General features: G+C 43.8%; 2 protein-coding genes and 1 pseudogene across 4 annotated transcripts; 2 read left to right on the top strand and 1 right to left on the bottom strand.

Annotated features, from left to right (window-relative positions):
• Nucleotides 1-1,347: 1,347 nt before the first annotated feature.
• Ccdc138 (coiled-coil domain containing 138) lies at nt 1,348-68,263 on the top strand. 3 transcript variants are annotated; one of them, XM_059282112.1, is made up of 17 exons: nt 1,348-1,486; nt 2,550-2,594; nt 2,749-2,806; nt 5,326-5,469; nt 10,581-10,701; nt 14,000-14,127; nt 17,848-18,029; nt 22,603-22,761; nt 24,736-24,855; nt 31,170-31,247; nt 31,779-31,886; nt 38,073-38,234; nt 41,254-41,370; nt 47,002-47,194; nt 57,882-58,058; nt 65,718-65,856; nt 67,712-68,263. In XM_059282112.1, the coding sequence occupies exons 1-17, from the start codon at nt 1,394-1,396 to the stop codon at nt 67,875-67,877; spliced, it is 2,190 nt and encodes a 729-aa protein (XP_059138095.1). In that variant the 5' UTR covers nt 1,348-1,393; the 3' UTR covers nt 67,878-68,263. The 3 variants fall into 3 exon arrangements, with proteins under 3 accessions (XP_059138095.1, XP_059138096.1, XP_059138097.1); XM_059282113.1 differs by lacking the exon at nt 5,326-5,469; XM_059282114.1 differs by lacking the exon at nt 38,073-38,234.
• LOC131893728 (small ribosomal subunit protein uS2-like) lies at nt 48,606-53,607 on the top strand (annotated as a pseudogene).
• A 12,216-nt stretch (nt 68,264-80,479) lies between the features above and the next one.
• On the bottom strand, nt 80,480-109,538 carry Edar (ectodysplasin A receptor). The gene is made up of 11 exons (XM_059282270.1): nt 109,488-109,538; nt 108,780-108,902; nt 107,879-108,060; nt 100,532-100,617; nt 90,944-91,030; nt 89,847-89,972; nt 89,674-89,748; nt 89,317-89,389; nt 87,210-87,369; nt 85,767-85,827; nt 80,480-82,894 (listed from the first exon to the last, which is right to left on the bottom strand). Exons 1-11 carry the CDS (start codon nt 109,536-109,538, stop codon nt 82,572-82,574), a joined length of 1,347 nt encoding a protein of 448 aa, XP_059138253.1. The 3' UTR covers nt 80,480-82,571.
• Nucleotides 109,539-109,859: the final 321 nt, after the last annotated feature.

Genomic DNA, 109,859 nt, shown 5'->3' with positions numbered 1-109,859 from the left:
ATGTTTCCAACCTGTTGAGTTGCCAAAGGTTTGTGAGGCACCATTTTGGGTGCTGGGAATGGAACCCAAGTCCTCTGGAAGATCAGTCAGTGCTCTCAATGGCTGAGATATCCAGTTCCAACAAAGAAGTTTAAAAGAAGCTTGAGGTATTTTATAAGATATTTGATACATTTCAGAACAATTTGATTTGTTATAATGTTATAAACCCATATTGATAGGTTTTTCTTTTCCAACTGGCTAGATTTTCTGTGCTCATTAAAATCTGCCTCCCCACCCCCAGAATAAAACAATTTAGATGGTATTTTATAGCAAAAAATATTCTTTAAGCAATTTTTTTAAATAGTGAGTTTGCTGTCTACTTGCTAAAGTATCAGCTTTGGAAAGTTAAAAGTAAGCTAGAGAATTTAGGGGTTGGTAGCCCACATGTGCACTTACTAGAATATCTCTGTGAAAGTACAAGCTTGTAGCGCCGGGCGGTGGTGGTGCACGCCTTTAATCCCAGCACTCGGGAGGCAGAGCCAGGCGGATCTCTGTGAGTTCGAGGCCAGCCTGGGCTACCAAGTGAGTCCCAGGAAAGGCGCAAAGCTACACAGAGAAACCCTGTCTCGAAAAACAAAACAAAACAAAACAAAAAATAAATAAATAAATAAATAAATAAAAATTTAAAAAAAAGTACAAGCTTGTATCACAGTAAGGTTGAACACAGTGCTGTGTGCTTCTGTAGGGCTAGGGAAAGAGGGTTTTGTTTTAAACCAAACTACATGTTTACAGGGAGTTTTTCAGACTTCATGAGGTAGGTCTCCTTATGTAGCTGAGGCAGCTGTCCAACTGATAATGACCATGTAGCCCAGACAGTCCTGCCTCCACCTTCCATGACTATCCCAAATTTATTTTAGTGCCCTATTGTACCACCTATGGAAATAGGCAAAGGAATTGAAAGGTAATTTGCTGCCGTTTATGTGCCTAGCGTTCAGACATGTCCTGGTTTTTCCGTGATAGTAAACCACTTATGATGATGAGATGTGTGTTTGGGCAAGTTCTATGCACAGTAAATGTATCCTATGTCCCACATGGCCCCAGGCCCTGGGGAGCACGCTGGCCCTTAGGTGTGCGGGGCGGGCCTGTGCTCGCAGGAGAAGGTGGAATGCCGCTTTTCCCTCCCCACGTCACTCACTGCGGGGGTTCGGGTGGGTGTCGGGGTGTCGGGGAGTCTTGGAACCGTAGGACAAGACACTGAACGAGACAAAGAGGAACCGGGCTGCCGCGCGCCCTCACACCCCTCTTCCTATTGGCTTCCAGCGTCCCCGGGGGCGGGGCCGGGCGTCGTGACGTAGGCCCGCCCTGACGCGGCCAGGAGCGCGGTTTCCCGGGCGACCGCGGTCAGCCACCCACCATGGATCGCAGGGTGGTCAAGCCACCCGGACAGGACATGGTCGTGGAGCGTCTCAAAAGCCGCTACGGCCTGGCGGGAAGCTGCCCCGTGGAGGTGAGGGGAGCGGAGCCCGCGGCGTGCTCCGCTGGGCGGCTGCGGGCGGGCGGGCGGGGGGCTCCGGCCTGCCTTCCTCTGGACGGCTCGCCCGACCACGCCCTCCGTCAGGGAAACCGCCGCGACGGGCGGGGCGTGGCTTTGGTCCTGCCGGCGGTAGTTCTTTCGGGAAAGCCTCTTGCTCCGATGTCATTGCAAACTTAGAGAAAAGTTGTGGCAGTGTGCATTCTTGTAGCCCTCTCTTGAATGCGCCACTCACCAGGGCCGTCTTGCCATGTTTGCTGCGGGACCCCCAATGAGGCAGTTTGCTAATGTCAGTCTGCGAGAGGCTGGCTAGATCGAATCTCCCATGGATGCTGGAAGAACTGAAGCAGGAAACCAATTGCAGCCCTGCAGTTTCCACGAGACTCGTTTTTTATTATCACACCTCCCTTGATAACAGAGTCAGGAATTTACAGTTCAGCTGAGAAGCTGCTTCTCAGCCTAGCAAATTCAAGGCTTTATAAAGCACAGCAATGTTGTCTTCAGAAAAACATCTGAGGTATTTACCCTATTCTCCAGAAGTTGAAGGTCGCAGGCCTTCCTGAGTCCCCTTCCGCATTTGCTGGCTTTCCAAAATCCCTTCTTGAGAAATATCAGTATATCTGTGTTCCCATGCCCGTGTCACAAATTCATTCCATCCGCACGTAACCTTAATTCAGACGCAACACATAACTCCTCTAGTTTGGTTTTCCTGTGAAGCATGTTCTCAGAATTTTAAAGCCTCATTGATATTCTCCAGGAAATTTAGTATTGCTACAATAATACAGGATAATGTATAGCTCATACAAGGATTTCACTAATTACCTCAATTAAGACCTTTTGTAGAAAGTGTTTCCTGGTGCAGATACCACCTCAGTCTGAACATTACACATGGTTGTGTCTTGCCTTTAATCTACATCAGATGCCCACACTTAGTTTCTTGCATTAATGCTTTCACTAGGTCGAAGACCGTTGTGTATAGAATTATGTTTGTCTGATGGATACTGGTTTGATTTGATTCTGGTTTTGTATTTTTTGGCAGCAATATGACATGAGTGGCGTGTGGGCCGCACTGATGAATCAACAGGTACATGATATTTGCTTGTCTAATTAGTGATATTGATATTGGTTAGGGTGTGGCTCCTAGGATTTTCTATGCTAACCTTGTTATTGTAATCTATGGAAAGATATTTTAAGGGACTATTTCTTAGCGTTTAAGTGTGTCTTTTTTATTCTCCTAGCGTGAGCTTTCAAATTTTGATCAGACTAAATATAAAAGAAGAATTCCAACCTCCCCAGGTAAGCCAATAGAATATTTTGTATATTTGAGTATTTTTAACAAGTTTAATCTGAGTTTTTTGTAAATGTATAGACGTAGGGTTAGTGTTACTTATTTTTTTATTTTAAAAAATTTTTCAATTGGCAATCACCTAATAATAATTGAATTTAGGGATGAATGTGTGAGAGGCCTTTGAAAATTAAATTGAATGAGGGTTTTTGGTGTGTGTGTGTGTGTGTGTGTGTGTGTGTGTGTGTGTTTATAGTCTGTGCACCTTCCTTTATTTTCACTCCCGGGGTGCTGGGAGTCAGAACCAGACCCTTGGTCAGTGCTGAGAAGTGCTTGACCACTAAGCTATCTCCCCAGCCCATAGGTTTGCTTTCGAAGATGTTAACAGTTGAGCAGATTGGGTGAAGAACACTAGTTGGTCTTTTTACGCAGACAGAGTTACTAGGATAGAAACTAAAGGAAAAGTTTATGAAGTGAACGTACTTGGAAAACATAATTATCCTGGGGGTTGTGATGTTTTTTGATAAGTTGAAACTTTTTTTTGCGGTAATAAGTATTAGCCCTCAATCTATTAATCTGTTAATGCTTCAGTGCTATACTTATTAGTTAAGCATAATAATCATTAAACTTGGTAATTGCAGCACCAATAGTGTCTTTAATTTCATCAATATGTGTGAGCTGGGTCTGAGGAGTAGCTGGTGGATTCGAGAGCTATATTCATCTGATTTGTGATTTAGATAAGTCTGGAGGCTCAGATCTGATTTCCGAAGTATGTTACATAATGGTAGGGGACAAATTGCTCTCTTGATAAAAGCATAAATTAATTTGGTAATAAGTTAAAAAAACCAAAACACTCTTGGTGAAACACCCTGTCTGCAAGGATCCCAGTGTAACACTTTCAGAAAAGTTATGTCTAAAATTAAAGGAAGAATGGTTAATGTTTCTGGAATATCAAAATTAGTTTGAGATCATTAAAAAAAAAGATAAGCAATTAAAGTTGATGGCTGAAGTAATAGTCAAAAAGGACTAGCAACAGATATCCTGGATCTTAAGAACATATCAGAAGAAAGGGATTATTTCCACTGCCAACAAAGCCAGTCAAGTGAGGTTGAAAGGCTTTAGAGGTCAGCAGACTTTTTAAAAAAGATTGACTTGGACTAGAAATGAGAAGGTTATCTGGTAATAAAAGTGCGGATTATAGTCACTAGTGGTGACCATAAGCATCCTTTGAGACTATTTGTGTTTCCACTGAGTCTGAATGCCTCAATGTACAGTGATGGAGAGTGCTTCTCATCTTGAGTTCATGGCAGAGTTTCAGAAGAATGTAAGGAGCACCAGTGGCTTTCAACTTTTCAGAGTCTGTATAGCTTTAACTCTGTGGTCTATAATTTATAAATATCATTTGGAAACTTTTTGTAACAGAATTGTCACCTGCCATCTACCTGTAATTTTTCTGCACTTTGTGATGTTTCTGTATTGTGTGAAGAAAGCTGGAATGCCACACTCCCAGTATGCCTCTTTGATATAAACGCTATAATTAAGAAGAAGCAGAGCAGGAAAGCTCCATGATGGGGGAGGAGATGGCTCAGTTGGTAAAGTGTTCTCTGCCAAAGATAAAGACCCAAATTTGGATCTCCAGCCCATGTAAAAGTCAGATTTGGCAGTATGTTCCTGTAACCCTGTTGCTAGGAGGGTGGAGCCAGGTGGACCTTTGGGGCTTGCTGGCCAATGCCTTGTCAGTTCTTTAAAAACCTACTCTTGGTTGGGCGATGGTGGTGCATGCCTTTTATCCTAGCACTTGGGAGGCAGAAGCAGGAGGATCCCTGAGTTTGAGGCCAGCCTGGTCTACATAGTGAGTTCCAGGACAGCCAGTGCTACACAGAGAGACCCTGTCTTGAAAAAACAAAACCATAAAACAAACAAACAAATAAATAATAAAAAACCCCTAATCTTTGTTGAAGATCCGGTGTACACCAGAGGTCTAAGCTATAATTAGCCTTTCTTTGAGACTTCTCCTGTGTGATTGTACTGTATGCTTTAATAAACTTGATTTGCTTTTCTCTTGTTAACTTGTCTGTGTTTCTCCCAGCTATAAATTTATAAGGGTTGAAGAGAAATTGTGTTTGCTCACTGATAGATATATTTCTTTAAATTTTTTAGATTAAAATTTTAGGAGAGAGTTGATTAAGACATGTACCCTTTATAAAATGAACAGTAGGGACATACTGCAGCCAGTGTTGCAGGAACCCCATCTTCCACCCTACCTTTATTCCTTGAGGACTCTGCTTCTTGGTGCTTGTCTGTAATGAGTCTATCTGCCCTGCCAGCCAGCTCCCAAATAATGACATGGACTTCTTATTAATTATGAAAGCTTGGCCTATAGCTTAGACTTGTTCCTAACTAGCTCTTACAACATAAATTAACCTATATTTTTAATCTACGTTCTACCATGTAGATTTTACTTCTATCCCATTCTGTGTGTCCTACTTGTTCTGTGTCTGGCTGGCTTCTCTGCCTCTCCTCTTCCCAGAGTCTTCTCTGTGCTTGGAAGTCCCACCTATACCTCCTGCCTGCCCCGGCCAGCAGGGCTTCAACGGGTACTCGACCACCCTAAGGACGGAATGTAGGGACAGGAGACACAAAGGAAATACACCAAGTCAAGATTCTGATCAAGGTGCAATTTTATTTTTCTCCAGGAGGGTTTATATAGTTCCTGCAGGGTGGGGGCAGCAAGAAGCTGTTATCTGATTGGGTGGGGCAAGCTAACAGGATGTTTGTGTAGGATGTTTACAGGGTGAAAAGGTCAAGGGCTCTACTCAATGTCCTGTTGCTAGGCAACATGACTGTAAGATGATCTAGTTCCCTATCTTATCGGGGGTCTGTATTTTTCCACTAATTAGAGATTCTGTCCTTGTCCCTGACATCTGCCTACCTATTGGCTATATAACTCTTTATTAAACCAATCATTGGCTATTTGGCTCTTTATTAAACCAATCAGAGGTGCCTTGGTAAAGACACATTGTCACAGTGTACAAAAAGGTTATTCCATAACACTGGTCCAGGGTATTCTTAGATCTCCCATCTGACCCTCAGCTGGGTGGGTATTCCCTGGGGACTCCACCTCTTGGTGTGGTCCCAGGGTTCCCTTAGATCGTTGCCACTGACCCTCCCTTCTGTCTTGTCTGTATTCCTTTGTGCCACCCTCAGTCTGCAGAAGCACTCTCTACTATACTAGCCTAGGATCCAGAGTAGACAACAACAACAACTAAAGAATGGAATACCCACCCAGAAAAGACAAGACTATGTATCTACACTAAGAAATACCTCAAACACCAAAACTCTAGATGCCTAGATCCCAGCACAAAAACACAAACATGAACAGCCAAGACACTGTGCCTTCCTCAGAAGCCAACATCTCTAATGCAATAGGCCTTGAGGTACAGTTTAGCTGAAGCACGAGAAAGACTTCAAAACAGCAATTTTTAAAATGCTCAAGAACCTTAAAGAGGATATGAATAAATGCCTCAAATGAAAATAGAAAGCACAATTGAGTGAAATAATGAAAACAGGCCAAGACATGAAAATAGAAATTGAATTGCTAAAGAAAACCCAACTGAAATAAAACTGGAAATGAGAGTTTTAAGAGATCAAAATCCTCAGAGGTAAGCCTTCGCATCAGATTAGAAGACACAGAAGAGGGAATTCCAGGTTTTGAAGACAGAGTACAGGAAGTAGATAGCTCTGTCAAAGAAAATGTTAAGTCAAAAAGAAAGAAAATCCAAGCACAAAACATCCAGGAAACCTGGGAGACTATGAAAAGACAAGCCGGGCGGTGGTGGCGCACACCTTTAATCCCAGCACTGGGAGGCAGAGGCAGGCAGGTCTCTGTGAGTTCGAGGCCAGCGTGGTATACAGAGCGAGATCCAGGAAAGGCGCAAAGCTACACAGAGAAACCCTGTCTCGAAAAAAAAAAAAAAATTGGGGGGCTGGCAAGATGGCTCAGCGGTTAAGAGCACTGACTGCTCTTCCAGAGGTCCTGAGTTCAATTCCCAGCAACCACGTGGTAGCTCACAACCATCTGTAATGAGATCTGGTGCTCTCCTCTGGTGTGCAGGGATACAAGCAGACAGAACATTGTATACATAATAATGAAATAAATCTTAAAAAAAAGAAAAGACAAAACTTAAAATAATAGGTATGAAGAAGGAGAAGAAACCCAGGTTAAAGGCACAGGAAAGAAAATTGTGTTTTTTGTAATTTGGCTTATTGAGACAGGGTTTCTCTGTGTGGCCTTGACCATCCTGTAACTAACTCTGTAGACAGGGCTGGCCTTGATCTCTAGAGATCTGCTTGCCTTGGCCTCCTAAGTACTGGGATTAAAAGCATGTGTTACCACACCCCGCTAACAGAAAATGTTTTAAATCACAGAAGAACATTTTCCCAAGCTAAAGAAAGAGATGCTTATGAACATGTAAGAAGCATCCAGAACACCAAATAGAACCAGAAAAGAAACTCTGCATGACATATGATAATCAAAACACTTAATGTACAGAACCAAGGACATTAAAAGCTGCAAGGGAAAAATACTAAGTCACATATACAGGCAGGCCCATTGGAATAACACCTCAATGGAGACTCTGAAAGCCACAAGGGCTTAAAATTCTAAGAGATCACAGATGCCAGCCCAGACTACTATACCCAGGAAAACTATCTGTGACAATTAATGGAGAAAGAAAAACATTCCACTTTCTAAATTTAAGTAATTTTTATCTGCCAATCCACTTGAAGGGAAACTTCAGTCTAAAGAGGTTAGTTACTTCAGGGCATACCCCATGCTCAGGAGTAGTTTGCAAACACAAAACAAACTCAATGGTATTTTTGTGGACTTTGTGTTTCCATTTTGCTTTGGACATTTTTTGCCTTATTTATCTTTTGAATTTTGTTTTTTTTTGTTTGTTTGTTTTGGTTTTGTTTTTTTCGAGACAGGGTTTGTCTATGTAGTTTTGGTGCCAGTCCTGGATCTCGCTCTATAGACCAGGCTGGCCTTGAACTCACAGAGATCTGCCTGGTTCTGCCTCCCAGTGCTGGGATTAAAGGTGAGCACCACCACTGCCTGGCTTTTGATTTTTGTTTTTAAATTTAGTGTGCGTGTGTGTGTGTGTGTGTGTGTGTGTGTGTGTGTGTGTGTGTATGTTTCTTGTGGGCTTTTTTTACTTTGTTTTTATTTCTTGGCTTATTATTTTTTTTGAAAGGAAAAAAAACAAAGTTTAGTGGGTAGAGAGATGGGGAAGATCTGGGAGGAATTTCATACAATCAAAATATATTGTATAAGTAAGAGTTTTAATTAAAGAAATGAGTGATGGGCTATAGAGATGGTTCAATGGTTCAGAGTGTACACTAGATGCTAGAGAGATGGTTCAACGCACTGGCTGCTCCTTGCACGCACATGGCAGCTCCAGACCTTCTATAACTCCAGATCTAGGGGATCTGATACCCTTTTCTGGCCTCTGCCAGGCACTATGGTGCACATGCAGGCAAAACACTCATTCATATAAAATTGAGAAAACAAAAAGAGAAGGCACACTGCTCACACTGCTTTCCAAAGGACCTATGGTTTGTTCCCAGCACCCTTGTTATGTTCACAATCACCTTTAACTTCAGCTCTAGGGGAAAAAGGACCTGATACCCTGTGCTGGCCTCTGTGGACACCCACACACACGTGGTACACACACAGACACACACACACACACATAAAATGAAAAGTAAAGATAAATCCATAGGCTGGGTGGTGGTGGCTCATGCCTTTAATCCCAGCACTCGGGAGGCAGAGCCAGGCGGATCTCTGTGAGTTCGAGTCCAGCCTGGTCTACAGAGCGAGATCCAGGCCAGGCACCAAAATTACATAGAGAAACCCTGTCTCGAAAAACAAAACAAACAAACAAACAAACAAAACAAAACAAAAAAACCCAAGAAAACTCAAAAAGATAAATCCATAGAAATGAATAACAGTAAGTCATATCTTTTTAAATTTCTGTTCAGATGTGGGGTTGTTTATGACTAGCACCGAGAATGGAAATTTGTATGACCTGCACTGTACCTCACTTGTCTCTAAGCTTCTGCACCCCAACTTCTGAAGGTCTTAACTCTTGATATTAAAACATCAAATATTTAGAGTTTGTTTCTTTTTAAAGTTCATCAAATGGTTTATTAGGTTATTTTATATTTTTCTAAGCTTTGTACATCTTGAAATTTTATCAGCCTAAAACATTGAAATGGGCATGTTATGTAGCCTAGAGTCCTTGTTTACTTTGTGTTGCTGTGATAAAAACAGTTACCAAAAGCAACTTGGGAAGGCGTTGATTTACTTCAGCTTACAGTCTGTCAGTGTCTAAGGAAGCCAGGACAGGAACTTAAGCAGGACCCTGGAGGCAAGAACTGAAGTAGAGACCTTGGAAGAATGCTGCTCCCTGGCTTGCTTCCTAGCTTCTGTTCAGTTAGCTTCTTATGTAGGTCAGGATTCCCTGCCTAGGGCTGGCACCATCCACGGGTACATCAATTAGCAATGCAGAAAATGCCCAAGGTCTAATCTGATGAAGACAGTCCTCCACGTGTGTCTCCCAGATAACTGTGCTGTGCCAAATTGACTGCTGAAGCAAACAGGGAGACCCAGACTTCTAACTTCCTGTTAGTTTTCTTGTCCCAGTGATGTAATTATGGTATGCACCACAAGGCCTAGCTATTTTGAATTTTTTTGAAATGTAAATAATGTATGGACACTTGCTGTGGCAGATTATACCAGCTAACTGAGTCAGTAATTGTGATGATGTGAATAAAATGACCCCTATAGGCACATAGGGATTGGCACTATTAGGTGGTGAGGCCTTATTGGAGTAAGTTTGTCACTAGGGTGTGGGCTTTGAGGTCTCAGAAGCTCAAGCCAGGCCTAGTGGCTCATTGTCTCTTCCTGCTGCTATGGATCCAGATGTAGGACTCTCAGCTCTCTCTCCAGCACTGTGTCTACCTGCACGCCATCATGTCCTGTCATGATGATAATAGACTAACCCTCTGAAACTATAAGCCAGCCCCAATTAAATGTTTTCCTTTATAAGAGTTGCCGTGGTCATAGTGTGTCTTCAAAGCCATAGAAACCCTGACTAACTAAGACAGTAATCTATGTTCTTTTTATCTGAAGTGAGTGTTTTCCATTTCACTGGGTTTAGACATAGGCTTACAGTTGTTAAAAACAAATGCTTGAGGACCAAATGAGGAGGAAAGAAGGCTGTATTCTGATTTCCAGGTAACACCTGGTTCATGTTAGCTCTCTGGTCTGTAGGGTCCTCACGTGCAGTAGACTTATGTTAAAGGCAGCTATTCACACTTCACAGAGCCATCACCTGGGTCAAATAAGAATGGAAAGCACTGTGTAATCAGTAAGGCACAATATCCATATGACATTCAGTGTGGATTCTCTAAACTCATGACTCATGAGAGACAGATAAATCAGTCAGTGATTTTGGTATCTTTCTTTTTTTTTTTTTTTTTTTTTTTTTTTTTTTTTGGTTTTTCGAGACAGGGTTTCTCTGTGTAGCTTTGCGCCTTTCCAGGATCTTGCTCTGTATACCAGGCTGGCCTCGAACTCACAAAGATCCGCCTGCCTCTGCCTCCCGAGTGCTGGGATTAAAGGCGTGCGCCACCACTGCCCGGCGATTTTGGTGTCTTTCTGTCAGGAGGACAGAATGAGATTGTCAGTATCTGATGTCATTGTATAATGTTTTTTATTGACAGACAATTTGGACACCTACTGCTCTGGAGATAAAGTTGTTTCTACATCAAGATGTTACTCTGATGAAAGGAAGCATCCCACAACACCTTTTTGCAGTTCCTTCAAACACTTAAATGTGAACTGGTAAGGCATTCAGAATGGACATTGTTACTGTCTTGTCTGGTCACAACTCAAGAAACAACAGTAAAAAAAGAGGTGTGTGTGGGTGTGTGTGGGTGTGTGTGGGTGTGTGTGGGTGTGTGTGCGCATGCGCTCACATACATGCTTTCTTAAGAAGAAGTAAAAGCAGTCTTGATCCTGATGAATAGTTGAAGAGCCTGATTTATTATTTTATGTGCTCACTGTATGTCAATGCACCACTTGTGTGCCTGACTCCCGAAGAGACCAGGAGAGGGTATCTAACCCCCTGAAACTGGAGTTACAGACAGCTGTGAATCACCGTGTGGTGCCAAGAACTGAGTCCAGCTCCTCTGGAAGAGCAGCCAGTTCTCTTAGCCCCTAAGCCATCATTCCATCCCTGTTTATTCTTTGTTATATTTATTTATTTATTTAGTGTCTGTGGATGGGGCATGGCGCTGGCATGAGCGGAGGCACGTGTCGAGGCCAGAGCGCGGTTTGTAGGCGTTAGTTCTCTCCTTCTACTGTTTGGGTATCAAACTTGGCAGTAAGTGCCCTTGCCCGTTGAGCCATCCCACCTGCTCTAAGTTATTAAGTAGTAAACAATTTAAAATATTTATTCATTTTATTTTATGTGTATGACTATTTTGCCTGCATGTAAGTATGTGTACTGCGTGCATGTCTGGTGTCCCAGGAGGTCAGAAGAGGTCGTCAGATTCCCTGAATTGGAATTATAGGTGTTGTAAGCCACCATGTGGATCTGGGAACTGAACCCAGGTCTTCTGCAAGAGCAACAAATGCTCTTAACTCTTGCACCATCTCTTCAGCCCTCCCCTTTAAAATTTTTTAAAAGATTTAGTTACTTTACTTTATGCATATGAATGTTTTACATGCATGAGTGTTTGTGTACCATGTGCATGCTTATTGGGTTCCCTGGAACTGGGGTTATGGAACCATCTGGGTGCTGGGACTCAAACCCAAGTTTTCTGCAAAAGTAACAAGTGCTCTTAACTTCTAAGCTCGTGGTTCTCAACCTGTGTATCGTGACCATTATGAGGGAGTGTCGAACAACCCTTTCACAGAGGTCACCTAAGACCATCAGAAAACACATATTTACATTACGTTTCATAACAGTAGCAAAATTACAGTTATGAAATAGCAACAAAAATAATTTTGTGGTTGAGGGTCACAACAACATGAGGAACTGTATTAAAGTGTTGCAGAATTAGGAAGGTTGAGAAACACTGAACTATATAGTTCTGTCCATGCAACACATTTGTGCATTGCCTGAGATGACCAGAAGGGGGCAATCATATCCCCTAATACTGGAGTTACAAATGGTTCTTTTTTTTTTTTTTTTTTTTTGAGACAGGATTTCTCTGTGTAGCTTTTGGAGCCTGTCCTAGAACTCACTCAGCCCAGGCTGGCCTCAAACTCACAGAGATCTGCCTGCCTCTGCCTCTCGAGTGCTAGGATTAAAGGTGTGCGCCACCACCGCCCGGCTACAAATGGTTAATAGCCATGTCAGTGCTGGGTATCGAACCTGAATCCTCTGGGAGAGCAATCAGTGCTCTTAGCCACTGAGCCATCTTTCCAATCCCTATTTATATGGTGTGTGTGTGTGTGTGTGTGTGTGTGTGTGTGTGTGAGAGAGAGAGAGAGAGACAGGGTCTTACTGTGTAGCCCTGGCTATCCTGGAACTGGCTCTGTAGACTAGACTGGCCTCGTATTCACAGAGATCCTCCTGCCTCTGCTTCTTGAATGCTAGGATTATACGTGTGTACCACCATGCCCACCTTTTTAGATTTATTTATTTTATTTTACATGTATGAGTGTTTTCTCTGCATTTTAGATATGTGCACCACATGTGTGCCTGGTGCCCGTGGAGGTCAGAGAGGGTGTTAGATTTCCTGGAACTGGTGTTATGGATGACTGTGAGCCACACCATGTGGGTGCTGGAAACTGAACCTTGGTCCTCTGCAAGAGTAATAAGTGCTCTTAACAGCTGAGCCATCTCTCTAGCCCCAAACTATTTTATTTTTTAACCACTTCTCCAAGTATTAGCTTTCCTTACGTTTTTTCATGCATTATTAGTTCCGGGTGACACTCCTTCCTAGCTTTCTCCTTTCACCTCTGCTCCTACTCCCCACCTCAAACTCTCTCTGCCTTCCTCTACCACCACCGTCTTTATAAATCTGAGTATAATTCCAGAGTACAATCTGAAGGGTTTAGACTGAAGATTTTAGACCATTTGCCTTTTTTTTTCAATCCTTAATCATAATCTAGTCTAGAAGTATGCTGTCCTACCAGTAGATATAGGTCACAGATAGCTATGTAGTACTTGAAAAAGGACTTGTCTGAGAATAGATATGCTATAAATATAAAATACACCCAGGAATGTCAAAGATGTAGGATGGTCAAGATAATGTAAAACCCTTTCCTGTTAGTCTGTTTTCATAAACAAAAGAAGAGGGTCTGTTTTGGCGCCTGGTTTCAGATTGCTGTTGCCGTATTTCTAGGCCTGTGGTGATACAGAGCGTCGTGGTGGAGGGAGTGGTAGAGTAGGGTGCACACTTGATGGCAGCTGGGGAGCAGAGACAGATGACAGGGACCAGGGCAAGACGAGTCTTCAAAAAACACATCCCTCGTGACCCTAACAGTTCATTTAGAATGATGGGATAGTTAGTGGGTGAGCCTGTTTATGAAATTAGCACACTGGTAAACCAGCCATTCAGGGATTCTGGGATGTCAACAGTGGAGCCCTTAAGGGTACTTTATACACAACCATAACAACCTTCGTGTCTTACGTTCATTCTGGGGTGAAGTGACATTTTATATGTACTGTGATAATGAAAAATACCATGCAAGTCTTGCCTCTTTTTAAGAGAATGACCAGCTGTGTCTGTAACTTACATTATGTTCCTTGCGAGCAGTGCTACCCTGAGGTGACCTCAGAGCATGAGGTCCTGGTTCTGGCTTGTACAGGAACTATTAACCATCCTAACCAAACTGTAGATAACAATGCCTGTCATGTCGGAATTACTGGGATTCAGAAGAGTTTGGCAGCCACAGAGCATTCTACATCTTTTAAACTGTTTAAATTACGTCTGTTTAATGTGCAGAAAAGGTTGGCAGACAATTGCAGTTTGGGCTTTCAACATTCTTAACTTAGTTTGTACTTTTCATATGTGTATTTAAAATGATTTTTACATTGTCCTTATTTGTTGTGATATCGCCATCTGAAAAGCAGCTCTTGTCAGTTGTTATAGTGAACTTCTGGATTCTGATATATATATTGTTAAAGCCTAGATGATGAACTGGATTCTTTTCATAATTTAAAGAAATGGGAAACAGAAAAAGAATTAATTGAAGACAATCATAGAGATGGCACCTCCAAAATAACAAAGCCGTCATTCAGAGAAATAGAAAAAGGTAAGAGAAATACTCACAAATAGGAATTTGTCATATAGAGTAAACCATGCTTACCTCATAGTAGTAACTGCTCCTCAGGAATCTGTATATTTCTGTGTTCTGAAGTTTTATAAACCTTAAGATGCTTGCTGTGCTTAGTATTCAATTAAAGGAGAAGAGAAAGAAACATTCCATTTTCTGGTTGTGTTCTTCCATTCTCAAAACCTATCCAAATAAGTTCATAATTAACTGAACTTTTAGGCCATCTAAGTTCCTTTTCATGTTTCCTTTGTGGAAAGGGCTTCCGAGGATTTGAGCAGGCTGATGCTTTGACAAAGTACTGTAGATTGCTACAGCTGGCTTCCCTGTCTGCCCGAATGCCTCCCATAGTGTCCTCAGGATTGCAAGGACAGTGGGCACGAAAGGTGGCATCTGCTGCCCTTGGGCTACAGGGTTTGGAGCACACTGTTGCTTCACTGAAGCATTGGGCACGTGCTGCCTACACTCCTTTGGCCCTCCTTCATCCCCTTTGTTACGTTGGCCTCAGCGTTTGAAGATGATGTAACCTGATTCAGCCTGGACTTGTGTTTCCCATTAGGTGACCAATTTTTCTACTGAAAATGCAAGAGAAATTTATTTGTAAGGGTTGAATGTACTTGACAAAAAAATATAAGGAGTGCTGACTGTACCTGTTGGAGACAGGAGGTCACTCCGCTGCCCTGACAAGTCAAGAACTTGTAGCCCATGTTCATGGCAGTATTACTATGTAAAGCAGCCAGAAGATGGAAGCATCCAGATGCCATCAGTGACTAATAAAGTAAATGTGCTTCGTGAATAAAACAAACAACAACAAAAATGTAAGAAGCACCCAGGCTAGGGATTGGTTAGTTTGATACCTAGATGTATTTTTCACTCATTTGCTTATCTCAGTAATGAAACTTTTGTTTTGTTTTAATTCATTTTATTATTTTGTTTTTCAGTTATGTTCTTACCTTGTAGCTCAGGCTGGCCTTGAACTTGTGATGCCTTTGCCTCAGTCAATTGCTGGGCTTATAGGTATTATGGCACCTGGAAAATAGTTAGGTTGTTTTTTTTGTTGTTGTTGTTGTTGTTGAGACAGGGTCTCTGTGTAGTCCTGGCTGTGTAGACCAGGCTGGCCTCAAACTTACAGAGTTCCTGACTCTAGCTCCCAAGTGTAAATTAGTATTTTTTTATTTTGGCTGTTTCATGCTCTGTCCAAGATGGGGGAGTGTAATGAAAGACTTTTAAAGTTTATCCCAAGGCCACTGAGTTCCATTTATCATGTGTGAGTTTATCTTGGCGTGTATTCTTTATGGTACATGGTTTCTTAGGAACTACATAATGGACTTAGAGCATATTCTCCCCCACACTCACCCCTCTGACTTCCTGTTAGTCCCTCTTGCCTCTAGGAGGTTAGGCTTCTAACTTTATGTCGTGTATACACACACACACACACACACACACACACACACACACACACACACACACGACCTTATATGTCTATTTTGTTTGCTTGCTTTGTGACAGGGCCTCTTTATATACCCTGGCTGTCCTGAAACTTTTGTAGACCAGGCTGGCCTTGAACTCACAGAGGTTTGCCTCTCTCTACCTCCCAAGTGTTGGGATTCAGATGCCTGCTACCATGTCCAGCTTATGTGTCTTATTTTTTTTAAGAGTATGTGTGTGCATATGTAAACGTGTGTGCAGGTGCCATCAGAGGCCAGAGGAGTGTGTCAGAGTTGGAGTTATAGGTTGTTGTGAGCAGGATACCACGTGAGTGCGGGGAGCCCAACTCTGGCCTTCTGAGAAAGCACCAAGAATTCTCAACTGCTGAGCTATCCTTCCAGCCCTGAGTTTATGCATCTATATAAAATCTATTATATGTAAACAGGAGTAAACATGCCATATTTGTCTTTGGGACTGACTCAGTTTATCTAATATGACAATATCCAGTTTCATCCATTCTTCTACAAATGACATAATTTAGTTCTTTATAGCTGAATAAAATCCTGTGTGTGTGTGTGTGTGTGTGCACAAGTGTATCACATTTTCTTTAGTTATTCTTTTGTTGAAGGATAATTAGGTTGGTTCTGTCACTTGGGTCTTGTGAATATTGCTGCAGCAAACATATATGCACAAGTATCTGTGTGGTACATTGACTTAGAGTCCTTCAACAGAAGTGAAATGACTGTCATATGGTAGATATATTTTTAGTCTTTTGAGGGGCATAAGCTGAAATTCTTACAGGCTGGATTAGTTTGCATTTTTTTATAAGCAGTATATAAGGATTTATTTTTTTTAAATTTATGTATGTAAATGTTTAACCTGTATGTATGTATGTATGTATGTATGTATATATTTATGTATGTATGTATGTGCACTATGTGTGTGCCTGGTGCCTGCAGAGGTCAGAAGAAGGCATTGGATCCCCTGGAACTGGAATTATGGATGGTTGTAGTTTATAATCATCTGAACCTGGGTCCTCTGTAAGAGCAACAAGTGCTTTTAGCTGAGCCATCTTTCCAGCCCCAGGGGTTTATTTTTTTTGCAAGAGAGCATTTTATACTCTATTAGTAGAACGAATATTCTGGTATATACAATGTGGATAGGGATAGAAAGCAAGTGAAACTTACTCATACTGTTCAGATGGTTAAACTTTGTCATCATTAATAAAGTTGAACTTGCACATAGATCCTAAAAGCCAGCAATTTTGCTATATATATATATATCCCAGAGAAATGACTGAACATGCATGGCAGAGCCAGATGCATGACTGTGTAAAGACTATATCACCAGATCACCTAAATGCCTGTCTGGGAGAATGTTGCCATATATTTATAAAATAGGATAAGATGGTAAAGACTTGTAAGCCCGTTGTTCTGAAGTCAGCGTGGATAGATTTCAGAGAACATGTTAGTATTTAAAGGAAGAAGTTATAGAAATTGTGTTAACTACAGGCATATAAAGTCTAAAATAGATGTAACAGGCACTTTTAGAATTTAGAAGAAATTGAAAAATAAAGGCATTGATTGGTACTTTAATTGAGTTGGTAGTTAATTTGGTTTTAGGGCACAGAGGGAAATTAGAAATTTGTGAGGTACATTCCATATCCTGGCCTGGGTTAGTTAATGCATGAGTGTTTTCATCCATATTACAGTTAGGTTTGAAACAGTTTCAGATTTACCAGGAATGTTGCACAAAGTACAAATAACTCATTTATACACTTTATCCAAATCTTATGTTATATTTTATCATTTTTGCCATATCATTCTGCTGTGGATGTCTTTATGTATGCTGTGAATATGTTTTGCTCTGATTGGTTGATAAATAAAGCTGTATGGGCCTATGACAAGGCAGCTTAGAGGCAGGCAGAAAATCTAAGCAGAGAGACAGGAAGAAGTTGGGAGGGATGCGAGCCAGCTGCCCAAGGAGCAACATGTAATAGGAAGCAGGCAAAGCCACAGAACATGTAGCAATACATAGATTAATAGTTATGGGCTAATTTAAGATATAAGAGCTAGCTAGCAAGAGGCCTGCCATAGACTATACAGTTCATAAATAATATAAGCCTCTGTGTGTTTACTTGGGTCTGAGTGGCTGCGGGACTGGGCAGGACACAGGAAAACATCTGACTACACCATTTTTTTTTTTCTAGATTTTTAAACAATACTATGATTTTTATTTAAAGCAACTCTCTGAGAACATTTAAAACTTTTGCAGATGCCCTGCCGACCAACACAACCTCATCAAGACTTCAGACTGAACGTTGCAGTGATTTTGTTGACTCTCCTCTGAAACATGGCGTTTCTCCAAAACCCAAAGTGTCAAAGAAGCAGAGTTTACTTCCACATCAAATAAGTCAAATATATGATGAATTATTTCATATCCATCTGAAACTGAAGGTAAAAGCCAAATGCTGAATTAGGAATTCAGAAATGTTTGTGTTTTAAGAGTGTTTGCAAAATTTCAATATAAGGAATTTGATTGCAATTATACATGCACAGGTCAAGGCAGGTCAGAAGGGGCAGATTTGATTTATAGAACTGTCAAATAGGAAATGTAGTGACTGAGAGAAAACCCAAAGCAGTGGTAGTTTACCAATAGGTGTGTCTTTAGATTTTAGATTGTCTTATGTTTATTTTCAGCCCAGCCCATCCTTAAGATAGAAAACAAAAAGTGCTGATATAAAGTGTGTTACTTGAAGACATTATAAATTCATTGTTATAAGTACGTGTAAGAAGTCTCTTGTCAAAATTCAACTCTAAGCATAAGCATTTGTGTCGTCTATGGGGTTCATATCTAAAGTGCCTATGTGCGTGTTTATCAAGTGTCTCTAAGGAGGAGGAAGCAGGACTTTATCTAGTGGAGTTTGTGTGACTCCTCATTGGAAGCAATCATACACAACTATGAAGTAATTAAAGCATTTTATTTAGTTAAGTGATTTTAAATAACTGTGTCTCATCCTGTCACAATAATTGAAACTATGATTACCATGGCATTTAAGAATAAGATTATGCCAGGCAGTAGAGGCACACGCCTTTAATCTCTGCACTGGGGAGGCAGAGGCAGATGGATCTCTGTGAGTTCAAGGCCAGCCTGGTCTACAGAGAGATTTCCAGGATAGCCAGGGCTACACAGAGAAACCCTGTCTCGAAAAACCAAAAGCAAAAGGAAAGAAAAGAAGAAAGAGCCGGGCGGTGGTGGCGCATATCTTTAATCCCAGCACTCGGGGAGGCAGAGGCAGGCGGATCTCTGTGAGTTTGAGGCCAGCCTGGACTACCATGTGAATTCCAGGAAAGGTGCAAAGCTACACAGAGAAACCCTGTCTCAAAAAAACAAAAACAAAAACAAAAACAAAAAAAAAAGAAAAGAAGAAAGAATAAGATTATTATTAGCCTAAATCACCCAAAACATTTTGGGAAGGACTGAGTCTGGCCCTTGACTGGAAGTAGAATTTAGAAAGGAGAGCAGTGAGAATGACATTCTGAGTACAAAGGCATTGACAGGGTATGGTGGCACATACCTTAGGCCCAGCCCTTGGGAGCAGAGGCAGGTGGATTTCCGTGAGTTCAAGACCAGCCTGGTCCACATAGTGAGTCTCAGACCAGTCAGGACTACGGAGTGGGACCCTGCCTCAGAAAGAAAGAGCAGAGACCGTGCTTGCGAGGAGGGACTGTTAGGTTATGAATGAAGCAGCCTCTGGAGTGAATAAAGCAGTAAATCTCATGCAGGCTGCCTCGCAGGGGTGGAATCTAGAGAGTGAAATTTAAGGCGCAAAGCTACACAGAGAAACCCTGTCTCGAAAAACCAAAAAAAAAAAAAAAAAAAAAATTATGTTTTAGTAGCTGGGCATGGTGGCACAGACCTTTAATCCCAGTACCCAGGAGGCAGAGGCAGGTGAATATCTGTGAGTCCGAGGCCGGCCTGGTCTACAGAGTGAGTTCCAGGACAGCTAGGGCTGTTACTCAAAAAACAAAAGCCTGTCTCAAAAACCAAAACCAAAACCAAAACCAAAATGGTATCCTAGGAAGTAGGGTAAAAGAAAAGCAATGATGTTATCAGAAAACAATATAAAGCCAGAAAAATGAAGTGAATGTGATTGATGTGGTTTCATTAACCTTCAGTTTTATCTGATCCTGAAATTTATACTGTACTGTTAGAATTGTCATTAGGTGTATATATTTTTGTTACATTATGGGATTTTGTTAATTCAACAAACATTGTAGTGCCTACTAATATGCATTCATATGTTCAATGCTGTATATCTATGCAAGTGAATAAAATATACAGGGCCCTGCTACATGGAGCTTATTAGAAGAAATAATGAGTACCCATGTTAATACACACACACACACACACACACACACACACACACACACACACACAATCTCATTAGCTTAGCCCAGGCTGACCTTGAACTCACTATGTAGTTGAGGCCATCCTAGAATTCTCATTCTCCTGCCTAAGTTGGTGTGCTAGGGAGCAAGGGTACAAACTTGTACCACGAAGCCAGGCTAATTTTGTAACTTTAAATGGAAGAATAATAGAAGTATATCAAGGATATCTGATAAAGGGAGAATGGGAAGTCAGGTAAGGTTTCTCTGACATTTAAATTAAATCCTGAAGAATGAGTATTTAACACTAATTAGTGAGAGGAATTTATTCTAGATTGATCCATTTCTTGCACGAAAAGTTCTTGACTCAAGAAAAATATAAACATCTGATGATTTTTATAGCAGGACAGCTACATAAGCTGCTCTGTGCTTATGTGAATTGATTGGAGGGGAGTATAGATGTGGAATTCAGGAGCCTAGATAGTACTCTACTGTAGGTCACTGGATGAGAGAGACAGTGGTGACATGGAGCAGGCTGGTGGCGGAGGAACAGAGCTGGAGAGAGTAGATACTTAGTATGGAGGTGAATGGCTAAGCTTGGTGTGCAGATCTGGAGAAAGCATAGAGGAAGTAAGACCCTCACACAGTTCTTCCTGTCTGGTCTGTGCAGCGGGAAGGAAAGTGGATTTCAGGAGAGAAGGATTTGGTTGGGTGGGTTTGGGTTGCTCCAGCAGTTAAACACATCAGCCAGACAGTCAAATTGATCTTGGGTAAGTGTCTAATTTGGGAGTCCTTTATGTACTCAGTACCTTGTCTCTATAACAAAGCACTTGAAACAATCAACTTAGGAAGCCAAATGAGTGTCCCACGTGGTGGTGTACATCTGGAGCCCCAGCTGTTTGGAAGGCTGAGGAGCACTTGAGCCCCTCCCTGAATTTGAGACCAGGCTGGGTACTGTCGGGAGCCCTGATTTCAGTTTAAAACAATCACAAACGGCTTGCTTTGGTTTGTAGCTTTGGGGGTTCTGATGTATGACTGCTCTAGTTTGCTTTCTACTGCTGTGATAAGACACTGTGCCAGAAACAACTTGGGGAGGGGGGTTCATCTGACTCACCTGTCCAGATCATAGTCCTCTGAAGAGGAGTCAGGACGGAAACTTAAGACAGGAACTGAAGCAGAGGCAGTAGAGCAATGCTATTTATTGGCTTGCTCTCCATGGCTTGCTCAGCCTACTTTTTGTTTGTTTGGTTGGTTTGGTTTGGTTTTTCAAAACAGGGTTTCTCAGTGTAGCCCTGGCTGTCCTAGAACTTTTTTGTAGCCCAGGCTGGCCTCGAACTCAAAGATCCTCCTGCCTCTGCCTCCCCATTGCTGGGATTAAAGGTGTGCGCCACCATCTGGCCATTCAGCCTGCTTTCTTATACAACCCAGAACCAATTGTCCAAGGGAGGCACTGCCTTAGTGGGCTAGGTCCTCCCACTTTGACCATTAATCAAGAAAATGCCCCACAGACTTGCCTAAAGGTCAGTCTGATGGAGATTTTTTTCTGAGTTGAGTTTCTCTCGTCCTAGAGGACTCTTATAAACTCAGAGTCTAAACTGACAGAAAACTAACCAGCACAATGACTCTTGGGTCTGAGCTAGAAAACTGCATTTTAAATTCATAACACATTAATTTTTAAATGTGTTATTATCTTTAATATACTCATGGAGTTGCATACCATCCCAACCAATTTTAGAATATTTCATCATCCCCAAAAGGCAACCATTAATCTACTTTCTGTCTCTTTAGATTTGTCCATTCTGGGATATTTTATACACACTATCCTATATAGTATGTAGTAATTTGTTCCTGGATCCTTCCACTTAGTGTATTTTTAAAGTTATTTCCTGTTGAATCATATATCAGTCCCTGCTTATTATTGCTAAATACTGCCCTGTTATATACCACATTTTTCTTCTTTATTCATTAATTTCTGGACATTTGGGTTGTGCCCTACCTTCATGTCTGTAGCTGTGATAAATACTCAGGCAAAAATCAGCACAGGGGAGGGAATGGTTTAGTGGCTTGCAATCCCAGGTTGCAGTCCATGACAGTGGGGCAGTCAAGGCAGCAGGAACTAAAAAGCAATTAGTGGTATCATATCCACAGTCAAGAGCAGATAAATGTATGTTACTCGTCTAGCTTTTTGTTATATAGCTCAAGACCCCCTGCCAAGGGAATGGTATCGCCCACAATGGGCTGGGCAAGACAGTCCCCCATAGGCATGCTCACAGGCCAACCTGAACTAGGTAATTCTAAGTTAAGACAGTCTGCCCAGGTAATTCTAGGTTGTGTCAAGTCAACAGTTAAAACTAACTAGTTATAGGTTGTTTACATTTTAGGCTATTGTGATGATGTTGCTGTGATCATTTGTGTTTAAGTTTTGTATGAACGTATGCTTTTATTTCTGTTGGAATGCTAGAGTCAGATGGTAACTATGTTGAACATTTTTTGAGGAACTACCAGACTGTGTTCCAGAGTGACCACACTATTTTACACTGGCAAAATCCATTTCATTAAAACAGTATCAGGGGATTAAAGCGTAAATTGCAGAATTTGTGAACTAATTAAGAAAACCCATTTAAATTGTGTGTTTTGGTAGTATGAAACTGCATCCCAGCAGAAATTTGCTGAAGAACTTCAGAAGCGGGAACAGTTTTTATCAGAACGAGAACAGCTGCTCTTCAGACATGAAACTGCCTTGAGCAAAATTAAAGGTGTTGAAGAAGAGGTTCAGACAAGATTTCAAATTTTAAAGGAGGTGATTATACAGCATTGGATCAGAGAGTAATTCTTTTTCTTCGCTTCATTAATTTTTATATTCTTGCCGTATTTGCTTCTCTCTTCTTCCTTTTTGCACCCACTTATGCACACTTTATTTCCTTCTTTTTTTTATTGAAAATATTTTTCATATAGTATATGCTGATCGTAGTTTGTCTCCCTTATCTCCTCCCAGATCCTCCCTACCTCCCCACCCATCCAACTCCATGTCTTTTTTCTCTCTCTCTCTCTTTAGGAAACAAACAGGCAAATGAAAACAAATAGAAAAAGAAAACAGAGAAAAAGCATGAGAAGAACAAACAACAACAAAAAAAAACACATAACCCATAAAAACACAAACCCAGAAACCATACTGTGTAAGCAAAAGACCCGTTAGGTAAAAAATGCCCAAACAAAGCGTTGTGAGACAAAAACAATCTCTAAAAAGACCATCGAGTTCATTTTGTGTTGGCCATCCACTGCTGCTGGTGGGCCTGCTCTTAAGTGTGGTTTGTATATCGTGAGACCCTGTAGGAGAAAACCAACTTTTCTATTGTGGTTGGTTGACAATTGAAGATAGCTTCTGGGTTAAAGGTTGGGGTTCAGGTCCACTTACCTTCTCAGTGCTAGGATCCCATCTGATTTGGATCTATGCAGGCCCTCCACCACAGACTCTAAGTTCATGTGTGTGTCAGTCTTGGGCACCAAAGAAATGGTGCCTTCCATCCCACTGACTCTTACAATCTTTCTGCCTCCTCATCCACAGGACCCTGAGCCCTGAGGGGAGAGATTTGATGAAGACATCCTGTTTAGGGCTGAGTGTTCTATGATCTCTCATTCTCAGCTCATTGTCCAGTTGTGGCTCTCATTAGTTCCCGTCTCCTGCAGGAGCAAGCTCTGACAATGGCTGAGCAAGACACTGATCTATGAGTATTGCAGAATATCATTAGGAGTCATTTTATTGCTACATTCTTCTAGCAGAAAAATAGTATTTGGTTTTCCTCTAAGTCCATGGCCTGTCTAGTCCTGGGTTCTTGGCCACCTTAGCAGTGTCAGGCATAAGGTCCATCTTTTTTTTTTTTAATTAATTAAAATTTTTCATTTATTTTACATCCCGATCAAAGTTTCCCCTCCCACCTTTCCTCCTGTTCTCTCCCCACTGCCTCCCCACCACGTCCCCTCTCCCCATCCACTCCTCCTCCATCTCCATTCAGAAAGGGGCTGTCCTCCCATAGGCATTAACAAAGCATGACACATCAAGTTGAGGCAGGGGCAAGCTCCTCCCTCTGCATCAAGGCTAAGCGAGGCATCCTACCATAGAGAGTAGGTTCCCAAAAGCCAGATTAAGTGCCAGGGAGAGGTCCTGATCCCACTACTAGGAGCTACATACTCAGAGCAAGCTATATAACTCACGTACATGCAGAAGGCCTAGGTTGGTCGCATGTAGGCTCCCTACCTGTTGGTCCAGAGTCTGTGAGCTCCCATGAGCTCAACTCAGCTGTATCTGTGGGTTTTTTTGTTTTTGTTTTGTTTTGTTTTAATTTTCTGTGAAAACTTACGTTAGGATTTTGATGAGGATTGCAGATTGCATTTAATGTGTAGATTGCTTTTGGTAGGCTGGCCATTTTCATAATATTAAACCTACTGATCCATGAGCATGGGAGATGTTTCCATCCTCTGATATCTTGTTCAATGTCTTAAAATATTTGTTATACAAGCCTTTACTCTCTTGGTTAGAGTTACTCATACACACACACACACACACACACACACACACACACACACAAATACCTCGTACCTATGCTTAAACACATTGATTGGAGTTTTCATGATGGAAGAATTTCTGTTTTTTAGTTAATTTATGTTCAATAGCATTTGATTTATTTTTTAAATAATTTTTGTGAGGATTTAACTCAGGGCCTTGGGTATGTTGGGCCCTAAGCTGTTATTTAGATCAAATTTCTCCCTCTTTTAGCAACACAGCACGGAAGTTGAACACTTAACAGAAGCGCTTAAGGAAAAGAGTAAAGAGAGCAAGAGAATGAGGTCCTCATTTGATGCTCTGAGAGAGCTGAATGATAGCTTAAAAAAACAGGTAAGACCTACTTCATCTATATTAGATGCTAATATTTAAGACTTGTATTTAGGAAATCTAAGTAAGCCTTAAAACATTTCAGCTAGAATTTTATTAAATTTGTTAGCTTTATTGTAAGATTCTTGTAAACGTTAATAAAATATTTATATTCTTGCTTCTTTTTCATCTGTTTTGACAAATAGCTGATATATTTGGCAATTAAAAAATTAAAAATAGCTTTACTGGATTAACAGCAAGCCCAGGGACTGGAGAGATGGCTCAGTGGTTATAACCCTTGACTGCTCTTCCAGAGGACTGGGTTCAGCTCCTAGCATCCACAGGTGTAGTGAGAGGCTTTTCTGTGTCCCGCCCTGTCCTACAGCAGGCTTCCAAATAATCACTCAGAGGCATATATTAATTGCAAATGCTTGACCATTAGCTCAGGCTTATTACTAACTAGCTCTGCAATTAAAGATTTATCTATCTATCTATCTATCTATCTATCTATCTATCTATCTATTTATTTATTATGTATACAGCATGTATGACTGCAGGCCAGAAGAGGGCACCAGATCACCAGATCTCATTACAGATGGTTGTGAGCCACCATGTGGTTGCTGGGAATTGAACTCAGGACCTCTGGAAGAGCAGTCAGTGCTCTTAACCTCTCCATCCTCCCCATAGCTCTACACTGAAAATTAACCCATAATTCTTTTTTTTTTAGATTTATTTATTTTATGTATGAGTGCTCTATTGACTTTATGCCAGAAGAGGATATCAGATCCCACTATAGATGGTTGTGAGCTACCATGTGGGTGCTGGGAATTGAACCCGGGTCCTCTGGAAGAGCAGCCAGTGCTCTTAACCACTGAGCTATCTCTCCAGCCCCAAAATTAACCCATAATTCTTACCTATGTTTAGCCACGTGGCCAGGTACCTTTTCTCAGTGCCGCATTCTCATCTTGCTTCCTTTGTGTCTGTCTGGAGATTCCTGACTCTGCCCTTCCTCTTCCCAGAATTCTCCTGGTCTGGTTGTGGTTGCTCCACTTACACTTCCTGCTGGGCTACTGCCCAATCAATGGTTTTTTTTTTTTTTTGGTTTTTCGAGACAGGGTTTCTCTGTGTAGCTTTGCGCCTTTCCTGGAACTCACTCTGTAGATCAGGCTGGCCTTGAACTCACAGAGATCCGCTTTGCTCTGCCTCCCGAGTGCTGGGATTAAAGGCGTGCGCCACCACCTCCCGGCCCAATCAATGTTTTATTAAGCCAGTTCAAGTGACAAATCTTTATAGTGTACAAGAACATATCCCACAGCACACATGGAGATTCACAACTGTCTGTAACTCTAGTTTTAGGGGATCTGATGCCCTCTTTGGCCTCCATAAGTACTGCATGCTTTTGGTGCATAGACATGCGTACAGACAAAGCACCCATTGTCTTAGGGGTTTCTATTGCTGTGAAGAGACACCATGACCAGGGCAACTCTTAGAAAGGAAAACATTTAACTGGGGCTGGCTTACAATTCAGAAGTTTAGTACATTATCATCATGGCAGGAAGCATGGTGGCATAAGGCAGACATGGTGCTGAGGTAGTTGAGAGTTCTACATCTGGATATATAAGCAGCAAGAAGAGACAATGAGCCACTAGGTCTGGCTTGAGCTTCTGAGACCTCAAAGCCCACCCCCTAGTGACACACTTCCTCCAATAAGGCCACACCTCCTCATAGTGCCACTTCATATTGGCCTATGGGGGCCATTGTCTTTCAAACCACCACACCTGTGTACTTCTTTTTTTAAAGCAAGCACAAGAAAAAACTTGGCAATTTGAGAACGAATCAACTTTTAGACATTGATTTAGGCTTAAATACTTACTATAACTGTATACTACTACTAATTTAAACCAAGTATTTACTAAATGTTGGGCACTGTGCTAGACGTAAGCCTTTTTGCTCATACTCTTTCTTGCGTATAAAATGGTACTATATTGTACAATAACACATATATGAGTTGTAATTATTGTTAATACATGATCCTAAAATTGCTTAGCAGAAATGTTTCTGTGAGTTATAACTTCTTTATTTCTTCCTTCTGTTAATTTTTTTTACCTAAAAAGTGAAAATGAGGGCATATGGGTGAAGACAGAGAAAAGACTGATTACGTGTATTGGCTTAGTTAGGGTTTCTATTGCTGTGATTAAATACCCAGACTAAAAGCAACTTGGGAACGAAAGTAGTAATCTTACAGTAGTAATCTTATGCTGTAGTTTAGCATAATGGGAAGTCAGGGCAGGAACTTGAGGCAGAAGCTGAAGCAGAGGTCGTGGAAGAGTGCTGCTTATCAGCTTGGTCTCCATGTCCTACTCAGCCTGTTTTCTTAGACTGTCCAGGACCATCTCCCAAGGGTGGCACTGACGCCAGCAAACTGGGTCCTCCTCACATGTCAATCACTGACCAAGAAAATGCCCCACAACTTACCTGCAGACCAGTCTATGAAGACAGTTTCTCAGTAAAGATTCCCATTTCCCAGGTAGGTTTTGACTTGTATCAAGTTGACAAAACTAACCAGCACATGTATATTGATTGGGAAGAAGTAGATGGAAAGAGACTGAGATAAACCTAGGAATGTACTGGGCATGTTGGTGCCCATGAGTCCCAGCATGCTAAGGACAAAAATGAAACAGAACTTAGTCACTTTAAAGCAGAGGGCTGAGTAACTGTTTGGATTTCATTCATTCATTCATTCATTCACTCACTTAGTTTTGAGACAGGGTTTCATTGTATATCTCAGGCTGGCCTAGAACTTGCTGTGTAGGCCAGGATGGCCTCAAACTCACGGAGACCCATCTGTCTTTGCTTCCTGAGTGCTGGGATTAAAAATGATGCCTTTAAATTTAATATGCTCAATAAAGCAGAAAAAAGGAGATTGAGAACTTCCGTAAAGTGTGGACCACGGGACAGGTGACATGGCTCTGTTGAAGGTGCTTGCTTCCAAGCCCAAAGACCTGAGCTTGATTCCTAAGACCCACATGTGGGATGAGAACCAACTCCTACAAGTTGCCCTCTGACTGGACTCCGCATCTGTGCTCCCTGCTATACAGCAAATAAGTAAAAGTAATTTTTAAAAATATGGACTATAAAAAGGAATTAAATTGAAATTCTAAAACTTTAAAGAACAATTGCAGTTAAGAAAGTCTGCCTAAAAAGTGAATATGAATGTTGAGAGTGCTTGCCAAGTATTCTCAAGGTCCTAGATTTCATTATTAGGGAATTGGGAGGGAAATTAAAAACAAAAAAGAATGGTTATAAGAACAGATGAGAAGCAGCAGAAGGTATGGTTAGTGAGTTGGAGCACAGTTTATTGAGAAGTTTCCAATTTGAAGCATTGAATGAAGAAAGAATGAACAATTCAGAAAAAACTCATGTGGGATTTAGCTTGCTTTCTAGTGCCGTGATCAAACATTGACCAAAAGTAGCCTGGGGAGGAAAGGGTTTATTTCATCTTACAACTCTCAGATCACACTCTATCACTGATAAAAATCAAGCCCAAAAGTCAAGCTGGAATAGGGGGCAGCAACAAGAGGAGACATAGGTGCTGGCTGTGGGAGAGCGAGAGAGGTGTCCTTACGTGCCTTGACAACAGCCATATACACAGTTTTGGTGGCTTTTGAAATTCAGTTGATCTTAGAGCTCCTAAGAAACTTTCTTTTTCAGTAAAAGAGACAATAGGTGTTTACTGAGGAGCACTGGATGGGATTGCAGGATGATAAGATAAAAACAGTCTCAAGAACTACAAGGAAGTTAAGGCATACTTTAAAAAAAGATTTGTTTTAATTTTATATGCATGGGTGTTTCTCATGTTCATGTATGTCTGTGCATTCTGTGCATGCAATACCCAAGAAGACCAGAAGATGGCGCTGGATACTCTGGAACTGGTGTTACAGACAGTTGTTAGCTGCCCTGTTGGGAACTGAGCCCAGGTCCTCTGTAAGAACAACAAGTACTCTTAAACACTGAGCTGTCTCTGCAGCCCCAAATTATAAGCACAGTCATAATCTTGAGAGGTTCTCAGGAAGTTCAGTTTATGGTAGGAAAAGAGTGTTAGTCAGAGGTCATCAATGCTTTGGCCTTAAGCATGGTTCACTGCTACTTTAATTTATATAGCTCTATAAAATGAATATCGTTTCTGGGCCAGCAGTCTGCACAGCAAATGTTAGCTGTATCAACAGTTTTGACTCTGAGCTAGCGAGAACTTCAACCAGACTCTAAATTAGGGTTTTCTCTCTGTTATCGTCGCCCTTACTTTTGTCTGTCCTTTCTGCCTCAGTTTTCCTGTCAGACTTTATCCCCTTAATCTTAAGGGATACTGATGGCCAAAGGTTCATTTTCTGGAACTTCTGCACTGCTGGATAGGGATATAGACCCTCTCTATCCTGTGATGGTAGTGCTCTGCCTGCCTGATCTAAGGGAGCAAAAGAAGCCTGAGGGTCTTCGAAATGAATGGAATAGTAATCTAGAAAAGAGGATGTGTCCTGTGATGTCAACCCTTATAAACAGGAGGCCTGCAGCAGATTGTTATGAATAATTTAAGAATTACTAATACGTTTTCTGCAGCCTGATAATAGGTTTCTCTGCCAACGCAGTAAGCTAGATCAAGCCGAATTGAAAAAGTAAAAGAGTAGGTTTATTTGAGCAAAGCAATTCCTGGGTTAGTTCTCCAGTCCCAGAGATTGAGGCAGGAGAAGTCACGTGCCCAAACTAGAGCACGAGTTTATATACCCTGTAGGCGAGGGGTGGTGACATGTCTCCCACAAGCTGGGTTTGTGTTGGAGTATGGTCAAAGACTGAACACTTTAGGTGGGGACTTGGGCTGCTGGCAACTTCAGGGGAGGAGCTGCCGCAGCTGCCAAGAATGCAGAGCTGGGCTTTTGGCATCTTTTCTTTGTTGGAGACTCTCTGAGAGGTTTGGAGAGAGACAGAGAGATGGGGCTTCTCAGACCATGCAGGAGAGCTGGAGGTTCCAGTTGAACAATTACTACCAAAAAATAGTGGAGCTTTTTTGTACTGCGAGGTGCTTGGAAACCCTATGTATAAAGCATTAAAGCTTCTGGGAATGTAGCTCAGTGGTAGATCACCTGCCTAGAATCACAGATACCCCCCCAAAGGGGCTGGGGAGATGGCTCAGTGGGTAAGAGCAGGTACTGCTCTTCCAGAGGACCCAGGTTCAATTCCCAGCACCCACATGGCAGCTCACAACTCTCTGTAACTCCAGTTCCAGGGGACCCAACACCCTCACACAGACATACATGCAGACAAAATACCAGTGCACATAAAATAAAAATAAATTAATTTAGAAAAAAGCAAACTGGGGAGGAAAGGGTTTACTTGGCTTGTGTTTCCACATCACTGTTCATCAGTGAAGGAAGTCAGGACAGGAACTCAAACAGTCAGGAACCTGGAGGCAGGAGCTGATGCAGAGGCCATGAAAGAAAGGGTGCTGCTTACTGGCTTGTTCTCCATGGTTTGCTCAGCCTGCTTTCTTGTAGAACCCAGGACCACGAGTCCAGGGTCAGCATCACCTACAATTGGCTGGGTTTTCCCCCATCCATCGCTAATTAAGAAAATGCCCTACAGACTTGCCTGTAGCCCAATCTTATAGAGATATTCTCAGTTGAGACTTCCTCCTCTCAGATGACTTTAGTTTGTGTCACATTGACATAAAACCAGCCAGTGCAAGGTCCATAAAAGTTATACTTCCAAAACGTTTCCCATTAGGCTTTTCAGATCCTAGGCATTATCTTTGTTACTTTTCCTGTTGCTGTGATAAAATACCTAACAAAGACAACCAAAGGGAGGAAGATGTGTTTTGGCTCACAGTTTGAGGATACGGTCCATCAGGGTAGGAAAGTCTTATAGTAGGAGCTTGAGGAGGCAGCTGATGACCTTGCATCTGTAATCAAGAAGCAAGGAGCAATGAATGCTTGTGCTCAGCTAGCATCTGCTTTTTATGTAGTCTAGGACCCAAGCTCTCAGAATAGTAGGTCTTCCCACCCCATTTAACCTAATCAAGAGAATCCATTGGAGGCATGCTGGAAGGCTCATGTGGATGATTACAGATTGTTGATAGTCAACACTAGCCATCATAGGAGTTTTGCAAATTTTTCATAAAATGTAAAATTTCCTAGATACTGTTAATGTTTTAGAATGAAATGGGGATTTTTGGCTGTTTTGTTATACTGCTCAGTTAAGTATCTGGTAAGATTAGATAGTGTATTGAAAAATCCTTCATATCAAAATAGTTTAAAATGTCTATCGAAATATGTAATTTTCCCCTTCTTTAGCTAAATGAAGTAAGTGAAGAAAACAGGAAGATGGAGATTCAGGCCAAAAGAGTTCAAGCTCGTTTAGATAACCTACAGGTAAGTTGTCTGTTTTTCTTCCATGAGTTTTTGTTTTTATAATTTTTTTAGGGCATATGTGTGTGTATGAGTGACTGTATGCCATGAGTGTGCAGTTGTACATAGAGGCCAGAAGCTGGTATTGGAGTTTCTGGAGCTGGAATTACAGGCAGCTGTGAACTTCCCAACTGATGTCTGTTTTCCAAGAGCAGTACCTTCTCTTAACTGCTGAGACACCTCTCTAGTCCCCGTCATAATTTTTAAATTAGTTATTTTATGCATTTGAGTATTTTGTCTGCATGTTTGTCTGTGCACCGTGTGCATGCCCAGTGCCCATGGAAGTCAGAAGAGGGCATTTTATACAGTGGAACTAGAGTTAAGAGATAGTTGTGAGCCACCATGTGTTTGCTGGGAATTGAACCCTAGTCCTCTGGAAGAGCAGCCAGCGCTCTTAACCTCTGAGCCATCTCTTTAGCCCTGTCTTGACTTTTAAATGATTTGCTTGCTTTTTATAAGATTGTTCCTTAATTCCTGATTGTGTGTCATTGGCAGAGGAAGTATGAGTTCTTGACAGTACAGAAGCTGAAAGGAGATTCCCATGTTGCTCCTGAAATGAAAAATTTAAAACAAGAAAAAGTACCGGTTTCAAAACCTTTCAAGGTATGATATGATTAAATTCCTCTAATGGAGAGCCAAGAAATTTTCTTTTATCCTTTAATCATTTTTCTTTCTATTTTAAGCAAAATATATTTTTTGAAAGAATTCATCTTAATTATTTTACAGAGAAGTATGTGGAATATTTTAATATATGCATATATATGGCAAAACCAAAGTATTTCAGCTCTGTTTTAGTTACAGTGACATTGACTAGTCACAGGACTCTTTAAGGTTACCTGTTGTTAATAAAGTTATTTTCCTATCAAAATCATACCCATCTATGTAGCTTTTTTATCAACTTACTTGATTTGCTCAACAGATTTATTTTAGTTCACTGTTTTGTGGCCTGTTGGTTTTTTTTTTTTTCCTTGTCAGCTTGACACAAGTTAGAATCATCTAGAAAAAGAGACTCTTAACAGGGGTATTTTCCTTACCGGATTACCTGTAGGCCAGTCTGTGGCATTTTCTTAATTGCTGATTGATATGGGAGGGTCTACTCTACTGTGAGGTGCCACCCTTAGGCAGGTGGTCCTGGATGGTATAAGGAAGCAGGCTGAAGAAACCACGGGAAGCAAGCCAGTGAACAGCACTTCTCTGTGGTTTCTGCTTCAGTTCCTGTGTCTAGGTTCCTGCCTGGAGTCCCTTTCTTGGCTTCTTTTTATGATGAACTGTGGTCAGGTTGTGGAAGTCAAATAAATCCTTTCCTCCACAAGTCGCTTTGGTCTTAGTGTCCATCACAGCAATAAAAGGCAAACTATGGCAGGGCCTGTGGCGAGGCAGCACTTCCTGACAGAAGGACATGGAGAGAAGCAGGCCTGCCAGAAACAGAGTTGGAGGAAGGCATGGAACAAAGTATGTCTTTCAAGGGCATGTATGGTGATATTTTATTTGTACTAAAATGTTATTTGTATGTTAATAAATAAAGTTGCCCAGGGTGACAGCTATTAGCAAGCCATAGGAAAGCAGGGCAGCGGTAGCATACGCTTGTAATCCCAGCACTTGGTAGGCAGAGCTAGGTAAGTCTCTGTGTGTTCAGGGATACAGCCAGCATTGGAGACACATGCCTTTAATTTCAATACCAACATAGAAAACCTGGAGGCCTTTACAGACAGGCCGTGACGAGGCGGTCATGTGGTTGGGTTTACAACCAATGAGAAGGCAGAACAGAAACTCTATATAAAGTCTTTAACACAGAAAGTAGCTCTGGTTTGGAGAGGTAGGACCACCGCAGGAGGAAGGGTAAGGTTTTAGCTCTTAGCTCTGACCTCTTGACTTTCTTCTTTGCATTGGTTCTGTGTTTCTTATTTAAAAAGACAGTTGGTTACATCTACAGGCATGCTTCCAGTGACATTCCTCCAATGGAGCCCCACTTCCGAGTGTCCACCTTCTTCCAGTAATGTCATCATGTTATGAGTTCATCAATGATTAATTCATTGGTTATTTATCATTGGTTAAGTCATCGTTAATTCATCATTGAATCAGAACTCTCATGATCTAGTTACTTTTGCTTCTTAAAGCTGTGCCTCTCAACATTGTATTTTGGGGCAACGTTTGCTATTCAGATCATAATACTATCCCTGAATGGGCTCTGTGAATCCATAATTTTTTTAACTTGAAGTATAAATCACATATAACAAACAACATACTAGATTTTTCTCATGTAAAGTTTGATTAGTTTTGGTAAATGCTTTTCCTCATGCCATGTACAAATACAACACTCAGATTTTCCTCTCTGCCCTTTCCTATTCATTCTTGCCCATCAGAAGTGGTTGTTGACATGGGTTCTATCATCCATGGTTGGCCTACTGTATAGCTTTAGCCAGTAGAATTGCATAGTATATACTCACTTGGTTAAGGGTTTTCTTTTCTCAGCATCACGGTGGTTGTATCAGTTGTGTGGTCAGTAGTATTCCATTGTATGTATTTTTCACAGTTCACTCATCCATTCTGTGGATAGACACTTGTGTTGTCTTTACTTTTTGTACCTTAGGAATAAAAGTGCTCCAGATACTCACATACAAGGATTTTGTAGATATGTTTACATTCTTCACTATATACTAGAACCTAGATTTCTGAGCTATAAGGTAGATGTGTATTTTTAAGAAAATGTCCATTTTCCAAAATGATTGTACCATTTTATAATTCTAGCAATGTATGAAAGTTCTGTTTATGTAACAAACTTGCCAGCATTTGTCAATTTTAATCCTTTTTTGTTTGACCCTTCTAATGTATGCATAATTGTATCTTACTGTAGACTTTAATCTTTTTGATATATTCTATGTAAATTGGAAAAAGGTGGAGATTTTATACCCAGGTACCCACTTGGAGAGATAGTTTGGCTGGCTGTTCTTTCAGAGGACTTGGGTTCTCTTATTCCGAGCACCCACATAGTGGCTCACAACTAACTCCAGTTCTAGGGAATCCAATACCTTCTTCTTCTGGCTTCTGCAGACAGTGGACACGCATGGTTTGCAGATATACATACAGGCAAACCACTCATATACATAAAATATAAATAAGTAAATATTCAAAAAATTTGTAGCCAGAAACCAGGGTTATTGACGTTTCATCTAAAGTTAGTTAGTTTCTACTTGAAGAAAAAAAATGAGGTTTAAAATTATTCTTGTAGCAGCTGGAGAGATGGCTCAGAGGTTAAGAGCACTGATTGCTCTTCCAGAGGACCTGAGTTCAATTCTCAGCAACTACATGGTGGCTCACAACCATCTGTAATGAGATCTGATGCCCTCTTCTGGTGTGCAGGCATACATGCAGGCAGAACACTGTATACATAATAAATAAATGAATAAGTCTTTAAAAAATTATTCTTGTAGGCCAGTGAGATGGCTCAGTAGACAAATATTCTTGCCAACCAAGATTGACATTCTGAGTGATTCCTAGAACCACAGTAGGAGAGAACTGACTTCTCATAGTTGTTCTCTGATTTCTACATAAGCACACTCTCACTCACACATGTATGCATCACATATACAATAAATAAGTAAGTAAACATATTAAAGTTATTCTTGTTTCAAAAAATGTGGCAGCTGTTCACCACTTTTTTCAGTTGCCTGATTTTGCCCTTAAGACTCTGCTTACTGTTGTGTATTTATTAAGTCACATTTGTATCTCTGTTTTTGTCTCCTCCCTTTGAGGCAGGAGCTCTCCCTATGTAGTCCAGTTTTGGCTGAAATTTACATGAGTCCTCCTGCCTCCACCTCGATGAACCACTGCACCTGGCTTGTTTTTGTATATTTTATTTTATTTATTTTGCAGTAAGGTCACAGGTAGCCTAGGCTGACTTTGAACTCACTCCATAGCTGAGAATGACCTTAAACTTCTGATCTTCCTGCCTCCACCTCCTGAATTCTGGGATGATAGACATGGGCTATCACACCTGTCTTCTGCAGTGCTGGAGACTGAGCTTCCTGTGATTTAGACAAAAGACAAATTTCCAGCTGAGCTATATCCCTAGCACTGGCTTTGCACATTTAAAAAAGAATAATTATGCCTAGCATACCTCATAATTTAATAATTAATTATTGTGAGGAATAGTGAATTAAATTAACCAAAACTATCTTTTGAAGGTATCATTGTCAAGCAAAATACAGAGACAGGGGCTGGAGAGATGACTCAAAGGGAAAGTGTCTGCAGGGTATTCACACAAGCATGAAAACCAGAGTTCTAATCCCCGAAGCCCTTGTAAAGGCATAAAAGGCTGCATCAGTTTAGCTGACGGCCTCTAATTCCCCACTAAGAAGAGACAGGGTTCCCCAGAGCAAGCTGTCTAAGGAGACCAGCATATCTGTAAGCTCTGGGATTGATGAGAGACCCTAAATAATGAATACTGTATAAGAGCCATCTAGAATGATTCATGATATCAACCTCAGACCTCATAGGCATATACTCCCACACCATGTGAAAACATGCATACACACATATTCATACCACACAGATGAAAATTGGGAAAACAAAAATAGAGAGACAGGAACGTTTATTTGGCAACAGTAAGATTGTACTCCAAGACACGTGCACCGGTCAGCCTTTGGCGTAACTGGAGATTAAAGCAAAGTTTGGGAATTTTATTCTGAGAAAGACATCTGCCAGTTATTCTGAAACAAAGTTCATTGAACTTGGGAGAGCTGCAAGCACTGGTCATCACATAGAGATGTTTCTCTGTAAAACTAAGGCTCATAGTTGACAGTTGTTAAGTAAAAATAGTCAAAGATATGGCAGACTATTTTGTTAGACTGACTCAGAAATAGTTTTTGGAGTAGGATCTATTTGTGTTCATGAGGTGTGGCAGGAAGGATTCTGTTTTTTTTTGCTGTTTTGTTTTTGTTTTTTATTTTATTTATTTATTACTATTGTTTGTTTTTGTTTTCCAAGACAGGGTTTCTCTGTGTAGCCCTGGCCATCCTTGAACTCGCCCTGTAGACCAGACTGGCCTCAGACTCAGAGATCTACTTGCCTCTGCCTCCTGAGTGCTGGGGTCAAAGGCGTGTACCACCACTGCCTGGCTTGTTTTTATTTTTTGAGGTAGGATCTCATGTAGCCTAGATAGACCTTAAACTTGCTCTGATAGATAGATGGATGGATGGATGGATGGATGGATGGATGGATGGATGGATATTCACATTTATATATTATATGTTGGGTGTATTAGAGTGGCGTATAGGCTGTGATCCCAGTAGTCCTACAGTGGCTGTCTCCGGATGGGAAGGCTGAGAAGCTGATAGTTGTTTTGTCTAGGAGGCAGCAGTCCTGATCTTGTGCTAGAGTCCTAGAGAGTTGCTGGTCTTCGGTCTACACTGGAATCTATCAGAAGGAGGCTTTAATACCAGCGAAGGAACGCCTCAGCAGCAGGACAGATGAACTAGCCAAGAGAGTGAGAGCAAGCAGGCAAAAAGCAAAGCTTCCTCGTCCCATGTCCTTTTATTTTGGCTGTCACCAGGTGTGGCCCAGACTTACAGTGGATCTTACACCTTCAAATGGTCCACTCAAGAAAAGCCCTCCCAAGTATGCCCAGCTTGGGTTTGAATGTATGTTTATTTTTTATGGGACCAAGCACAGGTCACACACATGCTAGGCAAGTGTTCTACTCTTGAGTTATATCCCAGACCTTTGTCTTACTGTTTTTTTTCCCTATTTTGGTAGGCTCCCAGAAAATAAGGTTTCCAGGGGAAAAAAATTGTGCATCATGTTTATATCAGGTTATTATTATTAAGAAAGTAAGTGTTGTAGGACGAAAATACAAAAATCCTACAATAGAAATTATTTAGTTTAGGGAATTGTTAAGTCTGTATTGTTAGACTTTTTATTTTTTAGATAGGCTGGTTCATGCTGTTGAATTAAAGCCATCTTTTACATTTTTGTGTTATCAAACTTAAATAATTTTAGTGACAATTATTTAAAGAAAATTTTTTCAGCTGGGCATGGTGGTGCACACCTTTAATCCCAGCACTCGGGAGGCAGAGGCAGGTGGATCTCTATGAGTTCAAAGCCAGTGGGGTCTACAGAGTAAGTTCCAGGACAACTAAGGCCACACAGAGAAACCCTATCTCAAAACAACAAGAAAAAAACAAAACAAAACAAAAATTTTTTTTTTTTGGGTTTGGAGACAGAGTCTCACTGTGTGTGTGTAACCCAGTTTTTCCTCAGACTCTTCTTTTTTTTTTTTTTAAGATTTATTTATTTATTATAATGCAGTATTCTGTCTGCATGTCTTCTTGTAGGCCAGAAGAGGGCACCAGATCTCATTACAGGTGGTAGTGAGCCACCATGTGGTTGCTGAGAATTGAACTCAGTACTTCTGGAAGAGCAGTCAGTGCTCTTAACCACTGAGTCATCTCTCTAGCCCCAAACTCGTTATCTCCTTGCTTATTTTCTTTAGTGCTGAGATGGGGTGATAGTCTAGGACTACTATAATATAGCCACTGAAAATTTTTATTATAGCAATAAAGTATAATTTTATTTTCCTTATTGTGATGAATTTACTTGTCTTATCTAAGCAAGCATTTAATGTTCTTAATACGATAGGGAATATTTGATTTGGAATTTATTTTAAGTAAACACCTAAACACTTGTCTAAAAACAATTTAAGTAAATTATTTAAGTAAATTATTCTATAATATTCTTGTTTTTATGGGGTTTTCAACTGAAGTCATGTTTGATTTAATGTTTGATCAATAGACAGCACTCAATGGACAATTATATGAACTGTTAATTGTTTTCATGGACTGGATCTCAGACCACCATCTTAACAAAGTGGAGCCTGAAGAACCTAGTGTGAATGGTGAAAAACCATCACTCAAACCTTCCCAGAGAAGTGACATTCAAGAGAAGTGTGTCAAGGTTGGTTTTTAAGATTCACTTCTTTTTGTTTTATGTATGTAAGTGTTTTGTTTGTATGCATGTAAGTGCCACCCGTGTGCCTGGTGTCTGAGGAGGCCAGAAGAGGGTGTTGGATCCCCTGGACTGTACTTCCAGAAGGTTGTGAGCCAGTGATGGTGCTTCGAACCTAACCTGGGTCCTTTGTAAAGGCAGTAGGTGCTTTAAACCACTGAGTCGTTTTTCCAGCCCCCAAGGTTTTGTTCTGTTTTTAATTAATTTAATACATGAAGAGATTAAGTAAGGAAAAGCTTTTGGCATTTTTATTTATTTTTAGTTTAGTTTAGTTTTTAAAGATTACATCCATTTATTTAATTGGGGGAGGGGGGTACACACCACTACACATGTATGAAAGTTAGATAACAACTTTCTCTCTCAATCAGTTCTCTCCTCCCACTGTGTGGATCCCAAGAGTGCAGCTCAGGTTCTCAGGCTTAGTGGCAGGCTCCTTTACCCACTAAGCCATCTCACTGGCTCTGGCATTTTTATTTTTTAAATTAGATTCATATATTTTATTTTATGTGAGAATATTTTTTTTTCTTCCGATTTTTCGAGACAAGGTTTCTCTGTGTAGCTTTGCGCCTTTCCTGGAACTCACTTGGTAGTCCAGGCTGGCCTCGAACTCACAGAGATCCGCCTGGCTCTGCCTCCCGAGTGCTGGGATTAAAGGCGTGCGCCACCACCGCCCGGCTTATGTGAGAATATTTTACCTGCCTGTATGTATGTGTACCACATGCGTATGTGCTACCTACAGAGGTCAGAAGAGTGTTTTGGATCCTCTAGAACAGTGGTTCTCAACCTCTGGGTGGAGACCCCTTTGTGTGTATGTGTGTGTGTATGTATGCAGGTGGGTGGATGGGACAAATGACCTTTTCACAGGGGTTGCCTAAGACCATTGGAAAACAGACAATTACGTTATAATTCATAACAGTGGTAAAATTACAGGTATGTAGTAGCAACAAAATAATTGTATGGTTGGGGGTCACCTCAGCATGAGGAACTGTATTAAAGGATCGCAGCATTAGAAAGGCTGAGGCCCACTGCTCTAGAACTAGAGTTACATACAGATGGCTGTGAACCACTACATGATGCTGGGAATTGAATCCCAGTCCTTTGCAGGAACAAGTCATGCTCTTAACCACTGAGCCATCTCTCCAACCCCAACTTCTGACATGTTTGTAAGTGAAAGTGTTGAAAGTATTTTTGTTTTGTGAGGCAGGTTCTCTGTGTGTAACTTAGGCTGTCCTTAAATTCACTCTGTAGTTGAGGATGGTGTTAAATTTAGGATTCTCTTGTCACTGCCTCCCTGTTTCTGAGATTATAAATATGTGCTTCTATATCTGACTTAGAAGCATTTTTGCTAGAAAATTGTCTAAACCAGCACTTTTTAACATTCATTTCAGACCTCAATATTAATTCATACTAAATTTGAAAGGTTTGTTTTATGTGTATGCATGCTTTCCCTACATATATGTATGTGTGCTGAATGCATGCAGTGCCCAAGGAGCTAGAAGACTGTTATGAGCCACCGTGGGGTTCTGGGAACTAAACTCTTGTCCTCTGCAAGGGCAGAAAGTACTCTTAACCACTGAGCCATCTCTCCAGCTCCTGTATGTACATTTAATTTTTCTTTATTTTGAGTGTTGTTAGGGATTAAACCTAGGGCCTAAGCAGGTACTGCAATGCATTTGTAGTTTTCTTAATATGATGGGAGTTAGTTTTTTTTAATGTAGAGACATGACCTTAAACAAATGCTTAAAAATGCCAAAATGGTCATCTATTCAGTGATGTGAATAGTTCTCCCTACATACAATCATAGATTTGAAACCTATTGGTATAATTCTTTTTTTTAATTGGATTTGGGGATTAAGGATAAAATCTCTGCTTTGTGGGGTTTTTATCATCAAAGGGAAATATTTCCTAATGTCAATATCAGTGCTCATGATTTGTAACTAGTATGAAAGGTCTTTCGAGATTGACAGTTATAAAAACTTTGAGGAAACGACAGGTTTTGTTTGTTATTTTCAGGAATAATTTCATGATTATTAAGTAGTCCAGGATTTTGAGTAAATTATATTCATCTTTTTTTTTTTAATCTTTAACTACAAAGGTCCTTCAAAACGTCATTTGTGCTAGGTAGAATAATGGCTGCAGAAATGCTCCCACTCTGCCCTTTGGAGCCTGTAACCATGACAAAAAGGAATGAAAATTGCCAATCAGCTGTCCTTGAAACAGGGAGGTTTCCCAGGGTTTCCAGGCTGTCTAGCATACTGAGTCTTTAAGCTGGAAAGGAAGATTTAGGATAGGCTGAATACTCAGTGCATCATTGCTGGCATTGAAGATGGACCAACCGTGGAAATGAGCAATGGGAAGGAGACAGTTCCGGAGGCTGGATACCGCCCTCAGCTCAGTCGGCATACATCTCAGTGCCAGAACTGTGAAGAACTGAGCTCAACTTGCAACTTGACTGAGTAAGGGGTTACTCTTCCCCTTAGCCTCCAGAAACATGTACAGGGTGGTAGGCATCTTAATCTCAACCAGCTGAGACCTACCTCAGACTAAGTGTTGTTTAAGCATACTTTGTGATACTTTATTACAGCTATAACAGGACTTATTTTATTTAGAATTTTGTGTTTGTTTTTTCAAGACAGGGTTTCTCTGTGTAGTTTTAGTGCCTGTCCTGGATCTCGCTCTGTAGACCAGGCTGGCCTTGAACTCACAGAGATCTGCCTGGCTCTGCCTCTCGAGTGCTGGGATTAAAGGCGTGTGCCATCACTGCCCAGCTTAACCTCATATTTTTAAAGATGTCAGTTTCCTACCCCAAATTAATCTGCATATTCAGTTCATTATCCACATTTCAACTGGCTTCTTTGTAGAAATGGATAGACCAATCCTAAAAGTCGTTTAGTTCATTTTTAGAAAACCATGGCAGTTAATTTCAGATATCTAAATATGCGGTGCTTTTGTGTCCCATCTCCTTCAGCTTCTGCCTCTGATGACAGAGCAGCTCCAGTGGATGCCATTTGTGAATGCAAAACTGCACGAGCCATTTATAAAGTTTATTTATTGGTCTATAAGGCAGCTGGATGCTGGAACACAGGTACTGACTCATCAGAACCTATCTACTAGTAGACTCTGCTTCGGATCAGTTCTCTTGGTTATGTTCACAGAAAAATAAATAGTACACCATGTGTACAATCTGTCCTCTTGTTTGAGAGCAGTCTTCTCTATAAAATACCGTCCTAAGGTTTTGATAGGGATTGTATTCAGCTTGTATACCAATTTCCTGTGATGAGTCTTTCAGCATAGGAATATAACCGTCTTTTTACTTACAGCTTATGTTTTTATATCATTGTTGCATAATTTTTGCATAAAATTCATGTGTGGACTCTTAATTATGTCTTTTAACTATTTGAGTTTTTGAGTGGTTTTTATCTGTTAAATTTTGTTGTCCATATGTTTATGGTGATAACATGTGTCTTAGAGTTTCTATTGCTGTGAAGAGACACCATGACCACGGCAACTCTTAAAAAGAAAAACATTTAATTGAAGTGGTGCCTTAACAGTTATAAGGTTCAGTCCATTACCATCATGGTGGGGAGCATGGTGGTGTACAGGCAGACATGGTGTTGGAGAAGTAGCTGAAAGTCTTACATCTTGCAGGCAACAGGAAGTTGACTAAGACACTGACCAGTATCCTGAGCATAGGAAACCTCAAAGCCCACCCCCACAATGACACACTTCCTCCAACAAGGTCATACCCACTCCAACAAAGCCATACCTCCTAATAGTACCACGCCCTTGAGATTATGGGGGCCAATTACATTCAAACTACCCCAGCATATAGACATATAATTGATTAACAAGGAATATTGGTCTTTGGTTTTTGTGTTTTGAACTTTGTCTGGTTTTATATCTATTTGATTTATAAAAATTGAAATCCTTTATTATTTCTAAGAGGTTATTAGGTGGTATAGTTAGGGTTTCTATTGCCGTGAAGAGACATCATGACCACAGCAACTCTTAGAAAGGAAAACATTTATTTAGGGCTTGCTTACAGTTTAGAGGTTTTGTCCATTATCATCATGGTGAGAAGCATGGTAGCATAAAGGTAGACATGGTGCTGGAGAGTTAGCTGAGAGTTTTACATCTTGATCTACAGGCAGCAGCAGGAGACTGTGTGCCACACTGAGGGTAGCTTGAACATAGAAGACCTCAAAGCCCACCTGCACAGTGACACACTTCTCCAGTTAGGCCACACCTCCTAATAGTGCCACTCCCTGAGCCAAGGATTCAAACATAAGTCTATGGAGACCATTCCTATTCAAACCACCACAGGTGAATAGAATGAATTCTTTAAATATTTGATAGTGTGATGCGCAATTCTAATTAGTCTCAATAATAAAACCCCAGAGTCAGATATCGGGGTAAAACCTGAAAGATCAGAGAAGTAAAGGAGCATAGTCATCTCTTACCTCTCCAACTCCTCAGAGTGGAAAGGGGAGAGCTCCTGTCTCCGCCCCGCCATATCACTTCCTGTCTCCTGTCTGTACAGACCTCCAGACCTCTATGGTTAACTAGGGCTAGTTTCTGATCTTCAGGCAAGCTTTATTTGTCAGAACACAAAATATCACAACAGATAGTGTTCAGGAGAGAACTAGAGATTTTATTCTTTTTTTATTTTCTTCTTTTTATATGAATGTTTGCTTGCATGTATGTAGATGTACCATGTGTGTGCAGTGCCCACAGAGGCAAAGAAGATCATTGGATAGCCTGGAACTGGAATTACAAAGGGTTGTGAGTTGCTATGTGGGTGCTGGGAACTGAACCCAGGTCCTCTGCAAGACCAGTAAGTGCTCTTAACCACTAAGCCATCTCTCTAGCCCTGAGATTGATTTGAGGGAAAGTTTTAAATTATGAATTAAATTTTTCTTAAAATTTTTATTATGTTCTCTCTCTCTCTCTCTCTCTTTCTCTCTCTCTCTCTCTGTGTGTGCGTGTGTGTGTGTGTGTGTGTGTGTGTGTGTGTGTATTTGTGTATACATGTGTCCTTGTGTCATGTAGAGGTCAGAGGACAGCTTTGAGGACAACTTCTACCATGTGGGTCCTAAAGATTAAACTCTGGTTGACAAGTTTGGCAGCAGGGGCCTTTCCCTGCCGAACTCACAGCCCCAGATCAGATTTTCCTTAGAGTTACCAGGTTGTTCTGATTTTTCTAACTTCTGGTAGTTTTTGAGGAAGTGAAGCGCTCTGTCTTGTTGACAGATCTAGACATCCAGTACTTGGACTGTAGAGGTGAAATGAAAGCACAGTGTGTTTGGCTATCTGAAGTCAGCCGCTGCAAGGTGACTGTTGGTACAGTGGCCTTCTCTCTCATGTGCCTCAGTGTCCAGAATGGTAGCTCTGCTACACATCAGTGTGGAGAAGTTGTGGGCTTTTCTGTCTTTACTTTGGTTGTTTTTCCTAAACATTTTTTTTAATGATCTTTCAAAGAATAATTCTTTTGTTTTACTGGCTTTCTCCTTTTTTTGTTTCCAATTTAGGTAATTTCTTCTCCTCTCTTTATTTTCTTCTACTAGTTTTAAGTTTATTTTGCACTCTTGTTTCTAGGTGACTGAAATGAAAATTTAGATTACTCATTTAAGACTGTTTGTCCTTTTGTGTATGTGGTAGTGTTTGATTGACACAGTCTTACTAGTCCTACTATGTAGCCTAGTCTGGCCTTAACTTACAGGTCTGTGCCTCAGCCTCTTGAGTGCTGGGATTGCAGTGCATGCCAGCTCGTTCTCTCTCTCTCTCTCTCTCTCTCTCTCTCTCTCTCTCTCTCTCTCTCTCTCTCTCTGTCTCTGTGTGTGTGTGTGTGTGTGTGTGTGTGTGTGCGCGCGCGTGCGCGCGCGTGCGCGCATGAGTATAGAGGACAGATAGACGTAAGGAATCTTCTGCAGTCACTCTACCTTATTTATTTATTTTTAATATTTACTTCTATTGTATATGTATGTATGCATGAAGTATGTGTGTGGGCATGAGTGCCACAGCATGTGTGTGGAGGTCAGAGGGCAGCTTTGTGGAGTTGGTTCTCTTCTTCTAGCTTTCTGAAAATTCCAGGGTCAGGTCACAAGACTTGTAGAACAAATGCCCCTCTGAGCAATCTTAAAAGGCCTCTACCTTTTTGAGACAAGGTCTGTCATTGAACGTGGAGCTCACTGAGTGGTTACAATGGCTGTCTAGTGATGCCCAAGGATCTGCCTATGTCTGCCGCCCCACGAGTCCCTCCATCCTAGGGTTACAGATGGGAGTGCTGGAGATTCATCTGAGGTCCTTAGGCCTGTACAGCAGGCTCTTAGCCACCTGAGGCATCATCTCCCTTACCCCTTATCCCCCATATTTTGATGCGTCACATTTTCATTTACATTTTAAAAAATATTTGTTTTATTTGTATTTCTGTGCATGGACGTGTGTGTCTGTGTGGGGGTTTGTACTAGACAAGGGTGGCAGAGCCCCTGGGCCCGGAGTTAGAAGCAGTTGTGAGCTTCGTGGCCGAGGTGCAGGGATCTGAACTGCAGTCCGCAGCGAGAGCAGCAAGCCCTCATACTGCTGGGCCAGCTCTTGTGCCGGCTCTCCAGTCCCTTTGTTCACAGTTCCTACCGGCTTTTCAATTCCAGGAGAACTTCCTTTTCACTGTGTGGATTATTTAGAAGTTCGTTTTAGTTCTTCCTGTTTTTGTTTTGCTGATGTGGCTGTATTGTTGAAGTTGTTCTGTTGTTGAGTGGAATGTTTTATGAATGTTAACTGGTGGTATTTATAAGTTCTGTATCCTCACTGATACTTTGTCTAGTTTTACTATCAGTAGTTGAGGGTAGTGTATTCAAGTTATGTTATAGCTTGTACATTTGTGTTTGTCTTGCATCATCTGCTTTTGTCTCACATTAGATAATTAACCTAAAATTTTTTTAGAAATATGATTTATTTATTCTTATTTTATGTACATTGGTGTTTTGCTTGCATTAATGTTTGTGTGAAGGGGTCAGATCTTGGAGTTACAAACAGTTGTTAGCTGCCATGTGGGTGCTGGGAATTGAACCCGGGGCCTTAATTGCTGAGCCATCTCTCCAGCCCCATAACCTAAAAATTTTTATGTGTTTGAGTGTACATATGCCCCACTTACATGCATTGCCCCTGGAAATCAGAAGAGTGCCTCTGATTCCCTGGAGTTGGAGTTAGAGACAGTTGTGAACTGCCGTGTGGCGTTGGAAACCCAACCTGGGTCCTGTACAAGAGCAGGCAGTGCTCTTAACAGCCAAGCCACCTCTCCAGCCTGCTTTATATTTTACAACTTGGTTGGTTGGTGGATATACATTTAGAATTATTGCGCTTTCTTGGTATAGTGACCCTGTTTTATTATGTAATTTCCTTTTTCTTTAAAAAATTTTTGTTTTGTTTTTTGAGACAGTGTTTCTCTGTGTGACAACTCAGCTATCCTGGAACTGGCTTTGTAGACCAGGCTGCCCTCGAAATGACAGAGATATGCCTGCCTCTGCCTCCTGAGTGCTGGGATCAACGGTATGCACCACCGATACTCAGCTTTAAAATATTTTTTGAATGATACAGGTTTTAATTATTTTAGGCTTAAAAATAGAAACAGTCTACATGCTATTAAAAATATATACTTTTCCTCAGGAGTACTAAAATCTTATTTACAGTACATTTAAATCAGATTGTATTGTCCATGCCACTCACTGCCCAATCATTTGATATCCCAAATCTCAGAATGTCTGTTTCTAGTTTTGAGTGTACAAATGTGTTCTCTACATTGCAGGATCAATGCTAAGCTTAGAATCAGTTTACAAATCCTCATGAAGATGTAGAAAATCATTATGAAAATCAATGACAAGGGCTGGAAGAATTAAGTCACAACACAGAAACTTTTAAGTTATTTCTAAGTCTAGCTTAAGCATTCTCATTTTCAGCAGTTTGAAATGGTTTCCTTTCGTTTGAGTCATAACAAGTCTGTAGAAGATCACCAGATCCCATGTTATTCTAGAGATACCTTATTCTGTACCATTATTTTTGTTTTGTCCATTTTCTTGTTGAAATTTATCCCATGAGAATTTTCTATGATTCTGACCCAGTATTTTCTTCTTTTGAAATTGTTAAGTTCTCAGAGTCACTGGGGGTATTTATAGTGAGACTGAGCTGAAAACACAAAGAAGTTAGTCATTTGATAAGCAAACACTTCATCCTTGCCCAGGGGCAGTCTTGGCAAGGTCTGGTCTGAGGCTGGAGCAGAACCTTAGTTCTTGGGAATCTGGCTTTTCCTCCTTGAAGAGACTGGAGTTATCCGTCCCCAGGCCACTGTGTGCTCAGTCTGTGCTGCACTGGAGATACCCTGTGTCCCTTTGTGCAACATTGCTTGGTTAGCTTCCTGCTGACATCATCTTTTCGTCAGGGCCTCTGAGAAAACCTTGGGTTGGCCTGGCTCCCAACAGAGAAAAGTGGTGAACTCAGAGTCCAACTCTCTTCTTTTGATACTTCTCTATGCCAGATTTAGCCTGATCTTAGTTTCTTAGGAAAACATTTCAGAAAAAGAAGTCCATACTTGGGTTTTAAAAGTTATTTATACAGTTTTAACTCTAAGTTTGCATATTTTTATATTCTGTTTTTCATAAATGTTTGCTTTATGTATAAATTTGATTAAGTATTTCAAATAGATGATTGCATATATTTTTAACAGCATTCAACTATGACCTCAACACTGAGGAGATTGGGTGAAGACATATTTAAAGGAGTGGCAATTAAAGGAATTCAGGATAATTCTTCAGAGCATTCTGTAGAGAACAAACCAAAGACAGCAGTATTCTTCAAGAGCTCCAGTTTGCCGCTGAGATTTTTATCAACCTTAATTGTCCTTAAAACAGTCACTCAAGGTAAGCTTCCAGAGTGTTCACTGAGTCATTTTTGTCAAACATTTATATGAGAAAATTATATAATAAAGCATTTCTTTTATAGTCAAGTATTTTCAACCTTTTCAGAATGAGATTTTGAGTTACTTTTTAATAGTGGCACATTTTGAAAACAATTACTCGTAATTGCTGAATTTAAGAAAACAAACTCTTTAGACTTGCTTTCTTTCAGAGCCTTTGTTGATTTGTTGTTGTTTTTGAGACAGAGTCTCTCTGTGTAGCCCTGGCTGTCCTGGAACTCACTGTGTAGACCAGGCTGGCCTCGACCTCACAGAGATCCTCCTGCCTTGCTTCCTGAGTGCTGGGACTAAAGGCGTGCACCCTCATGCCCTGCTTTTGTTGATTTTCATAGATGCAGTTTTTACGTGCCCTTCTTCCTTTGCATTTGTCATATAAGTAAAAATTGTGTTGTTTCCACTAGAACAGGGCAGGAAGGTACAGCCTGTAGGAGCAGATTTGGCCACCCTCTGACTGGTCAATAAAGCTTCTCCCGTAGCCGTTTCATTTGTTATGGATCCTGGTCCCAGAGTCTGTACAGCTGCTCCTGACCTGTACATAAGAGCAGCCCTTCACAGCCTGTGAACTTACTGAGGGAGGGAGGCTTACACGTGTCTTCCACACCCAGTGCTTGGTGTACAAGAGTAAATAAGGGAGTGAATGATCAGAAGCAGGGTGCAACCAGAGTGAAACATAGTTAATACATATTTTAATGTAGCTATAACTAGCTATCTCTTTCTGGATTGTTTAAAAAGAGAATTTTCATAAAAGGGAGTAATGCCGTAAATATCCCATCTTTCTATCTCATCCCTATATACTGACTTATCTCATTAAGTAGTGGGTCTTCCTGTTGGGTGTGACAGTAGTTCTGACTACTTCCTCTGCCATGTTCTCTGCTCAGTCATACCTGGTGGCTTGAAACCAGATTCCTAGTTCTAATTTATTATTTGGTTGCTTTATGGTTATGATTCTCAAATTCATAATAGTAGATTTGGTGATAACTTTGAAAGATCTCTCTTGAAAAGGCATTATTAGCCCCAAATAAAATTCACCACAGACTTATCTTCGAAACTTTCTACACACACACACACACACACACACACACACACACACACACACACACTGTTTTAGCAGGCAGTGTATAACCTCACATTAAAAACATGTATATTCAGCTGGGCAGTGGTGGCGCACGCCTTTAATCCCAGCACTTGGGAGGCAGGGCCAGGAGGATCTCTGTGAGTTTGAGGTCAGCCTGGTCTGCAGAGTGAGATCCAGGACAGGCTCCAAAACTACAGAGAAACCCTGTCTCGAAAAAAACCAAAAAAAAAAAAAAAAAAAAAAAAAAAAAAAAAAACCAACCAAAAAACAAAAAAACAACATGTATATTCACCAGAGGTAAGTAAAGTCAAAATCAGGAACTCAAAGCCACTCTGTTAATCAAGGAGAATATTCAAAGTCATATATCAACATATCATAACATGATCTAATGCAGTAGCTCACCCTTCCTAACACTGTGACCCTTTAATACATTTCCTCATGTTGTGGTGACCCTCAACCATAAAATTATTTCATTACTACTTAATTACTATACTTAACACTATGGTTAAAAAATCATAATATAAATATCTTACATGCAGGATATCTGATATGTGACCCCTTGAAAAGGGTTGCAACCCACCATTAGTCTAATGAAATATGTATTCTTTTAAAAATTTTATTTTTATTTATTTATGGGGGTACGCATGTGACATGTCACACATGTGGAGGTCAGAAGACAGTTTGTGGAAATTAGTTTTCTCCTTCCACTGTATGGGTTCTGCAGGTCACCGTTGGGCCATCAAGTTTGGTGGCAAGGCCCTTTACTGTCATGCCAGCCCATAATGTTCATTCTTGTTAAACTCTGAAAAAGGTAAAAATGCAAAACGGTCTATTTATTTTATATGAAGAAATAAAACTGAATAAGATGGTGTCTGTCACACTTTTGTGTAGTACACGGAACAGTACCCTCTTCTGGCTTCTGTGGGCACTGTAGTTATGTGCACATAGCCACACACATTCCCACATACATTCAATGTACTTAAACAAAAATGAGGGGCTAGAGCAGCAGTTCTCAACCTGTGGGTCGTGACCCTTTTGTGGGTCACAAATATCCTGCATACTACTGGGCTGGAGTGGTGGCTCAGTGGTTAAGAACTCAGAGGATGCCCAGGTTTGATGCCCAGCACCTGCATGGTGGCTTACTCTTTCGCTCTAGTCCCAGGGGATTCAATTTTCTTTTCTGGCTTCCTCAGGCCATGTACTGTGATACAGGCATACATGCAGGCAAAATACCCATTCACATAAAATAATAAAGTAATTTAAAGAGAAAAATAAGTCTTTTAAAAAAGTAAAGTGGGTTTGAGCAACACTATCAGCCAACTTGATTTGTTTATAGAAATTGACCTAACAGCAGAAAAAAAAAAAACACTAAGTACTAATGGTTAGGACATTGCATGGGCCATAAAGCAAACTTAATAAATTTTAAAAGATTGCAAGTTGTAGAAAAAGTATGTGCTCTACCACAGTTGATGCTCAGAAAGCCTTCAAGTATTTGGAAACTAAAGTGATCTATATAACCCACAGATCACAGAAGATGAAAAAACAAAAACAAAAACAAAAAAAAAAAACAAAATCAGAACATTCCAAACTTTGTGGGTAGGGCCAAAAGTAACATTCAAAGGCACCAAATGCCTTTAAATCAAAGAGGAAGACAGTGAAGCAAACAAAAAAGTAATTTGTAAAGGTTATAATCAGCAGAAGTCTGTGAAATATGGAAAGTAATAGAGAAAAATCAGTGAAGACCAGAACTCTGTCATGGAGAAGACTAATAAAGTGGTGTGTCTAGCGAGGCTGAAGAGAAGACAGAAAAGGAAAGAAAGCGCTGACAGCAGAGGGTGACCAGGAGTGACTTAGCAGGATCCAAGAGAGAGCCAGGAGTGTGCTGGATGAGATAGAGCCAGCACACAGCACTTCTGAGGAAATGCCATATTATTTCAAAGATGTCAAATGCCAAATCCCTTAACCTGAAAGTCCCTATGTCTGCATAGAAGTTGAATCTGTAGTTGCAAAGATCCCCTTAAGGAAAATTAAAGCCACAGATGGTTTTACTTGGGAGTTATACCAAGTATTCAATGGAAACTTTCTAGAATAAAAAAATCAAGTGTTTATAAACATATGAGAGACAAAAGATGTAAAATGATGTAGATTGTACACTAAAACTATAAAACTATGGAGAGAAGTCAAAGGTCAAATATGTAGACAGCCATACTTTCTTTATGGGTCAGGAAGTTTGGTGTTTTTGTTGTTGTTTGAGACAGGGTTTCTCTGTGTAGTCCTGGCTGACCTGGAACTCTCTCTGTACACCAGGCTGGACTCGAATTTACAGAGATCCACTTTCTCTGCCTCCTGAGTGTTGGGATTAAAGGCATGCGCCACCACTGCCCAGGAAGTTTAGGTGTCAGTTCTTTCCAAATTGGTTGCTGTAGCTTCCTAGCAATCAAAATGATCTTAGAAACTGATAAGCAGATTTCAAAGTTCATACAGAAACCCAAAGGATTTAGAGTCCTTAATATAAATTTGTTTTATTCTACCTGACTTCAAAAGAGTATAGTATTGGTGTAAAGCCATACATCAGTTGTCAGAATGGATAATCTGAAACAGACCTCCACACACTATGGACAGCTCATTTTCAGCAAGTTGTCCGGACAGTTCAATATGGACAGATATCGCCCTTTCTGAAAATGATGCTAGAGTGATAGTACATCGAATATGGATGGATGGAGGGACCTTCTACCTCCACTTACAACAAAAAAATAAACTCAAAATAGAATGCAAACCAAAATGGAAAAGCTAGAACTATAAAACTTCAAGAAGAAAACTAGGAGATTATGTTACTAAACTTGGATTTATTATGAAAGTTTTTTTTCTTTTTCTTTTTGATACAGGATGTCTGTAACCCAGAGTAGTTTCAGATTTTCTATGTAGCTTAGGCTAGCCTTGAACTTGCTATGTAGTTCAGGATAATCTTATGATTGTGGCAAGCCTTCTGACTCTGCCTCCCGAGTACTGGGATTATAGGTGTGTGTCAACACATCAAGAAAAGTTATCTTAAATGAGCCATAATTGTCTTGATTTAGGAAAAGATAATTCAACTTTGTTAAAATTAAAAATTTTGGAGGCTGGAGAGATGGCCCAGCCATTAGGAGCACTTGGCTGCTCTTGCAGAGGACCTGGGTTTGGTTCCCAGCATGCACACATCCCAGTGGCTCACAACTGTAACTCCAGTTCCAAGGAGATCTGCAACTTTCTTCTGGTCTCCACAGGTACTGCATGCACTTGGTACACCTACAGACACGTGGGCACACACCTACCCATACAAAGTAAATACATTTGAAAAATTCAAACTTTTAACTTTTTCACTGTGTGTGTTCATATGTATGTATGTGGAGGCCAGAGGTCAATATTGGACGTCTCCCTCGGTCACTTTCCACCTTAGTTTTTGAGATGGGCTCTCCAGTTGAACTGGTAACTGCTAACCAGTAAGCACTACATATTTTCTTAAGGACTGCCACTCTGATTGGGGGAGAGATGATCCCCTTGTAGTTCTAATTTGCGTTTCTCTAATGGCCAGTAAAACTGAATATTTTTCATGTCTTTGGACACGTGTGTTTCTTTTTTTTTTTTTTTGAGAACTGACTGTTCCTTTCATTAGCCCATTTATTGATTGGGTTTTTGATTCCTTGTTATTTCGGTTTTGAGTTCTTTGTAGTTCTTACCCTCTGTAAAGTGTGTAGTTGAAGATTTTTCCCATTCAGTAGGTATCTTTGCGGTGTTACTATGCAGACCCCTTTGATGCAATGAAATCCCCGTTTCTCAATTGTTGGCATTGTTTCCTGAGCAGCTGGAGTCCTTTTCAGAAAGTTGCTGCCCATGCCTACGTCTTGAAGTCTTTGCTCTGCCTTTTCCTCTCCCAGTTTGAGTTTCAGGTCTTGCAATAAGGTGTTTCATCCATTTGGAGTTGTTTTTTGTTACAGAATGAGAGAAAAAGATCCGATTTCATTCCATATATGAGTGTGGAAGAAATGTGCCAGTTTTTGTGGCACATTTGTTGAAGAGGCTGTCATTTCTCTAGTATATATTGTGGCATCTTTGCCAGCATTGGAATAGCTGTAGCTACATATTTGAGTCATCTATTGATTTTTAATGCTATTAGTTATGAATAAAAGGAATGTCCTACTCTCTAGGAGGCATATAATTAACTGCCTAATTTATGTCTTTTACAGCGGCCTCTGTTCTTAAACACAGCCATATGTTTTTATTTTTTTCTTGAATTTATAAAATTCTTTAAAACTTTCATACATGTATAAAATGTATCTTGATTGTATCCTCCCTCATTCCCTTCCTCCATTGCCCCTCCCCCCCTCTTCTAACACATCTCCCTCCCTTTCAACTTCATGTTCTCTTTTAAAAACATTTATAAGCTCCAATTCATGCTGCCAAGGACAGGTCCATACAGCGTGGTTTTCACTTCCCACTGTAAAGAAAGGAAAGTGCACACAGTGTCCTACAGATGAAGGAAGAGGATGCCCTCAAATTCCTTGCCACAGGAACCCAATTTAGGTGGCACCAACCTTGATTTCCAGATTTTCCACAAAAGGAAAAGTGATGGTATCTACGTCCTAGATCTGAGGAGGACCTGGGGGAAGTTGTTGCTTGCAGCTCGTGCTGTCATCTGCTGATGTCTTCATCGTCTTCTCAGGAGCACTGGCCAGCTGACATGCTGCCACCAGAGCCACTCCAGTTGCTGCCACTGCACTCCTGGGACTTTGACTGCCAGGTCCAAGCAGCCTGTAGGGAGCCTCGTCTTTTGGTGGTGACTGACCAGCAGCCCCTCATAGAGGCATCTTACTCCAACCTGCCTGCCATGCTCTGTGTAGCACGGACTCTGCTCTGCACTCTGTGGACATTGTTGCCCCACAACAACAAAAGGGAGCTCACTCAATGTGTCTGATGTGGTGGACCTGGCCTGGGAAGTTCTGTGCGTGCACCATCTCCTGTGAGCACCCATGGAGGTCATGCCCAATCTATTTCTGCAGAAACCCCGAGGAGATGGAGAAGGAAGAACAAGCCACTGCTGAAAAGTCTGTGCTGTGGAGGAATTTGGGGGTGAATGGACTGTGCCAGCGCCTAAGTTCACTGCTGCTCAGCCAGAGATGTCAGGCTGCCCTGAGGGTGTACAGGTACCCTCTGTGCCTATCCAACAGATCTCTACTGAAGACTGGAGTGTCCAGCTGTCCACTGAGGACTGGTCTGCAGCTCACACTGTACAGGCCACTGAGTAGTCATGAGCTGTTCTGCAGACATGTGAACAAAGAGAGAGAGGTGGAGGAAAATAGTGTCTAAAAGCTGAGATACACACACACACACACTCACACACACGCACACGCACACGCACACGCACACGCACATGCACACATATACATATCCACTGAGGCATGGCGACCTACCAGTGGCCGCTCCTCAAAGAAAAGTGGCTCTTCCTACCCCAGCAGTTATCAACTGTCAGTAGCTCCTTATCCTTCCCGATACACCCATAAGATGTACTTTCATCAAATCTATCCCCTATTCCCTCATTTCCAAAATTTCCCTATACTTCTCCCACTCCCCCCTCCCAACGTCATCAATTCTGTTTTTAAACTCACCGGGTCCACGTACTGCTGCCTGTGTGCGCATGGGTGTAGCGCCATCTGCTGGAACATGAGCAGTCTCTGGGGCCACATCCTCTCCTTCAGTGGCCAATAGTTCTTCACACAGATGTGGGATTATGTAACCTGCCCTCGCTCATCCATGCTGGGATTTGTTTATCTTTTACTCACAGATTTATTCTATTTAACTTCCAGGTCTGTACATATTGACCAAATCTGTTATTTTTAAAATACTGTTTAGCTTTTTAAAGTTTTTAGCCAGTCATCACCTAATCACGCTACCAATGGGATGTTTCACTCATTTCCTATTTTTGTCACTGCGAATATTAACATATACTTATGCCTTAGCACTTTTAAAATGTGCAATAAACTCACCCACATGACACCGATATAAGACAGACGTTTTCTTGCCTCTGCCTGTGGAGTGCTGGGACTTACCAGTGTGTGGCACTACTCTCAGCTTAACCTTTCCTTGTGTGTGCGATTTGCTGTTTCTCTTTCTCAGATTTCCTGTTGATATCCTTGATATATTTTATGCTAGATGATTTCTCTTTATCTTACTCTTTTAAAATGACATCAGTCCTCTGTCTTTCATGGTTTTAAAAAGATTTGTTTTTATTGGATGTATGAATGCTGTGCTTGCATGCACATATGTGTACCAGGTACATGCCTGGTGCCTATGGAGGTCAGAAGAGGGCATTGGAGCCCCTGGAACTGGAGTTAGAGCTGGTTGTGAGCCCCTGACATGAGTGCTGGAAACGGAATTCGGGTCCTTAAGTGCTATAAACCAATAAGCCAGCTCTAGCTCTAGCTAGTTTTGTTATGATTGGTAACTGAAATGCTTGGAAAGCATTCTTTGGGAAGTTAAATTAGTCTTGTTTTTAGAGACTCTTCAATATTAAAGAAATTAAAATGATACAATTTGATTTAATCTCTAAAAGGTCAAGGCCGGTCTATGGGGACTCACTCAGTGGTTCAGAGCGCTTGCTCCTCTGGCAGAGGACCAGAGGTTGGCTCCCGGCACCGATGTTGAGCAGCTAGGAGCACCTGTAACTGAGTTCCAGAAGATCCCACACCCTTGCTGGTCTCTGCAGGCACCCACACTTGTGCATAGTCCCCCCACTCCCCACATATTCATGTGTAATTACAGATAAAGTAAATGTTTCTTAACAAGAGAAGACCACTTAAAAAATAACCAAATGCTGTTTTTCTGCCTGAGGAAACTGTTAAGGGATAACTCTTTCTCTCCATTTTTAAAAATTGAAAACAATTTTTTCATATACTATATTTTATATACTATATTCATATACTATACACACACACAAAACCCATAAAAACAGAAAATAGGAAACCGTAATATACAAGCAAAAGACCAGTAAGATTGGACAGAGAGAGAGAGAGAGAGAGAGAGAGAGAGAGAGAGAGAGAGAGAGAGAGAGAGAGAGAGAAAGAAAGAAAGAAAGAAAGAAAGGACAACCTTTTAAACTTGTAAATTAAAAAATTTTAAAAAGTACCACGAAGCTGGGTGCAGTGATGACAGGTGTAGTCAGCACTGGGAAGCCACAGCAAGAGAAGTAAGGCAGTAGCTTGATCTGCACGTGATGTTGCAGACCAGGCAGGCTGCACAGTAAGACCCTTTCTCTACAAACAACCCTGTAGCTGTCAGTCCACTTAACCATGTTAGCTGTTGCAAGTACTTTCAAATTCAGCAGGGGGCACTGTTGGAAAACTTGTTCCCGTGAAGAGGTTGGGATTTGTCTATTCTGTCTGTATTGTTGCTTTTTAAAAAGTCGTACATAGGAGGGGGTGGAGGGAGAAACAAGAAAGGGAAAATGATGGAATTATATTTTAATTTTAAAAATAAGGAAGGAAAGACACCTAACTAACGTCAGTGTGTGTCCTCCACACTCACATCAACAGGCAGACACGCTCACAAATGAAGTTGAGAGCCAGACACATCTGAACAGAACCTAGCAATTTTGCTCAATATGTATTTGTTTGCAGAGGGTTTTTTTTTTTGTTGTTTGTTTGTTTTTAAGTAAAGTGGTATTAGTGTTCTTTGAACTAAACTCTTCTATAAATAAAAATAATGTACCATAAATGGATACAGATTAGAATGTCTTAAAGTTCCTTCATACATATTATTATTATTATTATTAGGTTTTTTTGAGACAGGATTTCTTTGTATAGTCCTGGCTATCCTGTCCTGAAACTCACTCTGTAGACCAGGTCGGCCTTGAACTCATAGATCCACCTGCTTCTGCCTCCCGAGTGCTGGGATTAAAGGCGTGTGCCAACACCGCCTGGCTACTTTCGTTATTTTTAGTTTTGTGTATGTGTCTGTGTGAGGGTGTATGCATGTGAGAGCCAGAGGTGTTGGATCCCGTGGCACTGGAGTTGCAGGGGGTTGTGAGCCACCCAACATGGGAGCTGGGAACTGAACTCTTCCCAAGAGCAAACAGTCATGCCACTATTACCCAGTGGGCACAGCTTGCCCAGCAAGTTGGTATTGTAGCTTGTAAGTTTCACAGCTGCATAAGACTGTTATACTGACATCTTCCCTCCAGCAGCCAGAGTGATACCATCCAGTACTGAGAAAGGCAGCAGGAAGCAGCTTAGGGCCAGCTTGAATTCTCCATGTTCTGCAAGGAAAATGTGTGATGTCCTCAGCCATGGGGCTTTATCATATAGTTCTGAGGAGTGATAAGAGCAATGACGTTAGCCTGCCCTGGTGATCTCCAGCCCCTTCCCTCCCCCAGCCAACAGTTCACAGGGAGGTGTCTCACACCTGGCACCACTAGGAATTCCATATAGTAACTTACGACTTTGGGGCCAAGACACCCTTTTTATTTAAAGTCAGGGTCTGGCTATGTAGCCCCGGCTGGCCTGGAACTCACAATGATTCTACCTGCCTCTGTGTGCTTTATGAAAGGCTTATGCCACCACATTGGGCCCAAGACACTCTGTTAAGTCTTCTCCTTTAGATAGAAATATTAATTTTTTTAAAAAAGTAACTCAGTGTTAGGTGAACAGCATGTTTTGTTTTTTTTTCTTGGAATCATATACTGAAGGAACATTTTGGAAAATGAACTTTACATATTTAAAAGCAGTATGAAACTATTGTAAATGTCGTAATGGGGATATCTGCTGAATTAATCTCTGATATTTGATTTGCATCGATTCTAATTAAATTAATGCTTCTCTTGATTGAGTGGCTCACCTGCAATCACATGCAGAATATTTTAAAGGGGGGTTTAAGGAATCTGATCTCAAAGTGCCATGCTAGCGCTGGTCTTGGTAAAATCTTACTGTTGCTCATAATAGTGGGTGGGTTACAGAATGTAGTGGGTCAGAGCATAGCCCAGTCTTTTTGAAGTTGTCTTTGAATGGTGTGATACTTGCTCTTTTGTGGGAGACAGAAATCCTTGTTTAAAACTCACTGAGCAAGTTTGTGTATAGTTACAGTTTTAAATGGGGAGGCATTTGGAAGTCAGCAATGAGACATACGGTCTTAGAAGCTATTTAAAGATACAAATATGATGCTGTTCAAGTTTGTGGAAACATGTAGTAATTACAACCAAATATGGAAATACATATTACTGTGGTATTTAATATTAATCATCAATTTTCTTTCTTGGCATAAAAAACAAAATGGGGCTGATTATTTTAGTACTAAATTATGAACGCACTAAAAGAATTTATCCCATTATAATTGGACTGCCTTTTCTCTCTCCTTCCCCATTGAGTTCTAATAAACCAGTGAGGGGGATGAATCTAAATTTAGTTTGTGATCTCTTGTCATTTAAATTTTTTTTACAGTTTTATTTTATTAAAGCGGTGGTTCTTTTTGTTTAATCTTATGTTTGTGATTTAATAACTGATGCAGAGATGGTTATTTGTGTTGTTTTCAGCTGACTACCTAGCTCAAGCATTTGATTCCCTTTGTTTGGACTTGAAGACAGATGAAGGAAAAGCCTTATTTTTGGAGTACCAAGCTGTTCCAGTAATACTAAGACACCTGAGGATTTCCAGCAAAGGACTCTTATCCAATGTCATTGATAGTCTGCTTCAGATGACAGTAGAGTCACGTACGTTTTTATGTTTTATGTATGTAAAGAAATGATGCTTTCATTCCCTCCTAATCCCTTGTTAACTCCACACCAGCCACTACTTCAGCTTTTAAATGGTGGCTATTTTGAAAAGTTATTAGTTAGGTCAGCACACAGAATGAGAGGTTTCATTGTGGCTTCTTGATATAAATGTGTCATATTTTGTTGTTGTATGTTCCCCCCCATGGCTTCCTCTCTGCCTCTTCCTCCAGCTGGCTCCTGTGTTCCTCCAGTTGGTCCTCGTTTGTACCCTCCTATCACGTGTCTGCTGTTTTCTTTCCCATTTCCCACATCCCTTAAGAGCTCTTCCTCCCCTCTTAGATCCCTTCTCTAGTTAACTATCTTGCAAATAAGACATGTGGCTATAGCTACATACATATGTATATAATCTAAAATTTAAGTTCCTTGTATGAGAAATAATGTGATATTTGTCTCTGAGTCTGGCTTATTTCACATAATTCCATTTGCATCTATTTTCTGAAAATGTCATGATTTTGTTTTTCTTTATGTAAAATTTCCGTGTGTGTGTGTGTGTGTGTGTGTGTGTGTGTGTGTGTGTGTGTGTATGCACGCACGTATATGTACCACATTTTCTTTTTTCCTTTTTAAACAGACAAATAGGCTTTAGGCTGGTATTTTCTTTTTTAATTAATTTATTTGTTTTACATCCTGATCGCAGTTTCCTCTCCTTCCTCTCCTCCCAGCCCCTTCCCCCACTGCCCTCTGCTCCCACTCCCCAATCCACTCCTCATTTTCTGTTTAGGAAAGGGCAGGTCTCCCATGAGTATCAACAAAACATGGCATATCAAGTTGCAGTAAGACTAAGCACCTTCCCATGCATTAAGGCTGGGCACGGAGACCAGGGTGAGGAAAAGGGTCCCAAAAGCCAGTAAAAGAGTCAGAGACAGCCCACGCTGCCACTGTTAGGAGTCCCACAGGAGGACCAAGCTACACAACTGTAACATGTATACAGAGGGTCTAGGGCAGTCCCATGCAGGCTCCCTGGTTGTCTGTTCAGGCTCTGTGAGCCCCTATGAGCCTAGGTTAGTTGATTCTGTGAGTTTTCTTGTCTCCTTGACCCCTTTGGCTCCTACAATCCTTTCGCTCCCACTTCTGCAGGATTCCTCAAGCTCCGCCTAATGTTTGGCTGTGCTGTTTCCACCAGTTGCTAGGTGAAGCCTCTCTGATGACAGTGGGACTAGGCACCTTTGTGTGTAGCAGGATATCGTTAGGCATCATCACATTGACATTTTATTTCCTCCAGTCCTGTTTGGTTCTATCCTAGGTCTCTGGGCCATCTAGCCTGTGGGCCGCATTTTCTTTATTAACTCATTTGTTGATGGACATCAAGGGCTGCTTCCATTTCCCGGCCATTGTGAATAGTACAGCTCTAAACAAGGAGGCACAAACATCTCTGTGGTGTGTTGACTTAGTACTATAGATGGGTGATAGGGTGGTTCTATATTCAGGTTTTGGGGGGATTTCCATACTGACTTCCACAGTGGCTGCACAAGTTTCTCAGGGTTTTCAAATTCCTGGCATGTTGCTCTTTGAGATCCAGGGACAATAAATCAGTATCTCAGGAATTCTCAGAAATTTCCAAATTATCATGACTTTACACATCCTACTTCACTCTGTTAATTGGATAGCTAAAATTCATATTTAAAGAATAAAATACACAAAGTGAAGCAATATTTACAAAGAACTGCATCCTAGGAGTATTCAGACAATAAAAAATATAATTTAAAACTCCTATCTCACAGTCAAGTGACAGCCTCTCATGGAATCACAAAATGGCCACTGCCCACTGACAGATATATTTTATACTGAGAATGTGTTATGCTTCGAGAGAACATTCAGTGGACTTACTTGCATATAATAAATATGTGAACTCATTAGTGAGCATTTTCTTTATTATTCTTGTTCCCCTTTCCAAATGTTATACCCACATGTATATTTGTTTTTATGTACACATTGTACAAATGATGGGCTGGCATCCACAGTATAGGGAGAACATGTGTTTGTTTTATTGACGGATTTTTCTTCCTCAATTTGGATGAACTTGATTAATATTATGTATTATAAATCCATCCATTTTCCTGCAAATTTTGTGATTTTGTTTTTCTTTAGAGCTGAATAATATTCCATTATATATATTATATATATATAATATATATATATATATATATATATGCCAGGTTTTTATTATAGTCCATTCACTTCTTGAAGGACACCTAAGTTGTGTCCACTTCCTTGCTGTATTGAGTAGAGCAGCAGTGAACATGGAGTGCAGATACCTTTACCATAGGATAAAGAGTTCTCTGTGTAAATGCCCAAGAGTACAATAGATGTATCATATGATAGTGCTGTTTCCAGTTTGCTGAGGAGCCGCCAGGCCGATTTCCATCAGGGTTGTATTAACTTGCACTCCTGCCAGTGGTGAATCGGGGGTTTTTCTTTCTCCTCATCCTCTCTGATATTTGTTGTCAGATTTCGTGAGGACAGCCACTCTGACTGGGATGGGATATTATCTCAAAGCATTTACCTGATGACTAGGAATAGTGAACATATTTTAATGGTTACTGGCCATTCCTCTGTGTGTGTGTGTGTGTGTGTGTGTGTGTGTGTGTGTATGTAACTTGCTGCAATTCATTACCCTATTTGTTGATTTGCAGTTTTACTTCCTAGGTATCCAATTTCTATGGTTCTCTGTAAATTCTGGTTATTCGCCCCTTGGCTGAAGTGTATGTATGTGGGAAAGATTTTCTCCCATCCCGTGGGCTGTCTGTGTGCTCTGCTCACAGTTTCCGCCGCCGAGCGGAGACTTTACTTTCATGTAGTCCCATCTGTTGATGTTTGCAGCTAGCTTTTGTGCTAGTGAAGTTCTGTCCAGAGAGTTCTTGCCCACCTCGGTGTCTTGAAGACTATTCCCTCTGTTTTTAATCTAGACGTTTCAGCTTTTATTTTTCTGATTTTTACTAGTTTTTTGAGAATTTGTACAATGTGTTTTGTGCTTTGATCATTTTCACCGCCTTCTCCCAACTCGTCTCAGATCCACCCTGTCTTTCCTGTCCACCCCAGTTTGTTTTCTTTTTCTCCCGTCAAGTTCAATTGGTGCTGCCCAACTGTTCTTGAATATGTGCTCTTCCCCTGGAACGTGCTTGACTTACCAGAGCTTACATTCCCAGAGGAAACGGACTCTCGGCAGCTAACAGTTGCTAATAGCTCCATGGCTAGGGGTAGGGTTCTCTACCCAACTCCCCTCTCCATGCTGGGCTTTGGTCTGGGTTGGGTTTCTCCGGGGCTGTGTATGCTGTCACAAATGTCACATATGTGCAGCTGCCCTGCTGTGTCTAGAGGATACCATTTCCTTAGAGCCATCCACTGCCTCTGGCACTTACGTTGTTTCCTTCTCCTCTGCCTCAGTGATCCTGAGCCTTGTGAGCAGGGGTACCGTATATGTGTTCTATTTAGGGCTGAGCGTTCTGCAGCCTCTTACTTTCTATGCCATGGCCAGTTGTGGGTCTCTGGGTTGATCATAGTCTAGTACAAATAAAAGCTTATGATAAATTGTTAGGAATCAGTTGAACACTATGTCTATTTAGCAGAATAATAGTAGTAGGGTCCTCCCTAGATCCTGTGTCCTGTGTAGCCATAGGTTCTTAGCCTGATAGGGATGGCAGGTATGACTTTCATTTTGTGGAATGGAACTTAAATCCCGTTAGAAAGTGGTTGGTAAAGAAATACTTACAGAAATAAGGATGGCCCAATAACCAGAAAGCCTGTCCTAGCACAGGTGATGATGACGTAAAACAGTTGCATCCATGGAGCTCAATACACAACTTGCAAAGCAGCTCCATGAGGAGCGGGGTTAGGGAGGTGACGCAGGAGCTCTTCGCCTCCCTGCAGAGGGAGTGTTTCTATTTAGAGAAAATAGTTCTCCATTGCTCCCATAGAGCCCTTTCCTTTTTCTACCAGCCCATTTCTGTTTCCCTGGCTTTACTTGCGGTTTTAGATTTTGTTGCTTCAGTAGTTTACTTTAATCAATACAGTCTCAAGATAGTAACATACAAGCCTTCCGAGTTGTGTTTATAGATTTAAAAAGCAAGAGAATGCAAAGCTATCGTGGTTTTATATCTTTTATGGGAAATAACTTACTTGCATTTAGAAAAAAAGCCATTTGTAGAGGCTTTTTACTAAAGAGCAAATTGTTTCAGAGGCCACAATTGGACATTGTATGATTTTTTTCCCTCAATCTTTCCTAACTAGCCAGTACCAGCAACTTATGCTCTAAAAGAATTTTCATGTATTATCCTACAATAAACACAATCAACGAAATATGGCTTCTTACCTTTGTATGCCTCTCCATTGGATGGTTCTTAGAGGCACAGTTACTAGGTAAAAGGATATGTGCATTTAAGGCTTTTGGTAACAAGTTTGGGAAATTTCTATTATTTCATTCTTAATGAGATTGAATATAGTATGTTCTCATATAATTGGGGTTAGTTGTGTTTATTAGTAAAAATACTAGCTACACCTTTCCTAGTTGACTTATAAGAACTCATAGTAATGGTGTTAGTTGTAGCTAGAGTTTTCCTGCTTGGCCCACCTCAGGACAAATCTCTCTCACCTGCCAAACCCACAGCCGCTCAGACCCAACCAAGTAAACACAGAGACTTATATTGGTTACAAACTGTATGGCCGTGGCAGGCTTCTTGCTAACTGTTCTTACAGCTTAAATTAATCCATTTCTATAAATCTATACCTTGCCACGTGGCTTGTGGCTTACCAGTACTTTACATCTTCCTTGTCCTGACGGCGGCTGGCAGTGTCTCCCTCACCCAGCTTCCTGTTCTCTCTCTTCTCCTCTCTGTTAGTCCCGCCTATACTTCCTGCCTGGCCACTGGCCAATCAGTGATTTATTTATTGACCAATCAGCAACACATTAGACATACAGACCATCCCACAGCACTTCCCCTTTTCTTTTCTTAAAAAGGAAGGTTTTAACCTTTACACATCTCCAAAGTGAGCTTGGTATATTTGGGAATTTGGGCGTAGCTTCTCTTACTACTTCCTGCTGGAGGGGGGCGCTGTATCTTATGGGGACACAAAGAATATTTTAGGATTATGGAGTAGTCCATGAGGGTGTATCGTCTGAGCCAGTTGCCTTGAAATGGTTCTGGATGTTGGATCATCTGGGCCATGGTGTCATCGGAGACCTTTCAGGTGGTCTTGGCTGGTCAAACCTGATGTATCTTAATCTGGAACAAATCCATAGCCTCTGGCTTTCTGTGGAAACAAAAGCAGAGCCTCCTTTCCAAAGCAACATATCCTTACATCCAAATTTTGAAGTCAAGGTACCTTTAAAATATACATTTTGGCATAACTCAACAGCTTTTGTAATCAAATGTTTTTCTGCAGTTAAAAATCCCAAAAACAACATAATCCAGATTCTCTGTGTAATATTCATCTTTATATGGCTTATTTTTATATTAATTTTACTGTCTCTTTAAAGACTTTATTTTTTAAAACTATGTATTTGTTTATATAACTGTATATATCACCTTTTTTTGTCTCTTTCAAGCCTACGTATATTTTACACACATTGTAAACAATTACATCTGAATCTGTCTTATTGTGAATCTATTGCTTTAAACTGCAGCAGCTGTGGCTGCTGGCTCCACCCACCTCAGCTTCCCAACATGGCGGTAGTTTACCAGAAACCTCTTTTTTTTTTTTTTTTTTTTTTGTACTAGCAAAGGCTAAATCCACCATGCAGCTTAATGTGCCACTTGCAGAGGCCTCATTCCCGCCATACTGCAGGTTGAGCATGCACACCAGGAACCCGCCATAGTAGCTCAAACACACAGGCTGCCGCTAGCTTGAAAGAGACAACTAGGAGCTGTTTTTAGCTCCGTTTTAGAATCTTTTTACTCAGGTTTTAGGTGGAAACTCTTGCCAACACGTTGGGCGCCATTTGTAGCTAGAGTTTTCCTGCTTGGCCCACCTCAGGACAAATCTCTCTCACCTGCCAAACCCACAGCCACTCAGACCCAACCAAGTAAACACAGAGACTTACATTGGTTACAAACTGTATGGCCGTGGCAGGCTTCTTGCTAACTGTTCTTACAGCTTAAATTAATCAATTTCTATAAATCTATACCTTGCCACGTGGCTTGTGGCTTACCGGTACTTTACATCTTCCTTGTCCTGATGGCGGCTGGCAGTGTCTCCCTCACCCAGCTTCCTGTTCTCTCTCTTCTCCTCTCTGTTAGTCCCGCCTATACTTCCTGCCTGGCCACTGGCCAATCAGTGATTTATTTATTGACCAATCAGCAACACATTTGACATACAGACCATCCCACAGCAGTTAGTCTTAAGGCAAATATATGCAAAGTCATCTTTCCTTTTCTGTCTTCTAAGTTTGTAATTTCTCTTTTGATTATTTTAATTTTTTCAATTTTACTTTTAATTTTTCAAATAAAAATCATTTTATGTGAACACTTCAATTTAAAAAAAAATTCACTTTGTCTTTTGGAATTATAATTATATCATGCCCCCTTCCCTTTACTCCTTCCCAACTCTCCCATGTGCCCTTCCTTGTTCTCTTTCAAATTCAATGCCTGTTTTTCATTAATTGTTGTGGTATACATATGTATGTAAATAAACACACACACAAATATACACCTAAATACCTGAATACGACCTATTCAGTCTGTTTAATGTTCCATGTACACGTATGTTTTCAGGGCTGACCATTTGATATTGAATAACCAGTTGATGGGGGCTCTTCCCCGGAAAAGACAGTTTCTCCCACGCTCAGCATTCTTAGTTGCCTGTAGTTCTTTGTGTACGGTTGAAGCTCATGGCCTCGCCCCGTTCCTCCACGTGAGCATGTATGTTGTTGTCCTTGTTCAGCTCATGTTGAGGCAGTCATGTTGGTGAGACTTCAGCTTCTGACATCCTGGGACACAGTCTCACAGCAAACTCCTTGATCCTCTCTGTTCTTACCATCTTTCTGACTGCTTTTCCACGATGATCCCTTAAAATTTTTGTTTTGTTTTGTTTTTCGAGACAGGGTTTCTCTGTGTAGCTTTGCGCCTTTTCCTGGAACTCACTTGGTAGCCCAGGCTGGCCTCGAACTCACAGAGATCCGCCTGGCTCTGCCTCCCGAGTGCTGGGATTAAAGGCATGCGCCACCACCGCCCGGCGATCCCTTAAAATTTTTATCCTTAAGTTTTCATTCTGTTATGAACCTGCCATTCTTTAGCTTTTATGCGCAGTGTTCTTTCTTATCTAGTACTCAGAGTTGTTACTGGGGTTTTGAAGAAAACTAATGTACTGCTTCAGTGGAACTTCTTATTCGCAGTCACTTAGACTGGGCTTCCAGTTAGAAGCTTTTTGAAGAAACGCTTTCCCCTCTTCTTTCAAACGCACTTTGTATTAGATAATAACCTGCCACCCAGCAAGAGCCAGTGGATATTTTCACTTTTCAGATGACGATTTTGCCCCAAAGCTTAAGGATGAAAGATTGAGAGGCCAAGTTGGTATTGCTACAAGACTCGCCTAGTTCTGGTTTTGCTTTTTTAATTTTCTTTTGTACTTCTTAACAGTAAAGCGTGGCGCCTTGTTTTGCAGCCTCCTTGCAGCCTTTCCTGGAAGCCTGTAGCAACTCTTTGTTTTTCCGGACTTGTTCTGTGCTGCTCCGAACCCCTAAACTTGATCTTCATATCCTAGAAAAGCTCAGTATTATCCTACAGAAGCTCTCCAAAATCAAGTAAGAATGTCTTTTTGTCACACTGTTCATTGATGATTGTATTGTGATTGCTTTTCAATCTCCATCTCAAACCAGTTCAACTTGATTGTTATGTTGCTCTAATTTATTATTCCAGTCTGTAGATATAGAAATTTAAGAGTCCTGAGTATTGATGATTGTCAGAGACAACATATTGGGGCTGGGCAGATGCTCGGCAGGGAAGAGTCGTTACTGCATGAGCTTGAGGACCTGAGTTAAATCCCCAGGAATCACATATAAAGCTGACTGTGGCTGTGTGCACCCATGAGCCCGGCAATGTGGAGGATGGAGACCGGGGGATCACTGGGGCTTGGGTTCACCAGCGTAACTCTGGGTTCAGTAAGAGACCTTGTTTCAAAGGAAGAAATCAGAGAATGATACATGGGATGCCAGACATCCTCCACACCCTCCTGCACATGCCCACATGCCCATTCCATACAAGACATACATACCGACAGACAGACAGACAGACAGACGCGCGCACACACACACACACACACACACACACACACACACACACACACACGCACAGACAGACAGACAGACACACACACACACACACACACTTTAAAAACACAGATTTTATAATAGACTATTAATCTTTGAATGTATAGTTGTTTCTTAATTGTTTCAGTTCATCTAAGAAAACTTTAAATACCAGAGATAGCATGCAAAAGTTTTATTTGAGATGTCTAGAGGGGACTTACTTATATATTGGGGGTTGGCTTTGGTTTTTACGGTACTGGGAACCAAGGGATAACTGCGTGACAGGCAAATGCTCTTCCACTAAGAACAAGTTTATTCATCAAGTGATAATATCAAACCAAATCACTACACACTGATACTTTATATATGAAGGTGAAAAAAACAAAGTGATAATAAAGGGGCATTTTAAAAAATTCCTTATTAGTGCACTGAAGCATGCATTTGCAAGACAGGCAAAAGAATGTGTGTATCTACATATGGAAGCCCGAGGTTGATGTTAGGTATCTTCCTTTTCTTCCTTCCTTCTTCCTTCCTCCCTTCCTTCTTCCTTCCTTCCTTCCTTCCTTCCTTCCTTCCTTCCTTCCTTCCTTTCTTTCTTTTTTGAGACAGGGTCTCTCACTGTATCTGGAGCTCACTGATTGGCTAGGCTGCATGGCCAGTGAGCTTTAGGAACCCACCTGTCTTCTACCTCCTTTAATAATGGGTTATTTGATCATTTCTCTTGAGGCAAACATACCCAGAGAAGGAAATAAAATAGGTGAACTCCTATTTTACATTTAAGATAGGATTATGATTGGAATGAAATCACTGAATGCCTTCTCCTCCTCTTCCTCTTCTTTTGTTTTGTCTTTGTGAGATAGGCTCTCTCTATCCTATCTATCTATCCTATCTATCCTATCTCCCTAGCTATCCTAGTACTTGATGTGTAGACCAGGCTGTCCTGGATCTCAGATCTACCTGCCTTTGTCTCGGAGTGCAGGGATTAAAGGTGCATGCCATCACACCAAGCTCAAATGTCTACTAAAGAGAAAGTGGTTGTAAAGTAGTATATTGTCACTTTAGATCCTTCAGAAAACTGGTTCTGTCTAACGGTGGGAAGGGGAGGTCCTTGTTCCTAGTAGTTACTCTCTATTAGTGAATAGGGTTCAGTTTTCAGGATATGAACTATTTCTTCTTGGCCTGTATTGTTTTTCCACTTTGGGCTTAGATCATAAAACCTACTTTTCTTGCATCTACATCCTGTAGTCAGCCATTTTCTCCATTGTGTTTAAAAACAAGTGCCATTTCCTCACATTTGCATAAGTTCTCTCAAGTTTATAAATAACTAAATAATAACACTATTCTTTTACAGGAGTAATAAGAAGCTCTTTGAAGTTTTTACCATTCACCTGATGCTTCAGGAAATACAAAGGACAACACATCCAGAGCACGCCTTTCTCTGCATTAACCTAAATTCAACTCTGTTCAATCTGGGTTTGACAAAATGTAACTCCCTGGTCTCCAGTACAAGCCATTAGAAAAGTGTGTGTGTGTGTGTGTGTGTGTGTGTGTGTGTGTGTGTGTGTGGTCTGTGTATGTATATATCTGTTCCTTATCTGTAAAAGTGTAAAAATCACCAAAGTAAGATTCTACAGAGTAAAGTTATCAGCAGCATCATTTATCATGAAAGATAGCCAGAAAAAATTTCAGCTATGTAAATGAGAGCATAGAAGGTATGGATGTTTTAGAATGTTTCAGTTTAAGGTAATAGTAATGTACAAGGTGGCATTTCCAGAACTTAAGGCATTGGGGTTACTTTTTATAAAAATATTTTAGGAGAAATCTTTCTTGAAATTATGTGATTATTTGGAATATAATTTTTTCTTATGTGGAAATAAACTATGCTATTATTTTTGCCCCTTAATATAGTAGAATCACTTCTTTTGGTAACAAAATACTTTTTTTTTTTTGATCAAGCTGACCTCAGACTTACAGACAGACTCCTGCCTCTGCCTTCCAAGTGCTGGAATTAAAGACATACACCACCACACCCAGTCAAGTGCTTATCTTTTAATGGTCTTATTTGTTTTATTCCGTTTTGCTCTTACTTGCTCTTGTGGTTGTTAGGTGGGTGCGTACAGCCCCAGCCCTAGAGTATATATGGTATAGATAGTATTTCTTTTATGGAATTGGGTGCATACTGTTAAGGATCCTAATGTCCTCCTGGTGTTGTTCTCTTAAGCAGCACAACGTGACCGTCTTTATCTTTTATCACTGGTTTTGGTTTGAAGTCTGTTTTGTCAGATATTAGAACACTGGCACCTGCCTGTGTCCCAGGTCCATTTATTTGGAACATCTCTTGGTGTCTGTCCTTCTTTGCTTTCTATTGCTGTGATGAAACTCTGACCGAAAGCAACTTGGAAAGAAAGGCCTTTCTTTATCTCACATGTCAAGCCTAAAGACAGTCAGTTCAAGGTATGCCAGTGTTACCCTGTAACAGGAACTGAGGGATGCTGGGAGAACCTGGCAGCCAGGTCTGCTTTGATATGTTAGCTGTTTGTCTCAGGTTTGAAACTTAGCAGTATATAATTAATTTTTGTCACCAAGATCCTTTCATCTTTTCCCTCCTGTTAAAACCCTTCTGCTACCCAGCCATCCCCTCTCTTGCTTTCGTGTCTTTTTTCTGTGTGTCCCATTTAATTTCATTGGAATTTCTGTATGAGTGTGGGTAGGAGGTCATTGTGGACCATAGGCAACGCATCAGTGGCTACACTTCTGAAGAAAATGACATGCCCTACCTGCAGCAACCATTAACTGCCAGTATCATCCCAGGGAGAGGTGGGGCCTCATGGGTCCCTCTTCCATCCGTGATGAAATGATGGGCTTAGTGATAGAGAGGTGTTACTCAGATAAGCACAGTGACAGTGAGTTCATGAGTGCAGCATCTATGTCGCAGCCAGAGGACATCTTTGTGCTGCACACCCCCTCATCCTCTGGCTCTTAGTGCCTTTCCTCCCCCTCTTCTGTACTGCTCCGGAGTTTCCCCAGGGGTGGAGATGTCCCTGTAGGGCGGAGCACTCCTCACCTATCCTTGACGCTATGGCCAGTTGTGTGTTTCTGCATTCCCTGTCTGTCTCCTGTTGCAATAGGCATCTCTGACAAAGGCTGAGTGCAGCATTCATTTTAAATGGCAGACTGGGAATTAAGAACAATTATGTTTTATAAACTGTGTCTCTTTAAACACTAGTTTCAAAAATCATTTTGATAATTTGAAACCTTAAAATTAAGTAATGGCTATTTATAAAAATATCTGAATCAGTGGTGCTGGAAAGATGGCTCCATAGTTAAGAGCACTGGCAGCTTCCAGAGGATTCAGTTCCCAGCAACCATATGTGATTCACAGCAGTCTGTAACTCCAGTTCCAGGGCACCTGATGCCCTCTTCTGCCCTGTGCGGGCACCAGGCATGCATGTGGTACACAGACATCCATGCAGGCAAAACACCCATACACATAATCTTTTTAAAAACTCAGAATAATTTCCAAGTAAGTTGAAGCCCATGGCTGTAACTTTTTCCTATCTTAAAAATTGAAGCATTAACAGAAACCTGCTGTTCCTGAATCCAAAGCCTACTTAGAGATTTGTTTTTCTTACATAATTCTAGTCAATCTGGTCAGTTCCAGTAGAAATGGAAACATCAAAGGAATTAACTCATTTAGGACTTAAAAAGCAATACTTTGTGTCTTAAGGTCTACAGTTGTTTACACAAAAGTCTAAAAGCAGGTCTTGATAAATCCATAGTAGCTGGTTGAGATGAGGTCAAACCAGAAAAACGTCTGTGGCTGTTGTTACTGTTCATTCTATAAGATAAATACAGGATCACATGCAAGATGGGCCATTGTGCTTTGAGTATTGTCTGGTATTTGACTTTGAATCTCTTTCAGACATCAGCACACCCCCAGAGCTATATCCTCGTACTTTTGCAGACATAAATGTAAGCAGCTGGGGCAGGAGACTGAGCAAGTATGGACCCTGGTGTCAAGGAGCGGGGACTGCAGACTGAGTTGCTTTAGACCTGTCAGGCTCCCTTGCTGCAGATGCAAAGCCTTTGCAGAGCCAGTGGTCAAGGTGAAGAAAGGATGCAGGCTATCTGGTGCTAGTCTGCTTGGCTATGCGAGAATCTTACGTAGGACCCCTGCAGACCCACGGGCGCGCTTTTCCTGTGGGAGCCAGACCTGAACTTCCCTTCTGCACTTGGCAAACCTCAAAGCACATTCAGACCTTTAACTTTCCCAGTGTGTCCGCAGGTCCCAGCCCTGTCAAGTTATCCCTGTAAGAGCTGAGTTTGAGGAAGGAAACAAAGAAGGAAAACCCACACCGACCTCACCAGCAAGAGCAGACCTTATTTAGCCTGTGAGGGGCATCCCAAGACCCAGCAGCACTGTGACGAGAATGTAAGAGAACACACGGCACATGGTTTGAGTGGGGTTTTTTATAGCTAAAGGTAAGTTAGGGACAGAGTAGGGAAATAAGCTGGTTTTGTTTTTTCTAGATAAGCTTTTTTTTTTTTTTTTTTTTAATTCGAAACTACATGAGATGGGATAGGTCTTGCTGTCTTTTTCTGCAACAACTGGGATTGGGGTCAGCTGCTTTTCTTTTGCAACCTCTGGGAATTGTACAAATAGTCGACTTCCTGGAACTTTGAGCCACTTTCGAGCCTTGGTTTTAAGAAGAGGTGGGAATTTCCTTTTTTTTCAAATCATTCGTGTGTGTGTGTGTGTGTGTGTGTGTGTGTGTGTGTGTGTGTGTGTATCTTTTGTTGGTTTTTTACTCTTTTTCTTTTTGGGGGCCTGCCACCCACTTCCAAATAAATCACACACTGAGGCTTATTCTTAATTATAACTGCCTGGCCTTAGCTTGGCTTGTTTCTTGCCAACTTTCCTTAACTTAAATTATCTCATCTACCTTTAGCCTCTGGGCTTTTCCCGTTCTCTTACTTCTGTAAATCTTACTCTTACTCCATTGCTGGTTGTGTAGCTGGGTGACTGGCCCCTGATGTCCTCCTTCTCCGGCTACTTCTTTTCTTTCCTCCTCCCAGATTTCTTCTTCTGTATATTCTCTCTGCCTGCCAGCCACTCCTATCCTTTTTCCTGCTTTGCTATTGGCCATTCAGCTCTTTATTAGACCATCAGGTGTTTTAGACAAGCACAGTAACACAACTTCACAGGGTTAAACAAATGCAACATAAACAAAAGAAACACACCTTAAAATAATATTCTACAACATATGTTTATATTCGTGTGTATGTATATATATGTGTATATATATATATATATACATGTATGGTGTATTTGTGTGTACACATATGTATACACACAGACAGATGATAGATAAGCATAGGGGCACCATTTCTTTGGATGTAACTACTTCCTGCTGACAGGGAGAATTGTCATTTTGGGATTCTTGGGTCTAGAGTGACTATGAGAGGAGCACTGACTATCTTGTCTAGTGTGGTAGACTGGGTGATAGCAAAAGGAGTCCAGGAGGAATCCCTCTACAAAGTTTAAAAGACAAGGTAAAAATGTCAGAAGGGTGTGAGTAAGGGGAGGGGCCTGGATGGGAGGGAAGCGAGAGCCCATCTGGAGGGGAAACTTGCTGTTGAGATTTTGTGCCTGGTTGGGCCCAGTACTGAACTAGTTTTGATATGTTGGTGTAGAAGCAGCACTGTTCCTCTAGGAGAGTGCATATCCCTCTGTTGACTGCAGGCAGGGGGTCTGGCTCTCTGCGGTTTTAGAGCCACTCAGTGACCAAAGAATCAGGTAGATCCTGAAGGGTGTCAAGCTGATCAGAAATTTCCTTAAGGCCTTCTCAGAGCTGGAGAGACAGGGGTTAATTGAGGGAAAGATTGAGGCCTCCCAGTTCCAAGCCTGAGGAGGATGCCTAGAGTAGTTAGTAAGGGGGTGACCCCATAGTTGTTTTCGCTTTTATTGGAATAAAGGCAAGCAGGGGGAGTGGGGTATCTGGAGGGATGAGAGAAATGGTCCCTGTCCAGTTACCAGGCAGGAAGATGTAGACGTTTGACCAGCAGATCTAGAACAGCCCTGTGCTGTGGACTAAGGCTGAAGCAGGTTACTGGGTGCAGTTTACCTTTGCAGTTGTGCCATAAGGAAAATGAGTGCCCTGGGGGTAAGGCGGTGAAAGGTTGTAACCTGACCTGGAGAGATTGGCTAATTGCGGGGTTTTCCTGAATTAGGTGGAAGGTACTGGTGTCAAAGAAAAACCGGTAAGGTGTGGGGGTGTTTAGGAGCCAGCAACTGGTAATGGAATCAGATAGGAATGAGGACGATTTAGGTTTTTGGAAAAGACTTAACTAGCCCTGGGAAATCAGGTCTCTTCTCTTGCCCTCAATGATATTGGGAACCTTGGGTAGATGCAAACAGATTGGAGGTAGGAAGGCCAGTAAAACAGACATTTCTGAAGAGCCTTGTGTTCTAGATGAGTCTTAAGTGCTCCTTTTTGGGGAAGTATGATGAGAGTGAGGTTACCTTGCTATGGCGGGAGGTCACTGACAGGGAGGGATGAAGGGAAGTGAGGCCTATGAACACAATAGGGGACCTGATAAGTTAGGGTTGCCTGGGCTTAGAAAGGTCCTTAAAGTAGGTACTGTGGGAGGAGGATAGTCTTTTATGCTGGAGAGAGTTGATTGATCATGATTTGTTTTCTTGAGTCCTCTAGACCCGTCTAGAAATATCCCTGTATGTTTCTGAATTCAGAACCAATCCACAGGACACCCTTTCGGTTGTTTAGTATTGTATGTGAGGGATGCAGTACAGAAAACCACCGAAATGGCCTGTAGAAATACAGTTATAGAGGAGTGGGGCAACTTGAATTTAGACATACAGATTCATGTGGGCGCCCTTGGAGTTTTGCTGCTGTGTGGGTAGTAAGGATGACTTTGAATGGCCCTTTCCGTTTTTGTTATAGGGTACTTGATGTATGTGGAGCATTGAGATTTACCTATTGTCCAGCCTCAAGATGGAAGTGTAGGTTAGGTAGGGGGTATTGGAGTTTCTGGTCTACCTATATCCAGAGGATTTGTTGGAGGTGTTGGAGGAGAGGAAAGTGGGGTGAGGGTGGGGTTAAGTGTTGAAAGGAAGGAACTGGCATTCCTAGGGTTATACGGGGGTCTGCCACATAAAAGTTCGAAGGTGTTCAGGGTTAAGGTGGGAGGGAAGGGACCTTCAGAAGGACCAGTGGAAGGAGTTTGATCCAGTCTGAGTGCAAGTCTCTGGATGGCTTGGTGAGGATCTCTTACTCATGTGTTCTACTTTGCCAGAGGATTGGAGATGGCATGAAATTTGTAGGCCATTTTTGATGTTAAAGGATGTGGTTAGAAATGGTGAGATTTAGGAGGTAAATTTAGGGTCACTGTCTGATTGGAGAGAAGAAGGGAGGCCAAGTCTTGGTATCATATCTGTGATGAGGGCATGGGCAACTGTGGTTTTCTGTGATGGCCTCTGACTGTTGCAAAGAAAAGGTTCGTTGAGGGAGGTGAAGACTACAGTTGTCTGTGGACCTAAGGACAAATGTTTATAGATTGTTGTTAGGGATTGTGCTGGTCCAATGAATGATTGGTTGTCGATTCTTCAGTAACCATGGTTTCAACTAGCACTAAGCAGTTAGCTAAATTTGCAGTACCATGCACAGTCTTTCTCTTGTTGACTGGACCTTAAGTCCAGTTAGAGAGTTGGTTACTGCCAAGGTATGCATGCCACTACTGAATCCTTAGGGTTCTCGTGCCATGCTGGTTGTTGATGTAGTTCATAGACATCATAGCCTGGTAGTACTGTGGGTTCCCTCCCTCTTTTGGAAGCTTGTGTGGTACCTGCTGGTATCATGAAAGCTAGTCCTTAGGGACGGGGCTTTCAGGTCAGGGGTCTCTTCAGCAATCAGGACTTACCTTCTACCTCTTGGGGGTGACCAAGAGCAACAGCAAGAGGCTGTATGTTTTGGTAGTCTCTTGGACAGTCCTGGCCAACAACTCAAAAGGCTTTTTATGCCGGTATTTTTTTTTTAAGGTGGTCTTTGACTCTTGGAGGAAGCATCATCAGCCCAGATGAGAAAAGCTCATCAAAACAATATATGTGCATTTATACACAAAGTTATGTATATAATAGGTTGAAGTTTTGGTTTTTTTGTTTGTTTGGTAAACAGTTAATAGTATGATTCATTGGCTTTTTCAGACATCCTTAATGTTATTCTACCTCCCTCTTTCTTCTGTATTTACCTCTCTCAGCCTTCTCTGAAGAGTCCCCTTCTGCATTTCCCCTAGCAGATCACTAGATCCTGCTGGTCTCCCTTTACCTCCCTTCCTTCCCTAAGCACCCTCCCCCTTTTCTCATTTCCCTGATCAGGTCACTGGTACCCTACTATTCCTCTCTGTTGCTCCCCAGCCGCCCCCATCCTGGCAATGGTTCCATTTCATGTTCCCGGTTTCTGTAGTTACTACAGGCTGTGTACTCAGATCTAAAGATTTGGAGCTAGGAACCTTCAATGAGAGAGAACATGCCATGTCTGATGATTGTCTTTCTGGTCTGCGTTGCCCCACTCCATATGATCTTTTCTGCTTCCATCCATTTACCTACAAAACTCATGTTAGTCGTTTTTCTTTACAGCCAGATAGTATTCCCTAGTTTATATGTACCACATCTTCATTATCCATTCATAGGTTGTAGGACATTTAGGTTGTTTCTGTTTCCTAGCAATTGTGAATGAGCAGCAGTGAACATGGCTGAGCAGGTGTCTGTGCAGTAGGATGTCAAGTCCTTGGGCAAATGTCAGGGAGTGACATAGCTGGGATTATATCGTAGATTTATATTAGCTTTCTGGGAATTCTCCACACTGATTTCTCCAGCGGCTGTAGCGAACAGAGGGGCTACTGCCCATTGTGTAGGCCTGAATGGGCCAGAGATAGTTTCCTACCTGAAGCATCCCTCAAGGTCAGAAATGACACTGGAGCGAACTTCCTGAGAGCATCTCAGGTGTCGCTGAGGGAACGATCCAGAAGAAGGAAAGACCCCACCTCAGGTCTGAAGTGAAGTCCCAGGGTGCCACTGGGAGATCAGCAGGGGCTCTCACCTACTTCTCTGTTCATCAAGGAGAACGGCCAGTGTTGGGAGGAAACACCAAAGATGGATCTTGCCTGCTGGAGTTCAGGTTGCATGCAGGACCTTGTGAGAAAACCCCACCTGAAAAACCTGAGAAAGTCAAGGCTGGATCCATGGTGGGTGAAGGTCTGAGTTGAAGAGCCATGTAAACATAGTAGGGCTACCAGAGCAGGACCTTTTCAGCAAGTCAGATAGAACCTACTGGTGGCTGCCGCTGGCATCTCTAAGCCAAGACTGGCCATTATCCTTGTGTTTCCTTTCCGAGCCCAGGCAGCTGTGGGTCTGCACATGCCAACCCAGAAGTGGCAGTTGCTCCAGCCTGGCATCCAGCTGCCTCCTGCTCTGTGTCACTGCTGCTGCAGTTTTCCCATCCATCAGCAGAATACATACTCCCTTCTGAGATGCTGACCATAGTATTGTTAGTATAGACTTCTACAAGGGACAGAGGCTGGGAGATGCTAGGGGACCACATTGCTCATGGAGTTCACTGATGAGTGTTTCCCTCCCAGAGAAAGTGGAAGGGAGCCTTTCTCTCAGTTTGGGCCACGAAGATGCACCTGTGTAGGAACAAAGAACACATCAAGGGCCAGTTTCTTGTTTTGGAGTCAAGCTAACATACAGATTATCATTTAAAAGTCTCTCTGAAAAGTGTTCCATTTGGCTTTGACTCTCACATAAGCATTACATATGACAAGAAAAGACCAAAAACACTGGAGTGTGTCAAGTAGTTGTCTCTATTTGGTTGTGTTCTGTCTGCCAACTTAATATTTAAAGCCAACTTCTGCCTTCAGGAAGTACAAACAACTGTCTAAGGCATTTGTATATATGACTATCTTTCTTTCCTGTAGGAAGGGCTCTCGTAGAGAACACAGCCAGCATTACCATCTACCCATGCTCACCCCCCACCCAGCGGAGTCCCGAGATCATTCAGGAAGCATTTTATTTGTGCTCAGTGGGCAGCGACAGAGTGCACTCTGGTACTAAATAAAGCACTTGTGACTTGCAGAAGAATTCTTGGGCTGCAGCTGCAGTGAGCAGCCATCCTCAGCCCACTAGGGCGAGTTGTACATTGCAGGTGGCAGTGTGTAAAGATGGGGGTGGGGTCTGGTCCCTTCTAGTCATGGCCCTATGATTTCTGATACAGGGAAAATAAACTTGAGTCCTGCCAGTGAGCTGGGCCTGCTATGAAGGACCATTCTAGGAGTGGAGGAACATTCCCCGAAGTCCATACCTTCCAGCCTGAATACTGGAGCAAATTCAAGATCAAATGGCCTGGATCTGCAGAGATAGCTCAGTAGTACAGTGGCATCAGGGGTGTAACCAGGTAAGAAGCTGCCCGAAGTTCCATTAGTCATTCTCTCCGAGGCCAGCTACTCCCTGTGGAGTACTGGTCCACCTCTCTCTGAGTCTCACCACCCACCTTCATACCCACTTCACATGGCCTGGGGTTCTTTTCTTTTTTTCCCTCCAAGACAGGGTTTCTGTGTAGTCCTGGCTGTCCTGGAACTCACTACGCAAACAAGGCTGGACTTGTCTCTGATATTCTGGGGCTCATGTCTGAAACATTCTGTGACTTGAATCTCTGAAGGGGCCAGTCCCTAGGTGTCTCCCTAGTCAGCCTTCAGGAGACTGTACCACATTTGGCATGTCACGTTTCAGGATCCCTGAGTTTTTCTGGGCAGTGGCTGCAGTATATGTATGGCCGTGTCTGGCTGTTATCTCCAGGGCCTGCACTGAGAATCCAAGCTCTGTCCCTACACCACATCCTTCTCTGTATCCACCCCCTGTTAGAGTCTCTGTGGCACAGACTGTCTTTCTGCCTATCGAGGTGACAGGCTGTTCTCAGCCTGGCAGGGATTGGAGCATCATGGTACATTGGTCACTGGCCTTCTTGCTTCATCATGGAAGCTTGTTCATTTCTCTTGTCTTTAGCTCTTTCTTTATCCGAATATGGTCTACTGCTTTTTACTTCTGTCCTTCATATGGTGGTACAGAAGCAGGTATCAATCTGCCGTATTACCCAGAAGTGATAAACGCTAATGATCATCTTTCAGTTAGTTATTTACCTTAAAGTAAGGCCCTCTATGCTCCATTTGTCATGGAAATGTAATGGAGTATATATAACTATTAGCTAGTCCCCCTATTAGTTTGGATGACTTGGCCTAAGTAAATAATTTCAAACAAGGAATACATATTAAAAGTGTCTGTTATGTTTATAGCAATGTAATTTATAGCTATAAAAATTCTCAAGAACCTGCTATATATCTAAAGCTTAATAATCCACACAGCATATTATGTGAACATTAGCATAATAAAATGACAATTGGCTGGATACATGGAGACAGCTGAATGAAACCGTATCAAATGAATATAAGCAAGCACACATTGTTGTACACTTACTTGGAATCCAATAGTTACTTAAAAGGCTGAGTAGAAACTTTTCGGTAAAACATCCTGATTAGTAAGCTGTGTCATACAAAAGGTGCCAGGTGCAGGGACTGAACATCAGTTAGTGGCCTGGCAGCCATTTTGGGGGCTGGCTTCCTGCCTAGGGGAGGTTGGGAGCAAAACTGCAAATCTGGTCACTGTCTCTGGGTCTGGGAGCTTGCATTCACCTGGGGTGGGGGGCGGGGACACTTAGCAGAAGTTAAGTGTAATTTGGTTCTGCTGCAGATCCGTGCAATCTCTAAGGTGTGTGCTCTGACAAAGGGTCAGAGTGGAGAGCAGTGTGGAGAGAGGCTTCAGGTAGACTGGGGAGCTTCAGAGAACACAACACACATTTCCTGCAGGTAGCTGGGTAGTGAGGTCTGACACTGTGTACCAGGTTCAAGTTCACACAGCTGCAATGCTCAAGACCAGACCCTACAGCCATACCTGCAACTACAATTCCTCGGGGGTCAGAACAGGACCACGATCCATTATATTGATAACCCCCCCAAATACAGAGCAATAATAATGGGGTGGGGTCATCCAAGTAAGACCCTAGTAATGTTGAGGTGATGAGATGTTAAGGTAGCAGGTGGGAGTGGAGCCAACACCTGCCTCCTTCATCCCTGGGCCTATGTGCTTTCTCCAGGTATCATCAGACTTCGTACAGCAATATCTGAAGACCAGGCCTTCCTAGACTCATCCATGCCCAATGAGCTACCCTGCTAATGTGAGCATAGCTTGTCTTGCTTGTGTTAAATTCCCCTTCCTGAAGAAATACCACAGAAACTACTGATAAAGATACATCCGACACACAGTGCCACTAAAGACCAGGTCTCTGTAACTGTGCAGGCCGAGGCCACACAACACTGTAGGGGGTTGTCTCAACCCTCTCCAGATACCATAGCTTTAGGTATAAAAGTCAAAGTAACCACATTTGTTTGATGTACTGCAACTTTGAAGGACTCTTTTATCCATGTTGTACAGTGAATTTTGAGTTGCAAATGAACTGTAGGATGTTTGGTATGTTCTTAGAGGTCAGGTTAGTTCACGGCAGTTGTGTCTGGCATTTGAAAAGTGGATTTAAAGACAGAAGTACTCTCTGTGGCATGAGGGAGCCGTGAACCTCTCCTACAGTAGATGCCATGGTCTAGGGCCTGCAGGGCATGGAGACAGAGAGTCTTCTGTGAAAGGGCTGCAACTTCCCCACTGGGGAGGGACAGAATCTGTGTGCCAGAGTCCAGCCAACCTCCTCTTCCCTTCTATCCTACACCGAGACTAATGCTCCTAGTGGTGATCCCAGCAAGTCCTACAATAATCTTTGTTAACCAAAACCTACTTAGAAAGTGTTGCAGTAAGCTTATTAGTTTCTATAGCCTGAAAGAACAGCTAATAATGCTGTGACTGTCGTGCACATTTATTGAACATCACGTGCTAGGGGAAGTGCTTTGTATTCGTTACTTGATTTATACAACAATCCCCAAAACAAACGTATTCTTATTGTTATTACCCCATATATAGAGAAGAAACTGAGGCACAGAGAAGAGGCTTGACATTGCTGTTCAGAAGAGGAACATGGTCCCTAATCAAAACGTAAGCCGTGCCAGTGGTGCCAAGGAGAAAGATGCATACAGGAACACCAGCAGCCCGTGTCCTTGGAAACGTGAGGTGTTTCTAGGATGTGTGATGTGCATGTTTGGGGTGACTGTTGGGCTTATAGGTTCAGCCCTCTCTTCCCATTTTCACCTTATCTCCACACTGGGATTTTAAAATTATGCTCTTGCTAAGGGAAACAAAATTTTCTGATATCTGGACCATTCAGACACCCGACAGGTTTTGTTCCCTTACAATGAGCATTTCTCCAACTCTCTGGACACCAACAAGATGCCTAACAACTCAGCTGCTGCTGTTGAGTGCTTGCGGCTCATTGACATGTCCTCTGATTCCCCATGCTCGTCGTTACTTGTTCTCTCCTTGTACACTGGGGTAGTCCCCTTCCTTACTCTTACTTCCGGGTTTGGCCACTTGATTTGCTTTGCCAGTGGGATGAGCCAGGAAGGACAGGGAGCCAGTTCTGAGCCCAACGTTTCACACTCCTTCCTGTTCCTTGTCTCCAGCTGGTTTATGGAGGAGGATGAGGGATGATGGAGCAGAACTGCTCTTTTTAAGGTTTTCCAGCAGACAGAAGCCTGAGCACAGCCCAGGCCAGTTGACCCCACTAGCCCTTACTGAACCCCAAGCCAGACAGAAATGACTGTGCTCTAAGACACTGTATTTGGTAGTAACACCATCATAGCAGCTAGCGCGTTGTTTATAACTAATGGTGGCCACATGGAAGACAATGTCCCACGGTGTTTTCACGTATTCCCCAGATATGCCTGCTCCTGTTAGTGAACACCTTCCTGCTCTAACATTTATGTACCTTATTTATGGAGGGCCACAACCCCGTAGTCTCATCACACACAATGACCAGGAACACAGCAGTCAGGCCTTCTCCACTCACACCGCACCACTCAATAAGAGTTCACGGGGTACCAATCTGTAGCCTTCTTTTTATTAACACGTTTATTGATCTTATAAAAATATAATAAGTTATATAAACAATTACATAAAATATTCACAATTACGACTTCACCAGCTAAGGGCCTCGGGCCTAGCCTGGGTGTTTACTAAATACTTTTAAGTACTGAAAAATAATGACAGTCTCCAGACAAAAATGGCAGCATGGAGTGCCAGCACTGGTCAGTGAGAATCGTGACGGTCTTGTTGGTTCTGATTTCTACAGCATAGGCAAAGCTCATTGTAGCAAACCCTTCCTGGATTTATTGCCAAATAAAGTAAATGACAAGGGACTAGCTCCCCTAAATCAGCGAGCTGGGAGTCAGTGAAACAACATGGATGCTGGCTGCCCTCACGCCCTGAAATCTGATGGGGTGAACTGAGGGCAGCCCACTCTGTCGACTGCAGCTGCCCATTCTTCACCAGGACAGTTGGGAGGAGAGGGGCCTGCTGTCCTGGACCTGCTCACTCATCACAGATGACATTTACAGTCTAATTAAGGGGAAGCTCAGCATCATTACTGAAGACCAGGGGTAAGGGGCACTGCGGGATCTCAAAGAGGAATTAAAAGGATAATTAAACAGACTGTTTAACTTGCAGGATACAGCAAACACCATCTTAAAAAAAAAAAAAAACAGCACAAACGGACACAGTAAAATGATCATATTAAATATTCAGGACCTAACTATGGTCCTCTCACAGTCTGTTCTATATTCAATGGTAGGAAATTGCTTGATGGTTTTAAATACCACCGATTCCCACCCCAAAAGCTTTTGTTCAGTCCTATGACTTTAAAAAACAAACGAAAAGCCAACCCACAGCATTCTAAATCAGAGGCTTTATTGTAATTTAACGATCACTACCGTCAGCCTTCAGGAGGGAGCCCAGCAGCCGGTTGGGCATTAACCCCCTGGCGGGAAAGCTCCCCAACTTCCCATTTCTTGGCAGTTAGAGGTGAAGTAAGAATCTGCCAAGAACAATGCCCGTTTATAAGTTTTGTCTCTGTAAATGCTCTGTCCTACAATTGCCCTTACATGAGAATACCGGATATGAGTTTCCCTTATACTCATTTCGTGTGGCCGCCCACACTGTATTTACCCCATGGAGGCTCCCTTGGCCTCTCCTGTCCTGCCTCCATTTTCTTTTGCTCACGTGAGCCTTAACTTTCCTGACCACAAACAGGAAGACCAAGCTCTCAGTCTTGGGGAGGAGAAGACAGCCCCCTGGGATGACTCCACCAGGGTCAGGACTCCAGGCCCCAGGTCTGTACTGCACCTCAGGCTCCACCATCCCTCACTGGCTCAGGATGCTGTGTCTGAACTCACACAAGCCTCATCCACGAACTTTGGCCACTCCTGAAGTCTAGAATCAGGCATGGTCAAACTCTTAGGAAGTCACCATTTCCCTTTCTAGAGAGAACACACACCTGTTTGAAGTAAAAACAGCCCGACGCATTGTAACTGCTGTGTCTGTGAGTGACACTAGAGGCCAGATCTGCCCACACTTGGGTTCGGCTGGGCAGACACGCCTTGTTTGCCAGTGACATACCGCCCGTTCTTCCACTAGTAACTGCAAGGCTTCTGTCACTGTGGGTGACTGCAAACACAGGTCAAGTTACCCCTGGAACCGTAGAGCACGCCAACAAACTGCTCGATCTGACGCAATGCAGGAACTGGGATGGCTGGACTTCGGAGCTATTTTACTAAAACTGTCAAACTATTTTCTTCACAAGGATGCCCCCCGTTTCTCAACTCCACGAGAAGCCATCCCTTCTTAGAGCTTTCGCTACATTTTCTCAGCACCCCTTCATTTAGCCTATTTGATGTGCTAGTGATATGGTCTGTAGCATGCCCTCTGTCGCCCACCAAGGGCTTCCTTAAAGACAGGATCTGATTCTTCACCTGTGTCATCCCCACATGTTCATTTGAGTGCTCAACAGGTTCCTTAGGTCAGCCTAAGGAATACGGCGACCCATCAGGAAAAGCCTTGAGTTTTGGCAGTCCCATGGCACCACTCACAGCTGCAGTGGCCTCATTGGATCCCCAGCTGGCCCCAGGGAGGACAGTCCAAGGCACACTCCTCAGGATGCAGCTGGGGGCGGGGAGGCAGGCGGCACCACCCCGGCCCACTCCAGGATGTCTGCGCACAGGGACTCCACAGCATCTAGCCGCTCGATCTGCACCAGCTTCGTGAGCAGCTCTGGGATGCTGTAGCCCGCGGTGCTGATGCGGTCAAAGAGCTGCATGCCATCAGTCATGCCCCCAATCTCATCCCTCTTGAGTCCAAAGCTCTCGGCAAGGTGGCGCCAGGTCTTCACGACCGCTTTCTCAGAGTTGTATGTGGAGCTGAGCATCCGGCTGGTCTTCTCAAGGCAGTCAAACGGCAACTCTGTGGGGCTGAGACCTAGGAGAGGGACGGTCACGGTTACATGTCACAAACCGAAGTCAAGGGGGCTCAGTATTAAACGCCTCCCAAGTGTTTAAAAGGAATTAAATAGTCTCTAAATAGTTCTAAATAGTCTCTTCCGGGAAAATAGAAGGAAATATCTCCCAATCTGATACCCAAACCAGTATCTTGAACAAAATATTAACAAATAGAGTTCAACAAAGGAACAAGGAATTATGTACTATGATAAGTGACATTTATTCTAGGGGTGTAATTCTGGTTCCAGTATTTAAAAGTTGGTGTGGCTTTTATAAAAAGTCCGGAGCCAGCCTTGTACTTAGTAGTGAGAGCTGAGCATTTCCTTGGGATCAGGAGGACCTGGGCTCTGCTCTCAGTGCTCATAGTTGAGATCGTGCCAAAGCAGTGGAGCCAGACAAGAGAAGAAAGAGTGCACACAGGCTAGAAAGGAAGGAGTAAGACTGTCCTTGTTTGCAGATACGATTGCCTATGCAGACATTTCCAAGGCTACTCAAAAGCTCCCACGACACTGACATACACGGCAACCCGGTTAACTCTCGACTGAATTATGGTATGTCAGACCAGCTAATCACTGAGTGGGTACTGTATGATTCAACTTAGAACAGTATTTAAAAATTTGTATCTTACATATATGGGTGTTTTGCCTACAAGTATGCTTGTGCACCATGTGCATGCAGTGTCCACAGAGGCCAGAAGAGGGCGTTGGATCTTCTGGAAATGGAGTTGCAGATGGCTGTAAGCTGCCATGTAGGTGCTGGGAATTGAATCTGGGTCCTCTGGAAGAGCAGCCAGTGCTCTTAACCACTGAGCCATCTCTGCAGCCCCCAATTTGACTTTTATAATAGTCTTGAAATGACAAAATTACAGTATTAAGAACAGATTAGTGGTTGATAGGGCTGCAGGAGAATCCCCTGTGGTCGTGGAAGGGGTCACTGTCTACTGTGTCTACATCAACATCTTGGCTGTAACTTTTAGGGGGCGGTTGTGAGCTTTTACCATCAGGAGAAGCTGGGAAAAGAGCACCCAGGCTTTGCTCTATTACCTCTTAGCACCAAGTGGTAAGAATACCACAAGCCGGGTGTGGTGGCGCATGCCTTTAATCCCAGCACCTGGGAGGCAGAAGCAGGGCAGATCTCTATGAATTCAAGGCAAGTTTGGTCTAAAGTGAGTTCTAGGACAGCCAGGGCTGTTACCAAAGAAACTCTGTCTATGGGGGTTGGGGGGATATACCACAATGAAAAGTTTTAAAAGAACTGGAGGACTTTGGTGTCTGGGGTTCACACCATACTAACCACATTGGGATCTTGAGGAAGGCGGGGTGGCTGGATAGACAGAGGTAGTGAGTATTAAGGTCTTCATGTGATTCTAATGGTCTTGGGAGCTAAGCCATGTTGGCCTGAAGGACTCAGCCTTGGCTGTGTCTTATTACTGTGGCATTAGGAAGTACACATGCCTGGGCTGTCAAGGAGCACCTGAGGGCATAGGCTTGAAGCTTCCACCCCACAGGACCCACTGGAGGGCTCTTCTTATGGTTGGAGTTCTAAATTAATTTGAAAGCCACAGTCCCTTGGGTTTGGTCTTTCAAAGCCAAGACATTCTTTGGAACAGAGAAGAGCTTTGGGGGTGCTGGAATGTAACTCTCAGACCATATTCTTCTGGGCAGCCAGCAGCACCCACCATGCCAAGCTTGATCAAGCAGGCTGACCAGGCATGTACTTATGGAGCCATGCCATGTTTCTGAAGGCAGCCAAGAATTCTTGGCCCTGGAATTCCTGCTCAGTGGTTACCTCTGGCCAAACAGAGCATCTAACCAGCCTGCCCCAGCTCAGGGCCGGTGTTTCTCCCACTTGGGGCATGAGTGGCAGGCAGCGTGTGACTCCTCAGTCCCACAGTTCAACCAGACCAGGGGTGTGTGGAGGGATGCCAGCAAGGCGGGAGGGAGGAAAGTCCCCTGACATAAGTAGTGAGGGGTTATTTCCAGGGTGAATAGAAGCTAATTTAGGGGCTGGATTTTGTATCATCCAGGAGGATCACACACTGGAATGTTTATGGTTCTTATCCTGTTACTTCTTACCTGCCCACGGCAGGCAGTCTGACCTTGCTGCTCATGTGGCCATTCTAGAAGGAGGGGAGAGCCCTCCAAGGCCCATTCAGTGTGCCTTGTGAAACTGCCATAACCTGTATGATTATGTTTCTGTCAGTGGCAGAAAAGGCTCACTCCATAGTACACCGACTGATGCCTCCACCATCTTAGTTTGTGACTGTATAGTCTATATTGACACAAGGACAAAAATCTCATACCCATGTGTTTCTTAGAATGTGTCCCCATTGCACTGACTACTGAATGTCACCGAACATTTCCCTGATGACAGTACTGATGTGGACATAAGCACAGAGTTATGGGACCCCATCACTCTGTCCCCATGTGGCACTGCACCAGCATACGTACTGGGAGTCTCTTGTCCTGTGACAGAAGCACTATGGGATGCTTCAGCCTAAGCAGGAACCAAATTCCCTTTCCCTCCACATCAGAAGTCAGTTCACTTGGTCATTCTGATGGCGGCCTGACAACCCCCATCCGATGTGGATGACTGTCCTCAGTTCCTCACACAGGAGCCTGGCATTGGGGGGTTATCATCTCAGGAAAGTGAGCCCCGAATGGCTCTTTTTCATTTTGTTTGTTTGTTTGTTTGTTTAAGACAGTCTCACTATGTAGCCCCGGCAGACCTGGAACTTGCTATGTAGACCAGGCTGTTCTCAAATTCAGAGATCTGCCTGCCTCTGCCTCTCGGGTGCTGGGACTAAAGGTGTGCCCACCACATCCAGCTCTGAGTGGTTCTCTAGTCCTTACCTTCAACAACACCACACACGTTGGCATACACATCCAGTATCTTTTTCCTCCGGCTTTGGATCTATAAAGAACAAGTAAGAGAATGCTCATCTTCAGAAAGGGGGAAGATGGTCGAAAAGCCCCAGATCTTCCCTTTGTACTGGCTTGGCCCTGATGGCTAGGCATACTTGCTGTGCCAAGGCCTTAGGTGGAAGCCGCCCAAACATAGCAGGAGGAAGATTGCCCCTAGGGTTTCCATGCAAACACCCTCTGTGCACAAGAGGGATGCTACTGGGTTTAAAGGGACATCAATGTTAGAGATGTCATCTGTGTATTCAGAAGGTTGACAATGAGGACCCCAGATGGCCACCGGGGCAGCCATGCATGCGGCAGCTGACAGAACTATGGAAGGCTCTCTTCCCCAGGACAGAGAGCTCAGGGCAAAGATAGGCAGTGAGTGGCCCTGGGTGAAAAGACCATGCCAGGCAGGCAGCATGGTCTCTAGGTTCTTTTAGCGAGATCACTGCACCCAGAGTGAAGTATCCTGCAGGATCAGGCCAGATCAGGATCCCTGTAGGGACTTTCTTTACTACCAACAATGTTGCCACATGGTTTGGCTGGGCTGCCTGAGGCACAGACTAAAAACAGGAACATATGCCAGAGCCTCAGAGCACACCTTGTACCACAGGCATTCCAAAGTAGCTTGCTTTGGTGATAAAACCCTCTGGACAATTTGTACAAGTGAGTCTACTGCTGTATAAGAGATGTGTGTATGTATATTTGTGTCTGTGTGTCTGTGTCTGTGTGTGCACACATATGTTCACATATATTTCTTGTTTCTAGAACTTTTCAGGATATCAAAGCCTGTGGTTATTCAAGACTACTATGTAAAATGTCTATTTGCTTAGATTCTATTCACATCGTCCTATGTACTTTAAATCATCTTCAAAATATTTCTAGTAATGAAATATTGTGTAAATAGTTATTGCAATGCATGGTTTAGAGATTAATGACAATAAGAAGTGTACATGTTTAGTACAGGCACAGTTTTCTTTATCTATGCTTAGTTGACTCATGGATTCAGAACCCACAAATACACACAGATGTGTGTGTGTGTGTGTGTGTGTGTGTGTGTGTTTGTGTGTATGTGTGTGTGTGTGTGTGCGCGCGCGCGTGCACGTGCACGGGTGCGTATAACTGCTTGGATATGCACAGTATGTTTTTGGAAGTTTTTTTTTTCCTGTTCTCTGGCATTTGCAGTGATTAAAAAAACTTATTTGTCTATATAAGCAGTATAATTAAGTTTTTTTTAAAATCTGTTGCTTTGCTCATTGTCCTAGCTGGGACCTTTGGGAGAAACAGCATCCTAAGGAACTAACTGAACATGAGGGGTTATGTTCATCTTCTCTGATGGCTCTAAGTCCCTGCACCAGTGTGCCATGGGTCATGCTGCCAGAGCCTCACCCCAGCAGACTTGTTACTGGCTGCAGCCTTCTCCCTGGCCAGGTGAACTAGCGACAGCAGACACAGCTCTGGGGACCCCTGCTTGTCCGGAGCTGGCTCCTCATCACTGTCCACACTGCGACTCAGCAACTGCTCATTCTCAGAGGAGGCGTCGTTCTCACTGTGGACACAAGCGGGACGCCTGTTAGTGAAGCCTGGGGAACTGCAGCCCAGAGGAGCTGCCTCGGCACTGGTCTTGGTCCCAGGTGTGGAGAGCACTGTACAATGTCTTGTTCCTTAAGCGTTTTCTACATCTTCTGAGCTCTAGGTAAGGGGACATGGGGTGAGGAAGAGACATCCTGTTCCCTGACAAACAAGCCATTCTGGTACAGAAAGGCCTGTAGATGTTTGCATGGGACTTCTAAGAAGTAGTGGGTTCTGAGAGGCTGGGGACACCATCGAGGACTGCACCTGACATCTCTCCGCACTGCCTGATACCACGGGTGTTTGGTAAAGATTCACTGAATATGTTCTAGATTCCTGTACTTAACCCCAGCAAGACAAGCACAACCGTGGGTCTTCATGTTAAGTCATTAAGATGAGAAGGCTGGAACTCAATCCGTGCAGGGTTTCTAGGAACACACACAAAAGTGCACCTTAATGTCAGGGAAGGCCCTCTTGACTAGTGGCCTGGCCTTAGATGTGTGCCTTATAGGAGCTACAGAGAGCCCCAGAGGGTAGGCAGGGTGGGTGATCACATACATCCAACTATCCAGCCTCATGTGCTGCACCCTGCTCACTGCTCAGGTCACACAGGACCTGGCACCTGTGGGTTAGAGATTAAGCCCTCAAACCATTCAAAAATAAAAGCAAAACAATATTCTTTTTTGCAGAGCATTCTGCTTGCTTCCTTGGTTTAGCTAAAGACCTTTAGAAAAAGGGTTTATATTTGCCACACATTATATTTGAGTGTTACTGAAGGCCATATGCAAACACAGCCCTGGAGCCAGAATAAAGAAAAAAGAAAAAATACAAGCAGTTATGAAACCATCTAACAGAGCCACTTTGTCATTATGCTTGAGGGCCTACGAGGGAGGTGGCTGGCCCATCCCCTTCACTAACTCTGGCAAGCAAATGGGAATGCATGATGGTATCTTCACAGATTACCTCATGGCATTTCCACAGATCACCACATAGCTCCCAAATCCCATTTTCAAGACCCAAAAGCTGTTTGTAGGGACAAAAAGGCTCATGACCTGTCTTTAGAGCAAAAGCTTAATATTTATACACGCAAAGAGTATATTTTTCTCCAAGTATAGTCATGCAGATTTTTCCCTCAGAAGAAACTCAAGCTATGGGCCTTACTGAGAACCAGTGCTGAAAAGGTGCAAGGCCCAAGTCCAAATGACTGTGGGGACAATAGGCAATGACTTTCCTCTTCGTTGATTTTAAAGCAGAGGGGGTGCTATGATCCAGTGTTTGGTAAATGTGCTATACCATCAGGTAACTCTCTTCCCCCAGCGGCTTATTACACCAAGCCTAATAGATGGCTGATAGCCTGGACTTTGGCTCCCGCTCTGTTACTCACTAGCATGTGATCTTGGTCCAGTTATGGAAATGGGGACGGAATCAACCTGTTACCCTTAGGGATGTGACAAGGCCAGACTTAGGCCCGGTGCATGTGCTGTTGTTGGCTTTAAGGCATTTTAAGCATTGCTGGCAGCTGTGAGAACCTGACCAGGATGTGTGTATCATGAGATTCATGTCTTTCCTTAGTTTGAAGAGAAGGGTAGAGGGATCAGGGCATCTGGGAGATTGGGGATAGGGAGAACCGGCAAATGGAGAGTATCAGGTAGTGTTACGCCTTCCCCAGCATACACCAGCTCCTGTAGTTAATGAAGAAACAGAAATCCAATGCTAATTTACATTGCCTCCTTCCGTTGGGAAGCTGCTCTCCAACATCCTTGGAGCATCCCCAGGCCAGGCACCAGCCATCCAGTACATTCACTGATACAGTTTGCCTGGCTGCTCAAGGATTTATAAGGAAGGACCCAGCTGGCAGCTCAGTCTTTGGAACTAGGACTGTTCCACTCACTAGTGAGTGTAGGCAAGTCCCTGTACTACATACCTCTTGGGGGTCTTTGTGGGTGTTGCTGTCAACTTCTGGAATTCACCATTCTCAGGGAAAGTCACCACACTGTCTGTAGGAATGGAAGTTGGGGGGCGGGGTGAGAATTAGCTTGTGGCTCTGAACTTAGATCTCCCTTTATGTTTCCTTTTCAGTAGACATCCCTGGTGACCAGCGCCCCACTTGGGGACTGAACAAGTGGGCACATCCCCCCGCCCCCCACCTCCATCCCCGAGCAAGGGCCCTGCAATCAGCGGTGGTCAGCAGGCTGGTCTATCAAGTTTGAGGACAAGGTGGACATACTCCACCTTCAGGCTAGAGACTGTGTATGGGGCAGCATGGGCTGTGTGTACAGACCTGGGGCCTCCTTTTTCTCTTCATGTGTGCTAGCTGGCGCTTCTGGGCTCTTTCCTGGGGGACTGGTACAGCAGGCTGCTTGAAGAAAGAGAAGAAGGTTGGCATGAGCCCTCTGGTTCACTCAGGGAAGATGACAGAGTGTTGGAATAGGGGTATGGGTGCAGGGATGTCACCTGGCGCTGAAGGCTTAGTCTTCATGATGTAGAACATGATGATGAGGACGATGGCGATGGCCATGATGAAGATGGTAGACATGGCAATAATCAGGGCGGTGGCCAGGTGTCCTTGGCCTGAGAGCTCTGCTGGCATTGGGAAGAGGAGGATAAATATTTTCAAGGGCCCCTCCTCCAAGCCACAGCACTCAGCAGAAGACCCAGGCACAGGGATGCTTCCAGGGGTCATACTTGATCCGAGGACCTGGCCCTCAAGGTGTGCTTTGGTTGCTAGGCTGCTCCCACACTGTCAAGTAGGCTCATGCGTGTTAGATTGGGAAGACCAGGATGCAAAACCAAGAGGCCATTCCTGGGGTGCTTACTCTTGGCTTTACTACTCTGAGATCCTGAGAGAAAGGTAGCAATGAGGACGAGAGGCCCATGAACAAGTGTCCAGAGACAGCATAGTCCAGGTTTAAGCACTCCCAAGCAAAAGGCCACTCCTCTGGCTAGAGATCGGATTCCTGGTTTGGTTTTACTTGACACCTCATCCCCAGAGTAATAGCAAGAGCCCCAGGGTAGAGAGGGCTGAACTGACCCGACAACTCCTGCTGTTTCCACTTCTGCCTGGCTGCTTATTCCTGGAGCTGTTTGCTTGGTTCCCTAATGCCGCTTTGGATACTGGGACTATCCAAAACCTCCCTCTGACTTTCCAAAATAACCAACAGGACACCTGGTTCCTATGAAGCAGGATCCAAATGACCTGTCACCCAAAGAGGCCGTGGCAGGCATCTGGTGCCCTGGGCCATCTGAAGGGGGTGCAGAGCTGAGAGCCCCTTGAGGGTGTTCAGCCTCCTGATGTCATCTGGCGCATCTGTAACACTGCCAGATGTGGGAGATGGGTGATGTATGTGTCTTACTGTTCTTGGTTGCATGCTGTCCCCAGGTGCTTGGGGAAGTGGGATGGGCTCTGAGTGTGATCATGCCATTCTGTCACATTGGAGAAGTGACAGGAGGGGAGGGCTCCGCGTTCATTGCTGATGGCTGTCCCCTCTCCCTCCTCGCTCCCTCTCAGCTCCCTGAGTTCCAGGGGACCCACAGCTGGGCACCCTCCTCACCTTTGTGAGCATGCTGGAAGGGGGACAAGGTGCTGCCCCCAGACGTGCTGGAGGAGTGGGCGGAAACCCCAGAGGTGGCTCCCACACCTGCAAGGAGAACACATAACCTCAGAGAGCTGACAGAGCATCACACAAAGATCAGACAGAGCTGGAAAATAAGACACCGCAGTGAAGTGGAGCAATCTGGACTTCTGGACCATACTGCAGGGAGGGGGGCAAAGAGGACGTATTTTTATTTATTTCCTAGTGTGTTTTATGTTCCCTCAAGAGTATTCTGACATCTTAGAAATTCTGTTTTGTAAATTGGTGTGTGTGTGTGTGTGTGTGTGTGTGTGTGTGTGTGTGTGTGTGTGTCTGTGTGTGTGGTCTGTATATGCACCACATGTGTGCAGGTACCTGTGAAGGCCAGAAGGCGGCATTGGAACCCCTGGAGCTGGAGTTATTAGTGCTAGTGATCCACCAATGTGGGTGCTGGGAACTGAACACCAGTCCTCTGCAAGAGCAGCAGAGCCCATAAGCCATCTCTCCATCCATCGGGATTTTTGTTCTTTAAATAAAAAGACAGCTCTGCCTCATCCACTCAGTTTTCCTATGAACCAAGACAAATGCTATGTCCTCTGAAGGATAGCATGTGCCTATAAAAGCATTTTAGAGGGAATAATACTTGATTAATTTTTTTCCAACTATGGAGAGCGGAAATATGTTCTTAGTATCTTTTCTGGTCATAAAAGCAATATATCTTCGTTACTAAAAACCGGAAAAAGTAAACCCGAGGCGGAAGCAGAAGGAGCCAGCAGAGTCTCACACTAAGGCTCTTAGCTCTGATGTGCCTCCCTCCAGGATTTTCTCTAAGATTCTGTGTGCTGGTGGTTCTGTGGCCTCCACTGCACTGCACTCTGAGCCCAAGGTGCGTTTTTAAAATAGTTTCCACCAAACCATTCAAGAATGGATGTGCCCTGCTCTCCCTCCTAGCCATGGCTCATTACTGTCCCTCCCCAGGGGAAAAAAAAAGTGTCACTACAAAAACAAAAGGGCAGGCAGATCTCTGTGAGTTCAAGGCCAGCCTGATCTACAGAGGGAGTTCCAGGTCAGTCAGTACTACATAGAGAAACCCTGTCTCAACAATCCAAAAACCAAGAAGAAAAAACTGTCACTATCATAGAGAAAAATGGAAGCTGGTTTGATATCAGACAGTCCTCAAGTACTTGTTTTTTTCTGATAAATAACCCTCTTTAGGTCAAACTTGAGTTTATCAATGTATAAAAACAGTCAGGGTTGGACCATAGCTCAGCAGAGGGAAGAACACTTGCCCATCCGCTGTGACCCCAGCCCTGGGGTCGGGGAGGGAGTTATGTTTTCTTTTCTTTCTCTCTTGTCCTTGATGGTTCTCAGTTCTGGAGAGGTTCATAAAGTAATCCCATGCTTCTGAAAAGCAGCTACGAGCCCAGACAGGGCCACCAACCTCCCTGAAGACATGTCCTTCCACCCACCCCAGCCAGCCAAGAGAACTGGCCTGAAGGGTGCACTGGGGTCAGCCTACAGCACCACAGCGCTTCTGTAAGGAGTAAGCGGGGGCAGCGGTCTAACAGAGGTTCTGGGAGAAACACAGGCGTGCTGTGTGTAAAGCCTCCCACCATCTGCCTTGTGCCAGCCCAGGAGCAGGAACATAGTCACACAGTAGTGGAATGCGCTGCTGAGTTAGCTGAGTATATATACCCTGTGGAGAGAGGCCAGGACTTCTGTCTCAGGCTGTATACCTAGTTCAACCAATAGAGAGATGGAGAATGAACAGTGTGGACGTGCAAGAGGGCATCACAGGCCGACGGCAGGCTGGAGGTGGATTTCTGCGCGTCAGTGAGGTGCCAAGGTATTCAGAGGGTAGCTTGGCCCTCAACATTAGACAGAAATAGAACTGTGGTGTGGGCCAGGAGGATAGTCACTTGCCCAGGGAGGGTGAGATGTCTCTTTATCTTTCTGGAGGAAGACTGGAAGCTTTTCTGTGGCCTTTAGGCTCCAAACCTAACGTTCTACTTCTAAAGTTTATCTTTAGGGATAACTCTTAGGGAGGAACTGGCGAGGGAGTCCCCAGTGGTGGTCCTTCTACTTAGCTACGTTCACCTGCTCACCTATCAAATGTCAGACATTCAGGCTGCGCCCATTCCTGCTCACAGACCCCCACCAAGTCCTTTACAGGTTGGCAGCTGCTCCAGGCAGCAAAGGCAAACTCTAGGGTCCTGCCATTTGTACTATGCTGGGAAACAGCCATCACATGTCATCAGGTGGACCGTCCTGACCCCGCTGTGAATAGAATCTAATTTCCTTTCTCTAGAGCAAATAGGACATTGAAAAGAAACTGATCTGTTGATTTGGTTAGGGGCTCAAGTGAGCTTAAGATATGTGGGTAGAGGGGAAAAAAAAGCCAAGGGCTGTGTTTGTGGACACCAGCAATCTTTGTCTTTTCTTGTCCCTTCTTGCTAGGACTTGCATCCCAAGGCAGTGAAAGGGCAGGGGACGGGGTGCAAACACACCCAGGCCTATGGTCTAGAAAGAAACAATGGAGGCAGCGTGGTGAGTACAGACTTATGAAATGCCCTTGTATTCCATTAACCTGGGAGGGCTGGTTACATGACATCGCCAAACAGTGGTGCGGGCTGCTGCTTGTTAAGGACATCCTCCGGAGCCACAGATGCTACCTGCTCGGGCCAGCTCTGCCTTGCTCCGATATACTGGACAGACCCCAAACTGAACCCCAGCTGGCATTAGTGGAGCATTCAGACTGCACGGGCTGCAGGAGTTGCCAGACATTCCCCGGCCAAGGATGCTCTGCTGAGTACATCTGAGAAGGGGGAAGTGGGGACTAGGTATGTCAGGAAGGTAGACCTCTCGAAGCCAGGGGCTGGAGCCAAACACCTGCAGACACCCTCAAGCAAACGCTTCAGGTCCTCGTGGCCTCCACCCTACCCTTTCTATGTGATGGACCTCAGGGCCCTTCCAGAATCTTCAGGGAGGCAGACACTTCCCTCTGGGATCCTGCAGTAGATGCTGGGGCCTATGTTGGGTTGCAGAAGGAGCAAAATTACATGGATTCAACCAGGCTCACAACCAGGCCATGCAGGTCCTGAAGGGCAGCAACCCATAGCCTGCCGATAGGCTTCTCAGAGCTAGAGCTGGCAAGAGAGGGCCGAGGAGACTCAGAGCAACTCAGTGCATGGGTGCATGGTTCGGATGTTCTGAGTGGCAGCCCTGCTTCAGGCAGGGGAAAGGCATGTGCTCTATGGAAAACAGCTAAAAACAAATCAAACAGGACCTGCTCTGAGCACAGTGCGTCTTATTTGGTCTCTTTTGTCCTCTGTTTTCCAGGTGAGGGAGGAGTGAGATAAGCAGAGCAAACCCTCGTCCTGGACATCCCCAGGCCGCCAGACTGACCTCACACAGGTCTGTTCAAGTACCTCCCCATCGTTACACATCACCGTCATGGACCCCAAAGGACCTCCTGGTGAGCAGTGAGTGTCGTTTGCTAACGAGCAGGAGGGTACCTCCAGGCCTTGGGAGACACACTCGGGTCCCTGGTGCTTCTGTTGTTTCTTAGTGTGGTTGGAGAAAATCTCCAGAGGAAACAAACACCTGCTCTCTATTATCCCAAACCCTTGAAAAACACATACCAGCATTATAGACATGTGCACCTTAATTTTATGAACACGCTGTATCGTATTGAATAAACTGTGTGTGATGTATGTTTGGACAAAACTCAAGGAGAGAGACAGAGAGAGCCAGCCTAGAGACCTGGGTTATTGCTGCTTTCATCAGCCATGGTTCTACACATTGTCCCACCTTACAAGGTACTTGGGGGCAGGGCATAGAAGATGTCTTGTTCATCTGCATCGCCCATCATGGAGGCACAGCCATGGTACAAGTTCCCCAGAGCAGCATGCTGGGATCCCCGCATACATATTCTCCTGTGTCAGGTTGTGTCTGGTCTGATGTGGATTTACTCTGCACTATCAAAATGTTTTGCAGCTAGAAATAGTCCACCCTACCCTGTTCCCTACACTCAGTCATTTGCTCTGCCATACCAGTCTCTTTGAGTAGTAAAGTACAGGCAGGTGTTTGCTCCCCTAGGACCCTGGCTTTAAAATGAGCAAGGTGAAATGTTCGAGAAAAGCTGGTAAAAACTGATGTCCCAGATAATGAGCAGAAGTTTTCACTTGAGGTCTATTACTAGACCAGATTGTAGGGACAGATGTGCCTACTTCACTATGAATTCCCAGGCTGGCTTCAGGGGCTCGGCTCACCTTCCTCGGGGACTTAGTGAGCTGTAAGCACAAGGCTTAGTGGAGTTATACCTCTGTTCAAAGAGATGATGGTCTATAAGGGGCCTTTGAAGTTGTTAATCCACACAATTTATAAGTGTGCCAGTATGCTTTAGAGGCTGGCTGGCATTCTCCACAGAGTGTAAACAGTTCGGCTGTTTAAGAGTGATTTGGTTCTCAGAGTTGTCAAGGAGGTGCCCTGCAGCCCTGGCATCGGCCACACACCCTGGCGGTGGATCCTTGTGTGATGAGTGGAGTCTTCAGATCCTCACTTGCTGCTAGAAGTGAGAGGACTGCTTGCTGGGAACATAGCCTTTGCTTCTGCTCAGGCCTGCTTTGCCAGACCCTGCTTCTCACCTTGGTGCTATGTGGTGTGTTCTGGTGTGAATAGTGCTATGGGGCATGATCTGGTGTGAAGAGTACTTTACAGAAACGACTGGGTCCATGCTCCTGGTGGCCAGGGTTTCCTGTTTATGTTCTAAGGCTCACATGAGGGAGTCATGGGTGCCAAACAGAATCCACTACAGGGCTCTAAGCCACACACAGCCTCGTCTTTTAACTGGTGTCCCTCCCTAAGAGACCACTCTCTTCTTGACTTAACTCAAGGGTCTTAGCCACTGACAGGTGATTAAGTACACACACACACACACACACACACACACACACACACACAGAGACAGAGACAGACAGACAGACAGACAGACAGGTGACAGGTGGTCCTGCCACAACACGATACTTCTATTGCATTATGTCCTTGTTTCTCTAACCACTCTGTCCCAGAGGAGCTCTTGGAAGTGCAGGGTTGCCGTTGTGTGGCTCAGCCTGCTACCCGCTGCACTGGGATATTTCACTAGCACCGAAGTGGGTATTTCCCACACTGTCCATATTAGTCTCACCTGCCCTCACAGAGATCTTGTGATATAAGACCTTAGAGGAAACTGCGGTACAGAGAATGAGATCACTTTCTTAGGGAAAGTGGAAACTCACAATGGAAGCCAAGTAGGATGCACACCCTTCTCCATCCCTGAGATCCTGCCTCCAAACTCTGACCAGTGGTCATCACAGCACAGGCCCCTCTGCTCAGCTGTCCGGGTAGCTGCGTTCTCAGGATGACGTGGAAGAAAGGAAATCATAGACAGAGCTCCTTGCTCAAGTGCATCTTGCTCTTTGGCTTATGGAAAAGCAAATCAAAGGGCTTTGGTGTCCCTTTGGTCTGACATGGATTTGCCAGCGCCCCATGCCAGCAGATAGCGAAGGAGGCTGAGGCCCGACGCTCTCCCAGTGGGCTGTTACTGGCAGGAGGGGACGGGGCTTTGCTTCAAGGCCCGGGAAGAGGTTGCTGGGTGCCAGTGGTGGTTTAGGGAAGACTGCCAGCTGTATCTGTTTTGTGTTTCCCGTTTCAATGTCCACATACTGTCAACCCCAGTGTGTGCAGGTATTGTCTCAATTATACGGTAGAGAGAGCAGAAACTGAAGTGGTTCCCAGGGTACCATTGCCTCCATGTGTTGATGGTGATGATGGTCAGCCTGGAGACAGGACTGACCTGGAACCCAGCATCTTGGCCATCCAGGAAAAGGACCATTTAATTCTACTTTATAAGTAAATCCGTGTCACTTTCTCATTCCTCCCGAGGGTCCCTTGATGGTCTGTGTGACAGCAACACAGCAGTACTCTTAGGACATGTTTACGAGAGTGCTTGGTGAGCATTAATCCACCCTGGCTGTGCAAAAGTCTGTTGGTAGACACCACTGAGTACAGCCTGGCAGGGATGGAAACAGCGCTCCATGAGGCTGGATAAATACTCTAACAAAGGCAGAAATGGCCTGCAGCTGGGACCTTTAACCTATACCCAAATGTCAGACTTAATAAAAATGTGTTTGGGGGCCCCCCAGACCTGCTGAATCACAGGCAGACCCAGAAACGTGTGCTACCTCAAGCAGTTCGTGGGGATACAACAAGAATCACAGCACATGAACTCCCCTGTTCAGCGCCCAGAGAAGCAGCCAGTTCTTTGAGAATGCCATTGCAGGCTCAGTCACGTGGGGTGAGGGGAGTGGTGGGTACCCTGACCCCCATCCTTCCTGAAGAGGAGACCCCGAGCTGATTCAGGCATGTAGCTGGACTGGCTGTCCTGTACCTGGCCATCTGCCTGCTCCAGCTCTCCTGGGCGTGTAGCTGCATCACCAGGTGCCCCAGGGTCCTTGACTCAGAGCACCAAGAATGACAACTTGGTACAGCAAGGCCCAGGAAATCCACCCTTCAGGAAGAGGTGCAGCCTAGGCCACCAGCCAGGGTTTCAAGAGCCCAACAAAGACGAGGTTTGGCCAAGTCTCTGGCTTTCCTGGGGTGGGGCTGTGGACAACAATACTGAGCATATGGGTCTCCTAATTTCACAGGGCTGTCTTTAGAGGTGCTCTTTCCAATCACAATGCATCCCGGGTAACACAGTCTCCAAACTGAGGCCAGAGTAGAGAAGGGCAGAGTGGAGTTGTTTGACGTTCTAAAGGAGGCTCTGACCAGTCAGTGCTCCATTTACCACATCTGTCTCAGACAAGCTTCTGGGCTGGGCAAACAGATTCCTGGAGACTGGCTTGAAAGGACTCCAGAGGGAGCTGAACTGGCCCCAGAGCCAAGACTGGATAATAAAAACCTACACTGAAGCCTTCCTGGGATCTAGCTGTCAGTTAAGCAATTAAAGAGTAGAGAGATGGAGGGGATCCTTTGTTTTTGGTTTGTTTTTTAATCTCTAGGAGTCAGGGACTTGGCTTGCTTTTCCCCAGGTTGAATGCATATGGTTGGCTCTTCTGACTGCCCAGGCAATAAGGGAAGGGCATGAATGTGTGTGAGGGCCCCTGAAGGGAGCTACTTCCCTCCCAGGTTCCTTAGCCAAAGAACCCTTTCTGATAGGTGGTGCGGTCCTGATATCTTCTCCCCTCAGGTGAGGACCTCATCGCAGAATCATCTGGCATTTCATCCACATAGATTTCCCTACAGAAACACATTAGCAATGGCAGCTGACTTCACCACAGGCCAGGCTGGCAGCCAGGAGCCCCAGGGCCTCCTCCAATTTGTAAATTAATTAGCATATGACAGGTAGGAAGTTCAATTTTAAACACATGCAAATCTATTCCAATTGCCAACCTATTTGGAATGCAGAGAATGGCCTGGCCCTCTGATTTCCCTAACTTCTAGCATCCCTGCTTCCAGGCATCCTGTCTAGTCACATAATCGCTTTGTGGGGCCTCACCAGCAGGGAGGTGACACTCTTCCGTTCCTATCACCTGACCTTTTAAGGAGGAGGTCCCTATCACGTTCTCCTTGAAGGTACAATTGTGACATGAGGGTGGATGGGCCTCATCCCAGGCTGGTTCCAGGAACGGGCTTCCCTTCTTGTTTTCCCTTCTTGTAGAGAGCATGGGTAGATGATGAGGCTAGCCTCCTTCTAGCTTTCCTTCATCTTCCCTCCATAGCAGGTCTGGGTGGTCCCCAAACACACTTTTAGTAAGTTTGACATTTGGATGCAGGCTAAGGGCCCCAGCTTCAGAACATTTCTACATTTATTAGACCATGTCGCCAAGTCCAAGAAACCATCCATTAGAGTCCTTTGAAACAGAAGGAGGGCCCTTCTCCACAAATGAAAGATGGACCATAAGGAGACCAGAAAAGCAGCAGCCCATGGAAGGTTATAAACCCATGAGGCTAATAGTTGTAGTTTTTGGAAGCTATTTCATTTCTTGATAACTTATGGGTATTTCTACATTTCTCATGGCCTCGTGTAATTTTATGTATACATGAGAACTTAAAATTGTCTAGCACTTTATAGTATTTTCCAAAGATCTTTGTGTCTGTGATCCCCTTAGCTTTCCAAGTGGTCCCATAAGCTGAGCGGATCAGATCTTGAGATCTCTGTCTGTGAGACAGAAGGTATAACCGAGTGACTCCTGGGCGGGGCTGCTGGCCGGCCTGCGTGACAGCCTTAATGTCTGACTCAAAAACACTCACCCACAGCAAAGCCAATACCCTGTTTATACCTTTGTTGTGTTGGTCTTTTTCAAAAAGATTTTATTTTTATTAGTGTGTGTGTGTGTGTGTGTGTGTGTGTGTGTGTGTGTCCTAGATGCCCTGATCCCTGAGCTGCATGGTTGTTAACCCCCTGAGGTGGGTGCTGGGAACTGAACTGCCGTCCTTTGCAAGAGAAACAAATGCCACTGATGGCCGAGCTGTCTCTGTGTCTAGCCACTGCTGTGCCAATCTTGTCTAGGTGCTGGAACTGGCTTCATCCTGCACCTGTAGCAGAAGACACCAGTGCCGGACAAGTGGGGCCCTGCGGTGATGCAATATTATAATTTTTTTTTAACACTAAGAGACTGGAACTTTTGCTGGACCTCACAGTCAAGAGTTAATAATACACCATGAGGGGCTGGAGAGATGGCTCAGCCGTTAAAGGCTAGGCTCACAACCAAAAATAATACACCATGAGGTCACTCAGGACTTGAGAATGCTGTCCCACTGTGTGCTCAGCCTGTTTGTTTCATCTGCTTTAAAGAGAACGATGTAACAACCAACCTTCCTATGCCTTGGATTTCCCACAAAATCAACATTTACAATCTAAGACAATGCATGGCTGTGCTCTTGAGTTGTGCGCTCTCATGCCCCTTCCCCAAGAGTAATGCGTGCGTGTGTGTGTGTGTGTGTGTGTGTGTGTGTGTGTGTGTGTGTGTGTGTGTGCTTATGTATGTTATGCTAATAAATGCTGAAAACAGCAAATAGGTTGAAAGCAACACAGGGCAGTGCAGGTAGCCTGGAGAAAGCACCGTCAGTGCTCGCTACAACATGGATATAGGTTGATAAGTCTATTTGCAGTGACATTCACAGTAATGTTTGTTATGTGGAGCACTTGGGGTCAGTTGGGGTCAGTTGGAGTCAGGGACTTCATCCTTAGTAAAACCTCTGTTAAAGGTTTCTGTACAGTTTCCCTCATCCCTTCCCCATGTGGTGGTTTCTGTGCTATTCACAGACAATCACACACACAGGCACAGGGACAGACAGATTCACAAGACAGATTCAGACTCATCCGACAGACAGACAGGAGATGATGGAGGACCCACGGAGAGGAACAGAATTCAGATTCGAGCTTGCTCTTGGTAAGATTACTCCAAGGAGAAGAACTTTGACTTCCTTTCCCTAATGCAACACTGCGCACATTTCGGGCACCGTGAGGCCATCACTAATGCGTTTAAATCAGACAGTGGTTCTGTCGAAGGGCAGAGCACTCACATTCCTTGGTGTTGGGAGGTGCCAAGAGGCAGGAGTAGCAGACCATGCCGTAGATGTTCCTGGGTCTGTTTTCCAGCATGTAGTAGCTACAGGAGACAAGATGAGACAGAGAAAAGGCAGATGAGTGAGAGATACCACACAGGTACAACCCGGATGTTACTAGGCTGTGGCTGAAGCCCGGTATGAGATAGCTGGGTGGGAACTGAGGACCTGAGAGGCCAATAGCTCTCCCTGAGTTCCTTAGGGGGGATGTTTAGCATGTCTTGAAGTGGAACATTCTTTTTCCAGGACTGGGATGATTTGGGGTCTGACTTTACATGGCCTCCTCTCTTTGTTCCTTTCCTGAGGGGGTTGTTGTTGTTGTTGTTGTTGTTGGTGGTGGTGGTGGTGTGTGTGTGTGTGTGTGTGTGTGTGTGATTACTACCTTTCATGAACGCTTTCAGCAGAAGTGCCTGTGTTTCACCATGTGTGGGTACTGGTGAGCTCCCTGTGTCTCTCTGCTTTCACGGGCACCCTTCTCAGAGCCCATAGCTTGGTGGGGTTGTTGGCAAGATCCCTGTTTGTCTCTGGGACCTTTGGGACCCCTCAACGGCCTGGGTGGGTGACAGTGCCAGAGACAGGGAACAGCTACACTGGTCACACAGGGCAGTGCAGGTAGCCTGGAGGATGACCCAGAGTGGAGCCTGGTCCTGATGCACTAATTGCCCCAGGCTAAAGACACCTGTGTAACTATTAAGTCTGCAGTTGCACTCACAGGACAGGGTGAATCACTGGGAGTGACACTGTTTCAAGTCCTTTTCACCCCAACAGTGCTCCTGCTACTACCCCGCCCTGCCCCTTAAAGGATCCAGCCCTCAGTGGTTGCCATTCCCCTGCCGTAGTGCCAGGGAGGGGAATGGCAAAGGAGGGGAATTCTTTCACATTTGGCTCATTTCTTGGTGTGAGCCTCTTTCCATAAACAAACATTGTGGGGTGATCATGAGGCCATTTATCACACTGTGAGAGGTCTAATCAAATAAAGTGAGCTGGAGTCCGTCCGTGCTTCCTCGCTTCCCTTTGTGATAACTCAAGAGATGAAAAGCCCTCCCTGCTGGTGGATCCACCTGCAGTAGTTTCCTAACTTCTTTCTCATTAGCCCTCCTGATGGCTGTGGGTGGTAAGATGAGGCAGGAGGGCGGGCTGGAAGACTCTGGACCCCAGCCTGCCCGAGCTTGGACCATTACCAGTGACATCAGGGTTGTAATGGCTTGCCCTTACCCAGAGCCTTTTATCCTCAGATCCCCGTGTATCTTGTAAACATTAATTAACCAATCTCAAAAACACCCCTCGGAGAAGCCGCAACAGTTTAACTGTCAAGCCTTCTGGGAAAAGCTCCCAAATGCACCCGCTGGTCCCCTAAGAAGCCATCTTTGTCAGGGAAGCAAGGAGCTACAGAGGGATCAATGGTGGATCTACCCAGCAGGGGGCAGGGGGCCTCAACTTGCTTGGGTCAGTTCTGCTTGAAGCTTTCTTTTTCTTTTCTTTTTTCTTTTTTTTCTTTCTTTCTTTTTTTTTTTTTTTTTTTTTTCCTTCGAGACAGGGTTTCTCTGTGTAGTTTTGGTGCCTGTCCTGGAACTCACTTGGTAGCCCAGGCTGCCCTTGAACTCACAAAGATCCGCCTGCCTCTGCCTCCCGAGTGCTGGGATTAAAGGCGTGCGCCACCACCGCCCGGCTTGAAGCTTTCTAACATCTTACTCCCAAGTCCACACTGTTTTTTTTTTCTCCCATCCTGCTAAGACCGGGTGCTGAAGGCCAATGAGGGTAAGCCTCCCTCATACCTCTTGCCAGGTACTAAGGAAGGAGAGTTGTTGGAAATTATTGGCTAGACAAGTTAATGAACGGCATTATATTCTGCTCCACAGTTCCACGTTCTGAGAAAGAAGAAAGCTCCAAAGGTATTTGGGGATGCCACCCATCCCCCTTTGGAAGCAGCAGAGCCACAGACTTGTCTGTCCTGGTTATGTTTGCCTGTCGGGCTCTGCCCCAGGTAAGGCTGGCTCCAAAGTCACACACAGAAGGGGGTGTGTGGACCACCGGGGCCTTGGGACCTGCTACACACTGAAGACCTGGGTGTTTAGCACCTGGGAGGAGGCTGCTGCCTGCTCTGTCCAGGGTTCCCATCTGGCATGCAGGCAGGCATTTTCTGCGTAGATTGACCACTCCCATCTGGGTGTCTCCCTCTGATTCTCACAGGGGATGTGAATGTTGTTTACCACTCCACGCTCCTGCCTTGGCCTTGATTGTACACTCGATCAAGCTGGACAGAGTAACTGAATGAAGAAGTACTATTGAAAAGGTGTAAAAAAATAGTTTGTTTTTATCTTACGTGTATGAATCTTTGGTTTGCATGTTTTGTTTGTATACTACATACATGACTGGTGCCATCGGTGGTCAGAAGAGGGTGTCATATCCCCTAAGACTGGAGTTACAGAGAGTTTGCCATGTAGGTGTTGGGAATCAAATCCAGCTCCTTTGGAAGGGCAGCCAGTGCTCTTAGCTGCTGAGCCATAGCTCAAGCCCTGCTATAAAAATTTTAAAGATGGGTTAGTCTAGGAAGCTGTTTAGAAGTTGCGTGGCCTACCTGGCACACGTGTCAAATGCCTCCAGATAAGAAACTACCTTGTTCTAGCATGTACTGCTGCAAGAATATTTGTGTGTGTGTTTTGTTATGTGTGTGTTCCTGTGTGTATGTGCAGGCTTGCATGCGGTGCACACGTACTTGGGTGTCTCGTACCTTAGTTGATTTGCTCTCTGCTTTATTGGTAAAGACGGGGGTCTCTCACTGAACCTGGTGCTCATTGCTTCAACTAGGTGGACTGGTTGGTGAGCTCCAGGGATCCCCCTGTCTATGTGACGCCTGTCGCCACTTCTGGCCTTTATGTGAATGTTGGGGATCTGAATTCAGATCTTCATGCCTGTACCGCAGACACTGACAGAGCCATCCTTCCAGCCCAGAGAACAGTTTTAAATGTAGGTGTTTCTTCCAGGACTAACCTAACCTAACCTCAAAGTTTGTACTTGGAGTTCTGCATACAGCTGGGTGGAGAATGCTGGCCTGTCTTCTTCCATCTGAAGTAAAGTGTTCATTTAGGCATCTGTGGTCCAGCTAGGGTCAAGACCATCTATCTATCTTTCTGCAAAGATGCAATCCCTTACTCTTTGATCCGTATTTTGATTTTTCTCTACAAAAGTTCCTGGATTTACCATGAGGTTGTATTCTGGTAAGTTCGTTGGAAGTTAAAGAAATCGTTAAATAGAAAACACATTCCATACACTCAACCCCACGCTAGCTGGTGGAGCTGCTTGTAGCGTGCTCAGAACATGCACATTTTGCCTATAATTGGGCTGCATCATCTAACACAAAGCTTGCTTTGTAATAAAGCTTGTCTCATGCAGTGCTCTGGAAGTGGAAGACAGTGATGCATGGGGCTCACCATTAACTGAGCTAATCCGAACTGAAGTGATGTTTCTCTTTTATGAGTAGAAACATCATAATGGAGAAAAATGCTAAGCTGAGCCATTGACAGCTGGGGACAACCTGAAGGAGTCTCTCCTTCTCTCTTCTGTCCTTCCTGGCCTAAGTTGTCTAGCTCGGGGCAAAATTCAGTTTAAACAAGGATTTGAGAGTCTTCTCTTCAGACTGACTTCCTCTAAGTCGGTAGGAATTGCTTTCCCCAGCAGATTCCCCTTTCCTGGGACCCAGGCTTGCGGTGGATGCTCTGGGTCCTGAGATGCTCGTGACCTGCAGAAATCTGGGACCTGCAGAGTCCTTTCTCAGGCCTCCTGTGTAAAGGCAGTGGCCGGTGTAGAGCTGGCTGCAGCAGCTACCCAGGGGCAGGGGATGCCAGAGCGGGGGAGGTTATGAAATCTAGCCCCTTCCCTCTTGCCTTCTCCCTGACTCCTGTCATCTCCCACACAGACAGGAAAGCCCCATACGGTGCTATTGTTCAGAGAGTGTCTGGGCCACATGTGCGTACAGAACTGAGAATGGGAGCCAGCACCTGCCAAACCACAGCAGAGGAGAGGGCCAGCCCGCAGCCTTAAAAAGACAAACACCAGGTAAATCTACATCCTGCCTCATAACCACAGGGGTTCATGGAGCTAACCGGTCCAGCCTGCCAAAATGCCCCATAGTCCTCTGTGCCGGCATGAGAGCCTCGTTGTGTTCTGTCAGTTTAGGGCGTGTAACAGGAAGTGGGTCCTGCCCCTATGGAGCTTGGGTAGTAGTTCTAAGGTCGCAGTCCTTGGGGACTAGGGGTAAAGTGGAGGCTTTTTGTTCAGTGGCTTCAGGGTCAGGAATGCTTGATTTAGCAGATATATCTCACTGCAAGCCAAAGGGGGAACTGACTACCCAGTTGCCACATCTGGGGAGTGATACGCAGCACCCTGAGATGGGGGTGGACATGTGCCCCTCCCTCGCTTGGGGGGGTGCTCCAGCCTCAATCTGTCCCAAGCTCTGAAGATAAAGTTACTGTTCTACGGAACAGAGAGAGAAGTACTCAAGACGTCAGAGCCCAGAACGGGCTTCTGGAACCCACGTGGCCCCTACCATTCATTCTACAAAGGGCGTCTGCTTGTAGCCTTCTAGAGGCAGGGGGCTCACTACCGTTATTAAACGTCTTTGGAGACTGGATACTTTCTGGCAAATCCTGGGACCAGGCAAATTGTCTTCATGTCTCTTTGAGCAGGTTCTCAAGTGCTGGGTGGCATCTGCCTTTGAGCAACGCAGTCCCAGGATTGTCTAGTTTAGCTAGAAAGTCTCTTCTCTGTGGCTCTCATGGGCAGTGAAGCCGGCTGCATACAGTCACTGCCCCTTTTGGATAATCTGGACAGAACAACTGCTCCCATGGACCCCTGGTGTGGCACAGTCACAGGCTCACCTTTAGCCACTTGAGAGCCAGATGTGTGGGTTGGGGAGCCTTGCCACGCACTGGCCCATACTCCCTGCACTGTGAAGCTGCCTCATGGATCCCATATGGACAGCCCAACCAATGCTCAACACTCACCTTGAGTGTTACACCTCTCCAACCATCCACGTGGGAGAGTTTGGTCTGGATGTCCTACAGCACTGGGTTCTACACATCTGACCTCTACCTGTCTCCGCATCCCCACCAAATGCGTCTTCCCCCTGTACTCTGCGTCTGAACATGTGGCACCACCATCCACGCTAGCACAGGGAGGGCAGACACCAATGAGTCTTCTCCACCTTGTGCCTCCATCTAGCTGCTGGGCAGTCCTTAGACTCTCGCCGCGGCCCCCCCCCCCCTCTGTCCCAGTTCCCCCTGCTCTCCATAGTGTTCTTGCTCCCTAGGTTCCAGGCTCTTCCCTACTCAGCCACTTCCCCTGTTGCCATCAACAGGATCCTGCTGACACTGAGCCCTGCTGCGCCCTTCCCTGACTTGGCATTCTGAGTGGGGACCTGCATCAGTTTTAAGCTGAGGGTCCAAGTCTTCCGTGCTGGTTGCTAGAACACCTCTATCTGCCTCCACCTGCCTCTAGCGGCTCCACATCTCCAGGTATGAACTCCTTACTGTTCCATGGGAACCAGAGGACCAGGCCCTGTCAGATGCTTGCCGCCTTCAGGGAAAATAAATAATGCAAAAATAAATAATGCATCTGTTACGAGACTGGAAACAGGTTTACACAGAAGGTTCCTTTCCTCCAAAGGAAGCATGATGGGATGGTTGTGTCTGACACAGGGGCCCCCAGGCATTCTATGTTTCTTTGTGGATCACACCTTTGAACCAAGAAAAAAAATCTGAAGCCAATTAATTAATGAATCAATCAAAATCAAATTCTAGGAACTGTGTAAGCTACTAGAGACCAGTTCTGTCTACCATCAGATCTCACTGAGTGTCCCTCACTCAGAGGCAAACCCAGGGTCTGCACCAACCAGTCCCCTCCATGTTGCTTATGCAGCTGTGTGGGGATACACCTGTTCGGGTTCTAACACTGTTGTTCCTTTTGGGGGAGTCCCACAACACGGTAACCACAACAACTATGCGAGCAGAAAAAAAAATTTTTTTCCTCATCTTTTCGAAGGGAATAGTCTACTCTCCTCCCCATTTATAGCTCTCAGCTTTTTCACACATCGAAGGATAAGGTTACATGCTGAGGTCCTACTGTTTCATAGATTCACTCGACACATACATTTGAATCATGCTTTGAGTCAGGGACCTGAGCATTGGATTACTTAGCAAATATTTGGATACCCGAGTCTGTGGCTCAGGAGGTGGCCCGAGCTGAAGACAGAACACCGGGAAACCGCGGTGGGAGTCTGTCACCAGCAGAGAGACAGGTGGTGACAGAAGCTGTGAAATAGTTGTTTCTACAATGAAACTGAACTCTGTGTGTGTGTGTGTGTGTGTGTGTGTGTGTGTGTGTGTGTGTGTGTGTGTTGAAGAGTGAATTCACAGCTCACTTATGCTTATGTTGGAGACGTCTTTCTGACACTTCTGTACTATGTCTTTCTCATAAGGCAATGTTCATGTCTGGTGTTAGCTCCACTCTCCCCACCCCAGACCTGCCACATCATGGCCATCAGCACGATCCGGTCGACCATCACCTTCATGACCACCATCTCTGTCACCACCACCACCACCACCACCACCACCACCACCACCACCACCACCTCCATCCCCTCCCCCGCCTCCCACCATGCTTTCCTCCTTCATTGGTAGTCTAGCAAAACATGATGTTTTGTGGCCACTAGGGGGCGGCAGCAGCAACCGCCGGGCTTAAAATTGATTAGGTCTCCAGATAGGAATTTCCTGAGTCCCGGCAGAATTTGCTAATGCGTTCTATCGGGAAAACAGAAAGATTTTTTATCTTTTTGTCTTTCAGATCAGTTACATTCTCACTTTGCGTTTTGAGGGGAAGACCTATATACCCCAGCAGTGTGGGAAGCACAGACATCAGAGGGACTCATGCTTTTTACTCACAGCTTTCCCAGCATACTGAAAATAATACCTTCCTGTGAATGGTAGACTTTTTTTTTCCCTCCGAAATTCTTCACATGTATTCACTTCATTTCACTTCACATTGTGAGTGTTTGGCTGGTATGTTTTACCTAGGCAGCCAGGCTACGCTGTGATGATGCATGCCCCCTTATCAGCCACAAATACCGCACCTGAAGGTTGCTGGTCCACGAGTCGCAACAGGACTCACCATCCTATTATTATCCCCAGTAGGCGGTGACAAAGGGTAGGGCACGACCCTTTGTGAAGGCCTGCTGTGCCTGTGGGGTTCTGCTCTCGGGGGTCCTTGCTCCTCACCATTCAGAGGTCAGCCCCGCAGCAACACACTTACCCAGGGAGACAGGGGCCACACTCGGCGTCATTTTCCATGTCCCCTGGTGTCAGCACGGTGGCCCGGAAGAAGCCCTCACAGTCCTTGTGGCGCCTGCATATCTGGTAACCTCCTTTGGAGAACTTCTCTGCGGGGCAGGGCACACAGCCATAGTCATCGTCTTTGGTGCCGTATCCGCAGGACTGGCCGGGGAGGCAGAGGGTATGAGAACACGTCAAGTGACTAAGAGGCCGGCACAGTGGCATGCGGGCTGGGTCCAGCCTCGGCTGCCCATCCTACAGTAATTGCCGTCCGTCCTGATTCCCTTGGCTCTTTCTCTAAGCTTGCTCCTCTCCTCTGCCATCTGAGGCTAAGTGACAGCCTCCAGCCTCAGATGAGGTCCTTTAGATAGGTCCACTGGCTTCCCCCGGGGGTGCCTCACTAGAGGAACAACCTGGGAGCCTGAGTTTCCTCAGAACGCTGCAAGAACCCTAGATACTGTTGCTCCAGACATTTCTCTGGTGCTTCACAGAGCTTGTGTGTTTAGCCTTTCCACAGAAGGGGCCCCAACACCCCCCCCACCCCCCCCACCCCCGGCTCTCAGAATTGATGCACTGTTCCTGGAGAGCATTTCCCCCCACACTTCCAATTCAGACTGTCAGCCCAACAAGGCAGGACGGGACACTTTTGCAAGAATTCAGAATGCCTGAAAAATACGCTGGAGTGTGCACAGCTGGAGAGGGCACAGCTGGAGAGGGCACAGCTGGAGAGTGCACAGCTGGAGAGGGCACTGTGCTCTGCAGCACACATACCACTCAGCCCTGATGAATACACCTTGGTGACCTCAGTGACAGTTTAGGAGGCTGGTGCTGGGAGCACACCCCCACCTCCCCAGAGCTCAGGGACACAGGCCGGTCCTTACCATGTAGGGCTCCTCCCCTGGCCTGCAGGGAGGACACTGGTGGCACAGCCCGGTAGTCTGGTTGTGGTACTCATTCTCGCCACAGCTGGATTCCTCGGCCTTGGCTGAGCACATCAGAGACACCTGCCACAGAAAGGGTGCTTGGCTTCCACACCTCCTCAAGATGCCGTTGGTAGGTGGGGACAGTCCCCGGAGAGCCCGAGGTTGCCCCCCCCCCGCCGCCCCCTCCCATCCGCAGCCATCCTTACAATCCCTTCCTCCGATCCTGCCGTCCAAACTCATCCTCTTCCCACACCATTCTAAGCCTTGGATTCTTTTAAGGCCATGAAGGAGGCATGCCTTCCCTTGAGTCTCTAGACATCTAGGGGCTGGTCTTTTGGTCTTGTGGTGTCCCAACCCCCACCGCCAGGAGGGACTCAAGGGGGCAGGAACTTCCTGATCTTTTTTAGCTGTGGGCCCATCACACAGGCTAACACATCACTGAAAAGCATTGAGAGACATTTCTATCTACAAGCCCGGTGAAGAGAGCGCCTGGTAAATGGTCCAGTTAGAACTGGGGTGCTGTTGTCCTCCTCCTGACAGCTGGGTGTAGGAGGCTGTAAAGGGCGTTCTGAGGTGGTACAGCTAGTGAGGGTTGAGGCCTGAGGGAAGGGCCCTGCAGGTGCTGAAGTCCATGTACAGTCGGAGCAGGCCCTCAGAACAACTTACCACCAGCACCGGAAGCCAGGACATCCACCTGCAGTCCCCCATGTGGGCCATGATCTCCCGGAAGCGTACCTGAAAGACACACTGCATCTGTATCAGGTGCTCCAGCTGCCTTCATCTTCATCGTGTCTCAGTGGATGAAGGTGACTTCCAGCAGACAGCATGGGGAAGGGCACACCCCAAAGAATGGGGTCTATTCTTTCTCAATCTGGGGGTCACAACCCCTGAGGGGTCCAAATATCAGCTATCCTACATATCAGATACTTACATTACGATTCATAACAGTAGCAAAATTACAGTTACGAAGTAGCAACGAAATAATTGTAGGGGTCCCCACCACAGGAGGAACTGTATTGAAGGGTCGCAGTATGAAGA

The sequence above is a fragment of the Peromyscus eremicus genome, chromosome 16_21, assembly GCF_949786415.1.
Source record: "Peromyscus eremicus chromosome 16_21, PerEre_H2_v1, whole genome shotgun sequence".
Taxonomy (NCBI): domain Eukaryota; kingdom Metazoa; phylum Chordata; class Mammalia; order Rodentia; family Cricetidae; genus Peromyscus; species Peromyscus eremicus.
The sequence above is the reverse complement of the archived record's forward strand: the minus strand, read 5'-3'. Positions and strand labels throughout refer to the sequence as shown.

Bases quoted from the DNA above. Each gene is read 5' to 3' on its own strand.
- Ccdc138 (XM_059282112.1), top strand. From the start codon at position 1,394: ATGGATCGCAGGGTGGTCAAGCCACCCGGACAGGACATGGTCGTGGAG. The intron at 41,371-47,001 runs GTACTGACTCAT...TATTTTTAACAG, and splicing joins AGCTGGATGCTGGAACACAG to CATTCAACTATGACCTCAAC. The intron at 58,059-65,717 runs GTACGTTTTTAT...CTTGTTTTGCAG, and splicing joins TCAGATGACAGTAGAGTCAC to CCTCCTTGCAGCCTTTCCTG.
- Edar (XM_059282270.1), bottom strand. From the start codon at position 109,538: ATGGCCCACATGGGGGACTGCAGGTGGATGTCCTGGCTTCCGGTGCTG. The intron at 108,061-108,779 runs GTAAGGACCGGC...CTCCCCGGCCAG, and splicing joins CAGGGGAGGAGCCCTACATG to TCCTGCGGATACGGCACCAA. The intron at 89,749-89,846 runs GTGACATCCCTG...TTCTTCAAGCAG, and splicing joins GACTAAGCCTTCAGCGCCAG to CCTGCTGTACCAGTCCCCCA.